At 45.2% G+C, this 143,288-nt stretch overlaps 3 protein-coding genes, 1 long non-coding RNA gene and 1 other non-coding gene across 33 annotated transcripts; 2 read left to right on the top strand and 3 right to left on the bottom strand.

Annotated features, from left to right (window-relative positions):
* Positions 1-2,265: 2,265 nt before the first annotated feature.
* Positions 2,266-2,333, bottom strand: TRNAY-GUA (transfer RNA tyrosine (anticodon GUA)). The gene has a single exon. It is a non-coding gene; the product is annotated as a tRNA-Tyr (tRNA).
* A 23,558-nt stretch (positions 2,334-25,891) lies between these two features.
* Positions 25,892-28,780, top strand: MYOG (myogenin). Its single transcript, XM_070767721.1, has 3 exons — positions 25,892-26,427; positions 27,219-27,300; positions 27,899-28,780. The coding sequence occupies exons 1-3, from the start codon at positions 25,957-25,959 to the stop codon at positions 28,018-28,020; spliced, it is 675 nt and encodes a 224-aa protein (XP_070623822.1). The 5' UTR covers positions 25,892-25,956; the 3' UTR covers positions 28,021-28,780.
* A 6,276-nt stretch (positions 28,781-35,056) lies between these two features.
* PPFIA4 (PTPRF interacting protein alpha 4) lies at positions 35,057-90,577 on the bottom strand. 26 transcript variants are annotated; one of them, XM_070767700.1, is made up of 30 exons: positions 87,434-87,547; positions 72,232-72,635; positions 68,866-68,967; positions 68,318-68,482; positions 67,896-67,970; positions 67,620-67,709; positions 66,878-67,069; positions 66,437-66,583; positions 66,047-66,181; positions 64,127-64,210; positions 63,546-63,704; positions 63,189-63,251; positions 62,220-62,311; positions 60,521-60,626; positions 58,793-59,001; positions 57,109-57,349; positions 56,624-56,659; positions 56,270-56,403; positions 55,800-55,966; positions 53,924-54,020; positions 53,358-53,439; positions 52,610-52,810; positions 51,881-51,943; positions 51,270-51,296; positions 49,330-49,505; positions 44,711-44,808; positions 43,881-44,056; positions 41,676-41,744; positions 37,808-37,985; positions 35,057-36,952 (listed from the first exon to the last, which is right to left on the bottom strand). In XM_070767700.1, exons 2-30 carry the CDS (start codon positions 72,463-72,465, stop codon positions 36,744-36,746), a joined length of 3,807 nt encoding a protein of 1,268 aa, XP_070623801.1. In that variant the 5' UTR covers positions 72,466-72,635; positions 87,434-87,547; the 3' UTR covers positions 35,057-36,743. The 26 variants fall into 26 exon arrangements, 24 of the variants coding, with proteins under 24 accessions (XP_070623801.1, XP_070623799.1, XP_070623800.1 ...); XM_070767698.1 differs by having other exon boundaries at positions 72,232-72,845; positions 87,434-87,536; XM_070767699.1 differs by having other exon boundaries at positions 87,420-87,532.
* A 210-nt stretch (positions 90,578-90,787) lies between these two features.
* On the bottom strand, positions 90,788-106,084 carry TMEM183A (transmembrane protein 183A). Of its 4 annotated transcripts, none has more exons than XM_070767717.1 (8): positions 105,834-106,084; positions 105,553-105,642; positions 104,576-104,743; positions 99,119-99,278; positions 96,467-96,647; positions 93,891-93,971; positions 92,776-92,931; positions 90,788-91,486 (listed from the first exon to the last, which is right to left on the bottom strand). In XM_070767717.1, the coding sequence occupies exons 1-8, from the start codon at positions 105,940-105,942 to the stop codon at positions 91,301-91,303; spliced, it is 1,131 nt and encodes a 376-aa protein (XP_070623818.1). In that variant the 5' UTR covers positions 105,943-106,084; the 3' UTR covers positions 90,788-91,300. The 4 variants fall into 4 exon arrangements, with proteins under 4 accessions (XP_070623818.1, XP_070623820.1, XP_070623819.1 ...); XM_070767719.1 differs by having other exon boundaries at positions 92,776-92,923; XM_070767718.1 differs by having other exon boundaries at positions 99,119-99,275.
* An 18-nt stretch (positions 106,085-106,102) lies between these two features.
* LOC139176290 (uncharacterized) lies at positions 106,103-142,179 on the top strand. Its single transcript, XR_011560688.1, has 3 exons — positions 106,103-106,213; positions 106,285-106,397; positions 140,976-142,179. It is a non-coding gene; the product is annotated as an uncharacterized lncRNA (long non-coding RNA).
* The last annotated feature ends 1,109 nt before the right edge of the window (positions 142,180-143,288 follow it).

The raw sequence follows: 143,288 nt of genomic DNA, 5'->3' as shown, positions 1-143,288 counted from the left end.
TAAGCCTAGCCCTGACCATGTGAATTCCCCTACCCCTACCCTATCCCCTCATTAACATAAACCTAGGAGTCCTATTTACACTAGCCATATCAAGCTTAGCCATATACTCCGTCCTCTGATCAGGCTGAGCCTCCAACTCAAAATACCCACTAATTGGAGCCCTACGAGCAGTAGCACAAACAATTTCGTATGAAGTAACACTAGCAATTATCCTACTATCAGTTCTCCTAATAAGTGGGTCCTTCACCCTCTCTACATTAATTATCACACAAGAACAAGTATAACTAATCCTTCCAGCATGACCCCTAGCAATAATATGATTCATCTCAACATTAGCAGAAACAAACCGAGCTCCATTTGATCTTACCGAAGGAGAATCAGAACTAGTCTCAGGCTTTAACGTAGAATATGCAGCAGGACCATTCGCCCTATTCTTCATAGCAGAATACTCAAATATCATCATAGTAAACATTTTTACAGCAATTTTATTCCTAGGAACATCTCACAATCCATATATACCAGAACTTTACACAATCAATTTTACCATTAAATCCCTACTACTCACAATCTCCTTTCTATGAATCCGAGCATCCTATCCTCGATTCCATTATGACCAATTAATACATTTATTATGAAAAAACTTCTTACCCCTGACACTAGCTTTATGCATATGACACATATCACTACCTATTCTTCTATCAAGCATCCCCCCACAAACATAAGAAATATGTCTGACAAAAGAGTTACTTTGATAGAGTAAATAATAGAGGTTTAAAACCTCGTATTTCTAGAACTATAGGAATTGAACCTACTCCTAAGAACCCAAAATTCTTCGTGCTCCCAATTACACCAAATTCTAACAGTAAGGTCAGCTAATTAAGTTATCGGGCCCATACCCCAAAAATGTGGTTCATATTCTTCCCGTACTAATAAACCCAATCATCTTTATTATTATTCTATCAACTATCATATTAGGAACCATTATCGTTATAATGAGTTCCCACTGACTACTCATCTGAATCGGGTTTGAAATAAACATACTTGCCATTATTCCTGTTATAATAAAAAACCATAACCCACGAGCCACAGAAGCATCAACTAAATACTTCTTAACCCAATCAACAGCCTCAATACTATTAATAATAGCTGTCATCATCAACCTGATATTCTCAGGCCAATGAACTGTAATAAAACTATTCAACCCAGTAGCCTCCATACTCATAACAATAGCCCTCACCATAAAACTGGGAATAGCCCCATTCCACTTTTGAGTCCCAGAAGTAACACAAGGTATTCCCCTATCCTCTGGCCTAATCTTACTGACATGACAAAAATTATCACCCATATCTGTACTCTACCAAATCTCCCCATCAATCAACCTAAATCTAATCCTAATCTTATCAATCCTATCAATTATAATCGGAGGCTGAGGAGGACTAAATCAGACCCAACTTCTAAAAATTATAGCCTACTCATCAATCGCTCACATAGGCTGAACAACAGCAGTACTACCATACAACCCCACTATAACATTACTAAACTTAACCATCTACATTATCATAACTTCCACCATATTTACACTATTCATAGCCAACTCTGCCACCACCACCTTATCACTATCACACACATGAAATAAAACACCAGTTATAACCGTTCTAGTTCTTGTCACCGTCTTATCAATAGGAGGACTCCCTCCCCTATCACAATGAATAATCATCCAAGAGATAACAAAAAACGACAAGGTTATTCTACCTACCCTCATAGCAATTACAGCACTATTAAACTTATACTTCTATATACGACTCACATACTCCACTACACTAACAATATTCCCCTCCACAAACAACATAAAAATAAAATGACAATTTTCCCCCACAAAACAAATAACCCTCCTACCAACAACAGTTGTACTATCCACCATACTACTACCACTCACACCAATACTATCAGAGCTAGAGTAGGAATTTAGGTTAAACAGACCAAGAGCCTTTAAAGCCCTAAGCAAGTATAATTTAATTCCTGATGAGGATTGCAAGAGTATATCTTACATCAATTGAATGCAAATCAACCACTTTAATTAAGCTAAATCCTCACTAGACTGGTGGGCTCTACCCCCACGAAATTTTAGTTAACAGCTAAATACCCTAATCAACTGGCTTCAATCTACTTCTCCCGCCGCGAGAAAAAAAAGGCGGGAGAAGCCCCGGCAGAATTGAAGCTGCTTCTCTGAATTTGCAATTCAACGTGTTAATTCACCACAGGGCCTGGTAAAAAGAGGAATCGAACCTCTGTCTTTAGATTTACAGTCTAATGCTTTACTCAGCCATTTTACCCATGTTCATCAACCGCTGATTATTCTCAACCAATCATGAAGATATCGGTACCCTATACTTCCTATTTGGTGCCTGAGCCGGCATAGTAGGAACAGCCCTAAGCCTGCTCATTCGCGCTGAATTGGGTCAATACCCGGAACCCTACTCGGAGATGACCAAATCTACAACATAGTTGTAACTGCACACGCATTTGTAATAATCTTCTTTATAGTAATGCCAATTATAATTGGAGGGTTCGGTAATTGACTTGTCCCTCTAATAATTGGCGCCCCCGACATAGCATTCCCCCGGATAAATAATATAAGCTTCTGACTCCTTCCCCCCTCCTTCCTACTACTACTTCTAGCATCATCTGTAGTTGAGGCTGGGGCAGGAACAGGTTGAACCGTGTATCCATCCCCCTTTAGCAGGTAATCTGGCCCACGCAGGAGCCTCAGTAGACCTAACCATTCTCTCTTTACACTTGGCAGGTGTCTCCTCAATTTTAGGAGCTATTAATTTTATTACAACAATTATTAATATAAACCCCCCTGCAATGTCACAATATCAAACCCCTCTATTCGTGTGATCCGTAATAATCACTGCCGTACTACTACTCCTCTCACTTCCTGTACTAGCAGCTGGCATTACAATGCTACTAACAGATCGAAATCTAAATACAACCTTCTTTGACCTGGCAGGAGGAGGGGACCCTATCCTATACCAACACTTATTTTGATTCTTTGGACACCCCAAAGTCTATATTCTTATTCTACCTGGGTTTGGAATAATCTCTCATATTGTAACTTACCTCTCAGAGAAAAAAGAACCATTCGGATATATAGGAATAGTTTGAGCTATGATATCAATCGGATTTTTAGGGTTCATCGTATGAGCTCACCACATATTCACAGTCGGAATAGACGTTGATACACGAGCCTACTTCACACCAGCCACTATGATTATTGCTATCCCAACTGGAGAGAAAGTCTTTAGTTGACTAGCAACACTTCACGGAGGTAATATCAAATGATCTCCCGCTATAATGTGAGCCCTGGGCTTCATCTTCCTCTTTACAGTAGGAGGCTTAACCAGAATTGTCCTAGCCAACTCTTCCCTTGACATTGTTCTCCACGACACATATTATGTTGTCACACACTTCCACTATGTTCTGTCAATAGGAGCTGTATTTGCTGTTATAGGAGGGTTTGTGCATTGATTCCCACTATTCTAAGGCTATACTCTTAATGATACATGAGCCAAAATTGACTTTGCAATTATATTCGTGGGTGTTAATATGACTTTCTTTCCACAACACTTCTTAGGACTATCTGGCATGCCACGATGATACTCCGATTACCCAGACACATACACAATATGAAATACTGTCTCATTAATAGGCTCATTTATCTCTCTAACAGCAGTCATGCTAATGGTTTTCATTATCTGAGAGGCATTCGCATCTAAGCGAGAAGTCTTAATTGTGGATTTAACCACAACAAACCTAGAATGATTAAACGGGTGCCCTCCGCCATACCATACATTTGAAGAACCCATATATGTTAACCTAAAATAAGAAAGGAAGGAATTGAACCCCCTGCTATTGGTTTCAAGCCAACATCATAACCACTATGTCTCTCTCAATTAATGAGATGTTAGTAAAATATTATATAACTTTGTCGAAGTTAAGTTACAAGTGAAAACCCTGTACATCTCATATGGCATACCCTATACAACTAGGTTTTCAAGATGCAACATCACCAATCATAGAAGAACTACTTCACTTTCATGACCACATGCTAATAATCGTCTTCTTAATTAGCTCATTAGTGCTTTATATTATCTCACTAATACTAACAACAAAGTTAACCCCTACCAGTACAATAGATGCACAAGAAGTGGAGACAATCTGAACTATTTTACCCGCTATCATTTTAATTTTAATTGCCCTCCCATCCCTACAAATTCTATACATAATAGATGAAATCAACAACCCATTTCTTACAGTAAAAACCATAGGATATCAGTGATACTGAAGCTATGAATATACGGATTATGAAGACCTAAGCTTTGACTCCTATATAATTCTAACATCAGAATTAAAGCCAGGAGAATTACGACTATTAGAAGTTGACAACCGAGTTGTATTGCCCATAGAAATAACAATCCGAATACTAGTTTCCTCCGAAGATGTACTACACTCATGGGCCGTGCCTTCCCTGGGATTGAAAACAGATGCAATTCCAGGCCGTCTGAATCAAACAACCCTTATGTCAACCTGACCGGGTCTGTACTACGGCCAATGCTCGGAGATCTGCGGATCAAATCATAGCTTTATACCTATTGTCCTTGAATTAGTTCCACTAAAGTACTTTGAAAAATGATCTGCATCAATACTATAAAATCACCAAGAAGCTATACCAGCACTAACCTTTTAAGTTAGAGATTGAGAGCATCATACTCTCCTTGGTGATATGCCACAACTAGACATGTCAACATGACTAACAATAATCTTATCAATATTCTTAGTTCTCTTTATTATTTTTCAACTAAAAATTTCAAAACACAACTTCTATCACAACCCAGAATTAACACCAGCAAAAACACCAAAACAAAACGCCCCTTGAGAAACAAAATGAACGAAAATTTATTTGCCTCTTTCATTACCCCTATAATCCTAGGCCTCCTCCTCATAACCCTTATCGTATTATTTCCTAGCTTACTATTCCCAACATCAAATCGACTAGTAAGCAATCGTTTTGTCTCCCTCCAACGATGAATACTTCAACTTGTATCAAAACAAATAATGGGTATCCACAACACCAAAGAACAAACATGAACATTAATACTAATATCCTTAATCCTATTTATTGGGTCAACAAACCTACTAGGCCTGTTACCCCACTCATTCACACCAACCACACAACTATCAATAAACCTAGGCATAGCCATCCCCCTATGAGCAGGGGCAGTAATTACAGGTTTCTGCAATAAAACTAAAGCATCACTTGCCCATTTCTTGCCACAAGGAACACCAACCCCATTAATCCCAATACTAGTTATTATTGAAACTATCAGCCTTTTCATTCAACCAGTAGCCCTTGCCGTGCGACTAACAGCTAATATTACTGCAGGGCACCTGCTAATTCACCTAATCGGAGGAGCTACACTTGCACTAATAAGCATTAGCACTACAACAGCTCTCATTACATTTATCATTTTAATCCTACTAACAATTCTCGAATTCGCAGTGGCTATAATTCAAGCCTATGTATTTACCCTCTTAGTTAGCCTATACCTGCACAACAACACATAATGACACACCAAACCCATGCTTACCACATAGTAAATCCAAGCCCTTGACCCCTTACAGGAGCCCTATCCGCCCTATTAATAACATCCGGTTTAATTATATGAATCCATTTCAACTCAACGACCCTGATAATACTTGGCTTAACAACTAACATACTTACGATATATCAATGATGATGAGATATCATCCGAGAGAGTACTTTCCAAGGACACCACACCCAACTGTCCAAAAAGGCCTCCTCTACGGAATGATTCTTTTCATTATCTATGAAGTCCTATTCTTTACCGGGTTTTTCTGAGCATTCTACCACTAAAGCCTTGCCCCCACACCTGAACTAGGCGGCTGCTGACCTCCAACAGGCATTCATCCACTCAACCCCTTGCAAGTTCCACTACTCAATACCTCCGTCCTACTAGCTTCAGGAGTCTCTATTACCTGAGCCCACCATAGCCTCATAAAAGGAAACCGAAATCACATGTTACAAGCCCTGTTCATTACCATCGCATTAGGAGTATACTTTACACTACTACAAGCCTCAGAGTACTATGAAGCACCCTTCACTATTTCAGACGGAGTGTATGGCTCAACTTTCTTCATAGCCACAGGCTTCCACGGCCTCCACGTCATCATTGGATCTACCTTCCTAATTGTCTGCTTCTTCCGCCAACTAAAATTCCATTTTACTTCTAATCACCACTTCGGCTTTGAGGCCCCTGCCTGATATTGACACTTTGTAGATGTAGTATGACTCTTCCTCTATGTATCTATCTATTGATGAGGCTCATATTCTTTTAGTATCAATCAGTACAACTGACTTCCAATCAGTTAGTTTCGGTCTAACCCGGAAAAGAATAATAAACCTAATATTAGCCCTCCTGACTAATTTTACATTAGCCACCTTACTTGTTATCATTACATTCTGACTCCCCCAACTAAACGCATACTCAGAAAAAACAAGCCCATATGAGTGCGGATTTGATCCTATAGGATCAGCCCACCTTCTGTTCTCCATAAAATTTTTTCTAGTAGCCATCACATTTCTTCTATTTGACCTAGAAATTGCACTCCTCCTACCACTACCATGAGCCTCACAAACAACTAACCTAAACACAATACTTATCATAGCTCTCTTCCTAATTCTTCTACTAGCTGTAAGCCTAGCCTACGAATGAACTCAAAAAGGACTAGAATGAACTGAATATGGTACTTAGTTTAAAATAAAATAAATGATTTCAACTCACTAGATTATGATTAAATTCATAATTACCAAATGTCCCTAGTATATATAAATATCATGATAGCATTTACAGTATCTCTTGCAGGACTACTAATATACCGGTTCCACCTAATGTCCTCTCTCTTATGCCTAGAAGGAATAATACTATCCCTATTCGTTATAGCTGCCCTAACAATTCTCAATTCGCACTTTACACTAGCTAGTATAATACCCATTATCTTACTAGTCTTTGCAGCCTGTGAAGCAGCACTAGGTCTATCTCTACTAGTAATGGTATCAAATACATACGGTACTGATTACGTACAAAATCTTAACCTATTTCAATGCTAAAATATATTATCCCAACAATAATACTTATACCCCTAACCTGATTATCAAAAAACAACATAATCTGGATTAACTCCACAATACATAGCCTACTAATTAGCCTTACAAGCCTGCTCCTTATAAACCAGTTTGGTGACAACAGCCTTAACTTTTCATTAGCAGTTTTCTCTGATTCTCTATCCACCCCACTATTAATTTTAACCATATGACTCCTTCCCCTAATACTAATAGCTAGCCAGCACCACCTATCAAAAAAAAACCTGACCCGAAAAAAACTGTTTATTACCATACTAATTCTACTACAATCATTCCTAATTATGACCTTCACTGCCATAGAACTAATCTTTTATATCCTATTCGAAGCAACACTAGTCCCAACACTTATCATTATCACCCGATGAGGGAACCAAACAGAGCGCCCAAACGCCAGACTTTATTTCCTATTTTACACACTAGTGGGTTCCCTACCCCTATTGGTTGCACTAGTTTACATCCAAAACACAGTAGGATCCCTAAACTTCCTAATACTCCAATTATGAGTACAACCTATGTCTAACTCTTGATCTAACATCTTCATATGACTAGCATGTATGATAGCTTTCATAGTAAAAATACCACTATACGGCCTCCACCTCTGACTACCTAAAGCCCACGTAGAAGCCCCAATCGTGGGTTCCATAGTCCTTGCAGCAATCCTGCTAAAACTAGGAGGGTACAGCATGCTACGAATCACATTACTTCTAAACCCAGTAACCGACTTTATAGCATATCCATTTATCATACTATCCTTATGAGGTATAATTATGACCAGCTCAATCTGCCTCTGTCAAGCGGACCTAAAGTCACTTATTGCATACTCTTCTGGAAGCCATATAGCACTTGTCATCGCAGCTATCCTTATCCAAACACCTTGAAGCTACATAGGGGCCACCGCCCTGATAATCGCTCATGGCCTTACATCCTCTATACTTTTCTGTCTAGCAAACTCCAACTGTGAGCGAATTCATAGCCGAACTATAATCCTAGCCATAGCTCCTCCCACTAATAGCCACCTGATGACTATTAGCAAGCCTAACTAACTTAGCCCTACCCCCAACAATGAACCTGATCAGAGAATTATTCATAGTAATATCAACCTTCTCATGATCTCACATGACCACAGGAAAACCCATAGCCTTGACTAGATGAACCTTTGTTGGCAAAATAATGTCTCTGCTTTTGACTATGCTATCTAGGTTGGTCATAACTTTCCTTCCAAGGAGTAAGCGTCTTTTAATTTCATGGCTGCAGTCACCATCTGTAGTGATTTTGGAGCCCAGAAAAATAAAGTCTGACACTGTTCCCACTGTTTCTCCATCTATTTCCCATGAAGTGATGGGACCACATGCCATGATCTTCATTTTCTGAATGTTGAGTTTTAAGCCAACTTTTTCACCCTCCACTTTCACCTTCATCAAGAGGCTTTTTAGTTCCTCTTCACTTTCTGCCATAAGGGTGGTGTCATCTGCATATCTGAGGTTATTGATATTTCTCCCAGCAATCTTGATTCCAGCTTGTGTTTCTTCCAGTCCAGCGTTTCTCATGATGTACTCTGCATAGAAGTTAAATAAACAGGGTGACCATATACAGCCTTGACGTACTCCTTTTCCTATTTGGAACCAGTCTGTTGTTCCATGTCCAGTTCTAACTGTTGCTTCCTGACCTGCATACAAATTTCTCAAGAGGCAGATCAGGTGGTCTGGTATTCCCATCTCTTTCAGAATTTTCCACAGTTTATTGTGATCCACACAGTCAAAGGCTTTGGCATAGTCAATAAAGTAGAAATAGATGTTTTTCTGGAACTCTCTTGCCTTTTCCATGATCCAGCGGATGTTGGCAATTTGATCCCTGGTTCCTCTGCCTTTTCTAAAACCAGCTTGAACATCTGGAAGTTCATGGTTACATATTGCTGAAGCCTGGCTTGGAGAATTTTAAGAATTACTTTACTAGCGTGTGAGATGAGTGCAATTGTGTGGTAGTTTGAGCATTCTTTGGCATTGCCTTTGTTTGGGATTGGAATGCAAACTGACCTTTTCCAGTCCTGTGGCCACTGCTGAGTTTCCCAAATTTGCTGGCATATTGAGTGCAGCACTTCCACAGCATCAACTTTCAGGTTTGGAATAGCTCAACTAGAATTCTATCACCTCCACTAGCTTTGTTCATAGTGATGCTTTCTAAGGCCCACTTGACTTCACATCCATGATGTCTGGCTCTAGGTCAGTGATCACACCATCAGGATTATCTGGGTCATGAACATCTTTTTTGTACAGTTCTTCTGTGTATTCTTGCCATCTCTTCTTAATATCTTCTGCTTCTGTTAAGTCCATACCATTTCTGTCCTTTATTGAGCTCATCTTTGCATGAAATGTTCCTTTAGTATCTCTAATTTTCTTGAAGAGATCTCTAGTCTTTCCCATTCTGTTGTTTTCCTCTATTTCTTTGCATTGATCACTGAAGAAGGCTTTCTTATCTCTTCTTGCTATTCTTTGGAACTCTGCTTTCAGAAGTTTATATCTTTCCTTTTTTCCTTTGCTTTTCTCTTCTCTTCTTTTCACAGCTATTTGTAAGGCCTCCACAGACAGCCATTTTGCTTTTTTGCATTTCTTTTCCATGGGGATGGTCTTGATCCCTGTCTCCTGTACAATGTCACAAACCTCCTTCCATAGTTCATCAGGCACTCTATCTATCAGATCTAGGCCCTTAAATCTAGTTCTCACTTCCATTGTATAATCATAAGGGATTTGATTTAGGTCATACCTGAATGGTCTAGTGGTTTTCCCTACTTTCTTCAATTTCAGTCTGAATTTGGCAATAAGGAGTTCATGGTCTGAGCCACAGTCAGCTCCTGGTCTTGTTTTTGCTGACTGTATAGAGCTTCTCCATCTTTGGCTGCAAAGAATATAATCAATCTGATTTCGGTGTTGATCATCTGGTGATGTCCATGTATAGAGTCTTCTCTTGTGTTGTTGGAAAAGGGTGTTTGTTATGACCAGTGCATTTTCTTGGCAAAACGCTATTAGTCTTTGCCCTGCTTCATTCTGTATTCCAAGGCCAAATTTGCCTGTTACTCCAGGTGTTTCTTGACTTCCTACTTTTGCATTCCAGTCCCCTATAATGAAAAGGACATCTTTTTTTGGGTGTTAGTTCTAAAAGGTCTTGTAGGTCTGCATAGAACCGTTCAAGTTCAGCTTCATGAGCGTTACTGGTTGGGGCATAGACTTGGATTACTGTGGTATTGAATGGTTTGCCTTGGAAACGAACAGAGATCATTCTGTCGTTTTTGAGATTGCATCCAAGTACTGCATTTCGGATTCTTTTGTTGACCATGATGGCCACTCCATTTCTTCTGAGGGATTCCTGCCCGCAGTAGTAGATATAATGGTCATCTGACTTAAATTCACCCATTCCAGTCCATTTCAGTTCACTGATTCCTAGAATGTCAACATTCACTCTTGCCATCTCCTGTTTGACCACTTCCAATTTGCCTTGATTCATGGACCTGACATTCCAGGTTCCTATGCAATATTGCTCTTTACAGCATCGGACCTTGCTTCTATCACAAGTTACATCCACAACTGGGTATTTTTTTGCTTTGGCTCCATCCCTTCATTCTTTCTGGAGTTATTTCTCCACTGATCTCCAGTAGCATATTGGGCACCTACTGACCTGGGGAGTTTCTCTTTCAGTATCCTATCATTTTGCCTTTTCACACTGTTCATGAGGTTCTCAAGGCAAAAATACTAAAATGGTTTGCCATTCCGTTCTCCAGTGGACCACATTCTGTCAGATCTTGCCACCATGACCCGCCCATCTTGGGTTGCCCCACGGGCATGGCTTAGTTTCATTGAGTTAGACAAGGCTGTGGTCCTAGTGTGATTAGACTGACTAGTTTTCTGTGAGTATGGTTTCAGTGTGTCTGCCCTCTGATGCCCTCTTGCAAGACCTACCGTCTTACTTGGGTTTCTCTTACCTTGGGTGTGGGGTCTCTCTTCATGGCTGCTCCAGCAAAGTGCAGCCAATGCTCCTTACCTTGGACGAGGGGTATCTCCTCACCACCGCCCTTCCTGACCTTCAACATGGGATAGTTCCTCTAGGCCCTCCTGTGCCCGTGGGGTTGGTCCTCCGGGGTTGCTCCTCCTGCCCGCCGCCCCTGGCCTCGGATGCAGGGTAATTCCTCTCGTCACTACCCTGACCTCGGACGCTGGGTATCTCCTCTCGGCCGCCCCCCCCTGACCTCGGACGCGGGGTAGCTCCTCTCGGGTGTTCCTGCGCCCTTGCACTCTGGCACTCTCAGCCACTGCCCCTGACCTCGGACGTGGGGTGACTCCTCTTGGCCGCCGCCCTTCGGGCATGGGGTCCTCCCGGCTTCTGCCCCTGAGCTCTGACGTGGGGTAGCTCCTCTCAGCTGCGCTTAGCGCGCCGTTGCAGCCACCTGTGCTTTGGACCACAGCCTTATCTAACTCGATGAAACTGTGAGCCATGTCCCGTGTACGGTCACCCAAGATGGATGGGTCATGGTGGAGAGTCCTGACACAACGTGGTCCACTGGAGAAGGGAATGGCAAGCCACTTCAGTATTCTTGCCTTGAGAACCCCGTAAACAGTATAAAGGGAGGGACTGGTGGTGGGGAAAAGTGGGTCTTGCTCTGGTGGACAGGGTCTTGCTCAGTAAGGCTTTAATCCAATTATCTGCTGATGGGTGGGGTTGCACTCCCTCCCTGGTAGTTTTTTTTTGGCCTGTAGCCCTGGGGCTACAGGCTCTATGGTCAGGTTAATGGTGACCTCCAAGAGTGTTTATGCCAAAGGGGACCTTCCCAGACAACTGCTGCCCATCTGCCCATCCCTGTGGTGAACCCCTGCTGACCCACACCTCCACAGGACCCCTCCAACACTAACAGGTAGCTTTGCTTCAGTTTCCTATGGAGTCACTGCTCCTTTCCTCTGAGGCTTGGTGCATGCAAGGTTTTGTTTGTGCCTTTGTGGCCTGAAGTCTCTCTTTCCCCCAGTCCTGTGGAAGTCTTATAATCAAATCCCACTGGGCTTCAAGGTCACATTTCCTGGGATTCCTAGTCCTTTTGTTGGGTCCTCAGCTTGGGAAGCCAAAGTGGGGTTCCAAACCTTCACAACAGTGGGAGATCTTTTTTGGTATTATTGTTCTCCAGTTTGTGGGTCACCCACCTGGCAGGTGTGGGATTTGCCTTTATCGTAATTGTGCCCCTGCTACCATCTCACTGAGGCTTCTTCTTTGTCTTGGGGCATGGGGTATCTTTTTTTGGTAGGTTCCATGGGGTCACACAGAGTTGGACACGACTGAGGCCACGCAGCAGCAGCAGCAGCAGCAGCATCCTGTCAATGGTTGTTTAATAGCTAGTTATGATTTTGGTGCTGTTGCAGAAGGAGATTAGCGCAGGTCCTTCTACACTGCCATCTTGAACTGGAAGTCCCTCTCAGCTATTTGTAAGGGCCTTCAGACAACCATTTTACCTTTTTGCATTTCTTTTTGTTGGGAATGCTTTTGATCACTGCCTGCTATACAACGTTACAAACCTCCTTCCATAGTTCTTCAGGCACTCATCTATCAGATCTAACCCCTTAAATCTATTTATCACTTCTACTGTATAATCATAAGGAATTTAATTTAGGTCATACCTGAATGGCCTAGTGGTTTTCCCTACTTTCTTCAATTTAAGTCTGAATTTGGCAATAAGGAGTCCATAATCTGAGCCACAGTCAGCTCCAAGTCTTGTTTCTGCTGACTGTATGAAGTTTCTCCATCTTCAACTGCAAATAATATAATCAATCAGATTTCACTATTGACCATCTGTTGATGTCCATGTGTAGAGTCATCTCTTGTGTTGTTGGTAGAGGGCGTTTGCTATGACCAATGTGTTCTCTAAGAAAAATTCTGTTAGGCTTTGTCCTGCTTCATTTTGTACTCCAAAGCCAAACTTGCCTTTTACTTCAGGTATCTCTTGACTTCCTACTTTCGCATTCCAGACACCTATGATGAAAAGGATGTCTTTTCTTGGTGCTAGTTCTAGAAGGTCTTTAGGTCTTCATAGAACCATTCAACTTCACGTTCTTTGGCATTAGTGGTTGGGGCGTAGACATGGATTACTGTGATATTGAATGATTTGCCTTGAAAACGAACCAAGATCATTCTGTCATTTTTGAGATTACACCCAAGTACTGCATTTTGGACTCTTGTATGAGTAGTATGAGGGCTACTCCATTTCATCTAAGAGATTCCTGCCCACAGTAGTAGATACAATGGTCAACTGAATTAAATTCACCCATTCCCTTCCATTTTAGTTCACTGATTCCTAAAACGTTGATGTTCACTCTTGCCATCTCCTGTTGACCACTTCCAATTTACCTTGATTCATGGACCTAACATTCCATCCTATGCGACATTGTTCTAACAGCGTTGGACTTTACTTTCACCACCAGACACATCCATAACTTGGCACTGTTTCTGCTTTGACTCAGGCTCTTCATTCCTTCTTGAGGTATTTCTCTGCTCTTCTCCAGCAGCATATTGGGCACCTACTGACCTAGGGAGTTCATCTTTCAGTGCCATATATTTTTGCCTTTTCATATTGTTCATGGGGTTCTCAAGGTAAGAATGCTGAAGTGGTTTACCATTCCCTTCTCCAGTGGACCACGTTTTGTCAAAACTCTCCACCATTGACCCATCCGTCTTGGGTGGCCCTATGTGTCATGGCTTGGCTCAGTAATAATCATGTAGATAAAGCTTATTGAGTACATACTACATAAGAAGCATTCATATAAATATGAACTCATTTAATCCAAAAAAATAACTTTATGAGACAGGTCTTATTTTTATCCTTGTTAAACAGATGAAGAAATGGAAGCACAGTGAGGTCAAGCCACTTACACAGCTAGAAAGTGACGATGCTAGCATTAAAATCCAGGCAGTCTGGCTAGTCTGGCTAGTTTGGGGATACTCTAACTCCTCAAGGGTCTAGGTGACCAGAAATGGTGGGTCTGGTCTGAGAAGGCTGTCTCAGGAACATGGGTAGTCTCAAGGCTTGTTTGGAGCTCAGGGCCTAGAGAAAAGGATCCAGAAAGCCCTGGGGCAGAAAGCAGGCCTGCTAAGATTAGGAAGTCATAAGTGAGAGCAGAGAAGGTGGACTCCTAGAGGAGGAAGACCAGGAAGACTTGTGAAGAGTTTATTTATCTATTTGTTTACCATCACAGTATATGGAATGTGGTATCTTAGTTCTGTGACAAGGGATCATACCTCCTGCATTGGAAGTGCAGAGTCTTAACCACTGGACCACCAGGGAAGTTGAGTCTAGATAGACCACATGAGAAAGGCCTGTGAGCCTGCCATGGAGAAAGCTGGCTAGGGACAGAGGAACCCTAAAACAGAGAGGAATTGGGGTGGGGAAAAACACAAGGAAACATCCAATGGAAGACTTTCCATAGGGAAGGGGCTTGAGCACCAAGTATGAGGGTAATACTGAGGGTGGGGAGTTGGTAAGGAGGCAAGTGGGAACTCAACAACCGAGGCACACACTCCCCTACCCATACACCCAACAGGGCTCTCTTTGGGACACCTGTCTCAAATGTGCTAACTAGTTGATTATTAAATAACATACTGATCATGACCTGGGCTTTGGCTTTAGATAGATAAGAGTTTCTGGTCCTAGCTGTACAACTCACCAGCTTTCTGAAAGTGAAAGTGAAGTCGCTCAGTCGTGTCCGACTCTTTGCGACTGCATGGACACCAGGCTCCTCTGTCCATGGGATTTTCTAGGCAAGAGTACTGGAGTGGGTTGCCATTTCCTTTTCCAGGGAATATTCCCAACCCAGGGATCGAACCCAGGTCTCCCGCATTGTAGACAGACGCTTTACCATCTGAGCCACCAGGGAAGTCCTACCCTCTCTGAATTCCGGGTCCTCATCTGTAAAATGGTGATAATAGTAGTTACCTTATGGAATGATTGTAAGGATTAAATGAATTACAGGTTATCCAGCACTTAGCATAGGGCCTAGAAGAAAGGGTTCAATAAATAATGACCCTTGGACAGCAAGGACATCAAACCAGTCAATCATAAAGGAAATCAGTCCTGAATATTCATTGGAAGGACTGATGCTGAAGCTGAGGCTCCAATACTTTGGGCACCTGATGAGAACTGATTCATTAGAAAAGACCCTGATGTTGGGAAAGATTGAAAGCAGGAGGAGAAAGGGATGACAGAGGATGAGATGGTTGGATGTCATCACTGGCTCAATGGACATGAGTTTGAGCAAGCTCCAGGAGTTGGTGATGGACAGGGAAGCCTGGCGTCCATGCGGTTGCAAAGAGGTGGACATGACTGAGTGACTGAACTGAACTGAGTCATTTAAAAGTTTAATTTCAAAGTATTTTGGGATTTTCTAGAAATTTGTTATTGATTTCTAATTTAATCTCATTGCTTTCAGAGCACATGCTCTTTATTATCAGTATTTTTAAATGTATTTAGACTTGTTTTGTGGTACAGAATATCTTAACCATGTGCAGCTACTGTTGCGTGGAATATACTACAAATGTCCATAGGCAAAATTGATTGATAAATTTTTCCGTATGTGATTTTTTTTTTTACTTTACAATATTGTATTGGTTTTGCCATACATCAACATGCATCTGCCACGGGCACCAGGATGATTGATAAATTTAAGTCTTCTATTTCCAAGTTGATTTTACCTACTGTTCTATGAATTACTGAAAGATGATTTTTAAAATCTCTAGCTAAAATTTTGCATTTGTCTATTTCTCCCTTCAGTTTGACTTTTGTGTATGTTGCTTTATGTATTTTTTTTTTTTTTACTTTATGTAATTTAAAGGGGTTGTTATTAGGTACATATATATTTAAGATGATTACTTTTTGATAAATTGAGCCCTTTATCATTGTATAATGTATCTCTTTATCCCAAGTAACAGTTTTTGTTCAAATCTACTTTTCTGATGTGAATATAGCCACTCCAGGTTTCTTATGATTAGTGTTCTCATTGTATATATTTTCCCATCATTTTACTCTCAACTTATCTGCGTATTTGTGCCAAAGTCTACTTATATTTAATGACGTTATAGATATGGTTGGATATAAGTCTCCCATCTTGGTAGTTGTTTTCAATTTATCCTATTACTCTTTATTCTTTTTTGTTTCTTTTCCTATCTTCTAGATTAACTGAGTATTTTTTAATATTCTAATTTATCTCCAGTGATGATGCACTAGCTATAGTTCTATGTTTTATGTTTTAGTAGTTGCTCTAGATTTAACAGTATTCATCTTTAACTTATCACAGTATACTTTCAGATAATACTGTACCGCGCTTATGTATAAGTAAGAACCCTGCAACAGTATACTTCTTTTCTCACCTCCCATTCTCTGTGCTATTGGCATCTTACATTTCATCTTTGTGTTATAAACTCTAAAATACATTCTTATTATTTTTGTTTTAAATAGATAATTATCGTTTAAAGAAATTTTACAGTGAGGGGTCTTTTTATATTTACCCACGTTTACCACTTCTGATGCTCTTCATTCCTTTATGCAAATCCGAGTTTCAATTTTGTATCATTTTCCATCTGCCTGAAGAACTTCCTTTACCATTTATTATAGTAAATATGTCCTGGTGATAAATTCTGCCAGCTTATTTTTGTTTGAAAAATGTCTTTATTTTACTTAATTCTTAAAAGATATGTTTTGTTGAGTACAGAATCTTGTTTGATAGGTTTTTTTTTTTTCTTTCAGCACTTTCAAGAGGTTCTACTGTTTTCTGTCCTTTATGCTGCTGCTGCTGCTGCTAAGTCGCTTCAGTCGTGTCCTACTCTGTGCCATCCCATAGACGGCAGCCCACCAGGCTTTCCCGTCCCTGGGATTCTCCAGGCAAGAACACTGGAGTGGGTTGCCATTTCCTTCTCCAATGCATGAAAGTGAAAAGTGAAAGGGAAGTCGCTCAGTCATGTCCGACTCTAGCGACCCCATGGACTGCAGCCTACCAGGCTCCTCTGTCCATGGGATTTTCTAGGCAAAAGTACTGGAGTGGGGTGCCACTACCTTCTCTGCTGTCCTTCATAGTATCCCTCATAATACTTAGCAGCTTTTAACAATCTTCATTCCTCTATACACAATAGGCCTCTTTTACTCTGACTGCTTTAAAATGTTGTTATCACTGATTTTCAGAACTTTGATTATGATGCTCTTGGTGTGGTTCTCTTTGTGTTTATCCTTCATTAAGTGACTTAGATTTGTGAGTTCATAGTTTCTACCCAACTTGTAGAAATTTAGCCATTATTTCTTCTAATATTTTTCTGCCCCTCTCTGGAACTTTAATTACATGCATATTAATCCACTTGATACTGTCCCACATGTCACTGAAGCTCTTTTAAAAATTTTTTTTTGTTTCATTTTTCCTATTACTTTGTATTCAGATTCAATGAAATTTTTCTCTGCAATGTCTAATCTGTTATGAACTGAATGTATCCCCATCTTCATATGTTGAAACCCTAATCCCTCAATGTAATCAATGTAACTGTATTTGAAGATGGGGCTGTGGAGTTGGTAGGTATTAAGGGTGGGGGCCTGGTCTGATGGGATTATTACCCTTATAAGAAGAAATACAAGAGAGAGTGATCTCTCTTTCAAGGAAAAGCCATGTGAGCACCCAGCATGAGGGCAGCAACCTGTAAGCCAGAAAGAGGGCTCCCACTAGAATCCAACCATGCTGGTACTCTGATTTCAGACTTCTAGCCTCCAGAACGGTGAGAAAATAAAATGCTGTTGTTTAAGCCATCCAGCCTATGGTATCTTGTTATGGCAGCCAAAGCAGACTAATACATAATTCTACAAGTGAAATTTTGATTTATTTTTATAGCTTCTATTTTTTTCTTCATTATGCTCACATTTTCCTTTAAATCCTTAAGCATATTGAGCATATTTAAAAGCCCTTCTAATGGTCTTGTCTGTTAATTATATCACCTCTATCATTTCTGGGTCTATTCCAATTGACTGATTTTTCTCCTGATTATAGGAGAAATTTTTCTCCTGATTTTAGGTCACTTTTTTTTTTTCTGCTTCTTTGCTGCCTACTAACTTTTAATTGAATAACTGATATGAATTTTATATAATTGAGTGTTGAATTTTATCATATTCCTTTGATGAGTGTTAGACTTTGTTCTGGTAGGAAGTTAGTTTGACTCTTTGCTTGAGGCTTGTTTTTAAACTTTTAAAAAGCATATTTAGAGTACTCTTTATTTTACTGCTAAAGTGTGACTCTTTTGTGAGGCTCTTGCTATAACTAGTGGAAATTTAAATAATTTCTGGCTTTGTGTGAAGCTAGGAATTGTTAAGATACAGAGGGGAGCAGAGATTGAGGGGTTTTTGATGAATTGGGTTTGGAAGGATAAGAGGTAGAGAGGAACTACTGAATGGTGGTGTCAGTCACCTAGAGTTAATAGATGGCAAACTATTTACAGCTGGTGGGGAAGATATTACTCATCTTCCCCATTTTAAAGATAGAAAAGTGAATCCCAAAGGAGGAAAAAATTTGCCTCAAACCATAACAGCCTGGGACTTGGCAGAAGAGATCCTGTTCTGTAAGAGATCCCTACACCTGGCCACCTGACTTCCTATCCTACAAAGCTCCCTTCATATCAGCCTACAGCCCTGGCCATGCCTGCAGGAACCTAGGAAAAGCTGGCGGACTGAGTTCCAGGGAGAGGAATGCAGGGAGGGTCTTATAGCAAATTCTGGGAAGTGGTGGCTATTGAAAGAGATATTGGGGAGGAGAAGATAGAGCTGAGAGAAAAGCAAAAGCACTTCCACCCAGGCAGCAGCTGCTCCCAAATATGTCACAACTCGTCAAAGAGGCAGAAATAGAAGCTGTCCAGGGAGTAGGAGGGGGTGGGGTGGCATGCTAGGACTCTTAGCCCACAGGGAGGAGAGAATTGAGTGGCTGGAAGAGAAGGGGGACAGGTGGGGTGTGCTGTTAGAGATGAGTATGACACACACATGCTAGGCAGTTAGGTAGGCTGAAGTGGGTCCACAGAACATCCCAGTTGTCCTTCAGTGAGCTTGAGTATGGGAACAGAGCGGAGACGGGAACAGGACAGACTAGCCAAGGAAACCTGCCTGCTCTGACCCTATGAATCGATCTTTAGAGCTGCATCTGATTTAAACACTCAAAACAGTCCTTCTACCCCGATCCCAGGAGTATTTCCTCCAGCCCCACATGCTGTGTCAGAAAAAGAATGTCACCTCTCAAAGGGCCACTGGAATCATTCAATCCAGCATCTTGATTTACAAACAGGAGAGTTCGGAAATGGGGACAGTAACGTGCCCTGACTCCGTATCTAGGGTTCCCTCTTCCTTTTTCCCTGAACTGTCTCAACTGGGAGCTGAAGGTCAAGCCCTCACAGAAGCATGAACTACTCCTAAGAAATCCTCACCTATATTTTCCCCAAGTTCCTCAGGTTTACACTGCCACATACTCTGCTAAGCCCTGTTCTGCTTATTTTAAAAAGTAGCTCTGCACTTTGTATCTACCAACCACCTCTCCATGACCCTCACTTCCTGAGGACCCTACCACCTCCAGACCTGCACTTCCCCACCCCAACCCCAGAGATTCTTGATGAATGAGCCTGACCCTGAGCTCCAGATTCCAGGCAGGGACGGATTTCCCAGTGGTAATTTGATGCTCTGTTCTCAGTGGAAACAATGTGCTGTCTCCGGAGGCCTGTAGCCCTCCCCTCCCCCTCATTTCTCCACCATGACTCCCATCTGCGTCCAAACCTCTCCTTCTTTCTCAAGACTTCAGGATTCCCTCTGGTTTCTCCAGCCAATTGTCTCACCCTTCTCTTGTGTCTTCTATTCATTTCTCCATCACTACCTCTCCCAATAGCTCTCTAAACACTCGATTTGAAACCTAGAGCACCTCCCATTCCCTGGCTGCCTCCCACCTATAGCCTCAGGCTTACCTGGAAAACATGTATTCACAGCACACTTCTTCACCTGTCAGCCTCAGAGAGGGAGAGGAGGCACCTTCATTCAGCTCCGAGGCCTAACTAAACTCAGGCTAACAGCCAACACCTTTCACACTTCTGACACTAGTGCTCTGTGCACCCGATATATAAAAAGAATAAATAAGGTGCACTAGCTGATTTTTAGACTACCTCACCGTTTGGACATTCTATGATTCTGTGATCTCTTCTCACCCTGCTACAAAGTCCTAAAAATAATGCTGATTTGCATGCCATGTTCTTGCATCTAAGTCCTATTGAAATGCACATGTATTCTGCCGCCCAGCTCCCACCTGGTCCTCATTCATAATACCACAGAACTAGCCTAGGCAAACAAAATGTGGGGCCTGTCTGGAGAAACCAGAGGCTCCCACCCTTCCAGAACCTCCTCCTTGATCCTTTATACCTACGCATGTGAGACTCTGGGATAGGAAACTTGCTTTGATGTAAGTCAAGCAAATTAGCAACCTAGGTCAGCCCCGCTGCGAGGTCAGTAGGGACTGGAAGATCCTGGGTATCAGACAGCTGGGACTGGGTATGCAGCAGATGCAGAAACAAAGAGTCAGGAGCAGGTGAAAGGGATCTCTGAGCATTTTGAAATTCAACCAGTACCATGCAAATGAGATGAGCCCAGCATGCAAATAGACAGAATCAAGTTGAGACAGTCAGGGTAGAGGCACAAACAGCCTGGCTCTGGAGCCTTGGACAGGGACAAGGACTTCCTCTGGACGAAGCAGGACTGCTAGAGGAGGAGGCTACAGTCAGAGCAGGGGGCCCAGAGTGCCCACGCCAGCAGGGGTAGGGATTAAGACCTGACGCCCTGCTGTCAGGTTAGAGCTGATGGATCACCACTGGTGGCAGAGCACAAAGGCTGTTCTGTGCTTGGCACCAATGTGTTCCCATCCATCAGAGGGCGGTCAGCATGGAGCAGAGGAATATGCACGGGGGGGCCTCTAGGGGCAACTTTTCCACAGTTCAGCTCTGAGAGAGGAACAAGGTGAGAAAAGGGCCAGTCTCTCCATTAGGGTTCTGAGGTCAGAGACACTTGGGCCACCCTAATCTCTCAGTCCTGGAAGGGTCTGTGCCTCACAGCTGGGATTTAACATAGTCCACAAGCCACTTACTTGGACAGACATACACAAATACAGCCACAGACAGGGATTCATTGAAACCCAGACACAAGGTCACCCTCATCTCCCAGTCCTGTCCCACATTTGGTCAGAAGCGAGTGATACACAGACATAAGCCTAAACTCACACCCAGACTGAGGGCAGGAACTGACTTTATTTCCCACTCTTGCCAATGTCCAGTCTTGCCCAGGGAATGATAGAGAGTAGGCTCTCAGGAAACTGAGTTGAGCAGAGAAAGGGATAACTGAATAAATTCCTTCTCTGGATTATATTAAGCACTGTTTCTAGCCTACTCTATCATCACCGACTTTGTATAATCATCTTCCCATGGGTGAAGTGAAGATGGCAGAAAGACCACGTCTTATTCACATTAGTGACTCTGACACCCAGCACAAGGTACACATTATGTAATCTTTGAATGAAAAAGTGAATGAATAACTGTATACACACATGGCGTGGGGTCATGTTTTCCCTCTCTCATTCCTGTTGTTCTGGTCCTCTGGGGACAACGAAGACAACCAGAGAAATAGCCTGAGAGAGAGGCCAGGAGTGGAGGAGGGGATACAACAAGGAAGGGAATGAACATCTTAGGGGTGTTTCCACGTGCCAGGTGCCCTTTCATTAATACAGCAACGATTCCTCTAGCATGCACACGTACCATCTCTTTACCAGCTGAAACTTGCATCCTCTCCCAGTCGAACCCACCCTCTTATCTCTGAGTGGCTTCTGCAGGTCTTCAGCACTTGGCACTGCGTCATTGTCATGGTCTTCTATGTGGTCGCCTTGCCTCAAGTCCTTCCCTGCTGCCAGGTGGGCCTCCTCTCATCTTTGCAGCCTTGTCCAGTCATCCACTTACCTGAACCCTGAGCTCCATATACGCTCATCTACCCAATGATCCCCCTGCCTCCTTCTCCTCATCCAAATCCTACCATTTCTCCAAGATCCAATCCAGGGATCTCCTCCCCTTCCACAGAGACTCCAGCCTTTGGTGGTTTTGATTTTCTATAAACTGAAACATTCATTTGATGAACCCACTCATTTGCAATAGGTCATAACCCCATGTTTACTGCTGAATTAAAACATCTCTCTCTCTCTTGCACTGTAATTTAACATTTGCACAGTATCCACACTCACCAGCTAGATAGTTCAGTTCAATTGCTCAGTCGTGTCCAACCCTTTGCAACCCCACGGACTGCAGCATGCCAGACCTCCCTGTCCATCACCAACTCCCAGAGTTTACCCAAGCTCATGTCCATTGAGTCAGTGATACCATCCAACCATCTCATCCTCTGTCGTCCCCTTCTCCTGCCCTCAATCTTTCCCAGGATCATCTTTTCCATTGAGTCAGCTCTTCGAATCAGGTGGCCAAAGTATTGGAGTTTCAGCTTCAACATTAGTCCTTCCAATGAAAACTCAAGACTGATCTCCTTTAGGATGGACTGGCTGGATCTCCTTGCAGTCCACGGGACTCTCAAGAGTCTTCTCCAGCACCACAGTTCAAAGACATCAATTCTTTGGCGCTCAGCTTTCTTTATAGTCCAACTCTCACATCCATACATGACCACTGGAAAAACCACAGCCTTGACTAGATGGACTTTTGTTGGCAATGTAATGTCTCTGCTTTTTAATATGCTGTCTAGGTTGGTCATAGCTTTTCTTCCAAGGAGCAAGCATCTTTTAATTTCATGGCTGCAGTCACCATCTGCAGTGATTTTGCAGCCCCCCAAAATAAAGTCTTCCACTGTTTCCACTGTTTCCCCATTTATTTGCCATGAAGTGATGGGACCAGGTGCCATGATCTTAGTTTTCTGAATGTTGAGCTTTAAGCCAACTTTTTCACTCTCCGCTTTAACTTTTGTTAAGAGGCTCTTTAGTCCTTCTTCACTTTCTGCCATAAGGGTGGTGTCAACAGCAGATCTGAAGTTATTGATATTTCTCCCGGCAATCTTGATTCCAGCTTATGCTTCATCCAGCCCTGCATTTTCATGAGGTACTCTTCATATAAGTTATATAAGCAGGGTGATGATATACAGCCTTGATGTACTCCTTTTCCCAGTTGGAACCAGTCTATTAAGATCCTAGAAATAATCACAGAACAAGCTCAATTCTCCTGCTTCCATTTTTAGAGGATGAGGTCACATTGTTTAAGAGTGTGGCAGACCGGATCCAAAAAGGACAAAACAGTGCAATTTCTGGGTTTCTACAGTAACTTCAACTCTTTTTCTCAGCACTCAGAATTTGAGTGTAAACTGAGGCAAGGGTTTTCTTTTTTCTTTTCTTGGTGGGGTGTTAGAAATATTAATAGATTCTTCTTCAGCCTATCTGAAAGTGAAAGTCGCTCAGTCGTGTCTGACTCTATGTGATCCCGTGGACTATAGAGACTATGGAATTCTTCAGGCCAGAATACTGGAGTGGGTAGCCATTCCCTTTTTCAGGGGATCTTCCCAATACAGGGATTGAACTCAGGTCTCCCACACTGGAGATGGATTCTTTACCAACTGAGCCATGAGGGAAGCCCAAGAATACTGAAGAGGGTAGATTCTCTCTTTTCCAGTGGATCTTCTAGACCTAGCAATCAAACCAGGGCCTCCTGCATTGCAGGCGGATTCTTTACCAACTGAGCTATCAGGAACCCCTCAGCTATCAGCCTATCTGGTCAGGATCAAAGCAAAGTTTACAACCCATAGCTCCTATACTGCCACTTTTTATCACACTAGTAAAACCAAAACCCAAATTAAGGCCTTGTTGCTTCCCCTCAACATGCTTGGGTTAAAAAAAAAATGTCTAGCTATGTACCCTCCTCATCTCTGTTCCTTATCTCAAAGGACACATTTTTGGGATAGCAAAATTTTTCTACTCCTCACCATAGACAAAGAGAGGGTGGAATGCTGCATTTTTCAAGCTCTATTCAGATCTCATCTCCCCTGTGAAGTCTTCCCCAAGACTCCAGCACAGTTCCTCTTCCTCTTATTATCCTTGCCACCAGCTGGAACTTGTAATATCAGTCTCATCTGTCATTTGAGAAGAAATGGGGCTAAGTCCAGAGTGTTTTAGGGGACAAAAAAACTGGGATCAAAGGATAGAAGATTCAGGGTGCAGGCTGCAGTTTAAAACCCAGAAGGGCTTCCTGCTCATCAGTGGAATGGGCTGCCTTAAGAAGTCAGCAGATGTTGGACAATGGCTACCTGGGAAGGGGATTCAGGCATCAGGGGTTGAGCAGAACTAGGTGGCCAGCAGGGTCTACTAGATGGGAAGGTCCTCAAGGGTAGAGACACTGCCTTGGGCATCCCTGTGATTCTTCAGTCCTAAGACTGAGACTTGTTCGCTGCTGATCTCTGAGGCCTGCCTACTGTACTGGGATCATTGTTCCCTCAGACCCCAAAGCCTCAGCTGAGAGGTGATCACAGACTGAGAAGCCCAAAGATTAAGCAGTCCCTCCTCCACCTGACATTTGAGATCTGTGTGGTATATATAAAGCTGATGGCTCAGATGGGAAGACCAGAGCAACCCAGCCAAGTGGTCAAGGAGAGGGTATATTTAAACTGCATTTGAAGGTCTCTGCTTTCTCTCCTTCCCTCCTCACCCACATTAAGGAGCCAGGAAAATCCTGGTGTCTAAATTGGGTAGGAAACAAGTTGAAAAGATGACATGGGAAGACAGATAAATGATTCAGAGTCAGAAAGGGAGGAGACAGAGGACTGATCTTGACCTTGCCACAGTGGGGAAGATGGTGATGTGTAGACTGTAAATTCCAATCTCTGCTCTGACGCTGGTCAGCTGTATTAAAAAGAAAACTTCCACTGACTCCTACCAAAAAGGAGAAAACAAGACCGAAAAATTCCCTTTGCCTCATTTTATCCACAATCACATGAGACCTAAGAAATATATGATGTCAAAATTGCTTTGAAAACCTAAAAGTTGAATCCATCTGCCAATCCTTCTTACCCTGGACACTGAGTATCCATACATTTTCATAAACTGAAGTGCTGTCACCCTCTGGAAAGGGAATCTTTTGAAGATTTTGATCTCACCAATACAGTCTGGGTAAGGCGCTATGAGGAAGCAGGGAGATGAATAGACTGACTTCCCACGGCCCCTTCCAGCCTAAACCTGCTCCTTCCTTGGCCTTCCCCCACCCCACCCCTCTTCTTTGAGGCTAGCAGCAGGCAGGCCGCCCAGCTAGGAGTAATTGAAAGGAGCAGATGAGGGGAGAATGTGTGTCCTCCCCCAGCTTCCCGGCCCCCACGGGGGCTGTCGAGAAATGAAAACTAGTCAGATTACACCCGTGGCCTCCCTCCCAGTGCACGGGAGCCAGCTAGGGGTAGGCCGGCTGGGGCGGGGGCCGGGGTGGTGTGTGCAGGGGGAGAGGGAAGGGGAATCACGTCTAATCCACTGTAAACGTCTTGATGTGCAGCAACAGCTTAGAGGGGGGCTCAGGTTTCTGTGGCGTTGGCTATATTTATCTCTGGTTCCATGCCAGCGGGGAGGGTTTAAATGGCACCCAGCAGTTGGCGTGAGGGGCCGCAGGAGCTTGGGGGCTGGTGGCAGGAACAAGTCTCTTCTGACCCCATGGAGCTGTATGAGACCTCTCCCTACTTCTATCAGGAACCTCACTTCTATGACGGGGAGAACTACCTGCCTGTCCACCTCCAGGGCTTTGAGCCGCCAGGCTACGAGCGGGCTGAGCTCGGCCTGAGCCCTGAGGCTCGAGTGCCCCTTGAAGACAAGGGTCTGGGGCCTGCGGAGCACTGCCCGGGCCAGTGCCTGCCGTGGGCGTGTAAGGTGTGTAAGAGGAAGTCGGTGTCTGTGGACCGGCGGCGCGCCGCCACGCTGAGAGAGAAGCGCAGACTCAAGAAGGTGAATGAAGCCTTCGAGGCCCTCAAGAGGAGCACCCTGCTCAACCCCAACCAGAGGCTGCCCAAAGTGGAGATCCTGCGCAGCGCCATCCAGTACATAGAGCGCCTGCAGGCCCTGCTCAGCTCCCTCAACCAGGAGGAGCGCGACCTGCGCTACCGAGGCGGGGGCGGACCCCAGCCGGCGGTAAGTGGCCACCTCACCCGCCTGCCCGGGCAGGGGGCACAGGGGGCATCTGGACAGCCTCAGGGGACCCCATCGTGGGCTCAGTCAGATGGCTGGAGCAGGAGCCAGGCAGGGTCTTAGGAGGCTGCAGGATGCCTTTCCTTTGTTACAGCTGGACCGCCCAGCTGACCTCCGGTGTCCCCGTGTCCTTTCCAGATAAGACAAAGGCAACCGGGAGGAGAGGCATGTGGAGGGGGTGGCACAGGCCTTTAGGAGGGGTCCAGAAGCAAGTCCAGAGTCAGCTGGATGGGGAGGAAGGTTAACCCCAGCGTCTGGTGTCAGGGCCTCAAAGGCAAGGTCAAGCGTACCTCAGAAGACTGCTTCACCCCTTAGCCAACCCCATCCTGGGTATGGCCAGTAGAGAGGAAACCCACTCAGCCTCCCTCACGGAACCCCAACAGGCCTGCGCAGAAGTCGGTCTAGTTGAGCCAGACACTCTGCCTCCTTCACCCCGATCCCAGAGTCAGGAAACCACAGAGCCCTCCTTAACCTGGGTGCCCTATAGGGGCAGAATCACCCCCCACCCCAGGATGGGTGCTGGGAAAGGCCTTGAATCAGGGGTTCTGTGGCCAAATTAAAAGAGGTAATTTTGAAGATTCTGAAATAGGGGGTGGGCTAGGCTGGAGGGCTGCAGCTTGTGACCCTCCCTCCAACCCCACCACAGGCACTTCTTCTGTCCACTGGGACTGGACAAAAGAGACACTACCAAGAATGGTGGTGCCCTAACCCTGGGCCTCCATTCTGTCTTGCAGGTGCCCAGTGAATGCAGCTCCCATAGTGCCTCCTGCAGTCCACAGTGGGGCAGCGCACTGGAGTTTGGCCCCAACCCAGGGGGTAAGTGAGACCAGGACTCTGCTTACTTTGACTCAAATCACACAGTCTGTCTCTAGGTGCAGTTCTTCCCTCTTCCCTTATTCCCTGCTCCAGTACTTTTCCCTCAGCCTCTCTAGGAGTTTTTTGAAACTAGGGCCCCAAATAGTGGGCTAGAATGCCCTGTGCCTCTCTGAAGCTTTGACCTGCTAAGGAGTTTTCTAGGCCTCCTGCAACAGCCCAGCTGGGGCCTGGTGGCTGACCTTCCCCACAGAGAGGACAGTGTCCCTGCTCTGGGAATTGCTGAGTCAACGCTGCAAAACTGGGCCAGCAAAGGGCAGTTCCAGTCTCCCAGGATACACTATTCTGGCTCCACCTCAGAATAGCTGCTTCCAAATTCTAACTACATCGGGGATTTCAGAGGACACACTGGTGTTCAAACACACATACACACATGTGCGCACCTAGCATTAGGAAAGGCATGGACTGTGGAGTAGAACCCCAAGCTTTTCTCACCCATCTGTCCTGGAAAACCTGTGCTACTCCAAAGAGTTCAGCCCCTGACTCTGGTCATACGATCCTTTCATCAACCAGGTAACATCTTCTTACCTTCTCCTTATAGATCATCTGCTCCCAGCGGACCCTACAGACGCCCACAATCTGCACTCCCTCACCTCCATCGTGGACAGCATCACAGTGGAGGATGTTGCTGCGGCCTTCCCAGATGAAACCATACCAAACTGAGATTGTCTGCCGGGATGGGCATCCATGAGAGCCCCCCAAGCTGGCCACAGATGCCACCACTTCTGCAGCAGGGCTCTTCTAAGCCAGGCTTTCCTGATGCCAGAAAACCAGCTCTGGGGCTGACAAATGCCAGACTATCCCCTCCTCATCCACTTAAGGTTAACCTGCCACCCAGAGAGGGAAAGAATGCTCTCACTTAGCTGACTCCTTAGAGCAAGAGGGCAGTTCTGTTTCCAGGGAGATAAAGCAAGGGACCAGAGTGCCCCCTTGTGTAAGCCCTCTGGTCAGGGGGCAACTCAGGAGCTGCCCTTTGATCATTATGCAGCCTCCAAATCCACTCCCTGAAAAGATAGCTTGAGATATGAAGACAGTGTCTTGACCTGGACAAACCATGCACATCTCCTGTTCATCTCTTCCTATGCCAGTGGCTGGGCTGGGCCTGCCCTGAATTGAGATGAGGGAGAGGAATAATCCAGTTCCCAAGTCACTGGGGGGGCCAAGCTTTTACAGTGAATCCTGGGAACCTTCCAGTAGTTTTATGTTTTGTTTTGTTTTGTGTGTTGTTTGTAAAGCTGCCATCTGACCAAGGTCTCTGTGCTGAAGTTGCCAGGGATAGGTGCGGGGCGGGGGGCAGGGGCTCCTGGGGTGATTAATTTTGTTAACTAAGCATTGTGTGGTTTTGCCATTGTTTTGTATATTTTTTTTGCTAACTTATTTGGATTTCTTTTTTTAAAAAATAAATAAAGACTGGGTGCTAGAAGAGTGTCTGTGATATAGAGGGAGGAGATGACTGATGCTCTAGCCTCTTCCACCTCGGTGGTCCAGACATGTTGCAGGGCCAGGGCTTGTGAAGCAGATGGGGCTCCCAAAGCATCCGACGCACCACACTGCTGGTGGTCACGAGGTGCCTGAACCCCTATTTCACCATTACAAAGGAAGCCATGTCTGGTTCATTGGCTGGGCAAAGACAAGATTTTATGGAAATCCTTGGGGGACACGCAGGAAATTTCATTCAACATTCTGTTGCGCTCTAGTTCATAGGTGCTATTCACAATCTCCTGCACTCCATCCCAATAGGTTCATTCCCTTTCAATTAACTGAGAATGCTCATTTTCCTAGCACTCAGAACACAGCCAGCAGACAGGGGTATAGAGCTGGAATCTGTGGGTTTCCCCTCTCTAATTCCTGCCTCTCCTCTAGTGCAACATTAGGAGTCCTGTGAGGAAGTGGGAGGTGATCAAATCAGGGTGATTGGGGTCAGACACTATCCCTTTATTCCAAGCCAAATAGCATGCCCCCTCACCACACTCTTCTGATACTCCAGGCTGCAGGAGATTCTGGTCCCTGTCTACAGCTCAGAGGATGAAGCCAATTTCGTTGGGGGTGGGGGGCAAGGGGTTTATAAAGAAGAATCAAAGGAAATGAAGCTAGGACTCTCTTCATATGGGATGCCATTTCCCAAAGACTAGCTTCCTGAAGGGAAGAAGGTGAGTGGAGAATTGAGATGAAGGATTTGGATAGAGATCACATAACGTTAACTGATAAAGCATCAGGAGCTAGAATTTAGTCCATTCAGACTAGAAACCTTATTAATTCTGACTGCTTCAGGCTGTGTCTGGTTTATTGCAAATGATAAGTTTCAGAATCATTACAGAAGTCAGGGGATTCAGAGTGCAGTACATTCTGGCCTCAGTTCTTCCGGGCCCTTCACAACAGGCTTGACCCAGTTTTATCAGCCAGGTCCAGGCCCCGATGCCCCTTCTGCACTAGCTCTGGGCCCAGCTGCACCATCTCTACCACACCTATCTTCCTGACTTGTTCCTGGAGAGGGAAGACAACACGCTGCTCCTGGAGGTTTCTCCAGGTTTCTCCTGGGTAAGCAACAGAAGCAAGTCTCAGAGCAGGCTCACAGAACCCAGGTGAGGGCACAGAAGGTTGGGGGGAGGGTAGGCGGGTTCCCCCAGAGCTCGCTCATCCCAAACCACCAGGCAGGGCTGGGTCTACTGGAAAGCATAAACTGGCCTAATCTTTCCCCATTTGTGAGATTTTCTTTTTGGGTTTATGTCACTGCGTTTATGCTGTGGACAGGGGTGTTGTTCCGTTTGCTGTTCCATTCACTGGAATGTTTGCCATTCCAGTAAACAAAAAATGCTGCCTGCCATCAAGTCATCAGACACTGCAGTGGCAAGGTGCACCCATTTCCTGGATGGAGAAAATAACAGAAAGCATTATGTGGTTCAGATACTGGCCCTAGACTGATAAAATGCTTATGTAAAGAGTAATGCCAATAAGCCCGGACTTTTGCATATTCCCATATATAGAAAGGCACTAAAATCATTAATTTGATATGCCTGTTTTTTGTGATTATCAGTAGTCTTTGACATTTGACTACATTTTTATTTTTAGCATATGTCCTGGCAGAACAGTTCCTCAGAGCTATTTGAGAGGTTCTCCCCTGGGCTATAGTCCTCAGTAAGTTCCCCCAAGTAAAACATACTTTTGAATTGTTAGGTTGTGCAATTTTCTTCAGTTGGACAGTCTTACCTCCTTGGAAAGACTGGAGAGGAATACTTAGGTCACTGCCACAACTCTTAGCTCTCCGTGGCTCACTGCCCTTGGAGATGAGGAGGGTAACACGTGTGGGTATTGAGTCAATATTCATTCTCTTATTATCCACTGCAAATATCAAACTACCCATTCAAGGAGTATCTTCTCCCATCAGATACATTTCCTCTGGCCCTGGCACCTTCGAAGCTCCTAGGGGGATACAATCCCACCACCTTCAGTTGCCCAGTAAGTGGTAATGGTCTGACCAAGAGAAAGGCACTCATCGCTACTAAGGAACTGATAGGTTCTCGGGTTGCTGGATAAGTTAATTTCTTCTCAATTATCATTTCAATTGGAATTTGAGGTTGATATTCATAATCTTACAAATGAACAGTTCTCAGCAACAGCTATTAGGGTTGATTGTCAAGTATGGTCATTGTATATTTATTTCTTCTTCAGTCTTTAAGTCCTTAAGCCTCCCACTTGGAAGAAACAATTTGCTGGAATTTCACATGTGTGAGCATAACTTTACTTTGAGCATTCTTTGGCATTTCCTTTCTTTGGGGTTGGAATGAAAACTGACCTTTTCCAGTCCTATGGCCTCTGCGGAGTTTTCCAAATTTGCTGGCATATTGAGTGCAGCACTTTCACAGCATCATCTTTCAGGATTTGAAAGAGCTCAGCTGGAATTCCATCACCTCCACTAGCTTTGTTCATAGTGATGCTTCCTAAGGCCCACTTGACTTCACATTCCAGGATGTCTGGCTCTAGGTGAGTGATCACACCATCGTGATTATCTGGGTCGTGAAGATCTTTTTTGTACAGTTCTTCTGTGTATTCTTGCCATCTCTTCTTAATATCTTCTGCTTCTGTTAGGTCCATACCATTTCTGTCCTTTATCGAGCCCATCTTTGCATGAAATGTTCCCTTGGTATCTCTAATTTTCTCGAAGAGATCTCTACTCTTTCTCATTCTGTTGTTTTCCTCTATTTCTTTGCAGTGATTGCTGAGGAAGGCTTTCTTATCTCTCCTTGCTATTCTTTGGAATTCTGTATTCAGATGTTTATATCTTTCCTTTCTCCTTTGCTTTTCACTTCTCTCCTTTTCACAGGCTTTGTAAAGCCTCCCCAGACAGCCATTTTACTTTTTTGCATTTCTTTTCCATGGGGATGGTCTTGATCCCTGTCTCCTGTACAATGTCACAAACCTCCTTCCATAGTTCATCAGGCACTCTACTTCCACTATAAAATCACTGCAGATGGTGATTGCAGCCATGAAATTAAAATATGCTTACTCCTCAGAAGGAAAGTTATGACCAACCTAGATGGCATATTAAAAAGCAGAGACATTACTTTGCCAACAAAGGTCTGTCTAGTCAAGGCTGTGGTGTTTCCAGTGGTCATGTTTGGATGTGAAAGTTGGACTGTGAAGAAAGCTGAGCACCGAAGAATTGATGCTTTTGAACTGTGGTGTTGGAGAAGACTCTTGAGAGTCCCTTGGACTGCAAGGAGATCCAACCAGTCCATTCTAAAGGAGATCAGTCCTGGGTGTTCTTTGGAAGGACTGATGCTAAAGCTGAAACTCCAGTACTTTGGCCACCTCATGCGAAGAGTTGACTCATTGGAAAAGACTCTGATGCTTGGAGGGATTGGGGGCAGGAGGAGAAGGGGATGACAGAGGATGAGATGGCTGGATGGCATCACTGACTCGATGGACATGAGTTTGGGTGAACTCTGGGAGTTGGTGATGAACAGGGAGGCCTGATGTGCTGCAATTCATGGGGTCGCAAAGAGTTGGACACGACTGAGCGACTGAACTGAACTGGACACGTGTGAATGGCAAAGTTTTGTCAAACTGGAGCCTAGACTCATTTATTATTTTCACAGGAGAAACATTTGTCATCAAAGCATAGAGACTTTCTTAAATTAACAAACACTTAACTTTCACACTGAATTACAGATAAAACTCCAATTAATGAGTAATGAATGATAGTTCTTTAGGGAAATTAGCTTAAATTTGGTCTTCAGTGGAAGCACCTGCAATAAATCAAACAGGCTTAATCAAATGCTGCCTAATAATGAACTTTAGGGAATCTGCTAGAATATAAAGATAAGAATTATTTGAAGTCGATATACCAATTGACAGTGTGTAGAGAGGAACTTCTTGGAGTGTTTAGATAATTGGTGTGAACTGCGAAACACTTAGAGTACTATTTGCTGCACTTTAATAAACATCCTTGGGTATCTAACTTCTTAGAGTAACCTAGTTGGCAGTGAAACCCTTTAAAGTGCTGCAGGTGGTTGGACCAGCTGGAGAGGGAGGTAAAGGAGGTACAATGGAGTGTGAGAGCAGAGAAGCCCCCTCAGTTCAGTTTTACTATTTCATGGGTAAGAGCTAACATGTCATTTCCCCTGGCCTTGTCTGAATTCCTGGCTTCTGGGCTCCAGGCTAAGGCTGAGACACCTGGAGGTGAGCTAAGCTCAGGAAGAACTGAAGGGGTTGGGCTAGGGTCATGGCTAGGGGCGTACCACCTGGACCCAGATGGGAATCCCAAATGCCACAGTGATTATGGCTGTGCCTCACCCCTCAGCCACATGCAACCACCAAATCCAGATTCTCTGCCTCTCACTATGCTGGGTACATTCCTAAGAGGAGCAAAGAAAAGTGTCCAAGGGAAGAAATCTAGAGTCTTCTTTTTCACAAATGCTGAGAGAAACACGATGTCAGGGTCTCATCTCAAACGCAGCCTGTCCAATGTCAAGTTCACACTTCCACATAAGCCTATTTCATCTACATTTCCCACCCCAGTGGCTGGCAATGTTGGGAAACAGCAGTTTTCCTGAAATCCTTCAGATCTCACCCCTTTAGCCAGCTGGTCACCAAAGCTGGTCAAGTCTGCTGCTGCTGCTGCTAAGTTGCTTCAGTCGTGTCCAACTCTGTGCGACCCCACAGACGGCAGCCCACTAGGCTCCCCTGTCCTTGGGATTCTCCAGGAAAGAACACTGGAGTGGGTTGCCATTTCCTTCTCCAATGCATGAAGGTGAAAAGTGAAAGTGAAGTTGCTCAGTCCTGTCCGACTCTGAGCGACCCCATGGATTGCAGCCTACCGGGCTCCTCTGTCCATGGGATTTTCCAGGCAAGAGTACTGGAGTGGGGTGCCATTGCCTTCTCCGTGGTCAAGTCTACCTTTCATCATTAAGAGGGTAGTAGGCTTTGTCTTGCTCTCATCCTGCCATCTGTGCCCACAGACTCTGCCATCCCATATCATTGGTGGAATGGTTCCCCTTGAAGATTCAAGGCTGTATTATGCTGCCATCAGGGACTGCACCATTCCAGTGAACAAAGAAAGAAGTCTCCATGAAGAGCAGAGGAACCGAGTGCCTTAGGAGTGGCAGAGATGAGAGTCTGAGAAAGGCAGCTGAAGGGGGTGGGGGGGGGGTGCTTAGCCTCAAGGTAGGGGCTCAAGCTCACTCAAAAAAAGCATAATACTGGTAGTGGGTCAGAACTTTTAACAAATAGCTATATCATACTGGTTACATGGTCTCAGCTTTACAATTTTCTGTTCTATAAAATGGTGATGATGATACATCATAGGGTTGTGAAGATTTAATGAGCTAATACATTTATCATGCTTAGAACAGTGTCTGGCACAGAAAAGTTCTCAATTTTTAGATTTAATAATAATCCTCATAAAAACCCTCTGAGATAATGTTGGCTCACTTATTCATTCAAGTATATTCATCTAGGGACACATGAGATCAACTGGATTCACTTAAAGGAGCTTCCTCACAGCCCTGTGGGAAAGACTAGAGAGGACAATGACGAGGCAGCATCGTGGTGCGCACAGAGCGCCCGGGTCAAAAAGGGTTGTTGGTTACCTAATTCTGCTGAGAGGCAGGCAGTGCCCCCCAGGTGACGCTTGAAGTGGGTGTGGAGCGTTCACAGTTGCAAAGGCAAGAAACGTATTTGTGCTGCCTTCTGGTGACGGGGCTGGACAGACACATTTCTGAGTTAGGCTGACTCAAGACTGGTGAGAAGGGGAGAGGGTATGGGAAAAAGTCACGATAGCCTCTTGTCCTGCCCCAAGGACTTGGATCTCAGATCTAGAGGTGCGGGGGAGTTGCTACATAAGTGCACAGCAGAGTGATATGACTGAAGGGTGTTTAGGATAGACTTACTTATCCTCTGGCATCAGTGTGAAAGGCTATGAGGATAGTGAAGCAGGTGGGTACAGAGGAAGTGAAAGAAAGAAATCAATCTCAGCAGTTAGGACTCCTCACTCCTTTTCCTATACTCCCTTGGCACAAGTAACCCAAACATTAACCTATCAATTCCATGGTTATATAAGTAAACAGAAGGTTACTAACTACAAGTTTGAAAAACTCTGATATTTACATTCCAGCATACAACAGCCCTTAGGACTGTGGAATAAGCTAGATGCATCAGGTAAGTTTGAAGTTTAAAAAAAAAAAAAGACCAGAGCCATGTGTATGTTGTCTCAAGACCAGTTTATTTATTGGTATATACACACCCACACTCAACACCCACACACACCCATCCACCCATTCTTGATGCACTGAGCCAGTACAGTGCTGAGAAGGGACCTGATAAGACACAGAAAGCTGATGGTGGGGGCGGGAAGGGTATGGGTCACTGGTGACTCTCCAGATAAAAAGTATATTGATGGTGAGGCAGAAGATACACCAAGACAAGAATCTTCCATCAAATACCTCCCAAGAAACCCTGAACAGACCTGGATCCTGCTAGTTGCTGCCTTATAACATAACCAATTAAGATAGGGTTAAGTTGCAGAGGAGAAGCTGGAACTGAATTTCCCATTTAGCTAGCCCATCAGAGTTCCCTGAAGGAATCAGATGGCCTTATGGTCTCTGATTGTGAGTTCATCAATCACAGGAATCTGGGGCTCCTCCATAATCTTAACATCCATTACCCAGAGACAGGGGCTCTTTCTCTCCAATCGACTCATTTTCTGCTCAAGAACTCCTCCAGCTCCATTGCCAGTGGCCTGACAGCTAGGAAGGGCAGCTGAATATCTTGTCCAGATGCATGGAAGCCCACCCAGCCCCACCACTCTGCAGCAGAAGGCTGTAAGTGTGGCACTGCCCCAGGCTCCATCACTCCTTCTAGACAGGATTCTCTGACCCTTCATCTGACCTGCTAGCCTAGCCCCTACTCAGACCCAAATCAGCTTGCAAACTAGCTGCTCAGCCACCTGAAGGTTGGCACTGCACTGGCCCCTCTCCAGATAATATGCCCCAGGTAACATGCCCCAGGTACTTTTCCTCTCCTTTCACTAGGAGAAGCTCTGGGTTCCATCAACTCACCCTAAACTTGGGTTCCAAACACTTCCAAGCACCTTGGCAGGAGAAGTATGTGGATGAAGAAGGAGAATTTATTGGAAATGACATTCCTACCAAAGCAGGATCTATATCCCTCAGGCCTAGATGCAACCACGCTGTTGGGGAAAGCAACGGAAACTGGGAAGGTCTCAGGAATTTCTGGAGGCAGCCCCTAAACACCAAAAGCACCTTGAACAAAGAATGACAGTTTGGGGACAAGCAGGTGAATGACAGTCTTCAACAACACTGGATTTCCTGGACCTAGGACATGATTCACTAAAGGGGAAGCTTTATTTTCTTGCTAGGAGATCAGGGGAAGGAAGCCTCAGATTACCTTTTTCCAAACCAGATTTGAAGGTCAGTGTGTTAATATATACTCAATCCACTCATTAGGTACATTTTTGTAGGGCTGGGGTTATCAAAGAAGTGGGACAAAGGGGGACAGCAAGGCAAGAAATACTGGGAGCACAGCTGGCAGTGCATGGTTAGCTCTGTTCTGCCCCAGAGCCAAGATCCTTCTCCTTCCAGCCCAGCAGCAGCCCTACCCTACAGCTGGGGCAGGAGGTAATTCCCACTGCCACATGGGCTTAGAGCTACCGCAGGACATCGGCTCTCCCTCTAGCTGACCTGCCTGCAACCTCCTGGGCAGGAGGGCTGAATTTCCCCATGCTTATGCTTGACGTTTGGGATTCAACTTAAACCAGGGCCTAGAATCTCCACCTGAGCCTTCCTTCTTCCCAGGTTCATCATCCTGAAAAAGAATGGGGCCGTCTACATCTCCCAGCCCTCAAAGAGGTCCTGAAGGTGTGGCAGCAGCTACAAGGTGCGGATGAGTCGGGGGAGGGAAAATGGCGGGAGGGGGGATGCCAAAAGCAGACGTAGCCCATCTAGTGCAACCAAGACACGGACAGAAACCAGAAGGCCAAATAACCCAAGCAAGAAAGTCTGAAGCGCCCTTTCCTTGGAAGGGCCACCCCAGCCCTTGGTTCTGCATCCTGGTCTCCGGTGGAGTGAGCGGTCCAGACCTGTTAGATGCAGAAGACGGAAGGCGGAGTCCATGTATCTCCGTCTGCTTTCCTCTCCCTGCCGCAGACCCACAAGCATGGACGACCTGGCTGCCTCACACAAGGAGACCCAGACACATCCCAGAGAGCCTTACAAGGGACACACAGTGGGCTTGGGGTAGCGGGATCCTGAGGGGTAGACGAGTATATTCTGAGAGAGGAGACTAGGAGCCCTGGGAGTAAGGGGAACCAGCAGGACGGTAAGGGCTATCCGAGCCTGTGAAACCAAGCAGGAGGAAGCTGGCCTTGCGGGGCTGTGGCTAGTCCCGGAAGGCGGAGAGCATGTGTCCGTAGAGATAGTGGGAGCGAGCTGAGAGAGAGAAAGAGAGAGAAAGGCATTTGCGCAGTGAGTTGGGAGCGACCCCCTGGGAGACGGGTTGCAAGGTATCTGCGGCGTGCCTGTAAGCTCGAAGCGCCCAAAGCCTGAGAAAGCAGTAAGGGCAAGCGGAACAGTGGGTGCGAGCAGCGCTGGAGCAGCAGGGCCGGCCCGCCAGCCAAGGGCGCGGGGAGGCCTTGAGCCGGCGGACGGCGGGCGCGGAGTGCCTGCGCCCCGGGCCCGGCCCCCTCACCCCGAGCCGCGGGCACAGCCGCGAAGGACGCGGGGCGGGAGGCGGGCTCAGCAGGAGTAGGTCCGCACTGCTGGGGTCTCCAGTCTCCGCGCCCCTGCCGTCTGGACTAGGAGTCGACAGCCGCCGGGGAACACAGAGCAACGGGTTAGTGAGCGTGAAGCTCGCAGGTGGGGCCCTCCCGCCCGCGGCCGCGTTAGCAGAGCCAGCCCGGAGCGGCGCGCCCCGCCCCGCCTTGCCTGCCGCTCACCTTCAGGCGTGATCTTCTTCCGCGGGGACGGTGGAGGCGGCACGGGCCCCACGGTAGACGCGCGGAAGGTTGCCGGGAGCGTGTCGGCCGCGGTGCTGAGCGAGGCGCGGCCGTGGGGGTCCCGCGGACGGAAGCGTTTCCTCCAGGAGGGCGCGCGGCGGAGCGCCTTGTCTTCCCCCTGCACGGGAGGCGCGCAGAGGCCCGGGGCTAGGGCGCTACGGCCGCCCTTCGTCCCTGCCTGGGAGGGCAGGTAGTGCCTGTTCTAGGGGAACTTTTCCCTTCAGAAACAACGGAGCAAGGTCACGTCCCATTTCTGGCCTTCAGCCTTTCCCTGTGGAAAATGACTGGACGAAGCGGATGGCTCCGGAGAGCCCTTGCGACTCTTAAGTCCCTTGTGTCTAGGCGAGGTGCGGTCCCCTCTGTTCGAATCTGACATCCTGCCGTTTAACTCAGTTTCCCTGTCGCCTCAATCATCTCAAAGTGGGCTTGGGATGCCCACTGACCTTTAAAATATCCCTTCTCTCAGCCTCATGCATGGGAAGTGGTCACCAGCCAGCCTCCATGCGCTCCTTCCTGCCCTTCTGGAGACTCAATATGGCTGTAGGCCCAGTGTCCTGTAGGAGTGCTGGGTCCGGAGCCAGGAGACCTGGCTTCCATTTTACTAGCTGTGTGACCCTCAAAGGTGATCTCTCTGAGCTTCAGTTTCATTATCTATAAATGTACAGGCTGCCTATCTGCTGGATCTGGGGAGAGCAGTGACAAGGGCAGGCAGATGGCCAATCTGAATAGGCTCCGCCAAAGAAGGCAGTGGACAGCCCCCTGCTATCTGCCTGCTGTATTGCCAGCCAGGCCTCCAAAATAACTATCTCTGCCAAAGGGCACCCAGAGCCATAACCCTACAGGATGTCCCTCTGCACAAGCCTCCCAACCCACCCTTCAGAGCCCACATCCACCCTCCTTGGCGGCCATGCCTAAAACCCCTCAACCCTTGTGTTGGCAGAACTGTCGCAGGTAGAGGGCTACCAGCGGCACTGAGAGACACCAACCCACCAATTCTCACCTCAACAACCTCTACCAGCCCCGTTAGGGTTTGCTGCTCCTGCTCCGAGTAGGCTAATGTTCCCATCAGTTCTTAGCACCATGTATCTCTGTCATAGCATTTTTTAATGTACTGATGAGATTATCTCATCAATCTATTTCTCTTCTCGTCTTCCTTCTCTCCCCCACCTCCACTTTCAAATTCTAATCTTCATGGGGCAGAGATTTTGTTCTTTTTGTTTCAACCAATATATTCCCCAGCCTCTGAGTAGTGCCTGGGAACACTGTAGGTACTCAATAAATAATTGTTAAATGGCAGCTGGCCTCCTATGCACACATCCCATCCCTGAGTTTATGAGGAACTTTCCTCATCAGTTCTGTCTTCCCCATGACCCTATCCTTATCCTAGTTCTGAGACCCTTCTTTTCTGCATGCTTTCTCTCCATTTCCACCTTCAGCCAACACTAAGGTCTTCTTTCTGTTTTTCTCCCCTGTCCTCTAAGTCAGGTGTTCTTTCTGTTCAGCATCTCCTCATTTCCCTTGAGTCCTGCTATCCCTGTACAGGAGAACTGGATCTAGCCCTCCAGGGCCTTAAAGCTTGAGAAGGGAGACCGAGAACCAGAACTGTCAGAGAACATAGTTCCAAGAGACAACCCAAGATTGCTTATGATGTGCTTGATGGCTGGACAGGAGGCAGGCTCTTGGATCTCCAACCTCCCCCCTGCTACTGCCCCATAGCCCCAAATCTCATATTATTCATGGGACCTGGCCTTATATTTTAAGCTTCCTTTTAAAAAATCAGTTCTCTCCAGCCCTGCACCCAACTGCATCCCAGAAAGACCACTACATTGCCAAGATAATATCACCTACTCAATAACTCCGCCTCAATGTCTGACGCCTGGTATCTCCACTTTTAGGAGGCAATGGAATGTAGGAAAAAGAATACAGGAATCAGATACACTTTTGCTCCAGTCTTGCTCTGCCACATACCAGCCTATGACTGTAGATAAGTTACCTGTGACAGCAAGTTACCTCTTTGATCTTCAGTTTCATCTGTAAGATGGGATAATAGCCTGTCTCGTGTGATTATTACTAGCATAAAATAAGATGTCTGCCATCACTTCACTACCATGCCTTGCCCCATGCCTGGCCCAGAATAGGCATTCAAAGACTATTTTTGTCAGGACTGAAGGAGTAAAGACCTTTTTAAATTAGAAAGCACCATTCAAAGATTTATGAGAAAGCTCTATCAAAGAAAGCTTAGATCCTAGTGTGTGGGAAATAAAGGAATGTCCTCCTTGTAGGGGCATTGGGAAGATTCAGATCTCAGAACGGGGACACCTAGTGGGGTTTGGCAGTTTATCTCCTTGACTGAAATACACACACACACACACACACACACACACACGTGTGTGTGTATGGTAAATAACATACTCCAAATTTCAAGGTACCTCTGTGAAGAAAACACCCCTTTACAAATTCTGTGTGTTTCTGAGTGTGTCCTATCTACCAAGGCAGAGTAGTCATTCCACAAACAGGTTTTATTCCTGTTAAACCCAACCAAGAAAAGATTAACTGATAAGTAGGTAACACTAATGGTGTCCCATAAGGAGGCCCAGAAGTCTAAAGAGAGGCACTGATGGGGTGGGGGTGCAAACAAAGGGAAGCTGCACAGAAAATGGGGATCAGCAGATCTGATTGAAGATGGAGAAACTAAAAATAAATAGTCTGGGCTCTTTTTTAACTCGTTTGGAACCAAGGCAGCTAAGGTGGACCTGACAGGGAGGGCAGGCAAGGCTGATGATAGGAAAGTGAGTAGGGAGGTGGAAGGGGAGAGAAGGCAGGCACTGAGGGGACTGTGTCCTCAGGAAACCCATGTGTTAGTAGGCATCTCTTACAGAAGTATTATGGCCAGAACTTAGGAGTCTTCCCAGAAACAGTCCAGCCTAAACTTGAGAGGAAGGCCAGACAAAATCTAGTTGGAAGGGACTGTTTCTTCAGTGACCAGGGCACATGAGTAAAACTAGAGGGGAAGCTGGGATGATAGCAGCCTGAGCCATGTGTGTAACTATGTCACACTGAACTGAGGAACATGTGAGCAAACCTGTCATTGAATGACCTCAGCGTAACTTCCACCTCCAAACAATCACACTGCTGGGCGGGATGGAAACTTTTGAACAGGTTGGAGATGTGCTTTGCTGACAACACTGAAAAGAGGTCTAAGAGATACAGTCGGAGAAGGCAATGGCACCCCACTCCAGTACTCTTGCCTGGAAAATCCCATGGATGGAGGAGCCTGGTGGGCTGCAGTCCATGGGGTTGCTAAGAGTCGGACACGATTGAGTGATTTCACTTTCACTTTTCACTTTCTTGCATTGGAGAAGGAAATTGCAACCCACTCCAGTGTTCTTGCCTGGAGACTCCCAGGGACGGAGGAGCCTGGTGGGCTGCCATCTATGAGGTCACACAGAGTCAGACATGACTGAAGCGACTTAGCAGCAGCAGCAGCAAGAGATACAGTAAAAGGTATGATCCCAAAGAGATTGCCTTTGGGGGAAACCTCTGAGCTTCTGTAGTTAGGGGGTTTGGGGCACAGAGTTCGAAAATGCTAGAGGTTCAAGGAAGAAGCTTCATAGAGATTTCTCTAGGCCTATTGCTAGGCCTGTTTCTGCCTCCTCAACCCCCTGACATCATCCCCATCCTCTATGGCTCTCCTCTTTTAGGTTACTCCACCAATCATCAACCCAAGGAAAGAAGAACTCATGAACTTCAATGAACCAGCAGTGACCACCAAATCTTCAAGGTCCCCAGTTAACAGCTAGGTACTCACATCATCCAGCTTCCGGTCTGTGCCCAAAGCCAACAGGTTGTTGAACTCTCTCTCCAACACTTGGCGTGCCTAGAGTGCACAAGGTGAGACAGGGAGAGTAGGGAGGGGCTATGGTTACTGACTTCTAATACCATCTTTCACCTGTTTTGTAGGGAGTACAAGGGTGGAGATGGGGTTTTCAGTTCATTTAACCCATTGGCCTTTGATACTGTTCCTTTAGGCCTGACCTTGGTGTCCGCCTACAGGTCAAACTGTAAACCTTAGGATTTTTCCATATGGAGCTAATTAGAAAACTATAATTTAAAAAAAAACAACTATAGAACACATGGATGGACAGGCTTCACTAACTGGGGGCAAAAACCAACAGTTTGTCTATAAGGGAATATCATGGCATACTACCTCTCTGAAGGGATAAATATGCATGGAGAACATGTATAATAAAGATTTATTTAGATTATATAAATGTATTTTATGAGGTTCCAAATAAAAATTTTAACTTAGGAGACTGCTCAGTCATGGATATTGGTAGCCCTTAGGCTGTGTGGGGCATAAAGGCCTTCTGTAGGCCTCCTAGTACTTTAACTCACTAGATTTGAGAAATGCCAGAAACAAGGAAATTTTCAAAATTGCCACCAGATATTTTTAACCATTTTTAGTGAAGGATTCCATATTGGATCAGATCCTACTTCCCTTAATAGCTAAGCTAAATGAATGGGTCAGAAAAACAAGAATGGTTAGAGAGCAACAGAGGGGTAGCCCTGCTACTGTTTACAGATGTATTGCTATCCACAAAAACTGGATGTATGTAGACAGGAAACAAGACAAAACAAGCCCATTTCTGAGTAGAAAATACTAACCATAGAATTCTGTGAGGACGGTCTTTGTTGGTAATGGGTAATATTTTTATAAATGATCAAAAGAGAGACGCACAGTTAATTTTCAAGTATCCAGATGACACTGTTCCCCTGGGTAGTGAAAAATGATTATGAAGCTGTGTAAGTGGGCAAGAAGGCGACCAATGAGGCTGGAGGTGGACAATCATAGAGATATTGCATTTTGTGGGGAAATCTCAGCTCTTCCTAGAGAACAAGGGGAATCTGTGCGATCCATTCTGACTGGTGGGGATGGGTCACTGTAAAGACACTACAGGACACCCTGGGCTTGTGTGCTGCTATCACCCCTAAAAGGCCAATACACCACCAAAATTACGAGACAATTCAACACTACCTTGCACAAGCAAAAACTTGTCTGTTCCCAGAATAGCTTGTGCAGCTCTGGTGGTTGAATTTCAGAAGATATATGACAGCTGCAAACAGTCCAGACAAGGGTAGCTAAAATGATCAGGGCATGGAAACAACTCTATATGAGAAAGGCTAAAAGAATTAAGACCACTCTGTCTGGAAAGACAAAGCCTCAGACCCAGAGGTAGCACAATCAGGGTTTATGAAATGACAGAAAGTAGAACTAGTCAAAAACAAACATCTGTACCAAATCACAGACAATTAGGATGAGGCAGTTGTCCTCCCCAGGGGGAGCCCAATGTGAATTACATTTAGGAGAAATAAAATCAGGAAGTATTTTATACAACAGGTAGTAATTCTCGAGTCCATTATCCACAGGAAGTTAAAAAGGTCAAACATAAATAAGTTCAAGAGAATTTAGTTATATTCTTAGATGATAGCTCCATAATAAATATGAAATGTAATGGAAGGAGATGTCTAATCTTTTGAGCTGTTGACAGGGAGACAAAGCTTTGGCATGGAGCATCTCTGGGCTGTGTTATTTGGTATATTTAGCTTTCTTAAACCTAGGGACCCAGGAGCAGATCCCTAAGATGGGAAACAAAGGAGATACAGGTTCTCTGGTCCTTTTGGGCCCTAGGGCTAGGGCTATTCATTTTTCTCAATGAATAGTCAGGTCAGAAAAGCAAGTTGAGGCAAAGTCTCAACTGCAGTGATGTGGCTGGGAGGAGATGGAGGTGCCCACTGCAGGGGCACCAGGCCTGTGCTGAGCATGTTCTGTTTGTGAGGAACACTTGTTTCCTAGGGAACTTGGTTATGCACAAGGACCACTTGGAGGTTTGAGGACATTTGTGATCCCCTCTAGGACAGGCCTCCCACCAATCCATAAACCTATGCATATCAGAGGGAAAGAAAGCAAGAGGAAAGGGAGACCGAGATTGAGACTGATGACAAGTATGCCCACCTGGGTATTTTGTGTGGGTATCTGGAGAACCAGGGCCAGTGTGTTGTGGTCAAAGTTCTCATCCAGGGCCAGCAAAGCGCCATGCACACCACTCTCATGGAGGTTTCCTGCGTAGTCTCGGAGCCCAATAGATTGGACCCAATGAACTACCTGGTCATTGGTCCAGACCAGCACATCTGGAGGGTGGGGGCAGAAAAGCAGCAGAGACAGGTGTGGCCAAAGCCTCTCCAGGGACAGAAATGGAGGTCCCTGGACCCAGAGCTCCAGTCTACCCTGTTTGTCTTGGCTCCTACCCACTCCCACCCCCCTTAACTTTCCACATCTTCTTTCTGTCCTCCCTGGGACCTGAGCTCTTGGAGAACCAGCCCATACTACTCCATTCTTGCCAGCCTGCAGGTTCAGGCCAATAGGCTTTCTCCCCAGACCCCCTGTATCAGGGATCCCCTGTCCCTAGGCAGGAATGGCCCTTTTCTTAGTCTTTCTACGTTCAAGGTCTCTCCTAAGACTTGCCTTTCTTTCTGGTCAAACCCCACCCACAGCACCAAGTTCTCTGAGCACTGTCTCACACCCTTGCATTTGTCTGGTTGGTGGCCCTGTCTTGTGTGTGGGGCGGGGGCTGCTTCTTCTCCAACAGGTGGCAGCATCCTCTGGGCGGAGCCTGTGTCTCCCTGCAGGCTCTGCCTTCCCTCTCAGATTTAGATCTCTGCTGTGGCACGGGACACCTCTCCTGTCTTCCCTCAGCCGGAGGCAGGTCTGTGTGGCAGGCCCTCGTCCCCCCAGGCTGCTTCCACAACCCTCAGAGGAGGCTCCATCGAGCCTGATAGGCTTACCCTTGATCTCATGCTGGCTCTCCTCCCGCCGCTTCTCCAGCTCCTTCCGGTCATAATTCAGCCTCTTCAGGCACATGATGCCATACTGAAGACTGGTTCTGCAGGCACACAGCCCCCCTGAGCCAGAGCCTCAGTGGGGTTGCATTTCAACCTCATCTGCCCCATATCCAGCACCAGTCACAGCACATCAAGACCTACATCCTCCAGTACAAAGAGCGTCCCAGCCTGCTCCTTCTCCACCTTCCCCAGGGCTTAGATATGATCCATTCAAGGGTTACTACCCTACCCATCTTCCCTCTAAGCCAGGGTGTGGGCTTGACTGATGAAGGAAACTTCTTTGAATGATAGCAACATGTCCTTCCCTCTCCAGGGTCTGAAATGACAAAGACCCGTACAGATACTCTTTTGTGCGCCCATTTCATTGAGTCCCTAAAATGGCCTATGGTATGACCTGCCCCTATACTGACAGCTCCGCTGTTCCTCAGACACGGCAGGCATGCTTGGGCTCTGTGCCTTGGGGCCTCTGCAGTGGCTGCTCCTTCCGACTGTGACATCCCTCCCCCTTAGACTGCTACGTGGCTCATCCTCCTGTCTCCTTTAAGTTTTTGCTCAAATGTATTTCAAGTTGAGTAGTTACCTTGTCCACCTGATTTAAAACTGCAACATCACCAGCATCACCCCCAGCCCATACTCCCAATCCACCTTACTCTGGTCTAATTTTTTTCCTACCACCTTTTACCTATTAACATTCTGTATATTTATAATTCCTTGCTATGTCTCCCAGTTACAATGTAACTGGAAGCTTTGTTTTGTTCACTGATGTATCTTAAATCCCTAGAATGGTGCTTGACACAGTCCATAAATGTAAACATCATAAATCCTAAATGGATTACATGAAATAATTCACATAAACTATTAAAGTACTTTAAACTGTACCAGGTACATAGTATGTACTCAGTAAAAAATGACTAAGCCAGGCCAAAACCCAAGGACTGCAGAAGGGACCCCACAGGCTATCAGTCCAAGTTCTGACCTAATGCAAGAGTCACCTCTTTGACAACCTTCTGAGTAGTATGAACACCTGTGCCTGAACACTTCTGGTGACAGGGAACTCACTACCTCTCAATGCAGCTCATTCCACCTTGAGCAGCTTTCCTTGTAGTGTTCTTTAAACTTGAACACTACTGTGCCATTCAGCCTCTCTGGATTTTATCATCTATAAAGTGGAGGAATAGAATAGAAGGTCTCTCCCAACTCCAGCTGCTTTTGACTACCATTGAGCTCATTGCTTTGTGAGATTAAATCATGCTGGATTGCTCCCTACTTTTCTTACCTCAGTTCTACCCAGGTAGCCCATCTGCCTAGAAAAGAATCCCATATAGCTCAGAGACACCATTTCTAGGAACTGTTTTCTGGCTCACGACCTTTAAGCCTTTTGGTCCCTGGAAGGAGGGCAGATGCACACATACCTCCTAACTGGAAATGCCTCTAACTGCGATCCTACTATAATTTCAGTTCAGTTCCTATGACTTTCAAAAAGCTGTTGTATGGTATAGCAGAAATATAAAGCCCTTAACGTCAGATCAGTCTGGGTCTGAATGCCAGCTGTGCCACTCTCCAGCTGAGTGGCACTCGGCATATGTGAAACGGGGGTAGTGCCTCTCCTGCAGAATCACCATGAGCATTAAAGGTGATCCTGTATGACAGGGTTTAGTCCAGCCCCTGAAATATAAGAGGCACTCAGTAATGGTGCCACTCTTAGGAGGACATTGCTGATTATTGTGTGTGTGTGTTCTCATATCAAAATCGGAGATGCTCATGGAAACCTGCTCAATAGAATACTATGGTCTAAGGAAAAGAGCTCTCAGTGAGGTGTCAAGAACGAATGTTGGCCCCATTCTGCAGCCACTTGACTTGAGACCTGGTGACACTCAGTCTCTATTGGACTTGTTTTCTCCATCTGTGAAAGATGTTTTTAAATATCTCCTCCTCATCGTTAAAAAATTATAACTTAAAAAACATTTTTTAAAGATGAGAATATGCTTATGAAATACTGAGTGGAATGAAAGCAGTTATAGACATAACTGAGGTAATAAGGAATGCAGAAATGCTTCATTAACACTGAAGTGCTGACGATTTGGGGCTGCAGATGTGTATAGTCTGAGTCTCTCTCCTGGGACCTGGGCAAAGGGTCAGAGGAAGACTTCTATAACGCTGGGCAGGGCTGGGCTGCCAGATCCTGAAGCAGCCGAGGCACATCTCAGCTTGGTGGGCAGTGGCCCTTCTCTCTCCAGCCCCATCAATCACTCAGCAAGGACAGGTGCAGCTAGGTCTGGCAGCCTCCCAGACTGACAGAGACAAAAGAGTGCCTTTCAGCCCTAGCGGTGAGGGGGGAGGGCAGACACAGCTAACGGTTCCGGCACAGGAGGTTCTCCGGCATGGTGGTAAGAGAACTGGGTTTGTGTCAGGAAACTTGCATTCTGATAGTATCCTTGAGTGACCTTGGGCTGCTGCTCCTTCCTATCCCTCAGTTTCCTCAGCCATAAAAATATAGAGGCTAACTAATCTATTCCAAATACAATTTGCTCTTTATGAGTTGGAGAGACCAAGGGACACCTGCAGATTCCAAATAGAACCTTGAAAAGCCACACACTCTCAGTTGTAACCTTTGACACATTAACCACTCAAGGCAAAAGAGCTGGCTCAGATAGTTGGTATGATGTGAAGCTGAATGTTAAAAAGGACTTCCTAAAACCTATAAACTCCTGGAACTATTACCACCCACTTTACTCTCCCACCCAAACGCCAGCTGGGGTCAAGCACATATTTCAAATGAGTGAAGCAGGCTGGAGCGGGTAGGAGGACCTGGGGAATACCTATGTTTTAGGAGGGCTGCCTCCCTAGCTCCAGCTGGTTGTTTCCATGATCCTGTTTTTCAAGAGAAGCCAGACATCCAGAATTCTGTGTAATATTTCCTAGTGTTTAAATGTTGGCAACTAAAGTCATAATTTTAAAAATACAACGTAGGCCAAACAAAATACATTAGTGAGCCAAATTCTACCCTCAGGCTACCAGTTGGTGACCTCCACTGCAGACACTTTTGCACAGAAGATCTGTCAACAAAGAGAAGAACACTGGATGACTTTCTGTACAAAAAGGATGTATGTTTAAAGCTGAGAGGCTCAGATCTAGGATGTTAGCAGAGCAAGAATCCAGATAGAACTTTCCTCTGATCTTGTAAGGAATCAGGTACCTAAAATAGATGCTGGGTTCAGTATGAGTCTTCTCCGGATACATGTAGGGAATTCAGCAAGCCCCGTGACAAGAAATAAAATTCATATCTATGAGGACATTTTTCCAAGTGAAGCTAAAAAGAAATGACTGTGTCTTAAGAGTTGGAGGTGAGAGGATTGAGAGGGTAACAGGCAGGAAGGCCAGGGGTCTCCAAATGGAGGAAATAGGTTGCCAGTGTCAGACATTTTTCTGTCTCTTAAGCGGCAGGAGGAAACAAACTAGCGATTTTTTTCCTTCTCTGCTGCTGCTGCTGCTAAGTTGCTTCAGTCCTGTCCGACTCTGTGCAACCCCATAGATGGCAGCCCACCAGGCTCCCCCGTTCCTGGGATTCTCCAGGCAAGAACCCTGGAGTGGGTTGCCATTTCCTTCTCCAGTGCATGAAAGTGGGAAGTGAAAGTGAAGTCTCTCAGTCATGTCCGACTCTTCACGACCCCATAGACTGCAGCCCACCAGGCTCCTCCATCCATGGGATTTTCCAGGCAAAAGTACTGGAGTGGGGTGCCATCGCCTTCTCCATACAAATTTAAAAGGAGGTTTCTCTTAAAATACTGTGTTGCCATCATGACACCTGGTTTCACCTGAAGTTAACTATTCTCAAACCTTGAGTTAACCAATGCATTTTTCTTATGGAAATATTTGTCTTAAACTATGTTAATGTACTATGCATTTACCCCAGATTCTGTCTTCAAGTCGGTTCCACCTAATGGCTCAGAACGGACTTGACAAACCAGTATGTTATACTCAGACATTGTTCCCCTAATCTATGTAAATGAAACTATTTGTATGGCAATCTGCCCTTCTATAAGATTCAAGTCAATCGTTTTATGGCCCGGGATGAATCATCTGGTGCCAAGATTATCCCAAAATGCATCTTATGGATGAGGGGCCTGGTGCCATTCTGAGTTTTAAGACATTCCTTTCTTTCATTAACAGACTGCTAGTGACTATATAACATCCAGCTGAAGACTAACAGGGGGGTACTCTTTTTGCCCCCTTCTGATGCCTATGTCAGAAGCTTTCTCTATCTCCGTTATACTTTAATAAAACTTTATTACACAAAAGCTCTGAGCGATCAAGCCTCGTCTCTGGCCCTGGATTGAATTCTCCTCTGGAGGCCAAGAATCCCAGCGTCTTTTCATTCAGCAACAACCTTTCAGGACTAAACCCTCAAATTGCAGTGGAGACAAAGATTTGACTTTCCCTAAATGGAGATCTGTCACTATCCCAAACTGGTAAAGAAAAAGCACCTCTATTCCTGGAGACAGACCCCCAGAACGGGGGCAGACCTGTGCTGGGAGGTGGCCGTGGGCTCCAGCCTGGCTCACCGGTGGGAGCTGTCCACCATCTTCAGGTGGACCCGCAGGTCCTTCTTGGTGAGGTGATCCAGCATGCGAGCGTCCACGAGGCACTCCATGAAGTAGCTGCGGTACTGGGGGAGCCCCAGGCTGGGGAGCCACTGGTTCCCAATCCACTCGTGGTTCATATCCCCATAGACCAGGGTCTGAGGAACAAGATGGAGGAGGATGGGGGCAAAGGCAGTGTCAGCAGGTTGCAGCTAGCATATTGTTGAAGAGAGAAATCTTACTCCAACATCCATGGCAATTCAATAAAATCGCAGCTTACTTTCACTGAGAGGCTGGGGAACAATGTCTGAGTATAACATAGTGGTTTGTCAAGTGGGAGGTGGGGATTTTTAATGGAATGTTTTAAATCCTGTAATGATGTATTTCTACTCACTTATCAATTATCTACAGTAATGAAAAGAAGCATCTATCTAGGCAGCAGATAATAGGAACTCCTTCCCATCAACTTGAAAGGCATTTGTGGTGCTGTAAGGCAGACTTGCCTTCCTGATTTCCAGTCAGCCACAAGCCTGCTGAGTCCAAGGGTCAGGCTGCTTTATAGAGGACCTGCAGAGTGGCTAAGAAAGCCAGTCTTTCTTGGGAAACTGTCTTCATATGGTCCACAAGGGATTGTGTTTGACTAAAGATGTAAAAAAAAAATGAAGTAAGGTGACCTGTGCCTGAATAGCCAGTGCTCTTCTCTAAGGCTTGGTGGTCTCTCCAGAAATCCTCTAGGTCCTTTGTATGCTGTCTCCCCACCCCCAACACAGCATGTGCACAACCCCCTACCCAGTCTGGTTCTGAGAGGCCTGCTCCAGTTAATCACTGCCTCCTATCTTGCAGGCAGGGACATCTCTGACCATCTATCCTTAAAAAGAATTTTAATGGCAACCCTCCATCACTCTCTTTCTTTACCTAATCTGATTTTTTTAGAACTGAATATTTTATCTTATCTTTTAAAAAATAGTTCATACATATAAAATATATGCAGCGTATGTTCATTGTGAAGCATAAAGATGAAGTTAACATCTCTGGATGTCATCCACTGTGGCCTCCATCCCTGTGTCTTCCCCAGCTTGTGCCCTGCTCCCTCGAGAGGAAAAACCTCTCCTGAGTTTTCTATCATTCCCCTTCTTGAGAAAATGTTTTATTGGTTCTTATGGTCACTGATGCGTACTTCTTTAAATAATATAATTACATTTGCTTGGTTGAGAGTTTTAATAGAAAATCTTTTGGGACTTATAGCTTTCACGTTACATTATATGTGCGAGTCATTTATTTCCTCTGCTGAATAGTATTTTACTATGACAATATACTGTACCTGATCAGTCCAGTCTACTATTGCTGCTGTTGCCCAGTAAGTATAAACAGTGCTGCTCTGTGCTTCATTTTAATTCATGGCACTCATATCTATCTGCCATACTGTCCATTTATTTGTTTACTGTCTATCTCTCCACTAGAATATAAACCTCAGGAGGGCTAAGACTGCTTACTTCTGTAGAGCAAGGTCTAATACCTAGTAGCTGCTCAATAAATCCTTGTTAAGTGAATGAATGAAAGCCCTTTGCTAAGCTCGCCAGGGGTACCCCCGAGAGGGTCAGGAAGAGGAAGAGGAAGAGGATTCATACAAATGATCTCAATACTCCTGGGAAGAGTGTCAAACTGAGGGGAAGAGGCAGGCATGCTGGGAGCACAGCCATCCAAGGGTCCTCACCTGCCATGGTAAAAACCAGAGGTAATGAAAGGGGACTGAGGAAGGAATGAGGCAGGGCTTCAGCAGAGGAGAAACCTGTGCCCAGGGCTCTTCGTGTGAAGAGGGACCTAAAAGACCAGGGCTCAGAGTCCTCCAGGAGCAAACCTGCTGGGAGAACACCACCCCAAACTGCTGCGAGTTGGTTCTGAACAAGGGGACAGGGTCTTACCTGAGCCCAGCTGCCCTCCTCACTGTCCTGGGAACAAGTGCAGCATGTCAGGGGGAAAGAGGCAAAATCAAGAAACCTGGCAGCCTCCACCCAAGGCCCCATCAGGAGGAAAGAGCAGACACCCCAGCAGCGGGATGGGTGACTAGGGAAAGCTTGCTGGGATGGTTTCAGCACAGAAGGTGGTGCACATGCCTGGGTTTGCAGTAAACGGGGATCAAATGTGTGTGTGGCAGAATCACAGGCAGCCAAGTTCCCAGGTCCTCATCACCCTCCCTGTTCCTTCCCCAAGGATCCAGCACAAGGGCAAAGACTGGCTTCATGTCTGTAGCTGGGCAAGATGTTCCCAAGCCCTCCTCTTCTCTGCAGTACATTAGGAGCCTAGCGTGAGCCTGTGAGCCCCCTGGGATGCACCCCCACCCCCACGAACTGTTTCCATTCTCACTTCTCTCCCACCAACCCACCACTCTGAGAGCAGAACTCCATCAAACAGCAGGGATCCCAAGCTTATACTGTATCAGCTGCAACCCCCTTTGCCTTCCTATAACCTTCCCCTCATCCTCATGCAAGTCATCAGTCCTAACCCCAGACCCAGGACCCAGGGCCTGACTCACTGTTTTAGTGGACGTTGCCAGAGTTTCCATCTCTTCGTGGGTGACCCAGACATTCCCAGAAGACTGCAGGCAGAGAAGAAACCTAGCTGGTCCTGTGTTGGGGTGCCTAGGCTCCCTATCAGGCTGAGAGCCTCCAGGACAAGGACAGAGCTGCCTTCCCCAAGTCCCATCACAGGCCCAGCCCAGAATTCTGCAGTCTAGCTCTGAGCAGCTCTCTTTTATTACCGTGTCTGCACTGCTTAGCACGGTGTCTGGCACACAGAAGTACTCAGCAAATTTTTCTGAATGAATATGAATAAATGGCATGAATCTGGTATACGGACTAACCCAATCACAGAGATGGACTACAGTGAAAGATTTCCTCTGGGCCTCTATGGACAGGTTTACATTCTTCTGGAGAGGTTCGAGGGCCAGAATTTACAAATGCCCTATTTCCTCTGCTTCCCACAAAGGCCCTGTTTGCAAACTCTGCCCAAAGATCTAGAATTCCTGGAAGAGGGAGAACTGGGGAGATGGAGCTCATGGGCAGTATGTGGGAGGCAGGGAATTACACCTGCTGAGATCCTGCTGAATCAGTGCTACCACCTCTTGGAGGCCAGGTGGAACCCTCTGTGGGGACAGGAAGGGACAGGACTCAATGCTACCCTCTTCCCAATGACCCATGGGAAACTTTGCAGACACTATTCTGGGGCTTCTGAAAATATTCTAGGTGAGGGAGAGGCCACTCACAGTCCTGGAGGTGGGCGGGGCAGAGGGGCTGGTCAGCGACACCATCTCCTGGATGGCCAGCCGGAGCTTGAGCCGGTGCAGGGCATTGCTGATGCCAATTTCTCGCTGGATCTCTGTGTCCGATAGGGCTGACATGATGGCGCCACTCTTGACGTTAGCCCGGCAGGCTGCCACGTACCAAGCAGGCATCCCCACCCAGAGCTGCAGATACGAGGCACAGAGGGTAAATTCAGCCCCTTCCCCAAGATCTGGGCTTCACTCAATACTGAGAGGCAATGGTCAGGCCTCATCCATGGTCCCAGAATAGCAAATGCAGAGCAGAGGAATTTAGACATGTGGAAATGACCATCACCAAATGCTTTTTCTCATTTAACAGGAAACTCTGAGGCCTGGGAAGGTGAAGGGATTTTACCAACACAGCATGGGTGATCAGCTCCTGGGGATAGCTATAGGAAAAGTGAAACCACCTGTGAAAGTCTTATGGCTCAATGATGATTAATTCCCAGACTTAGCCACCTGAGAGACATCAGAATATAACATCCATTATGTCCCAAAGTAACAGGTGTGTATGTTTGGGAAAAGGGGGTGTTGGCTAAGTGCTAGATATGGCACTGTGCACTTCGCAGGGGAGAAACATGCGGGGAAAATTTTAGAAATGCCACCCCTGTGCCTAAGGAGTCCTTATCCTTTCTCACTCATCCTTCCCACCAGACCCGAGTAGACTTGGACTCCCTTTGCCCAGGTTTACCTCTAGCCAGGAGACCACAGTAGGGCCGTCCCACTGGGCAAAGGGCATTCCTTTTCTCCGGGCATCTTCAAGCAGCTGGTGTCTTTCAGGAAGAACAACAACAGATTTACCAGTCCTTTTTTCTTTGTCAACCATGCTTACTCTCAGGGACCATGGGCTCTGCCAAGATGTGGGCTCCCACTACCCCAGCTCCTCACCACAGGACTGCGACCTTTGCTCTATGCCTGAAACAGTGTAACACGAAGCCATGGGGAGCAACACCTCTCCATTCCCAGAGGTGAGGGCTTTCAGTTTGTTTGCACAGACATTTTCGTCTGCTCTGTCAGAGATCCCAGGTGCTGGGTCATAGCACACTTGTCTCCTTCTCCCAAAGCGCCCTTGTCTCCTTCTTGCTCAGGTCATCCTAAGAACAATCTCCCAGCCCCCACTTAGACCAGGCCAACTCAGTTCAGAAAGGGCCTTGCTGGGCTCTGACTGCCTGAGCTCAGCCCCATGGCAGTCCTGGGGCACGACAGTGAGTGAAGGGCTGGACCCCACCTTGGCAGAGCCTAGCCTGTGGTTCTTACTTCTTCTTCAGCCTTCGGTCCTTTTCTGCCTGGGTTCCCAGCTTGCCAGGCACCATGGGCTCCTGCAGACCGAGCTCAGAGTCTGTTAGTAGTACAACTAGAATGGAAGAGACAGCGTATCAGCTAGGTCCTCTGCTTCTCCTCCCAAGGCCTGGGTCAGGACTGGAGAGCAGACCAGCAGGACGCGCCTCAGCACAGGAGAGCCTGCAGGCCTGAGGGGACCACCCATTCTTCCTGGAGCCTCCACACAACATCCCTACAACCCGGCGGTCCCACAGTGGCATCAAGTGGGTCACCCCCAAGCCCAAAGAGCCTTCCCCTGGGGGCCCCAGCTCTGTAAATGTCTTCCAGCCAGATGGCTAGAAGTTGTTCCACCCTAACAGCAACAGAATCCTAGCAGAACTTGTCCCTCTTCCAGACCAAGCTGTGAAGGAAACTTGGAAAGCCAGACTGGGCTTTGGGCTCAGCCAAGATTAGCGTGGCCTGGGCTGGGGTGGGGAAACAGGCATGCTCAGAGATGTGTGTCTGGGCCCCTTTCTCAGGGCCACTCATTTGCACAAATCACAAAATGGAACATGCATGGCTCTGTCATCTTAAGGATCTCCTGAACTGATGCCAGAGTTCATGGCAGGGGCAGCATTGTAGAATTCATTTAAGTCCCAGTCACTCCTCACAAGTATACAGGGGGCAGAGGGTAATCCAGAAATCAATCTGCAATGATGTTTTAGGTTTAGGTGCCAACATGGTGTGGGGAACATAGGAAATCATAAGGCTCCAACACAAGATGCCTCTTGCACTGCCAGACCTCCTCAGCCCTGGCCCCTCCCGTCTGTGGCTGGCTCCACAATGTATTTTGCAAGGCCTCTGTGAGCTCACCCCAGCCTAGGATCTAAACCCACCTCTTCCATTTCTCCCACACCCTTCCCTATGCACCAAACTCTCATACCCACCCCGTCCCCCTTTCACACACAAATGCTTCTTCTTGGCTAATTCCCACTTAGCCTTCAAGCTTCTGCCCTGGTGTTGCCCAGCAGAGAAAGTCACTCCTGTCATTCCCAATGCTCCATAACTGACCTCTGAGTTCCAGAAGCACCCAGAGCATATTGCTATTTTAATATTGTTTTGGAATCATCTCTTTTTCTTTTTCATTAGAAACTGAACTCCTTGAAGGAATGACTACTGCTCTGATACCTATTACGAAGCCTTGCTTTACTACAGTACTTAATAAATGTCTGTTGAGCCAATAACTGGATAGATGAGGGCAACGAAAGGAGGAAGGGAGGGAAAGGAAGAAAGGAAAGAAGGAACAGGGGAAGGACAGGAAGACAGCTCACATTTACGGTGTGCCTACCACATGCCAAGCACACACTGGAACTTTATATTATCATAGAGCTGTTAATAATGCTACCCTTGCCCAAGTACTTACTTGACTACAGTGTCTACCAAGTTATGATTAGGCATTAGGATATTTTGAGTCTTGGAGGCAAGGTATACTAGGAATTAACAAGTGACTCTCCTAGGAGAAAAAAACATCCAAAAAATTTCTCCTGAAGTCCTGAGCACAGTACACTAGAAAACCTCCAAACGGGAAGAAACCTCAGAGGTCCAACCTCACACTTGATACAGGAAGCCCTTCTACAGCATACCAAATAAACAGCCATTCATCTGATGCCTGACACTTCTCATGGCAGGAACTACCACCTCATGAAGCAGCCCTTCCAGCTGTGAAACAGCTCTGACAGAAAAGTGCTTCTCTGGAGCGGAATCTCGGTGTCTGTGGCTTCTGCCCCCTGGTCCCTGGCAGACAAGGCTGGATCCAAGGACACCCTCCTGCTCCTCCCCTACTCACACCCATTTACTAGGGTTAGACAGAGACCATGGCCTGTGGGTCCATCCCGGCTCGGCTGGATCAGCCTGCCTTTCTCCTTCTTCCCAAACAGGCGGCCGATGGATGATTTGATGCCCTTGCGCTTGGCACCCTTGTGCAAGGAGTCCTGGCTGCTGTTGCTGCTGCTGGGGTTGCTCCCTGGATCCTCCAAAGCACTACAGGATGACAGCCAGGACGGGGTGGGATGAAAAGAAATATACTTAAATTACAGCATGAGAGATGGGAGCTAGACTTCAGGAAGAACTTACAGTAAATGTCAGGATTGAAAGGGTAAGGGGGGTATGATCAGAGCACGGGACCAAGAGACACATGGAAATGTCCTTCTCTCATGGTGTTTCAAAGAGAAGTGAGATGTTCAGACACCTGGGCCAGGTAAGGTTCAGCCTGTTCAGAGGCAGAGAGAGGGACGAGGTAAACTTGGGGACGGAGAGGCTTGAGATGGGGTCTGCTCCATTTACCTCTTGCCTTCTTCCTGGCTCAGGGCAGGGAGGCCAAGCTTTTCTAGCTGCAGTGTCCTGGGTGAGGAAGGAGGAGAAGTCTCACATTTTATGGTGGCTTTATCCTCTCGGTTCTCTTCCCAAGACACTGGTGACTGAACAGACAGTGGAGCCGTCAGGGGGTAGAGGGAGAGAGCGGGGGCTTGCTGACCCAGCCCAGATAGGCGGAGGGGCGTAGAGAGCGGCAGAGGGGAGGCCCTGCCGGGGCTTCTCAGAGTTTAGACTCAGACTCAAGGGCCCACGGGGGGAGAAATTGAAAGGGAAAGGCGGGGGAAAATTAACCTGTTAGTACCTGGGTCATCAGGCAGCACTCACCAGCAGCTTCCTCCTATGCTTTCTTAAGTCACTGGGCTGGAAGAGAGAGTGGAGGGTGAGCTTGGACTCACCTTTTGGATGCTTGAACGTCTACCCTAAGGGGAACCCAGTGGTCTTAGGATGAGAAGATAGGACTCAGCACCTTATACAGACCTGAAGAGAATATCACAGCAAAACAAACCAACAAAAAACTGGCTTGAAAAAAAATAAATCAGGGCTTCCTCTGAAAGAGAGAAAGACGTGTGGGGGCTGGGTGAGTTTCTTAAGCATTATCCAAGGGGACAGGGCAAGAAAGTAACCACGTAGCTCTTTCCAAACCCAGAACGATGTGCTGGTAACCTGGCGTGCCAAGGTTTATACACATCATAAGAAGAAAATGCTGTGACCCAACTGAGAGTGAGCCCTGCAGTCAATTCCCCTCGGTCAACCCTGAAGCAGAGCCTAGTGATGACAAGGTTGTTCATCAACTGCCCCAAGTCTCTCACCAAGGTCATGACCCCCATCCGATCCAGGTCCTGGGCAGCACTGCGGGAGGTAAGCTTAGGTGTGGCACGGCCGCTGAGTGGAGGGGACGCGCTGGCCAGGGACAGGGCGGTCAGAGAGGTGGGGATGGAACCGCGTTTGTGCAGCTGGGTCAGGTCTAGGGCCTCCATGCTGCCACTAGTCACTCGCGTTTCCAGCTCCTCAGCACGGAGCTCTGTGGACTCCTTCTCTTCCTGGATCATCCTGGGAGGTAGGCAAAATCGGGCCTCACTGTTAGCCCAGAGAGGACTGGCAGGAGGCACGTGTGGGCACTGCCTGAGTCACCACCCAGTGACCCAGGGTACAAGGTGATGCTCAGGTGTATCCCAGTGTTCGGGGGCATTGCAGGGACATACAAGGCCTTGTGGGCACAGCTGGTTCTATCCCACTACAACTTAGCAATTTTCTGTCTAGGTAACTGGCCTAATGTAACAAAACTCCCTAGTTTAAAAAAGCAGTTGCTAGGAAAGGAGGCAAGTCAGTCAGTGGAATATAAACCTTCCCGGAAGTTAGAATGCTTGACCTACCACTATCTACAGGGCCTCAGTTTCCCAATATACCCAATGTCAGGAGTGGTCTAAGTCAGTAGTTCTCAAACACAGAACCTTTAATTGATGCTGATCCCTGATGGAATGTTCCCTGTTCCACAGAAAAATTAGAGTAGTAGTGATAATGTTATGTGTATGGGGGAGGCACTCAGAGAGAAATGTGTGTATGCACACTCACACACACACACACACACAAATGTAACGACGTCAACTATCCTTTAGAAGTAGGACCTATCTTTATTCTCAGAGCATATCTTTCCAACTTCAGGGATATTAAAATATTCTTTCTTTGATAGAATGGTTATGATAGGAGACGGTAATTTCTTTACTGTTTCATTTTGCAGAATGAAAGTTGGCAGTACTATGTTAGTACCCTTCTCTGTGTGTGTGTGTGTGTCTGTGTAGTATTTTCTTTTTAGCTTGTCTGTGAAATCCAAAAGTGTGGGAACCACTGAACCAGATGACCCCTACAGCCCTGTAAAGCACTAACGTTCTTTGCTTTGGATTTTCCTTTTCCATTTGTCACAAACGTTAATAAACTCTCTATAAAAATGGAGTAAAGTGTGGATTTTGATAACATTCCCTGCCAGTGGTTTCTGTCTGATGCTTCATGAAGGATGGAAGGCATGACACAGTGCACGGAGTTTAGAAAATTTTGAATCCTGGCTCTGCCACTTACTGCACTGCTTTGGGCAAATCATTTAATCTATCTTATTTGTTTCCTTGTCTGTAAAATGGAAATAATGCTGTCTCCTCCAGTGACTGTGATAAGACTGACAAAAGCTCTCACCCTGAGTTGGCCTCAGTATGTGGGAACTACACAAAAGTGATTGTGTTTAGCTGTAGGAGGTCAGGAACACAGCCTCCGAAGACCTGGGAGGAAAAATGAAGCCTGAGAAGTCAATCTGAAGTCCTGCCCCTCTCCATCAGCGTTGTGCCAGAACCTTGCCTGATCCCCACACAGGGTCCCTAGACGATGGCACTCAAGGTGCAGCTGTAAGAGACAAGCAAACACATATAGAATCTCTCCTGCAGTGTTCAAACACAAAGAGCCTCTGTCCTTCAAGGAACCTCCCAGGCCCTCCACCCCTGCCCTAACCTGATCTCCTCGTTGATAGCATCCAGCTGCTCCTGCAGCATCATGGCCAGGGTCTGGGCATCTGAGTGGCTGCTGGGGGAGACAACGTCCATGGAGCCCACCAGACCCCCTGGTTCATCCTCATCCACATCAGAGATCTCATGGTCACTGTCAAAGGCAGGGGTGGCTGTCGGGACCAGCAGCGCAGGCAGTGGAGATGGCTCCCAGTCCTTAGCAGGGAAGGATAGAGAGGTGGGTGAGACGCACGCAATGGCTGAGGAGCAGGACCCTCCCCACCTACAGCAGCAGCACTGACATTTCCCGGGAGGTTGTTAGAAACGCTAAATCTCAGGTACCACCCCAGACCAGTAATTCAGAATCTGCCTTCTAACAAAATTCCTGGATAACTTACTTGTATGTTAAAGTCTAAGAAACACTACCCAAACTCAAGGAGGCAGAGAGCAGAATAGTTAGGAAAAGATTCCAGAAACTGCCTTGCTTTGAATGCTGGCTCCACCAAGTCCCAGCTATGAAAGAGCTGTTTAACCTCTCTGTGCCTTAGTTTCTTCATCTGTAAAGTGGGAACAGTAACAGTATCTACCTCATAGTTAGCTCTGAGGATTAAATTAGGAAATGCATGTAAGGCACTTAGCACAGTGTCTGGCACCAAGTAAGTATTATGTAAAGTCTATCCATTTCTATGCACACAAAAGGTAAAGTGAACAAGAGAAAACCAAGCAGGCCTAACTGTCTTGTGTCTCACAGACTTTTAGCACATTACAGAACCCTCTGGTCAACCGTCAGAGGAGGCAGCTTCTCAGAAATCGTCCTACAAACCTCTTTGGTAGACAAAGGCCTAGAAGTGCAAAGAGCACAGAACTGGGCTGGGAGAGTGAGATCGGGGAAGAAAAGGGAAGAGCCCATTTCTAACCCTATCTTCTGTGTCCCAAACCCCCCAGGGCTCTTTTCTCACTCCTGCAGCCTTTAGATTGAGCTCCTGGGCAGCTGCTGTGTTGTTATAAACAGAAGGAGGACAAGGAGAGAGGGGAGAGAGAAAAAGAGATGATTTCAGACGTCAACTCCCCGCCTTAGGGGTTCCCCTAAGGGCGGAGATGAATCCTTCCCCATCAGATAGGAGTTCCCTCCTTCTCTACCTCTATCTTCTAGCGCCCTAGAGCATGTAGGGAACCTGCGTTCAAGACAGAGCATGGTTAACAATTATGAGCCTAGGAAGGAATCAGACTTCCCCAAAAGACTGAAGTCAGTCCTTTTCTGCCCCTAATCTTTCCTGTTTCCTCTCAGCTTCCTAGGCAGACCCCACAGAAACTACATGCTTCTCAGGAAACTGCAGGAGCCATCCCAAGGGTCAGTTAACCTGTTATCCCGCCCTCACCTCCCCCATAAACCACAGCTTTTGTTTCAGAGAGCTTGCCAATTCCATCTTGGCCCTACTTCCCCCACCCCCACCACTAAAACACCCAGGCACACGTGCACAGGCTTCAGCGGGGCCTCAGGGACTGGCTGGCCACCCACCAGCCCCTACCTCTTGCCCATCAGGAGGTCAAGGCGAAACACAGCTGTTGTAGCTGATGACGGCCTTAACCCCAAGGCTGCAGCTGTCACTGACATGGGGGAGGGTAGGGGGAGGATGTGCCCCGCACACCAGCTGTCTGTGAAACCAGAGCCAGACACGTGGCTGAACTGACCCCAAATTCCCCTGGATCCACACTCACCCCTCCACCCCCTTACCTCGGCAGGCGGTTCCCGCCGCGCTGAGTGACAGCGGCGCAGACCTTGAGATGCGTGGGCAGTGCTCAGGGAGAACCGCACATCCGCGGCACTGCTCGTGTACGTCCTGGAGTGGTGGATGGAGGAGAAAAGGTGAGCCCTGAGGTCTGACAGCCCCAGCTCACACCCACTGGCCCCAAAGAGTTAAGGGCTCTTCAGCTTGGAGAAGAGAAGGACATGACTTTTGTAAATGATTTAAAGGTTTCCATGTAAGCAAGAGATTAGGTTTATTCTCTGGTGCTTCAGGAATGAGAATGATCCAGGTGAGTAAGTTCTAGGCAGGTAGCTTTTCATTTAATACAAGAAGAACCTTCAAACAGTACACAAGGTATCTGGAGGGAGAGGGGAGTTCCTGCTTATCCTCACTGCCACTTTTCTCCGCAACTCAGTTCCAGCTCTATGATGGGGTTGGTACTTCTATAGTCAAAGCCAAGAATCCTCAGTCACTAAGGAAAGCAATGCCACATAGCTCGGTGTGCTCAGGGCTATGTCTTTTTGATTGGGGTAGGGGGTTGGTCTCTTCTTAGCATTCTACAGGAACGGAGGAGTAGGAGGAATTCCAACTACAATTTCCTGTCTCTATTCTCTGCTTCTCTCCATATGTGCTCTGTAGCTCAGTCGTGTCCAACTCTTTGTGACTCCATGGACTGTAGCCTACCAGGCTCCACTGTCCATAGAATTTTCCAGGCAAGAACATTGGATTGGGTTGCCATTTCTTTCTCCAGGGGATCTTCTAGACCCAGGAATTGAACTTGCATCTCCTGCATTGGCAGGCTGATTCTTTACCCACTGTGCCACCTGGGAAGATGCTTCCCTCCACACTCCTATACAATAATTCCTAATAAACTTGAAATTGGTACCCAAGTGTCTACCACTCTAGAAACCTACAGACTTCTCTTCAACATCTCTTTTCCTAATTTATGTCCTATGCTACCTCTCTGCACATATACATACACACATTTACTTTTATCTCTCTTCAAAAAAACTGATCCCTATTCCCCTGATACAACAAGAGCATGACTATAGGGAACCTAATGAGTTCTGATCTAAGACATTTTGGTTTGTACAGAATATATCCAGAAGCCATGAACCTTGAGTAGCATCATCCACTTCAGTCTCCTCAATCATCACCCTGCCTCTCTGGGCAGAGAATTGAGTGCAGGCTTGATGTCTGAGTTCAATACCAAATGCTTCAGAAAATATGAAGAAAAACCCAGAAGTTCTCTAAAACATGGGCCTAATTCTAGCATTATGTTCAGAGCCCTAAGTAAGTTATCTCAAAAGAACTAGAGTGAACCAGATACTCCCCATGAGCAGGCCCTGTGGGACACAGGTGGGCATGTAATTCAGTAGACCCCTCTCAACAACATGCCCTCTGTCAAGGAAGCAGGAATCATGCCCTGTGTTTCATGACAGTGGGGAAGGATCATGCTGTGGTCTATTGGCTCTCAGCATCCTTCAGAGGACAGGTGCTCCCTTTTAAACTGCCCGAGTAAGCTGGATGACTTTACCAAGTTTTCTAAACCTCAGTGTTCCACCCTGAATAGGAGGAGGGCCCTGAGGTCCTGAGCAGTCTTTTGTTGGGAGGAAGTCTCCTCCCCCAGGGTCCATCCAGGGCCATCCAGGACCCCGTCCCAGCGTGCCTGCCTCCTGAGCATACCTGGAGTGGATGCCATCCACAAATGGTCCTCCTCGACCCTTCAGTTGGTCCACCTCTTGGCGCAATTTCTCAATCTCTTCAGACAGGCGGCCCTGTGCCAGGCAGACCCATAGTAGGGACAGCAGCAAGGGTAGGGAAGAAAGGGGATAAAAGGACAAGAGAACAGCAGAGTTGGGGAGAAGCAGAAGAATGCACTGCAAAGTCCAAACCCAGGGGCCCAAGGCCAAGACCACAGATGACACCAGAAGAGAAGAGGTCCAGCTGGAAAGTGAGTAGAAGAGTTGGCAGGGCAGGGCCAGAAGAGGGCTCTGTCTGGAAGGACTCGAGCAGAACAGGTCTGCTGAGCCCTCCCTGCCGACAAAGGCATGGCACATAAGGCCGGGTAGCAGAGGGGCCCGCACGAACTCCCAGGCCTCACAGACATTGCCGGGGCACACACAGTGGCAATCCTCCCCAGATCTCCAGAAAGCAAGAGCTTCACCAGGTTCGTGTGCTTGCATGCCCAGTTGCTTCAGTCATGTCCAACTCTTTGCAGCCTAGCAGGCTCCTCTGTCCATAGGGTTCTCCAGAGAAGAATCCTGGAGTGGGATGCCCTCCTCCAGGGGATCTTCCCCCAGGGACTGAACCCGTCTCTTATGTCCCCTGCATTGGCAGGTGGGTTCTTTACCACGAGCGCCACCTGGGAAGCCCCACCAAATCATTTTGTCAAGTCCTTCACTGGGCCCTGTCTCTCTGCTACCCACTCTCTGCCCTAAGCTTATGGCTCAGTTTCTTCTTTATAGGTGGGTGGTGATACATCCACTGTGACAGGCTTTAGTGAGGATTAGTGGGGTAACATGTGAACATGGACTAACAAACTGGCTAGCACAGTGCTGGGTTTGAGAGCAGCTACGTGAAACACAGGTGTGTTCTTTCCACACAGCAAGCTCAGCCCTCCCAGGCTGGCAGGGCTGGCCAGCAACTGGGTACCTTGTGATGGTGCTGCTCTTCAATCTGCCGCTGGGAGGTCTCCAGCTCTTGGATCAACGTGTTCTGGGGGAGATCAGCTGTGAGCCAAGAAGCCTCCCTCTCCCTGCCCTGACTCCAACTCCAGCTCTGGCCACGCCGTCCCCTCCCAGGACCATCTGCGCTCGGCCTGCTCTCCAGTTCAGCCGCTCCTTGCCCACCTGACCCCGAACCACCACCCCCCATCCCCTAGCTGCTCTTTCCCTTCTCTCCGGTCCACAGCCCACTGCTGCAGCCCCATCCCACCTGCTCGCGGGGCTCTCCCCACACCTTTGCCCTCCCCACCCCCCCATTTCCACCAGCTCTGTTCCTCCCAGTAACCTGACCACCAACAGCGGTCCGCAGCACCTTCTCCTCCAGGGCCACCATGCGCTCCCTGAGGTGGAGCTGCAGGCGCTCCTTCGCCTCGATCAGCAGCCGGTCCACTGTGTCTGACAGGCGCTTGTTGTGGGCTTCATTCATCCTCTCCCGCTGGCGCACCTGCAAATGCAGCCTGCCTCACAGCAGGTCCCCACGGCCCTCCCTCCACAGCCCCGGCCTCACAGGCCCCCACGGCCCTTCCTCCACATCCCCGGCATCACAGGCCCCCGTGGCCCTCCCTCCACAGCCCCACGGCCCTCCCTCTACAGCCCCAGCCTCACTGGTCCCCTGGGCCCTCCCTCTACAACCGCAGGGAAGCACAGTTCCTACTGTGGTTCTGCGCCCACCTGGCCACTTGCATCCTCTGGGGCCCCTCTCTGCAGTGCTCCTGCCCACGCCCCCAGCTCCTCCATGTGTCCCTCTCTGTCCTAGTTAGGTCCTTGTCCAGCTCCCAGTGTCCTCCTTTCCCTGTTCACAGACCATCCTGCGGTACCACCCTGGGGCAGAGAGGGGCACCAAAGAGTCCTGTCTGGTGTTCTCACCCGCGCCAGCTCTTGGTTCTTCTCCTCCAGCTGTCCCTCCAGCTGCCGGAGGTGCTCCTCAGTGTTGCCATGTCGCTCTTCAGCCTGGAGGTAGGAATGGGTCGGTGTAGCTTGTACATCATCCTTCTTCCTGCTCAGACCTTGCATCCCATGCTTCCCGGTGCCACCGGAGTCTTTGGGAATTAGGGCCTCAGGGAAAAGTGAAGCCAAGCTCTCCACCTACCACAGCGGAGCATTGTGTCCCCACCACTGCCATTCTTCCCACGTACCCCAACCCCTGCCGGATTCGCCCACCCACACCTCCTCCTTCCTGCTCAGGGCTAACCTTGCACTATCTCAGAGCTGGCAGCTCAAGAGACTGTAAATTCTCATGCCTCCAGAAAGAATGCCACTTGAAAGTATGAGCTACCATAAATCTCTGTGCCTCTAGATAGGAGCACGCACTCCAGCCAGAGTTCAAATCCTGGCTCCCTCCCGTCCCAGCTGTGTGATGTTGGGCAAGTTACTGAACCTCTATGAGCCTTTGTCTCCTCCACTGTGATAACAGTATCTATGCCTTTTGCAAGGACCAAAGGTCATAATCCATGGTAAACACTTAGGACTCAATGAGCACTCAACAAATACTAGCCACGGTGATTACTTTTGCTGTTAAACCAGCCCTGGTAGAGTGGTCTCCCCTTCTGTTCATGCATCGTCAAAGATGGGGACCTCACTGTCTCTTTTGACAAGGTATTCAATATTATTACACATCTTCTAGTCAGGAAATCCCTTCTAAAAGTCCTTCTACAATGACTTCCTGAACACATTAATCACTTCGGTCTAGCCCTTGTGGTCAGTTTTTGGAGTGATGAAACCTGACTGCTCAGCATCGCACACACAATATCTTCTGCTGGACTTTAAACTCTGTTCTTCATTCCTAGGGGATATTTCCTGAAAAGCTTAGAGATCACCAAGTTCAACCCCATCATTATAGAGATGATGACTTCATCACAGAGATAATGACAGAGACACTCAATTATGGAGGGAGTGACTTTTCCCAGGTCACAGAGCCAGTCAGTGGCAGAAGTAAATCTGGTCCTGCGTGTATGAGGCACAGCCAGGCTGGAGGCTCCATCTGCAGAGCTCCCAAGCTGCCACACTGGCACAATGGCCAGCCTCTCACCTCCAGAGGTCTAGGGTCTGATGCTTACTAAATATTGGTTTCCTTCTCTTCACTGCTTGAGGGGGTAGCTATGGTGATCCCACATGGGGCACCCCTGAAAAGTCTTTCCCACTGTAAACACTCCTAAATTCTCCTGATTAAGCCACCACATGTCCATGCATTTACACAGCTCTTCCAGACCTAGGATGTTTTTAGCCATACACCTCCATAAAGTTAATTATCCTTTGGGTAAAATTATATTCCCTTTCATTTGTGCAAAAGTTGCAGCCCTCAAACAGCCAGAGGTGGTCCCAAGATCTAGAATGCTTCAATCTGACAAAAAATGAAATGCTTAGCCTAAACTCCCAGCCCCTTCAGAGATGTATAAACTCTGATCATATCTCCTCTCAAATTTCACTTTTCCAGAAATCAAAGTCCTATTTTTTTCCACTTCAGATTCCCCCAAAGGGAAGTATTACTATTAATCACAATGGTATAAATAATAATAAAAATACTTTGCATTGACACAGTTTCTTCTACTTCTTAAAGTACTCTTACATTCACCCTCATGAGGCTCACATCCCTGTGGAGTGATAAGGGCAGGGGTTACTCTTCCATCTGACAGAGACAAGAAAGTGTGCTTCTTGGAGCCATGCAATGAGCAGCAGCTTCCTGGCCCCAGCTGATCATACCTCCCACTGTCTCCACCCACTGCCTGGCTCCAGGAGAGCTCAAGCAGCAGCAGTCAGAGGCAGATTCCCAGGCCGGTGTCCACTTGCCTTAGTGAGGGCCGCAACTCTTTGGGCCAGCTCAGCCTCCACCTCTGGCAGCGTCTCGGCTTTGCGCATCGTCTGCTGAAGTTTCTGCTCGGCTACCTCCAGTAGCTCCTGCAGATATCGGGCTTTCTCCTCACACTAGCAGAGTGAGGGGTGGGAAGGAGAGTCAAGAAGGAGCACTGAAGCGTCCCCTACCCCTAGCTTCAAGAGAGAGCAGGTGACAGGCCAGGGATCATCTTCATTCCAGGATACCCAAAGACACCTGACTTCCCTCTCCCAAGGTGGCCTGCTGTACTTCAGTGGCTCTTGGGCCACCAAGGGGAGGGTCAAGCATGATCATCAGGACCTCCAGGTTCGAGTACAATGCCCCCAAACCCCAAATGCAGGAGTTACCTGGCGATGCAAGGATTCCCTATTGGCCAGCTCGTTCTCCAGTTTGTCATTGAGGTCATGGATTGATGTAGCCTCACGCTGAGCAGCCAGGTAGCGCTTCTCCAGGGTGGTGATCCGCTCCTCCATGTCCTCCTTCTGGGCTAGAGCCTGAGCAGGAGAGGACAGGGTGCCAGAGAAGGGCATCAGCTTCTTCCTGCCCCCACTCTGTCTGTGCCTACGCACTAGAATGGCTGTGTCTCCGCCACACTCCCCTACCAGTTTCTGACCCTGACCCATCCCTTCCACCACTCCTCCCCACACCGGACCCCCTGAGCATTCAGTCTTACACTCCTCAGCCCTCACTTGGCCCTCCCTCAATACCCAGGACATCCAACAGCTGCCTTCCTAAGTGCCAAAGGCCCGGACCCAGAAAGACAGTGTCAGGCCCAGGCCCCTGCTCACTTCCCGGAGGTCCCTCTGGTGTTTGCTGCTCAGTTCCTCAGACTTGATGAGGTCCCGGCGGGCTGTGCCCAGGTCCTCCTCCAGTTCAGCCACAGTTGCTGTCAGGGTGACCAGTCGCTCCCGGGCCTGGCTCAACTCAAAGTTCTGCTTCTCCAGAAGCTCCTGTAGCTCCTCAACCTGGCCTGCGTCCTCCTCCAGAGACATGGAGCTCTCAGTTAGCTGTCAGGCACCCCCTCCCTGCCCTGCCCCGGGGAGAGGGGCAGAAGGACAGCACATCCAGAGCAGGCCACAGCTCTGCCCCAGCTCCAGAGCACATGTCCCAGGAACACCCTTCGTCCTCTGAGCTCTAGGACTTCACGCCAAACAACAATCAAACACCCTCACTCTCCTGTGTCTCTCTTGAAAAGCAATCATTTCTAGTTTTACCTGCTATTTCAGTCTCTTGTAACCTAGAGAGGGCCATGACTAGGGGAACAGAGGCTCAGAAAGAGAAGTGATCTCTTAGATAGATGGCTCCTAACAATTCAGTTACATGCTTACCAGTGTACATACTGGGCACTAAAAGAAAAACCTGCAGATTTCTTTGCAGATGGGGTAAGGGGAAGAAGGAAAGAGAGATGATAACCTTGGAGAAAGCTCCAAATTTAATTCAAGCAGTCGCTCTACTGCATGAAAGCTGGGCAGGGCCCACACCCCATCTGGGGTAAGACATGCCCCCTCTGTGCAGCTCCCCGTGACCCACCTTCCACAGGCCTTTTGGTCCCAGCTCCACAGTCCCCTCCTCTTCGGCCACTCCATCCCGAACCCCTGACCCCTGCTGTAGGGAAGACACCTTCAGGGAGTCAAAGAGAAGAGAACCTTTTAGACCTTCCAAATCCCCCACCTCCCAGAGAGAGATGCCTCATGTTAGCTAACAATCTCCAGCTAAGACAGGAGGGAAAAGTCTGATGAGGACCAGAGTTGGGAACAGGTGTAACCCAGCCATGGCTTCCAGATGAAAAGAGGGAAAGTAGCTTACCTGCTGGTGGGCACACGCCAGCTGTTCCTCCAAAGTGGTCACTCTCTCGAGGGCCGCCCGGAGCCGCTCTCGCACCTGCCCAAGGAAAGGGGAGATGGAGAAAGAAACAGGGATCCTCTGGACTTGAGCTGGAGAAGCCTGGGCTTGGTCTATCATCACTGAGCATGAGGCAAATAGAAAGACCTACCAAAAGGCAAATTTCTGAGACGGCACCTAATAGAAGGACCTGGAAATTGGACTAACGGTAGGAGTAAGCCAGTTAGGAAGCTAGAAGGCAGTTTTCCCTAAACAGAGGATACACAAATCTCAGAGAAGGGATGCATGGAGGCTCCAGGGAAGAGACTGGGGGTGGACTGGACTGTATTGTATTGTATCCATGGTTGCACTGGGGGTGGATGCAGGCTGTCGGCTAGCCTAGGTACCTTCTCATCCAGGGCCTTGTGGTGCTCAAACAGTGACTTGAGAGCCTTCAGCACCTCCACCTCACTGGAAACTCCTGATGGTGACTGAGCTTGACGCTTCACCACAGTCATCCTCAGTGACCGCTCATGGCGGGACACCAGGCACTCCAGATGTTCCAGAAGCAACTGGCAGAGAGAAGGCGAGGGTGCAAGGAAGGACTGTGAGCCTACGCCTCAGGGGCTATAAGCACGGTCCACACAAACACCCAGCAAGCCCGAGTCCTGCCGTGTGTACCACTGTTGGAATGCGGAGACACTCCCATGTGGGTGAATGGGCACTGCCCCAACTTCAGACCTGTCCCAGCCTCTCTCTCAAGACCCTGACTTTCCCATGATCCCCCAGCTAGAGGTGAAACACCTAGGACTGATGGTTGAACACACTGACTATCATCCCAGAAGACAAGGCAAGAGGAGGTGAGGATGGGGCTGGATGTGCTGGCCATGCCTGCTCCCTCGGTCATACTCCCCACCCCCCAAAGCACAAACACACACCAGGTCACCCCACTTACCCTCGTGTTATTCCGCTCTGCTTTCAGCTCTGATATCTCTTCCTCCCTCTCTAGAAGCTGCTCTCGACACATACTCAGCTCCCGGGTTAAGGTGGTAAATTCCTGTAAATCCCCAAGGCCCCTCAGTGCTTAAGGATCCACCACTTACACAGTATCCTGCATGCCCAAGTCCGTGAGTGGTGGGATCCTGTCACTTGTCCCTTACTTCCACCAACTGTCCCCAGAAAAATCCCTACCCATCTACATGTGCTTAGTCTCTCAGTTGTGTTTGACTCTGCGACCCCATGGACTGTAGCCCGCCAGGCTCCTCTGTCTATGGGGATTTTCCAGGCAGGAAAACTGGAGAGGGTTGCCACGCCCTCCTCCAGGGGATCTTCCCAAACCAGGGATCAAAACCAGGTCTCCCACATTGCAGGTGGATTCTTTCCTGCCTGAGCCACCAGGGAAGCCCAAGAATACTAGAGTGGGTAGCCTAGCCCTTCTCCAGGGCATCTTCCTGACCCAGGAATCGAACTGGGGTCTCCTGCATTGCCAGTGAATTCTTCACCAGCTGACCACAGGGAAGCCCTACCCATCCATACTATTAGCATATGTTTCTCCAGAGGGGAGAAGCATTCCACGTACATGCAAGGGAACACAGTTGGATATGACAGTGAGAAAGTCACCAAGTGTGCTCTGTGATTCCTTCCTCCTGCAGCCACCAATATAATCTGATTATGCTCCCCCCTCCCATTTTGCATTTGTTTCTCCAACAATCCAGTGACATTTCCCTGTAGAAGCGGGTGGAGGTGAGTTTCACTTCTGGTTTGCTGTTAGTAAGGTCCAAACAGAGATTGATGGATATTAAAGAAGGAAGAGAAGGGGGCTTTGAAGTGAGTGTTCTGGAGAGCTCTTTTCTACTCCCTTCCCAGAGTTTTGCAAGTTTCAGGTAGCAAAAAAAAAATGAGATGACTGAAGGGCCACCCTGCATAGAAACAAGAGTGTACAGATCTGCTGAATCAGCCATGTGGCTTCAGCTCTGGCTTCTAGGATCCCAGCTCACGCCATCCTGGGGCCTGATGCCAGGGCATTTGTCCTGGCTTTGCCGAATGCCCATGTATAAAGTATCCCTTTGAGGGGTCTTTTCCCACAATGATAGGCCCAGACACTCTGAGAGACATTTCCAGCCCACTCTCCTCCATGAGGCCAAGAACAGAGGGTGAGAGGCTGGCCCCAAAGACCCAGGCCTATCATATCTGTTTATACTTAGACATCAACTAATTCCAGAAAGGTGTTTAGTTAAGGGGTCCAAACTCTGTGGATGCTCAGGGTCTGGGAGTGACTGAATAGTGGCTACAGTCCCATCCCAACCTGCAGTCTCTCTCACACAGCACAGAATCACTACTGAAGGAAGAAATTCAAAGCAATCACCTTTCATCATTCCATATCAGGCCAAGGGGACAAGAGACACAGGGAAGAGACAAGGGACACAGAGAGATGCCAGAGCCTAAGAAGCCTCGGACGCGGACCCTGCTCATGATTCCTGCCTTTCTCTCAAAGCCACGGCAACAGCAGTCAAGCAGCTCCCATCCCGGAGGCCAGGCCTGGCCTCATGCAGCTTCGCTATCCAGCTCACACACGTGTGCATGCACACATTCTCCCACACACACACACACCTGAACACTTAACGGCATGCCCCCAGCCCCTAACTTGGCACTATCAGCTCTCCTACTTTATCCAGGCTCAGTCACTGCCTAGTCTTCCCACCGCAGTGTGCCTCCTACTTCCCTCCCCAGCTCTTACCATCTGACACACTGTTGCCAGGGTAATCTCCCAAAGCAATGTTGTCTTCACCATTAAATACCAACTTCTTATGCTGGTTCCAGCTTCTCTCTCACAGTTCCTTTCCAAACACCCTAAGACCCAGTTAACCTGAGTAACCTGCTGTTCTCAATCACTAGTAAAGTCCACACCTTTGCTCAGTGGGCTCCCTCTCCCTCCCTCCCAATCCTCTGCCAACACCTGATTTTTCAAAGTCCGTCGCAAAGGACACACTTCCTTGGGGTCTTCCTAGTGGAAGGCTTTTTCCTTCCACTGAAAACTGGAACAAAATTCTGGGAGTGCTGACCATGTACCAGCTCCTGGTTGGTCACTGGAGACACAGTAACAAGATAGACATAATCCCTGCCTTTGTGAAGCTCCCAGAGCAGAATTAAGATCAATTCTCAGCTCTGCCCATTTGTGATCTTGGGCAAAATGCCGAACCTCTTTAAACGTCTAATCCGAAAGATACAGTCGTCCCTCAAGGGCTGCCATGAGGATCAATGATCTGGCCCCTATTTTACTCATTGATATGATTTTAACAGTCCTCTGGAGCCCCTCTTCTATTCCTCCACACTCTTCCTGTCGTTTGGGTTCTTGTCTATTTCCTTTTTAGTGTATGAGCTCCCTAGAGGCAGGTGGTTCCTTCATCCCAGGGCTTGCTCAGGGCTCCAAACACAGTGGGCGTAGGATGGGCCCATCTCTCACCCCAGTTCCTCACCAGGGCTCCATATTCTCATCTAGAAAGCATCATAATACTCTGCCCTGCGGACACTTCTGAAGCCTGGGCAGGAACCTTGCCCGCTCTGGCCCTTCTCCCCACATGCAAGGGGCAGAGGAGCACTCCAGCTCCTCAGGGCTGCCTCCTCCTCCACCCCGGCAGCTCCTCTACCGGCAGGGCGGTCAGAAGCAATTCACCAGTCTCCTCAAGGTTGAATTTCATCCTTTGTATAATAGAGGTGATGGTGATAATAGCACCAAATTCACAGTTGTGAGAATTCTGTTAGGGAAACCCCATGCAAAGTGCTCAGCATACAGAAGATGCCATAAAGGGTGACTATAATCGCTACTAGTTGTGTTGACGGAGGAGAATAAGAGAGGTGTCACAATTCTGTCTATAATTGTCCATGGGATGCCTCTTGTTTCTCTCATCCATGCAAAGAGAGATGAACTAGATTGTCTCTAAAGCTGCTCCCATCTTCGCTCTCTGTGGTTCCCACCCACCACTTCCAAGAACAGACCCTGGTGAAGAGCAGCCAAGGGGAAGCGTCCTGCCCAGTACCGGCTGCCACCTGCTGGCTGCCTGGGCTCACTGCAGCTGGCCACTAAGGCGGGGCTTTCCTGCATCAAAGGCCATCCTTTTCTCCAGGTGAAGCCAGTTTCAGCCTGAGGCGCTTGGGAGAAACAGGGAAAGGTTTTATGAAACAAGGCAAAGGAGAGGAAATGCTCTGTGAGTTCCATCTGTTGAGATGCTCACAGATGCAGAGCTGAGGGCTCAGAAGGTGTGGCTCTGCTGGGCTGGGTGAGGGGAAGGGGAGGAGAGAGATGCTGACGGGCAGGCCTTACCTGGGGGAGGGCAGAGTTAAGGTGGCGCTGGAGCTGGTCTCGCTCATGCAGGGCATCCTGGAGCCGGCTCTGTGTCGCCAGCAAAGTCTCCTGACTCTCCCGAAGGGACTCTAGCAACTTCTCCCGCTCATCCAGCATGTTCACCATCAGCTGCTCAAAGTTGGCGTCAGCATCGGCTCCATGGGGAGGCCCCAGGGGGTCTCCCTCGTTGATTGTGGGCATCACTTCACACATGGTGGGGGTGGGCAGGGGACAGGGGAGTGGCTCACAGGGTTGGCACCTCCGGGGGTCTCAGTGAAAAGGTCTCACAGTGGGCAGTACCAGGTGAGTGAAGAGGTGGGCAGGGGCTTCTCCATGGCATCAGTTGGTCTCAGTCTGAAAGGGGCCTGGTGCCCAGAGTGCCCCTGTGAAACGGAGTGAGAGGGCCTGGTTTAAGCTCTCTGGGCTGGGGCTGGGTACCCTGTGTCCCCAGACAAGGAGGAAGCAGCCGAGTGTGGCCATGACAGGCGGAGCAAGTAGGGCTCAGAGAGGACCCTTCTCTTAGACTGAGCACTGCAGCCTGGCAGAGTCCCAGCTGGGTCCACTGACAACCATCGTTTCTGGAGGGCCGTGGTCTGTTGGAGAAGAGACTACTGTGAGAAGCAGCTGAGCAGAGAAGGGCAGAGGAGGAGGCATGGGTGAGGGCAGAGAACGCAGGAACCTGGAGCAGAATGTGGGGGCGTGGGGGAGGAGCTGGGCAGGCCCCTCCTCCGGGTTTTCTCACTCAGATGGTGCCTTCCTTAGTTCTCCCTAGAAATGCACATGCCTGCTGCTGCAGCTTCTGCTGCCAGCTTTCTCCACCCCCAGCTGTCAGAAGGGCAGCCGCAGTGGAGTGGCTCCCCGACCCACATGGCTTGCTGGCCAAATATAGAAATGATTCAGTAAGTGGCAAGGGAGCAGCCAGAAAGCCGCCAGAGTCCTCCCAAGTGGGGCGGTGCAAGTGGGAGGGGGAGAAACAGGGTCCCTACCCCACCATAGGTTTCTTCTCCACATTCAGGCCAGGGTGAGTACAGAAGGGGTTAAAGAGTTCTTAGTGGATATGAGTCCCATACAGAATAGACTGCTGGGGTCACAGGAAACAGGGACAGAGTAGCTTTTACCCTGACCCCTGGTACAACATGGCTACCTGGCAAGGCCCAGGCTGGACACTGGGGCAGGCAGAGAACCCTGATCTGCTCCATGCCCATCATTCAGGGAAGTCTCTGGATCAAGTCATCCCCTACTCCTGAACCCTGGCAGACAGCAGGCTTCCACTCTGAACTCATGAACTGCCTCCTATGGGCTGGAGCAGGGACTGAATGAAGTGAAGGATCGGTGACGGGGAGTGGGGAGGGTTACCCTCCTAGGGCAGGGCTTCCAAGGGGGGCTTCTGCTCATGTCTGGGAATCTTTTCCCTCCAAGTCATTGACCAATGCTAGCACTGTCAGAAGCCACCAGCTAGGGTGGTTAACACGTGCACAGCCTGGCAGGAACACCTTGAGTTTTGCACAGGGATGGCCAGCGGTCAGAGCAAAGGAAAGGGAACTGAGGAAGGCGGCCAACAGCTGGGGATCTCCACCTGCCATCAGCTTTTGGTATCCCTGCTCACTGCTGGAAGGCTACCACCTAATCAGTTTTCAGAGGAAGCTGTCTTCAAAGCTCCTGTTCTAGGACAGATGGGATGTGAAACAGCCAGCGCGGTGATAAGGACTCAGAGAAACCTCATAAATGGTGCTTTCCTTCCTTCCTTACCCCTTCTACATCTGGGAAACTCAGAGACAGCTTCTTGTCTACCCCTCTGGTGGCAGACTGGGAGAGTCAGGGAGAGGACAGGCAGCATCTGGACCCAGTGTGAAGTGAAAAGGCAGACACAGGAAGTCAGACACCCTGTGGCAGGGCTGAACCTAGCAGGAGAACCAAAAAAGGGCCAAGCCTCTACCTGAATTCACCCTCACCCTCCCCAGCCCCCAGGAATGGGGGACAGAAAAAGTGATGCAGGGGAGAAACATGGGCCCGGATGAGACAAAAGTCAGGGCACTAACTAGAGAACTCCCAAGTCCACAGCCACGGCCATTCCCAGAGGACCCAATAGTTCAGGCAGCATGTGGGTGTGCCCATATATGCACACAGATGCCCACATATGTATGTACACTGGCAGACAAAGGATTTGGAGCCTTAGGACATACACGTTCCCAGACACAGAAAATGGAAACAAAATCTGACCCAGGGAGCCCTTCTCCAAACTGGATAGCCACTGTAAAAGGTGGGATCCCACGAGGTGAAAAGTAGCACCCTGGTCTGCACCCTACGTTACCCCAATATCCCTGCTCCACAGAGTAGCTGGGAGCAGAGCAGACAGGAGGAGCTACTGCCCCAGTCCTGCCAGAGCAGTGGTCTCACTAATGCTAATGACAGCAATTGCTCGGACTCACTCACCCTCCTCACCTGAAACACTCCACTCTGAGATTTAAAGGCCACTGGCTTCCCTGGTGGCTCAGAGGGTAAAGCGTCTGTGTATAATGCAGGAGACCTGGGTTCGATCCCTGGGTTGGGAAGATCCCCTGGAGAAGGAAATGGCAACGCACTCCAGTACTCTTGCCTGGAAAATCCCATGGACTGAGAAGCCTGGTAGGCTATAGTCCATGGGGTCACAAAGAGTCGGACACGGCTGAGCGTCTAGTGGTTAGTGGCCCCACCATATCTCTCTAAGCTCATCAACAGCCAAGCCCCATCTCTTCCCACTCTCCTGCCCCCACCCGAAGAAGAAGTGTGAAGCCAAAGAGAAGGTCAGTCTGGGGAAGGGGCCCCTGTGGCAAAGGCTGTGCTTTGGAAAAGAGCACTGTGCTCAGGAGCACAGGGACTGAGTCCAGCAGAGCTCAGGCAGCCCACAGCATAACGCACAGGAAGGAGCCCAGAGCTAGGACTCTGGAGCCCTGAGCCGCAGTTCTGTCACAGACTAGCTGAGTGATCCTGGGTTTGTCTTGACTTACTGAGACCTCTGCTGTAAGACAGAACCACGACCCTTATTCAGTCCATCTCAGGGGGATGACACAATAGATAAAGAGCCTGGGAAAGCAGAAAGCATCCCATGATTGTAGGGGAATTTGAATTATGTTAGTAGTGGGCAAAGGTGGGCCTGTGGGTGGAGTTTTTAATGGTTCCTTCTAGGAAAGGGGTTGAGAAGTTCTCAGGAAGGGAACATAGGATCTCAGGCTGCCCACAGTGACGTGCTGGACATTTGGTCTGATTTGGCCTACCGAAATCCTCCCAGTCATCCTGGCAACTGAGAAGCTGACTTTGGTACCATCATCGCTTCCCCAGGCTCCTTCCAATCCAAGAGCCAGGTAGCCACTCCACTCCCCCTAGTGAAATGGCATCCCACAGAGCAGGCTGAAGATGCGCCCAGAGGTGCATGGCAGGTGGATGCCTCTGAGATGACTGTCCAGGACTTCCTACGGCTGCCCCCACAAACTTCACTAGTGTGGTGAGCAGACGGGGGCTCGAGAACAGCCCTATCAGGACAACTGGCTCTTTCTGGTTCCATCGCCACCTTTAAATAGTGCAGTTATCATCTCAACCTAGCAGAAGCCTCAACTCCTGCACAATTTCTAAGTAACACTCACAGATCAAAAGCTACCAGCCCCTAAAGCAGACATATATGAGGAGCTGTGGCGGTGAGGAGTGTTGGCAGGCTGTGACACAACAGAGGAGTGCCCCCAACCAAGCTGATGTGTGTGTGTGAAGAGGGAGGGTCAGATGAAAACCAGGCCTCTGAGCTTATGAATACAGGAGAGGCAGACTCTGAAACCTCTCTGGCTCCCTAATAATCACCCCCATCTTTTCCTAACAAACAGGAGGGATGGGCGCTTGGATGTGATGCTCTGGGTGACCACACACACATACACAGACTGGCTTCCCACCGCCCTACCAGATGGCAGGCCCCACCATGGTGAGACAGCTCAGCAAGGACAAAGCTATTGGCTTCCATAGAGACCCAAGGGCCAGGGCAAAGCTTCCAGGAGCTGTGCCCAAGTGTAAGTGGGCCAAGAGCCAGGCAAAAGGGGAGCTTCAAGGTGAGAGCCCCTTTACCTCAGAGTAAAGAGCTAAAAAAGGAAGGTCAGATACCACCCAATTGGAGGAAGAGTGAAGACCTGAGGAAATGGGGGAGAGTCATCTAGGAAAACAGTAACAATTATGAAAGCAGCTATGATTTATTCAGAATTTACCATGTGCTAGACATTGTGGCATCAGTTGACACATAGTAACTTTAATTCTCCAGTTCCTTGCAAAGAAGACACAATTCTTCTCATTTCACAGATTTGAGAATTGAGACAAGTCATGCAATCAAGTCTATGTGGCTAGTAATAAAAAGAGCTAGGATTCAATTCCAGTCTGTCTGACTCCAAAGAGGAGTAGAGGATGGAGGAGAGGGGAGTGGACACGACTCCTTCAGGCATCCTGTTTCTTCCAAGAAGCCAAGGCACTTGGGCCCCAGCCCCTTTCACCCTTATCCAGGAGACGGCAGCCTAAGGGTTCGCTTGCCTCAGCCCTCCTCCACCAACCCTCCTCTAGCCCGAGCGAAGGCCTCTGCACAGCGGGTACCATGGTCACGAGGCAGCCACGTCCCCACTGGAAGTGACCTGTCTACAGAGCCTCACCCACCACCTAAGCAAACCTCTCCCCCTACCTCTGGCTGGCTCTATACTGAGCTGTAAGGAGACTGCCTGAGTTTCCCGCACCACTCCATATTCCCTATTCCTACAGGAACTACAAAAGCAGACATTCTTCTGAGCCCTCAGCTTCCTCCCTCTGGGGCTTTCAGACACCATCCTCTCAGTGGAACGTAGTCCAGCTCCCCACCTCTCTTTCCCTCTCATGCAGAAGTCAATCCTCTCCCCTTGTTCCTCTTCTGATCCAGCTCAAAACCCCAAGAAGACTTGCCCCCACTCAGCCCCCTCTCCAAAGCCCCACCAAGCCCCCTTTCCCTGCTACTCCTTGTCTCTGCTCACCATCAAGCTCCCAGAATCCACCTATTGTTCACGAGCTTCTAGCACCTTATCCAGCCTGCCTTAGTCTCCTTTCCATATTAGTCTAAGGAACTTCTGATCACCCTTAAGCTCTTCTTAAGCACCACTTCCCCCACGGAACCTTTCTGATTCCCTCCACACATAAGATTGCCCCTTCTACTGACCCAGAACAGCTTTTTCTTCTATTTGTGGCACACCAACTCAACTGAAGACTCTTGAGTGAGAACCATGACCTAATTATCTTTGGACTCTCCAACACTTACCATGGGCCTGACATACACAGAGTTGAGTGGATACATGTGACAGAGTCATTCTAGGAAGTCCATCCCTGACCCACTTTAAAGAAGGGGAGTTCAAAATAGAAAAAACTTATCTTGCCCTCTAAAAAATTAAAACTTCTTTACAGCAAGATGGGGGCCATTCCTGCCTTAAAAGGCAGACTCTGGAGCAAGTTGATGGACTGGCTCCTCCACTAACCACTCATGTGACTCTGGAAAGATACCTAATCTCTCTGAGCCTTGGTTCTCCATCTGTGAAATGGGGATGATAATAATATTCACTTCAGATAGCAGATGTGAGAATTACTAGAGTTCAATAACATACACAAAGTGCTGACATCAGTGTCCATCAAACACGCAGTAAGTATTAATTCCTAGCATTTCAGGCTCCTGAAGCATCTTGAGGCTGAGCCCGCTCCAAATACAGTAAGAAAACTAAAAATCTGTATTAGCTAGAGGAAGCGTTCCCAGAGGAAAAAACTTTTGGAAAAGCTTTATTGATACTTTCTCACTGCTGGCCACAAATCCCTTCAAAAGCATCCAGTTCTCTGGGTCTCTAAAGGGCCAGCAATGAGACTTCCTCTCTCTGAGCTTCAGGTTCCCAAATCTGGGAAATAAAAGTCATAACATGTAACATGATCTAGTGATCTCACAGGTTGTCATGAGGGTCTAAGGAGTTAAGAGACATGAAACTGTTCTGAGAAGTATAAAATGCTACTCAAGCACAGGTTAGCACTGACTGCCAGCTTAAGACACTCAACTTCTGAATGCTGGCATAGTCAGCTGACACAGGAAGAGGCTGCTCTATCTGACAGGTTCCCCTGGGCCCATACCTGTGAAGCCCATCTCTCCAGCTGCTCCACAGGAATGAATTATAAGCCACCTCTTACTAAGACATGGCCTATCATTTGGGTAAGCAAAGAACTTGCTGTCCAAATCAGGACAGTGAATTCAGGCACCAGGAGTCAGATATAAAATGCCACTGCCCCAGGCATGTCGAACCACTTGGTCACTCTCACTGTCACCACCCAGGGGGGACTAACGGCAGAGGCTGGGGCGGAAAGGAGGCCTGCAGGTCTCTGTACATCTCCAAACTTCTAAAGTAACCACAGTTACAGCCACCACAGCTATCCATTTAAATTAAGCCAGGTGTTTGCAAACTGGGCTTTTTCATAGAGTATCTTCAGGGCAGCCTGGCATGAAAAAAAAAAAAAAAAAAAAAAGAGGAAAGAGGTAAGACAAATGCAAAGGGCTCTGAACTCTCTTTTCTTTTTTTAATCTCATCAACTCCAAATCTGTGAATTTTACTGGATTTCGGATTAAGGTTTCATTTGTATCAAAGGGTTCCGAGTCTAACGAGAGGTTAGAAGATCTCTGGTAAGTATTGTCTACAGAGACCTCTGCTAAAACACACATTCTCTCAAAGAGGCAGCACATCAGTGCAATAGAACAGGACCTGGGAAGGCTACACAGGACACACTGGGGGCCGCACCCTAAACGTCTAACGGTGGTGCTTTAGTTGCTCAATCATGTCTGACTCTTTGCGACCCCAAGGACAATAGCCCACCACACTTCTCTGTCCATGGGATTTCCCATGCAAGAATACTAGAGTGGGTTGCCATTTTCTTCTCCAGCGGATCTTCCTGACCCAGGGATTGAACTGGCATTCAATTCTTTGCACTGCAGTTGGATTCTTTACCGACTGGGTCACCAGGGAAACCCCAAATGTCTAATAGAGATAATTTATTTACAAAAGTTAAGATAGGCTGCACCACTGAACATAGCACCTGGCTTCGGCTGAATTTACATCATAAGTACAGCAACCCCAACCATCTTCTGCTAATCAGAGCCACTGATTAACGCATATATGTCCTCAGTCCACCCTGGTGGCTCAGTCAGTAAAGAAGTAGGGAGCTACCACATAGCAGAAAACAACTGTCCAGGGGTAACAAGGAACATCAGAAGGGAGTACTGTCAGATGCTGGGGTGTGAAAGATCCAGAGCACACAGAACTGCCCAGAGAAATGTAGGCACAATAAAAAGTATGCATTGCAGGTGGTCACGAAAGTGTGTGTGGGGTTGGGGGTATGTGCAGATACAAAATAGAATATGGTGGGGGGAGGCATGTGTATTCACACAACAGAGTGTGTAAGTGTAGTCATGAGAATTTGTGGTGTCCATGTATAATACTGAAAGAGATATGTGCTTGTGTGTATGTGTGTGTATATGAGTATGGTCGTGAGAATGGGGTCCTGAGTTCATGTGTATGAGAGAAGATGAGTGGGCATGTAAAATGGTGAGACTGTGTGGATGTGTGTGATCATGAGTATATGTCAGGGCTCATGACTGGTCATGAAAATACATGTGTGTGCAATCATGAGAATGCATCTGGGAGTCATGAAAGTATGTATGTTCATAAGAGCATACAGCTGCCGTGAGAGTTTTGCATGCGTGCATGATCGTGAAAGCATATCGCTGATCATGAGAGAGTATAAGTATATATGTGGTGTTGAACTTCAGTGAGAATGTATGAGAGGGAAAGGAGGGAAGGATGAGAATAATAATGAAGGAATAAAAATTGTACTTGTTCGTGTGCTCTGCCCCAAACAAGGACCAAAATTTTAGGGTACTCCACAACTGGCCTAGTGTGAGTTCAAGGCAAGGAACTAGGCTCAGCCCATCTTTCTACTTACCACGAACCATCAGAGCTTCACTGCCTAGCCTCCCAAGCCCAGGGCATCAGATATGGCAGCAGTCACCCACTAAGTCTTCCAGAATGCTCACTCCTGAAGGAAGAGCCCAGGCCAGACTCCTTGTCTGACCTTCCTCTTAGCAGCTATCCTCGAAGCCAAACATAGGAAAATCCTCTTCCACAGAGTGGTGAGCGAGGCTGCGTGGTGGTGGAGTGGGAAACGGCTGAGAGGTGATACCCCACGTCTGAGGTATGAGAAACCCCAGTAAGATGGTAGACACTGAGAGAGGGCATCAGAGGGCAGACAGACTGAAACCACAACCACAGACAACTAGCCAATCTAATCACATGGACCACATCCTTGTCTAACTCACTGAAACTAAACCATGCCATATAGGGCCACCCAAGACAGGCAGGTCATGGTGGAGAGTTCTGACAAAATGCGGTCCGCTGGAGAAGGGAATTGCAAACCACTTCAGGATTCTTGCCTTAAGAACCCCATGAACAGTATGAAAAGGCAAAATGATAGAATACTGAAAGAAGAACTCCCCAGGTCGGTAGGTGCCCAATATGCTACTGGAGATCAGTGGTGAAATAACTCCAGAAAGAATGAAGGGATAGAGCCAAAGCAAAAACAATACCCAGTTGTGGATGTGACTGGTGATAGAAGCAAGGTCCAATGCTATAAAGAGCAACATTGCATAGGAACCTGGAATGCTAGGTCCACGAATCAAAGCAAATTGGAAGTGGTCAAACAGGAGATGGCAAGAGTGGATGTTGACATTTTAGGAATCAAAGAACTAAAATGGACTGGAATGGCTGAATTTAACTCAGATGATCATTATATCTACTACTGTGGGCAAGACTCCCTTAGAAGAAATGGAGTAGCCATCATAGTCAACAGAAGAGTCCAAAAAGCAGTACTTGGATGCAATCTCAAAAACGACAGAATGATCTCTGTTCATTTCCAAGGCAAACCATTCAATATCATGGTAATCCAAGTCTATGCCCCAACCAGTAAGGCTGAAAGAGCTGAAGTCGAATGGTTCTATGAAGACCTACAAGACCTTTTAAAACTAACACCCCGAAAAGATGTCCTTTTCATTACAGGGGACTGGAATGCAAAAGTAGGAAGTCAAGAAACACCTGGAGTAACAGGCATATTTGGCCTTGGAGTATAGAATGAAGCAGGGCAAAGGCTAATAGAGTTTTGCCAAGAGAACGCGCTGGTCATAGCAAACACCCTCTTCTAACAACACAAGAGAAGACTCTACACATGGACATCACCAGATGGCCAACACTGAAATCAGACTGATTATATTCTTTGAAGCCAAAGATGAAGTCAGCAAAAACAAGACCGGGAGCTGACTGTGGCTCAGATCATGAACTCCTTATTGCCAAATTCAGACTTAAATTGAAGAAAGTAGGGAAAACCACTAGACCATTCAGGATGATCCAAACCAAATATGACCTAAATCAAATCCCTTACAATTATACAGTGGAAGTGAGAAATAGATTTAAGGGACTAGATCTAATAGAGTGCCTGATGAACTATGGACAGAGGTTCGTGACATTGTACAGGAGACAGGGATCAAGACCATCCCCATAGAAAAGAAATGCAAAAAAGCAAAATGGCTGTCTGAGGAGGCCTTACAAATAGCTGTGAAAAGAAGAGAAGTGAAAAGCAAAGGAGAAAAGGAAAGATACCCATTTGAATGCAGAGTTCCAAAGAATTGCAAGAAGAGACAAGAAAGCCTTCCTCAGTGATCAGTGCAAAGAAATAGATAAAAACAATAGAATGAGAAAGACTAGAGATCTTTTCATGAAAATTAGAGATACCAAGGGAATATTTCATGCAAAGACGGGCTCATTAAAGGATAGAAATGGTATGGACCTAAAGGAAGCAGAAGATATTAAGAAGAGGTGGCAAGAATACACAGAAGAACTGTACAAAAAAGATCTTCATGACCCAGATAATCATGATGGTGTGATCACTCACCTAGAGACAGACATCCTGGAATACGATATCAAGTGGGCCTTAGGAAGCATCACTATGAACAAAGCTAGTGGAGGTGATGGAATTCCAGTTGAGTTATTTCAAATCTTTAAAGATGATTCTGTGAAAATGCTGCTCTCAATATGTCAGCAAATTTGGAAAACTCAGCAGTGGCCACAGGACTGGAAAAGGTCAGTTTTCATTCCAATCCCAAACAAAGGCAATGCCAAAGAATGCTCAAACTACAGCACAATTGCACTCATCTCACACGCTAGTAAAGTAACGCTCAAAATTCTCCAAGCCAGGCTTCAGCAATACATGAACCATGAACTTCCAGATGTTCAAGCTGGTTTTAGAAAAGGCAGAGGAACCAGAGATCAAATTGCCAACATTCACTGGATCATCAAAAAAGCAAGAGAGTTCCAGAAAAACATCTATTTCTGCTTTACTGACTATGTCAAAACCTTTGACTGTGTGGATCACAACAAACTGTGGAAAATTCTTAAAGAGATGGGAATACCAGGCACCTGACTTGCCTCTTGAGAAATCTGTATGCAGATCAGGAAGCAACAGTTAGAACTGGACATGGAACAACAGATTGGTTCCAAATAGGAAATGGAGTATGTCAAGGCTGTATATTGTCACCCTGCTTATTTAACTTATATGCAGAGTACATCATGAGAAACGTTGCGCTGGATGAAGCACAAGCTGGAATCAAGATTGCCGGGAGAAATATCAATAACCTCAGATATGCAGATGACAACACCCTATGGCAGAAAGTGAGGAAGAACTAAAGGGCCTCTTGATGAAGGTGAAAGAAGAGTGAAGAAGTTGGCTTAAAGCTCAACATTCAGAACTAAGATTATGGCATCTGGTCCCATCACTTCATATCAAATAGATGTGGAAATAATGAGAGACTTTATTTTCTTGGGCTCCAAAATCACTGCAGATAGTGACTTCAGCCATGAAACTAAGACACTTGCTCCTTGGAAGGAAAGTTATGACCAACTTAGACAGCATATTAAAAAGCAGAGACACTACTTTGCCAACAAAGGTCCGTCTAGTCAAGGCTATGGTTTTTCCAGCGGATGTATGGATGTGAGAGTTGGACTGTGAAGAAAGCTGAGCACCGAAGAATTGATGCTTTTGAACTGTGGTGTTGGAGAAGACTCTTGAGAGTCTCTTGGACTGCAAGGAGATCCAACCAGTCCATCCTAAAGGAGATCAGTCCTGAGTGTTCATTGGAAGGACTGATGTTGAAGCTGAAACTCCGATACTTTGGCCACCTAATGCAAAGAGCTGACACATTGGAAAAGACCCTGATGCTGACTGAAGGCAGGAGGAGGAGGGGATGACAGAAGTTGAGATGGTTGGATGGCATCACTGACTCAGTGGATATGAGTTTGGGTAACTCCGGGATTTGGTGATGGACAGGGAGGCCTGGTGTGCTTCGGTCCATGGGGTCGCAAAGAGTCGGACACAACTGAGCGACTGAACTGAACCGAACTGAAGACTCTCTATCATCCAGTGCCCATGCCTACCTCCACTCCTGCCCCCACTTGGAATTGTAGGTTCTTATTTGAAAGGTTCTCTCAGGCCATGCAGGTCAATCTCCCATGCTGGAAGTGAGTTCCTCCCAAAATATCCCTGACAGGTCAGTCTTTCTTTGATTATCCTTCAGGAATACAGAGCTCACTACTAAATGAGGAAGCCCTCATTGTCTTAAGGAAGTTTTTTCTTAAACTGAATGGAAACCTATCTCTCCTTTAAAATGAAAGTTATCTATCAAAGGACAGTGGCTATGAAGTCACATCAGACATGCATTTATGAGAATAAATTTATCAGAATAAATAAAACTACACTGGCTGGGCAAAGTGAGCAATTGTTGTTTAGCTGCTAAGTCATGTCATACTTTTGCAACCCCATGGACTGTAGCCTTCTAGGCTCCTTTGTCCATGGGATTTCACAGAAAAGACTACTGAGCCACCAGGGAAGCCCAAGTGAGTGACAGAGGTCTCTTTGCAAACCAGCTATTTTCATCAGAGACTTAGCAACAAAATTATACTTGTAACTAAGTATTCTTTTAAATCACTGTATACATTATACATTTTTATAATTACTATATAATGTATACTGTATCTGTATATTAGTATTATTATTCAGAGATATAAACCTAAACCACCTACCATGCTTTATGGGAGATTTAGGAATTTTCCCTTTACTGACTATAGAATCTAATTCCTCCACTAATGTAACACCACTGTATTGGGTGCCCAGAGAATCTTCTGCTCCTGGTTAAAAATATCTAGTTGCAAGGCTTCACTGAACCCAGGGGATCTGCAGATAGACCTCTTTAATTCAATCCAATGATTACTATGAGTAGATTTCTTATTCTGCAGTAGATTACTTTTTGTTATGGATACAAAAGGCAAATAAGATACAATCTAAACCCTTAAGAAATTCACAGCCTACTTGGAAGAAAGGAAAACATATGGAGTAGCATGTAATCAAGTATTCAGTCTCCAGCACATCCTGGGCTTCAGCACTGAGCACCACCTGCAGTGACCGAGTTCACCAGTGATGGTTTCTCCCTCAGCTCTTTGGGCAGGAGACAACCCCAGCCAAGGCCTCTAGACCCCTGACTGACATGCAAGATGCTTCTCTGGACTAGAACTGACTTCACCTGGGGGAACAGAAGGTGCTTGAGGGAGGTGGGGCCACAGCTCCCAACGCTCTCTGAAAGCAGAGCCACAAGCTGGGCAGCCATCATGCTTCTTGTGTGAGTGGTGAACCAGCAGCCCAGATCCTCAGGCTCTGCCAGCCCTGGAGTTTCATACGAAGCTGGCTTAGAGCTCCTTCCCTCAATGCTATTTCCCCATGACATTCTCAGTTTCCACAGGCCCCTCCCAGTTCAGCAAATTCCTCTAGAAGGACCCCTTCTCAGAGTCCACCCAGCATCAGCACCCCTCTGAGTACTCTTTACTCTGGTGGCCATCTCAAGTGCAACGCTTCTGGGAGCCAGCACCGCATGTCCCCCAGAGCTAATTATACTTAGTGAGCTAGCAGCCAGAGGGGGACACATGGTGACTTCATACGGCTGCAATATATATTTGTCCCTCCCTCTGACCCCACTCCCTTTCCTCTATTTCTCCCAATTCCCTACCCAGAACCTAAACTCTGAGGCAGCTCCCTGCTCCCTACCAACTCCTCCTCTCCAGCACACACACACACACACACACACACGCACACCACACATAACTTCATACCACTTAGAAACCACACCTTGTTTCTATATCAACTCATCCAAGGGCATATAGCCACAGAGTACAGTATCCCTGGCACAGAAAGACTTCAGTTGTCTCCCCCATATCCTAAAGCCCCATTGACCTCCACCTCCCTGGCCCTGCTGAGTTTTCACCATGCTTCACTGCCCCCAAAGCTGACTACTCTCCCTCTTCCCTAGCTCTCACCCTGCTGTCCTCAGTGGCTCTGAAAGGACCCATAAGCAATCCCTGACAACTATTTCCAGCTCTAAGATTTCAGCAATCAACCTAGAGAGGAGATCCAGTGTCCTGGCTGCCTGCCCTTCCCTGCCTATCCAATCCCTCCTTATCATCCAGCTGCAAGACCTTCCTTATACATGCCACAGTTCTAGCATCATGACAAGCTCAGCAGCACATGCCCTGATACCACTGGATGAGATTTCCTTTTCACATCCCCACCCTCATCCCACACCCATTCTTCTATCTTTCAGAGATGGTGTCTCTCATTGTGGAGGGTGTCTAGTGCATTCTTGGCCTTCAATAACCATTGTGCCATTCATTGTCTCATCTCCCGGTACCTCTTAATCCAGGCAGCCTCCTCACATCTCAGGGCAAAGTCCTAGAAAACAGCCAAAGGAAATCATTCAAACACTTTTTTAAGGTAGCTTTCCTTGGGACTGCCTGGCTAATTATTAGTGGCAGAGAGTGGACAGGTTGGAATCCAGGTAGGACAGTTATTTAAAAGGATGTGGACCCAGATATTTTCATAATCCAATAGCAGTGTAACAAAATTGGTGCTGGTGGTGGGGGAGGAGGAATGGATCTGTTAACAGGGTGTCTGCTGTGTGTACCTTTCAGGTGCTCCATGGCCCTAAATTGCCTTCAGAAGACTTAGCACCTAGCATGGTGTCTGGCATTACAGTAGATGCCCAATTAATATTTGTTGGATGTTGAACAAAGTACTAGATGCCAGTTCCAACTGGGAAGATTGAGGGAAGAACCCAAAAGGGGCTACTGGAGGCGTCCCTTAAGATCCCACCAGGAGAGGATCTCCATGCTAAGGACAGCCTCATTAACCACTTGCTCACCAGAGGACAGCAGTCTCAATACCCCTACCCCTCTACCAGCATACCTCTCCTTAAAGGTGACATTGGCACCCCCTTCTCAAAACAAAACAAAAACCCAGCCACATCACGTTTCCAAGTCCTTCAATCAGACCTCTCTTTTCCCACTCACAACCAAACTGTACTGGAAAACAGCTCAACTGCGTAGTGGAAAGTCAATTCCCCACTCCTACTCTCCCCGCTCAGGAATCTCTACCCAGGCCTATTTTATGGTTGCTCCCATCCTGAACCCCACCTTCAATAGACCTCCAATTGGCTGCTCCTTCCACTCCACCGCCCCTGGCACTGCAGAAATGTGGGCATCTCTGGCACAACCTGAGACTGGCAGTTCGAGGAATGGAGAGTGAGCAATATTAAGAACGGCTGTTATGAGCAATGTGTGAGGGGATAAGAACCCCTGGAAGAACGAAGACCGTGCCAAAGCAGCGGAGCTGGCCCCGGCGCTTCTTCTCTGACTCTTCTGCATGGGAAACGGGGGCGCGGTCCACCCAGCTCCCCCTGGGAGACTTGCCAACTCAGACTCCCCGCCCCGAGCTGATGGAGCTGAGGGCGAACTCCAAGCACTCCCCACAAATCGGGCATCGTCCTCTCATTCTCATCCTCAAGGGCACAGGGCGCTGCAAAGGCTGGTGAGGGGCGGCAGGAAAAGTATCTACCGGAGAGACACGTTTGAGTAAAAGGTGCTGTTTCCCAAGAACCGCTAGACTGAGACCTCCTTCCCAAACTGTGAGGGGAGCTGGAGGTGGGAAAAACAGAAATCCCTCCCGCACCCCGGGCTCTGGAGGCTCACCTGCCTGCACTCACCGAAGGCCGGGCAGCTTGGTTCTGCGCAGGAAGCCGCCCCGGCCTGGAGGCGCCGGACTTGTCCTCGCGAGCCGAGCAGGCGCCTAGGCAGCCGCAGCCTTCCCGAGCCGAAGCGCCCCGCCCTCGCCTTCTCCGGACGGCCCCCAGCCCCACCTCAAGGGCGGGGCTAGCCGGCCCCCTCGAGGCCACGCCCCTGCCCCGGCGCTCCCTCCCTCGTGACGTGGAGCCGCTTGGGGCTGCGCGCCATCTTGGCTCGGCCGGGAGAGTATCTCGTGAGGTGGCGGGGAGCCAGATTTTTACCCAACGCCAGTCATGTTTTAGGGCCCAAGGGAGCCCTGCCTCCATCCCAGTGAGGTGCAGCACGTACCCTTTGAACCTACGTTTGTCTCTAACCACCTCCTCCCTAAATTGGTCTCAGTACTGGCCTTGTAATTGTTTGCCAATGATTTGTTGCCTTTCACACTCTGTTGCCCATTTATTATTCGTCCTTTGGTTGCGCCCATTTTTTAAGTGGAGAAACTTGAAAGCAAGATAAATTTCCATACTGCAAGCTTAAGTGAATTGTGTCGCTTGGCTGTGCTAACACTGTTACTATAAAATGAAATGTTTGTCTATAGTATGTACAGAATAGTAAGACAGTTTTAAATGCCAAAATTCATGCCAAATTTTGGTTAAATCTGACCATTTTCTTTTAATTGCACCGTACCCTGTACCCTGTGACAATTAATGCATCTTTCCCATCTGGTTTGTGAAGTTTCATCACAGTATCTATTCAGTCTTTTACATTGCCCAGTAAGCACTGCTAGAAATGTAAGGATTTTACATATTCAAAAGCAGAGACATTACTTTGCCAACAAAGGTCCTTCTAGTCAAGGCTATGGTTTTTCCTGTGGTCATGTATGGATGTGAGAGTTGGACTGTGAAGAAGGCTGAGCGCCGAAGAATTGATGCTTTTGAACTGTGGTGTTGGAGAAGACTCTTGAGAGTCCCTTGGACTGCAAGGAGATCCAACCAGTCCATTCTGAAGGAGATCAGCCCTGGGATTTCTTTGGAGAGAATGATGCTGAAGCTGAAACTCCAGTACTTTGGCCACCTCATTGGAAAAGCTGACTCATTGGAAAAGACTCTGATGCTGGGAGGATTGGGGGCAGGAGGAGAAGGGGATGACGACAGAGGATGAGATGGCTGGATGGCATCACTGACTCGATGGACCTGAGTCTGAGTGAACTCCGGGAGTTGGTGATGGACAGGGAGGCCTGGCATGCTGCGATTCATGGGGTCGCAAAGAGCTGGACACGACTGAGCGACTGAACTGAACTGAACGTGTACAGACTTATAAACACATAAGTTCTATATCAGCAACAAATGCTGTAGTTGACATCAATGGCATGTATAACCATTTTTTTTCTTTCCTCCAATATATTCACCATTTGGCTTAATTAATTCTATGTCATTGGTAGAAGGAAGGAAAATCTGAGTAATTCTGACTTACTTGAGAGGTAAGAAATGAACCTGAATATTTTGTTTGTCTGACCCTCCAAGCAAATTCAAGGTACATATTTAAAGAAGTGGAAAGTACATAGCAGTTTTTATAAAAGCAGTCCAGAAAGTTCCAACTCTTCTCCAGATGGTTTCGGTTCCCATCAAAAGGAAATCCCTGAGACACTTTATATCCTTTCACTAAAACGCAACTCAGTCAATGCAGAGGTAAAGTATAACATACTTTACCAAGTGTTAATGTTTTACTAAGAGAAAAGCTGAGGCAATGTTTAATGTTGTATCTATCATACCATGGAGTTTGATACAAAAACCAGGAAGTTCAGTCAGGACACAATTATTAAGCCAATTTTACTTCACTCCCCTTTTAAAAGTAACTCCTAAATAGGGGACACAAAATTCACTAGACATCTCCCTTCTGCTCCATGGCATTTTATAAGGACACTAGGAACTGTGTGTTTCTCTCCTTCTGCCTCAGAGGCAATTTTTGATTGTAGAAATCTCTAAGGTGCTTATTGTCCTTGGGGTTTTTATCATTTAAATGCCCAAATTCTGTTTCTCACTGACCTAGCTCACTTTCTGCATGAACAGCTTTAGTACCCACTTCACTGTGGGGTAAGGTTAGCTATTAGCACCAGTATTAAGCAGATCCTTCCTAAGAACACTCTGTAAATAGCAGGGGGTAGGGAGAATGGTAAGGAAAAAACAACACTCATTTAGCAGTCAAGCACAGGACTGTACTGCCCCCGTGGGATTTTCATGTTTAAGGAATATGGTCTTAATGCCCACCTTGTGGCAATATCTATCTAGCTAACATCCATTCCCTCCCCCAGCTGATTTGGGTAGGGGGCGGGGCAGGAGACAAACAGCAAAGTTATCTTGTTAGCAAAAAACAAAACAAAAACATGGTCTTCTTCTCAGAGTACACAGGCTATAGCAAGTCCTCTCACCAAGAGGACATTAGTTTTTCTGCAGGGATGAAAAGACCAGGCTCTGATAGGTAGCACAGGGCAGAGCACAACAAAGGAGGCACTAAATTCTTAGAGTGCTGAAGTCTGGTTCCCATATGGGAATGCATTTTTTAAAGGACCTTCAGCATAATAAATGCCTTTTTAACAATTTAATCGCTATTCTTCCTGCAGTAACTTAAATGGTTTTACATTTTACTTAGAAACATATATTTATAAGATTCTTTCATGGATCTTATATACTATTTAGGCTGATTAGGAATAAGGTTTACCACAATCAGCTTTTTATTCATCCTTTTATTTTTTCCATCTGTATTCACTTGCCTGCTTCCCTTTGCTGACATCTACCATAAAAATAATGAGACTGACCATTTTAAGTGTGGCATAGCAAAGGGTCCGAGTCCTGGCTCTGCCATTTATTGGGTATTATGGCTTTGGTGGGCTTCCCTGGTAGCTCAGGTGGTAAAGAATCTCCTTGCAATGCAGGAGACCTGGGTTTGATCCCTGGGTTGGGAAGATCCCCTGGAGGAGGGTACGGCAACCCTCTCCAGTATTCTTGCCTGGAGAATCCCCATGGACAGAGGAGCCTCGCGGGCTACAGTCCATGGGGGTCGCAAAGAGTCAGACACAACTGAGCAACTTAAGCCACAGCACAGGATAGCTTTGGGTAAGTCACTGATTGCGTTTTTCAGCCACAGAATAGGAACAGTATCACCCACCTTGTGGGGTCGTGAGAACTAGAGACATTATGAAAAGTTCCTAATATAGCACAAAATCATTATCATCACCACTATCAGCTTCATGCAAAAAAAAAAACCTAAAATTCAAAACTGGCCAAAAAAATTTATGCAACAAATATTTTTAAAGAAAGATACACAAGTCAATCTCATTAAGATTCTGAAAACCCTGTCACCTGCTTTATTTCTAGATAAGGGTAAAGGGAAACAAGGAAATATTCACTTGAATTTGAGGGGCAGCTAAACTGAAAGCAAGAGTAGCAACAATTTTATGCCTCTAAGGTTACTCTGATCCATAAAGGAATGCTAAAATTTCCTTGTTTGGAGACTTAAGAGTTTAATTTTCCCCTAAAGCAAGATCATCCACTTTGGCTGGGGTAAAAGAATAAAGAACAAACTCAGTAGCACCAAATGGGGTTTAACACAGAAAATAGGGCCAGGTTTCTCCTTTCAAATGCAAAATTTTACATTAAAATATGTTTAAAAATCATAGTTGTTTTTCCTCCTGATTCAATCCTTCTCTTTCTTCTACCAGGAACCCCAGAAACCTAAAGAGCATGTGATTATTGACTAGATATACAATCCAGCTGCCCCTTCCAAACTGGAATCTGATTACAAATGGACTGGCCTAGCTCAAGGCTGCCCTCAGTGACAGGAAGCAGTATCTATGCTCTCAGGGAAAACGGATACTGAGGATGCCACCAGTCAAAAAGTCGAACGCTGTGTACTGGGTCCAGGATGACTTGCACACCCTGTTCACTGCGCAGTTTCTGACCACCATGGACAGGATAATCTTGGAACACCAGTCTCACTCGATGATGCCGCATGTCCGTGCTCACACTGATAGTAAACTGGGAGGGAAAAGTAAATTCAATACCCAAATTTAACAACCTTGTTTTCCTATGACACACTCTGAAATGAAACAGTCTAGACAATTGATATGGACTAGGCCACAAAATAATCTCTAAGTTACACTACCAGCACCTTTGCAAAAATATTAAAAATTAACAGTGGTTTTTATAAGTTTTTCTTAGCTTCATATATTTAAACTGTGCTAAAGAAAGCCTCTCAAATGGCTGCACATATTAGGATATGTGCACATAGAGTACCATCAGTGACAATTTTTAAAAACTGGATTGGAGCTATAAGAGATGATTTGAAGGGATTTTGATGAGATACATCTGATGACTTTTTTTTGGAAAATAAACCACAAAATCTCTAAATGTGTTTATATATCAACATATATAGATGGATAGAGAATTGTATGAATAGGAAGAATATGGAATATGAGTATATAAATAAGTCATTAATGTGGCTTAATGAGATGCGTACCATAAAAACAGATATATGACATACTTTGAATTACACAAAATTATTTAAGACAGTGGGTATATACATGTATATATTAACAGAAACATTAAAGAACAATTCCCCAGAAGTTAAGTGCAGTTATAGGATACAAGTCTAAGTTACCTTTACTGTCTCAACATGTTTATGTATTATTTAATTCTTCACATGAAGTATGCATTACTTATTTTACCATTAAAAAAAGAATAAAGCTATTTTCAATGTGGAGGGGAACATATCTCTGAAAATAAGCCAAAAATACAGAAAAGATAAATTACATGAACTCTCCAGTTGCCAATCCAGTTAAAAATGTTAAAAATATGGAAAATATACCAGAGGCATATTTGTTGTTTACCAATCTAATTCTTAGCTAAACCTTGAATAGTCAAGGGAATCACACAAAGGACAGAGCTGTAACCCTACATTTTAATATTCCATTTATGATACCACATGCATACTTCAGATCCTGACATATAGTGCCCATGCTTTACCATTAACCTTAATGGGATAATGTTTCTCAAACATTAACGAGCACAACACAGGAGATATAAAACCATTCTATTCACTATGGAGAAGGAAACAGAGGTAAAATATTCTCAGACATAACTAACTTCTCCACAAATAAGTCTAGTCCTAATATAAAAGTCAGTTTTCAGATTTTATTTAAAATTATTTTAAACAATAATTTTTTTCAAATATTTCTTCCTCAGTGGTTAAATATACAAATCTTTCAAACTCTAGGTACAGTGACAGTCTACGAAAGAACTGAGGATGACATCCTGTCTCCACTTACCAGGGTAAATATCATTCCCATGACAATTGGAATAAAGATGAAATTGAGGGTGGTGACCTGCAGTAGGCAGCAGTCCTGGTCTGGGTTGGTATGAACATCTTCGTACTGAATGGGAGGCTGCAATCCTCCCATACACTTGCTCTTTAATCTTGGGGACTGAGAAGAATTAAGAATTACTCTCATGGATTAGAGGAAATGTTATGGCTCTAAGACTCCACCAATGAAAATGCTTAACTAAAGCTGCTGAGATCCATTTTTCTGTTATCTCTTCTCTCTTTAGTACATATATCAGCTTCTACACAGATCAAGGAAAGCCCTTTGAAAGAGGAGGAAACACATGCAAGCACATGCAGAACAGGTCCTCTCAGTAGCCAAGATCTCAGGTACAGTCCAAGCAAAAAGCAGAAAGAAAGGTACAATAGTATCTGCTCTTCCTGCAAATACTCTTGGCAGTCCCTCTCCCCATGGCTTCCTCAAATTGCCTCAGATATATACAACCATGTGAATTATTATTGTTTACAAATACATTTTCTTTGAAAAAAAATTCTAGGCAAATAACCTCAATACATTGTTTTAACAAGTTCTCTCCTTTTCCCTACTTTTAAGTCTTCAAGTATACAGAAAAATTAATAAAACCATGCAATAAACTCCTGTATACCCTTTACCATTGGATATTCTGCCATATTTGTTTTCTTTCCTCTCACATCTCTCATTTTATAAATATATATATATTCACATGTTTAAAAAAAAAATCACAGCTCTGAGGTGGGGGAGGCAAAGTCATTTGAAAGTAACATTGGCACCTAAAAAAATTAACAATAATTTCATATCATCTAATATCCACAGAATCTTCAAATTTAATTGTACCAAAAATGTCTTTTATACATAAAGAGGTATCTCATTGTTCATTAATCCAGGATCTGCTCAAGGTTTACTCTATGCATTGAGCTATTAAATCTTTGTGCCTCTTTAATATAAAATAATTCCCTCTTTCTTTTCATGACATTATTATAAGTTTTAATGTGTAGTATCTGATTTTAAAAAGGCAGTTTTATGTTTAGTAAAATCAGAGCAAGGTATTATCTGAAAAGCAAAGAGATGATAAAAACGCATACCTGTTTTTTGAACTTGAAGTTGAATTCCCACATTGGTTCCTGTCTGTTCCCAACAATCTTTCTGCACCAGAAAAGTAAGCACTGTAAGAAAATAAAAATAACCTTTCTGTTGCTAGCTCTAAAGACAGCCATGGCTCCAATGCTGAGATTTTACTTTGGCACAGATAGAAACCCCCATATCCTGCCCCCTCACCCCCCAATTTGACATTGGTGCAACATGAGAAGAGATAACCCCAAGGCTGTTCAGTAAAGAGAAGAGGTACCGATAAAAGTCAACCTCAGATGCTATTAAGGTCAACCCCTATTGTTCTCATCTTTAAAGACAGAAACACGGTCTCTAGAGACTGGGGCATTCAGCAGGCCACTACTCTATATTAAAATATAAGGGCAGTCAGTAGCCATCAGATAAGATGATAACAAAGCCATAAAACAGGCAGAGATAGCCAACCCTGAATGTAATAGGAGCAAACCACTCAGGACCTTCTGGGAGCAGACAGCCAGTATGGAAACTACAGAGCTGAGCTGAATTCAATCTAGAGTAAGCCCCTCAAGGAAAGTCAGGCTACAGCTAGGGTTAACACAAGAAGTTAAGTACCTCCCAGGGGATAAGGGGTGGGTCGTCCGCCGTGCCAGCTGTCCTGCCCTTCAGACATGCCCTGTACGTCCTGCTGTTCCATCAAAAATAATGGGCTTGGCTTTAAGGGGCAAACACTTCTGCTGCCAACACAACGGCTCCAGTGTCCCACACAAGCTATGCTACTGAAAAGAGAGAGAGGGAGAATCAAATACGAAAAGGTGGAGTCCAGCAACATGTGACAACTTCCTTCAGGCATGCTGGCAACTTCCTGAATGCCATGCGATTATGGTTATACTAGCAAGGCAATGCATGGGACATAGGCCACTGCAGGTCCCACATCCTCCAGATCTCTAAACAATGGACACAAAAACAGCAGACAGGTGGCCTAGGCTTCCTGTCTCGGTTAAGATTTTTGTTATCACCACTGTTAGTAGTCCACTTAAAAAATTAATATACAATTATAAAAATATGAAGACATGGGCATTTTAGATTTAGGAGTAGCACTTGCATTGTGCACTGGAGCCGCAAGGATGTCCAGCATGAAGTCTGCCCAGTGCTGCTCTGCTCCCAGCAACTGATTAGCACCCAGCCACGGTCAGCTTTGGGGTGATCCCACCTCACCACAGTTAACCTGCGATGATCAAAGGTCTTTGGGAGAAGGAAAACTATAAATGTGAAAAGATACTCTGTCTACTCATATTATGAGAAGGAATAAATTTCTACCCCCTCAGCATTCTAATCCTGCCCTAAGTCCATCAACTAGTGTGACATTAAATTGAGCTCAGCCAATGACCCTGATCACCTCAGTTTACAATCCTGGCAAGAACCATGATGATCTTGAAATCAACAGTACTCTTTTAATCAATATGTATCAGGTAGAATGTTCTTACACTAGAGCTGAACTAGGGAAAAAGAATCATTAACATCCAAAGCATAAAAAACAAAATAGAATTACGAAGTACTAAAGAACATCAGACTTTGGGTAGGAACAGAATAAAAAAAAAATAATTCACAAACTCAAAAGATACAAAGTTTGGACAATAGTATTAGCTGAATGAGAAAAAAGTTGGAGACATTGACTTGCCTAAATAATCATATATGCTATAATAGTCTAGCTTGGCAAAGGTGTGTTCACAGATACCTCATGGTGGAACAAAGGACAAAATGGACCACAGGCTTACAGACCTACTTACAGATCAGAAAAATACAATGAAACTTGAATACAATGTATAAATGAATATAAACTACTGTGGAAATCCAGAGATATAAATAATGGCCTAGAACACAGGAAGAATTTTAGAGCGCTAAAGTCTATGAGTGGGAATACTTTATAGTCTCTGAAACAATCCATCCCAGAGCCTGGCAACAATAGGCACTTTGCAAATGCTGAAGAAGTCTACACCAGAATCTTTTAAGAAGGTCAATGAGAAAGTGACATTCCAGATGTCAAGGTCACATTAGAAAAAGAAAATTAGTAAGTTGTTTTATATTTTTGTATGATTTAATGGAGAAGGAAATGGCTACCCACTCCGGTATTCTAGGCTGGAGAAACCCCGTGGACAGAGGAGCCTGGGAGGCTACAGTCTATGGGGTTGCAGAGTCGGACATGACTGAAGTTACTCAGCATATCATGATTTAAAGCACCTTTTGAGAATTATGGTTTACATCTACCAAGGAAGAACTGTGTTCTTCCTTGCTCAAACCATCAAACCATTTAAAGTGGTTCAATGTATAAGGCATGAAAATAAATTAAAGAGAATAAGGAATATGCTAAAAGCACAAGAAAGCTTTAAGGTAAAGATAACATAAGCCAGCCCAGCACAGCAGGAATGTCCTGGAGAAACGATACCCCCAAGCCCAGAAAGTTTATATTAGTCCCCGAGCAGCCTGGTATCTACAGCCCCAGACCACCCCATTAAGAAAGCTAGAAACAAGCCATCATAACAGGCCCGTTATACAAGAGTCCATTTCTTAAACCCTACCACTAATACCCACTTACTTTGGAATTCTTTAATGTGCTAGGAGTGCTTTCTGGAATGGCTGGATTCTTGGAGATTCGAGCAGCAAATGGCTCATACATATGGTACAGAGATCGGATCACACATGCCCGAAGACAGTGCAGCTTCTCCATTGACTCTGGTCGCAGGCGCAAAGGCAGAGAGGCATCCAGTGTGTAGTGTCTGAAACATGACACATTACTCCTACCAGTAAGCGACCTGTCTCTTCTGTTCTAGGCGTCTCCTAGGACTCCTGGGCTCTGTACAAATTTTACATTACTAGTCCACTGGCAGTAGTTAGTTTGTCCCTAGTGCTCTCATGTGGTCTCTCTCTCTTTTACACACACACACACACACACACACACACATACAAATCACCATCTCCTTCACTTCTCAGCTACTTTTCTTTGTTATGCAAAACCCAATTCATATATACCTTATAATCCTGTACTTCTCTATTCATTTAACATTTTTAAATCCTAGTTCACTTTAAAAAGGGCAAGTCTCTGACTTGATACTAGTACAATATACTTCAGTTACTCCAAAAGAACTTGCACTGGAGAAGATCCACCAGGTTCTCTTGTCACATGTCTCAGAAAGTTCTCTACTCCCTGATAACATCCCCTTCCACCATACTCTTATCGACAGTTTATAATCTTCATTTCACTTCTAACCCAGCATCAAAAGTTAGCCCTCTTATTAATCACATCATTCACTCTCCTCACCACTGCAACTATACAGAGCCACATAAATGCAAAGACTATGCAATCAAGATGACTAGCAAATCTAAGAAACAACCAACCCAGTTGGAAAGATAAACAGATGGGCATCTATAGTTTCTGAGAATTCTAGCTAAGATAAACCTCTGAAGCAAAGTCAAAAACAGTTATTTTTGAGACCTTACTTTTGCTGAAAGTATTAGGTTGGTGCAAAAGTAACTGGGATTTTACAATGTTGAACTTTGCCACTTCATATTGGAATACATTCTTAAATAAATGTGGATATATTATACATCATTTTAGTGTACATTTCTCACTTTTTTTTTTCGCTAATGACATTACTTGCTGTTTATTTTGTATTTACTTTAGACTATGGAAATGATGTTAGACAAGAAGCAAATTGGAGCGGTTTTTATTTGAGTTCAAAATGGGTCATAAAGCAGCAGAGACAACTCACAACATCAACAATGCATTTGGCCCAGAACTGCTACCAATCACAGTGCAGTGGTGGTTCAAGATGTTTTGAAAAGGAGATGAGAGCCTTGAAGATGAGGAGTGTAGGGGCCAACCAGTGGAAGTTGACAACAACCAATTGAGAACCATCATCAAAGGTGAGCCTCTTACAACTATAGGAGAAGTTGCTGAAGAACTCAACATTGACCATTCTATGGTCATTTGGCATCTGAAGCAAATTGGAAAGGTGAAAAAGCTCAATAAGTAGGTGCCTCATGAGCTGACCAAAAATAAAAAAAATTGTCATTCTGAATCGTCATCTTCTAGAGCTTCCCTGGTGGCTCAGAGGGTAAAGTGTCTGCCTACAATGCGGGAAACCCAGGTTCGATCCCTGGGTCGGGAAGATCCCCTGGAGAAGGAAATGGCAACCCACTCCAGTACTCTTGCCTGGAAAATCCCATGGACGGAGAAGCCTGGTAGGTTACAGTCCATGGGGTCACAAAGAGTCGGACATGACTGAGCAGAGCGATTTCACTTTACATTACTATTCTACTCGACAACAGTGAACCATTTCTCAATCGGATTGTGATATGCGATAAAAAGTGGATTTTATACAACAACCAGCAATGACCAGCTCAGTGGCTGGACTGAGAAGCTCCAGAGCACTTCCCAAAGCCAAACTTGTATCAAAAAAGGTCATGGTCACTGTTTGGTAGTCTGCTGCCCATCTGATCCACTACAGCTTTCTGAATCCCAGCAAAACCATTACACCTGAGAAGTATGCTCAGTAAATTGATGAAATTCACCAAAAACTGCAATGCCTGCAGCCAGCATTGGTGAATAGATTGGGCCCAAGAATTATTCTCTACAACAATGCCTGAATGCACATTGCACAACTGACACTTTAAAAGTTGAACAAGAAAAAAAAAAAAAAGTTGAATGAATTGGGCAATGAAGTTTTGCCTTATCTGCCATATTAACCTGACCTCTTGCCAACTGACTACCACTTCTTCAAGCATCTCAACAACTTTTTGCAGGTAAAACGCTTCCACAAGCAGCAGGAGGCAGAAATGCGTTCCAAGAGTTCACTGAATCCGGAGGCGTAGATTTTCATGCTACAGGAATAAACAAACTTATTTCTTGTTGGCAAAAATGTTTTGAATGTAATGGTTTCTATTTTGATTAACAAAGATATGTTTGAGCCTAGTTACAATGATTTAAAATTCACTGCCTGAAACGGCAACTACTTTTGTACCAACCTAATAAATATTCTGCTTGGGGGTAAGGAGGTAATCATAGGGAAGACAATTACCTGAATGAATTAATATCAATTTTAAAGAGGAGCTCAAGGAAGTCAAAGCTACATTCATGCCCAGGCATGAATTAGAGAAAGTGAAGAGGTCACCATCCAGGGAGTAGCATCAAATCAAAAACAATGAAATCAGCCACACAGATAACATAGTGAGCTTTCTGTGGTCGCACCTTCGGTACAACCTTGTCCAAAAGGCAGCAGTGCAAGTGACAGTCCAGGCGTTCTTACAAATCAGGGAAAAATTCACAATGTCCTCAGGACGGATATAGGAGGCCAGCAATAGCCAAATATCCATGGGATACTCTTCTCCTCCAGTCCCGTTCAGGTCTTCTGAAATAGAAAAAAGAACTATAACCTCTGACCTTCTATTATATGCACATATAAAGATCCCTAATCATTTCAATTCTCCCAGGGCTTGCATAGTTAAGAAAATAGTTTAAATAGGTCCAAGGAAGTCTCTCAAACTCACATTTCCTGCTTATTGCAGCTGCTAAAATTTTTGGTTTCCTGTTGCCCAAGTGAATAGGTTGTGTTCTTAAGGCCTTTATTTAACCAGTATTTACACACTATTTTGAAGTTTTCAAAGTACCTTAGCATACATTATACCACTCAACTCCAATAATATGAAAACAAGGAAAATATTACCGTGCCCATTTTACTATATTATTGTGGCCCATATTACTTTGTGCGTGTAGTCAAGGGAAACAAAACCCAGTTTTCTCCAAATTCCAACTTTACACTATAAATTCTACCCTTGATTTCCCTTGCAATCCCCATCCATCATTTTCTTCAGTTCAGTCATTTAAAAAACAAAACTGATTTTTATATAGTATAAGGAATCCTCAAAGTACAAAATAAAAAACTAAGTAAATTACAATGTATTTTCATTACTCAATAATTGCTTGCACATATGTTTTTTTTTCTTCTAGTTTCTGGTTTCACTATCAGCTTGGTCTACATTTCTGGCCACGGGCATCCAGTAATCAAAGACACCCTGTGAGGACATATCCTCACTTCTTCCTCCTTCAGACCTTATTAGTGTTAATTCTCTTGACCCTGAGGTCCATAATACATGTCAGATTCAAGTAAAAATCCACACTCCATAGAGACACCAGAATCTGGTCTAACTCTAAACTTTAATTGAGACTTAGTCATATAGCTATCCAAAACCAAGGTTTCTTTGTTTCCAGGGCAAAGCCCTGAAGCTGCATCTGCTTTTCTAGTCGCTTCCTGCAGCTCTATAAGTCAATTAGGTTCTTGCATTAGGTTCTTCATAATGGAGACCAATGCTTCTAAAACATTGTTTCTTGTGGTTCCTATGCTTCTTGAAATCTCCAGCAACCATTTAAGGCTCGGCCTACAGCCCTTGGGGCCCTCTTCTCCCACATTAAATCTCTCTCTCAGAAGGCAAACAACTTTCAGTAATTCCTCCACTGAGAATCGTGATGACTTTTACAAAGCAGAGTACTGTTAAAATTTTTCTATCTTTAGGGACAAAATTCAGTGATTATAAAAATGGCCAATATTCTTTTTTTGCAAGTATTTTATACCTAATTATTAAGAAATTTCAAAACATAAATGGAATCAGTAAAGGAAAGCTTCATGTAGGGAAGTTATGTAGGACATAGAAAATTTGATAGGCATAGGTTAAGAGGAAGTATTCCAAGTGAAATAAACAGCTAACATGAAGCCTGAATATTCAGAAAAACAAAACATATGTGAAGGCAATAAACAGATAAGTTGAGCAAGATTTTGATGATATTAATAAACTGCTGTTAACTTTTTTACATGTGATAATTTTTTAAAGAGCATTTATCTTTTGGAGATAATTATCAAAATATTTACAGATATAATAATGGGATGTCTGGAAACCTTCAAACTAATTGTGCACGTGTGTGTGTTGAGATTAGGGGTGAGGGGGTAGTGGCTAAAACAAAAACAGCCATGAGTTGATAACTGTTGAAGGTATGTGATAGCCACATGGGATTCATTATACTATTCATTCTTCTTTTGTATATGCTCCTTTCTTAAAAGAAAAAAGAGGCAGGGGGGTGGGAGACTGGTTTGATGAGAATAAAGGACCTTAATGAGGGTAAAGTGGAGCAAGGAAGTAAAAGATGAATTATAGCTAAGAGTTTGTAAACCACAAGTCATATGTCTGATAAGTAACTGGGCTCCTGAATACATAAGAATTATTACAACTCAGTAACAAAAATATAACCTAATTTAAAAATGAGTGAAAGATTTAGATATTTCTCTACAGATGATATACAAAAGGCCAATAAGCACATAAAATATTCAACATTAGTATGCAAATGAAAACCATGAGATACCACTTCACATTCACTAGAATGGCTATAGTTTAAAAAGTTAAACAAATAACAAGTGTTGGCTAGGATGTGGAATTGCTAGTGGGACATAAAATGGAAACTTCATAAAGAAAGCTTGGTAATTCCTCAAAAAGTTAAACACAGTTACCATGTCATCTAGCAATTTCACTCCTACCCAACAGAAATGAAAATACTTCAGACAAAAACTTGTCCATGAGTTAGTAACATTATTCATAATAGTCAAATAAAAAGGAATGAAACACTGATGTACGCTACAATACGGATGAACCTTGAAAACACTATGCTAAGTCAAAGCAGTCAGATGCAAAAGGCCACATATTATATGATATATGATTTCATTTATATGAAATGTCCAGAGTAGGCGAATCTATAAAGACCGAAAGTAGTTTGGTGGTTGCCTGGGAGGAAGGGATGGGTGGGAAAGAGTGTTAGGAGGGAATTAGGTTTGGGTTGACAGAAATGTTCTAACTTAGATCATGTTGATGGCTACAGAACTCTGTGTGAACATATTAAAACCATACATTGCACACTTTAAAGGGATGTATTTTGTCTCAATAAAGATGTTTTAAAAATCTGTAAGGTCTTCTGTGGAACGTGCTCAAAACCAAAGAAGAAAATCAAGAGCAATATCTAACATTGATACAATGGTGACAATAGGCAGGGATTTCAAGCAAGAAAGAGAGAAGAATGTCTATTAGCATCCTTGGTTCTGGAAAAGAGTCGTATAACTGACAATAACTGGCATAATTGCAAAGCAATGTCAGTTCATTTATTACTGATTATTTCAATTGTCATTGTTCAGTTGCTCAGTCGTGTCCAACTATTTGCAACCCCATGGACTGCAGCATGCCAGGCTTCCCTGTCCTTCACCATTTCCTGGAGCTTGCTCAAACTCACATCCATTGAGTTGGTGATGCCATCCAACCATCTCATCCTCTGTCATCCCCTTCTCTTCCTGCCTTCAATCTTTCTCAGCATCAGGGTCTTTTCCAAGGAGTCAGCTCTTCGCATCAGGTGGCCAAAATACTGGAGTTTCCGCTTCAACATCAGTCCTTCCAATGAATATTCAGGACTGATTTCCTTTAGGATGGACTGGTTGGATCTCCTTGCAGTCACCAGGGGACTCTCAAGAATCTTCTCCAACACCACAATTCAAAAGCAGCAGTTCTTCGGTACTCAGCTTTCGTGATGGTCCAACTCTCACAACCATCCATGATACGTGGAAAAACCATAGCTTTGACTGGATGGACCTTTGTCGACAAAATAATGTCTCTGCTTTTTAATAGGCTATCTAGGTTGGTCATAGCTTTTCTTCCCAGGAACAAGTGTCTTTTAATTTCATGGCTGCAGTCACCATCTACAGTGATTCTGGAGCCCAAGAAAATAGTCTGTCACTGTTTCTATTGTTTCCCCATCTATTTACAATGAAGTGATGGGACTGGATGCCATGATCTTCATTTTTGGAATTTTGAGTTTTAAGCCAGCTTTTTCACTCTTCTCTTTCACCTTCATCAAGAGTCTCTTTAGTTCCCCTTCACTTTCTGCCATAAGGGTAATGTCATCTGCATATCTGAGGTTATTGCTATTTCTCCCAGTAATCTTGATTCCAGCTTATCATTCTTCCAGCCCAGTATTTCACATAATGTACTCTGCATATAAGTTAAATAAGCAGGGTGACAATATACAGCCTTGACGTACTCCTTCTCCAAGTTTGAACCAGTCCATTGTTCCATGTCTGGTTCTAACTGGTGCTTCTTGACCTGCATACAGGTTTCACAGGAGGCAGATCAGGTGGTCTGGTATTCCCATCTCTTTAAGAATTTTCCACAGTTTGTTGTGATCCACACAGTCGAAGGCTTTAGCATAGTCAACAAAGCAGAAGTAGATGTTTTTCTGGAATTCTCTTGCTTTTTCTATGAAGCAACAGATGCTGGCAATTTGATCTCTGGTTCCTCTGCCTTTTCTAAATCCAGCTTGAACACCTGGAAGTTCTTGGTTCATGTACTCTGAAGTCAAACTTGGAGAATTTTGAGCATTACTTTGCTAGCATGTGAAATGAGTGCAATTGTGCTGTAGTTTGAACATTCTTTGGCACTACTTTCTTTGGGATTAGAATGAAAACTGACCTTTTTCCAGCCCTGTGGCCACTGCTGAGTTTTCCAAATTTGCTGATTATTTCAAAATATTTTAACAAATGCAAAAGTCTGTTATCTGATTCTCAAGTATAGGTGAAAGTTCTCATAGATCTGAGACCAAAACTATACATTATTATTTTAACTTCCCCCTGACTCTAGCCGATCATCAGAACCACTTTAGCTTTATCAAAAGGTACCCTGAGACCTCACTGGTAGTGCAGTGGATAAGAATCTGCCTGCCAATGCAGGGGACACAGGTTCAATCCCTAATTCAGGAAGATTCCACACGCCATAGAGCAACTAAGCCTGTGCACAACTATTGAGCCTGTGTGCTACCACTACTGAAGTTCACGTGTCTAGAGTATGTGTTCTACAACAAGAGAAGCCACCACAATGAGAAGCCCACACACCAAAACAAAGAGTAGCCCTCACCCACCGCAACTAGAGAAAGCCCCCACAAAAAGCAATAGAGACCCAGTGCAGCCAATACGTAAATAATTTTCAAAAATTACAAATAAAAAAGAATAGGTATTCTGGGCTCCATTCCAAGAGTATGAGTTTTTAATTCTGGAGCAAACCAATGAATGATGGATTGGCACATTATATACCATTAATCTAACTTTCTTTGTTTCACTTGTGTAAGTTTTATCACCACTAATACATAAATATCACATGTTTCTATTTACTACAGTACCTAGTAGACATAAAGCAGACATTAACAACTGCAGAGTACATACATATCTAACTGAAATGAAACTGGTTATATAAAAATCCAAATATTTACAAGAACATTTTTGTCAAAAGTTTTCTTCCTTACACATTCAGAAATCCAGAAATGCAAAGGCTTTTTGTTCTCCTGTTGTTAAATGGATTTTACCTGATAATGTTCTCAATCATAATACGTTCTCAATGAACAGCTACTACAGTTTACAGCTCCAGAAATATACTGACTGTTACGACTCTCCTTTCCTCTCAAATTTAGATATAAGTGGAAAGCCCTGGTATATTAAAGTCCTGTCCTACTCCTAACATTCAAACTCGGGTTCCCTACTGGTATCACCTCTTGTGTTACTGAGAAGTGACAGCTTCAAGTTATCACCACAGATAGGACTAATAATCCAAAAGAAAGCAAGCCTTGTACCTCTGTGCCTCTTGCTTTTCTTTTTTCTGGAGATAGTTCTCTCATGGATGCTTTCCTCCTGGGCATCAGTCTCACCACTGCTGTCGATGATGTCACAGGGCTCACCAGCCCCAGAAAGAGCTTCCACTGCAGGAACCTGGGAGGCTTCCAAGCCACAGAGAGATTTTACTAGAAAAAAATAAGAGAATGAGACAGCAGAGCCTAAGCCTATGGCTTAGGCACGGTGTCAGCATACATGAGGAAAAGAAAACAGAAAAACAAAAAAGCAAAAGCAGTGTGGGAGTCTGCTAAAGAAAGCTGAGAATGTTAAAAAAAAAAAAAAAAAAAAAAGGCATTTTAAATACAAAAAATTGGAAAGCAATGGGCAAACTGATTCCAAAATTGCAAAAACACATCAGACCTGTAATAAGGGAGTGAAACACATCAGACCTGAAATAAGGGAGTGAATTATTCTCCACTATAAACCCCTCAGGATAAAAGCAAAAAGTGAATGCTATTTTCATTTGCATAATTTCTGAGGAGAATGTTGAGAGGAATTAAATCCAATTTAACCTTAATCTTGGGAGAGAGACAGTACTTATTATAAAAACACAAGTTTCAAGGTTGAAAGTAAGAGAAGCATGAAAAAAGGAAAAAAAAATGCTTCAAGGTTATTACACAAATAGCAGTTAAGTGAAGAATAATATATGTGAACAATAGGAAGAAGATTAATAAGCAGGAAGAAAGCAGTGGAAACCACAGAAGAGTAATCAAGGACTTATTTTTTAATAGAAAGACAAAATATTACCGCTACAGAAACTTCTACTGCTCTTGGCTAATTTTTCCCCTCCTCTGAATATTAAGTAACAACGGAGGACAGCAAACACGTTTACAGGAAGATCCCCAAAGGACTGTAAGAAAAACACTGAGGCAGAACCCCAGGAAAATAAAAAACCTAGTTTACTGTCTGAGTCTGAAAAGACTCGTTGGAAGCCTACCTTCCTGCTGAACAGCATTGGCGACAGCTTTCTTGACCCTTCCAGACCTCACGACTGCCGGATCCGAGTTGGCATAATCCGCCACGGTCACTGAAACACAGTACCAACCCTCAAAGGAAAAGGCGTCCCTCCTCAGCTTCCTCCCCACCAAAATTCCCTGCGCACTCCAAGTTCCCAGAGGGCCCCAGCCGCCCTCCCATCGCAGACAGGCGAGCACTCGCCACGGTGCCTTCCAGCCCTGCTTCCAGCCCCGTCTTTCAACGCCCCTGCCCCTCGCCCACCTCTTCCTGAGCAGGCGTCTTGGGCCCGGAACTTGAGTCGCTTCCCTCTCTTGGGCATGGCGACCGTGTCGGGGCGAGGCCGGGTTAGAGGGCCAGGTCCCCGGGCCATGTTTCAGGCCAGAGAGCGGGATCTGTGAGCCTAGGGCCAACTCCGGCCGGCTCCGCTGCCATCCCGCTCCAGAGACCGCAGCTCCCGCGAGGACTTAGGCCCCGGCTCCGCGTCGCATCAGCCGCCAACTCTCCTCTTCAGAAACCAATCACCCTCTGGTTTAGGGAGTACGTCATCATCCGGCGCCTGCCGATAACCCTGCGTCTGGGTTCCTAAGTGGTTGGGAGTGTGTCTTTATGGGCCTTGTTGGTTTTGTCAGACGTCTTATAAGGTAATTTTGTGTCTCAGACCGAAACCCACAACCCCGTCGATTAGAACTGAGTTTACCTTCTTGTCTCCCAGTTTTTCTGCTATTGTCTCTGTCCATCCGCCAGGTTCCCTTCAGTACACCCAAAGTGCGTTTATTGTCATTCTCGTGCTCATCTCTCAAGCCACAAAGGCATAGTCTAACATGGGTAAGTCTTCACTCTAATTGCTTATACTAAAGCTATACATTTCTGAATTCTGAAATTTGGGGGAAGGTTTCTTAAAAGTTTATTGATTTACACCATCCTCCAAGATAAATTGGAGCAGGAAATGGCAACGCACTCCAGTACCCCTGCCTGGAAAATGCCATGGACAGAGAAGCCTGGTAGGCTACTGTCCATGCGGTCTCAAGAGTCGGACACGACTTAGCGACTAAACCACCACCACCACCAAGATAAATACTAGTAGGGTTGATGAGGAAAGAATGGTGTCTCCTTTGTTTTGAGTGAGAAAAACTTCACGGAACTAAGGTTATAGAACTGTGACGGAGCAGGATCGTGGTCTAGTATCCAGTAGGAATAAGTTATTGTGGGTCCTAAATGAGGTTCTTTGTCCTTCTAACTTCTTTGCAGCTACCAAAAGGTGCTAATCCCTGCCTTGAGAAGCATGGTATTTAGGGACCAGGAACCCAACCAGGACCCACCAGACAGTGCCATCCTAACATGTTTAGGATCCGACTTATGTTTTTAATCTAATTAAACATAAACATAGACATTTGTTAGGCACAAACCACGGGCCTTTTACTAACATTGTGTAACACTAGAGATTGTGCTAATAAGGTTGAATCAGGAATTGTGTTAGAAATTAAATATAATTGTAGTCATGAAATAGTCAAACTTAATTTATCTAAAGTAATAACATGAACAAGGGTCTAACAGACTGAACTAAAAGAAATTTGTTTTATTTTTAAAATAATTTTCCATGTAATTGATATTTGTAGTCAAAATGCCGCTGGTAAATCTCCAAACCTTCTCATTTCACAACAGTAATAAATTTGCAGGGGATGTTGATTTGGATCCCTGGTCAGGGACCTAGGATGCCACATACCAAAATAAATAAATAAATAAATGGAAGCAATATTGTAACAAATTCAATAAAGACTAAAAAAAGAATATGAATATCTTAAGCAAAGCTCTTCTTGAGTTCCTTTGGTCACATCAGTGGAACAGAACACATGTAGATCTTTTATTTCACCTTTTACTCAGTTCAGTTCAGTCGCTCAGTTGTGTTCGACTCTTTGCGACCCCATGAATCACAGCACGCCAGGCCTCCCTGTCCATCACCAACTCCTGGAGTTAACCCAAACTCGTGTCCATCGAGTCGGTGATGCCATCCAGCCATCTCATCCTCTGTCATCCCCTTCTCCTCCTGCCCCCAATCCTTCCCAACATCAGGGTTTTTTCCAATGAGTCAACTCTTCACATGAGGTGGCCAAAGTATTGGAGTTTCATGAGAAATATCATGAGAAACGCTGGGCTGGAAGAAGCACAAGCTGGAATCCAGATTGCCGAGAGAAATATCACTAACTTCACATATGCAGATGACACCACCCTTATGGCAGAAAGTGAAGAGGAACTAAAAAGCCTCTTGATGAAAGTGAAAGAGGAGAGTGAAAAAGTTGGCTTAAAGCTCAGCATTTAGAAAACGAAGATCATGGCATCTGGTCCCATCACTTCATGGGAAATAGATGGGGAAACAGTGGAAACAGTGTCAGACTGTATTTTTTTGGGCTCCAAAATCACTGCAGATGGTGACTGCAGCCATGAAATTAAAAGACACTTACTCCTCGGAAGGAAAGTTATGACCAACCTAGATAGCATATTGAAAAGCAGAGACATTACTTTGCCAACAAAGTTTCGTCTAGTCAAGGCTATGGTTTTTCCAGTGGATGTATGGACGTGACATTTGGACTGTGAAGAAAGCTGAGCACCGAAAAATTGATGCTTTTGAACTGTGGTGTTGGAGAAGACTCTTGAGAGTCCCTTGGACTGCAAGGAGACCCAACCAGTCCATTCTAAAGGAGATCAGTCCTGGGTGTTCATTGGAAGGACTGATGCTGAAGCTGAAACTCCAATACTTTGGCCACCTCATGTGAAGAGTTGACTCATTGGAAAAGACCCTGATGCTGGGAGGAATTGGGGGCAGGAGGAGAAGGGAATGACAGAGGATGAGATGGCTTTTACTAAAATGCAGCAATTTTAAATTAATGGCACTGTCAGAGTCCATATTTGAAGATACACATTTTTTTCTAGTAAGATAAGTTGTAAAAGTTACTAAAAGAGATGTTATTTTTTCAAGTTCCAAAAATTTTTATTGAATTTTTTAAATTAAAATTTCCTTCAACTTATAGACTTAATTTGGGGATAAATTGATATCTATATACTATTGAGTCTTTCCACTCAGCCGTTGGAAATGCATCTCCATTTAATAAAATCTTCCAAGTCCCTTAATTATTTTAACTCAGACTTATTGTTCTTGTCAGTTTTTCTTTATGTTTTGTTGAAGTTTAGTTAATTCACAATATTAGTTACAGGTGTACAACATAGTAAGTCAATATTTTTATATGTTATAATCCATTTAAAAAGTAATGGCTACGTTTCCCTGTGCCATACAATATATCCTTGTTGCTTCTTTATTTTATGTGTAAGTACCTTGTATCTCTTAATCTCATACCCCTATCTCGCTGCTCCTCCTTCCCTCTCCCCACTGGTTTTTTCTCTATATCTATGAGTCTGTTTTGTTACTACATTTATTTGTTTTAGTTTTTAGATTCCATATATGAGTGATAATATACAGTATTAGTCTTTCTCAGTGTAACTTATTTCACTGGGTGTAAAACTCCCTAGGTCCATCCACATTACTGAAAGTTGCAGAATTTCTTTTCTTTATGGTCAAATACTATTCTATTGTGTGTGTATGCACATATATACATATTAATTTATATTTGGACTTTTTGATGGTGTGAGGTGATATCTCATGGTTTTCATTTGTATTTCTCTGATAATTACTAGTGCTGAGCATTTTTTCATGTGCTTGTTGGTCATCTGTATTTTTTCTTTGGGAAAATGTCTAGTCAGGTCTTCTGCTCACTTTTAAATTGGGCTGTTTGTTTTTTTGATATTAAGTTGTATGAGATGTTTATATTTTTTGATGTTAATCCTTTATTAGTCATAAATAAAGGCTGTCTTTTTGTTTGGTCAATGATTTCCTGTGCTGTGCAAAAGCTTTTAAGTTTAATTAGGTCCCATTTGTTTATTTTTGCTTTTATTTCTTTTTGACTTAGAAGACAGATCCAAAAAATATTGCTGCAATTTATGTCAGAGTGTTCTACCTATGTTCTCTTGTAGGAGCTTTATGGTTTCTAGTCTTACATTTAAGTCTTTAAGCCATTTTGAGTTTATTTTTGTATATGATGTGATGAAATATTCTAATTCCATTGTTTTACCTGTAGCTGTCCAGTTCTCTGGCACTATTTACTGAACAGTGTACATATTCTAGCTTTTTTTCATTGTATATTCCTGCCTCCTTTGTTGTAGATTAATTGACCATAAAAGTCTGCAAGTTTATTTCTGGAATTACATTTATTTATTCTGTTCCTTGACATATGGGTTTGTTTTTACGCCAGTACTGTGCTGTTTTTATTACTGTAGCTTTATAGTATGATCTGAATTGGGCGTGTGATACCTCCACATTTGTTCTTGTTTTCTCAATATTGCTTTTGCTCTTTGGGATCTTTTGCAGTTTCAATAAATTTTAGGATTATTTGTTCTAGTTCTGTGAAACATGTTATGGATATTTTGATAGGGGTTGCATTAAATCTCTAGATTGCTTTGGGTTGTATGGACATTTTAACAATATTATTTCTTCCAATCCAAGAACACAGGATATCTTTCCATTTCTTTCTATAACTTTCAAATTCCTTCATTAGTAATTTATAGTTTGAGGTATTTCATTCCTTGGTTAAATTTATTTCAAGGTATCTTATTCTTTTAGGAAGCAGTGACAGATTTTATTTTCTTGGGCTTCAAAATCACTGTGGATGGTGACTGTAGCCATGAAATTAAAAGACGCTTGCTCCTTGGAAGGAAAGCTATGACAACCCTGAGCAGTGTGTTAAAAAGCAGAAACATCACTTTGCCCACAAAGGTCTGTATAGTCAAAGCTATGGTTTTTCCAGAAGTCATGTACAGATGTGAGAGTTGGACCATGAAGAAGGCTGAGCACCAAAGAATTGATGCTTTTGAATTGTGTTACTGGACAAGACTCTTGAGAGTCCCTTGGACTGCAAGGATATCAAACTAGTCAATCCTAAAGGAAATCAACCCTGAGCATTCATTGGAAAAACTGTTGCTGAAGCTGACGCTCCAATACTTTGGTGACCTAATTGAAGAGCATACTCATTGGAAAAGACTCTGATACTGGGAAAGATTGAGTGCAGGAGGAGAAGGGTGGTAGCAGAGGAGGAGATGGATGGATAGCATCACCAACTCAATGTACATGAGTTTGAGGAAATTCTGGGAGATAGTGAAGGACAGGGAAGCCTGGTGTGCTGCAGTCCAAAGGGTCACAAAGAGTCAGACACAACATTATGACTGAAGGACAAAAATATCTTATACTTTTTAAAATTTATTTATTTTGTAATTGAAGGATAATTGCTTTACAGAATTTTGTTGTTTTCTGTCAAACCTCAACATAAATCAGCCATAGGTATACATATGTCCTCTCCCTCTTGAGCCTGCCTCCTATCTCCCCCCCCATCCCACTCCACCAGGTTGATTCAGAGCCCCTGTTTGAGCCCCTGTCAGAGTCATCAGTTCACTGAGTCATTAAATCCCATTGGCTATCTATTTTACATATGGTAATGTAAGTTCCCATGTTGCTCTTGTCATACGTCTCAGCCTCTCCTCCCCCTCCCCATGTCCATAAGTCTGTTCTCTAGTCTGTTTCTCCATTGCTGCCCTGCAAATAAATTCATCGGTAGCATCTTTCTAGATTCCATATATTTACATTAGAAGGAAATGGCAACCCACTCCAGTGTTCTTGCCTGGAGAATCCCAGGGATGGCACAGCCTGGTGGGCTGCCGTCTCTGGGGTCGCACAGAGTCGGACACGACTGAAGTGATTTAGCAGCAGCAGCAGCATACTATATTTATCTTTCTCTTTCTGACTTCACTCTGTGTAATAGGCTCTAGGTTCATCCATCTCATTAGAACTGACTCAGATGCATTTCTTTTTATAGCTGAATAATATTGTGTTGTGTATACATATCACAGCTTCTTTATCCATTCACCTGCCAATGGACATCTAGATTGCTTCCATGTTCTAGCTGTTGTAAATAGTGCCTCAATAAACATTGGAGTACATATGTCTTTTTCAATTTTGGTTTCCTCAGGGTTTTATTCCCAGTTTTTTAAGGACTCTCCATGCCATCTTCCATAGTGGCTGTATCAATTTACATTCCCACCAGCAATGTAAGAGGGTTCCTTTTTCTCCATAGCCTCTCCTGCACTTATTGTTTGTAAATTTTTTTTATGATGGCCATTCTGATTGCTGTGAGATGGTATCTCATTGTAGTTTTGATTTTTGCATTTCTCTAATAATGAGTGACGTTGAGCATCTTTTCGTGTGTTTGTTAGCCATCTGTATGTCTTCTTTGGAGAAATGTCTGTTTAGGTCTTCACCCCCTTTTTTTATTGGGTTGTTCGTTTTTCTGGTATTGACTTGTATGAACTGCTTGTTTATTTTGGAAATTAATCTTTTGTTAGTTGTTTCATTTGATACTAATTTCTCCCATTCTGAGGGTTGTCTTTTCACCTTGTTTGTAGTTTCCTTTGCTGTGCAAAAGCTTTCACGTTTAATTAGGTCCCACATGTTTATTTATTTATTTTTTATTTCCATTATTCTAGGAGGTGGGTCATAGAGGATATTGCTTTTATTTATGTAATTGAGTGTTCTGCCTATGTTTTCCTTGAAGAGTTTTATAGTTTCTGATCTTACATTTAGATATTTAATCCATTTTGAGCTTATCTTTGTGTATGGTGTTAGGGAATGTTCTAATTTCATTCTTTTACATGTAGCTGTCCAGTTTTCCCAGCACCACTTATTGAAGAGGCTATATTTGCCCCATTGTATATTCTTCCTCCTTTGTCAAAAATATGGTACCCATAGGCGCATGGGTTTATTTCTGGGTTTTCTATCTTGTTCCATTGGCCTATATTTCTGTTTTTGTGCCAGTACCATACTTCCTTGATGACTGTAGCTTTGTAGTATAATCTGGTCAGGAAGGTTGATTCCTTCAGCTCTGTTCTTTTTTCTCAAGACTGCTTTAGCTATTCGGGGTCTTTCATGTTTCCATATGAATTGTGAAACTCCTTGTTAGGAGGTTTCTCAGAGTACAGTTCCAAATAACCACGTTGGCTATAGGTATAGTACTAACTAGTCACAGAATTCTCTGCTCAAACCAGTGTTCTCACAGAAGTGTCCAGCATGTACTGTGTATGTCTCTAAGCTAATGAGGAACATGTGGTGTGTGAACTTGAAACTCTGAGCCTCTTGACAAAAGCTGTATTTTCTGCCTCTGAAAACGTGGTAGTTTTAGACTGAAAGTTACATGAAAAACACTTCAGTTGCTTTTATTTTATTAGGTTCAACAACTTCCATAGTCTAACCCTTGAGTTTTTTTTAAAGAAACAGGCTGCATGCAAACTCCTTGTTAGGAGATCATCTCAGAGTACATTTTTACCTAACCAGGTTAGTTACTGTTGGAGTACAAACTAGTCCAGAACTCTGGTCAAACCTGTGTTCTCAGAGAAGGATCCAGTATGCCCTGTTGGTGCATTTACACTGGTCAGAAACATGCTGTGTGTTAACCTTGAAAACTGACATTTTCCTTAAAGCTGAACTATCTGCATCTGAAACCTAGTATATTTTAGACTGAAAGTTACTTAGAAAACTTTGCTTGCTTGTGTGTTATTCAGTTCCACAACTTCCTTAGTCAAATCCTGTTGGTTTTGGAAACCAAAGAAAGCTGCTTGCAATTCCTTGTTAGAGGGTTATCTCAGAGTACATTTTCACCTAAGCAGGCTAGGTAGACTTAGAGTAGTCTCTGGTCCAGAACTCTCTGTTCAAAACGAGTGTTCTCACAGGAGGATCCGAGTGCTCAGGTTGTGTCTTTACATTCTTCCAAATCACACTGTGAACCGGGAAATCAGAGCTTGCTGGCTAAAGCCTCTTCTCTGCCTCAGAAAACTACTTAGATTTTACAGTGTAAGTTATCAACAAACCCTTTGGTGGCTTTGCTTTGTTTCTGATTGATCACTTCCAGATCTGATTCTTGAGTTTTCTGAAAGAGAGAAGCTGCTTGCACCTCCCATGAGGAATTCATCTCAGAGCACATGTGTACCTCAGCAGCTTAGCAGTAGTGACAGAAGTAACTACGCACAGAACTCTCTGCTCAAAGCAGCGCTCTCCCAGGAAGATCCAGTGTGCCCTGTTTGTGTCTTTACATTCTGATTTGGAAACATGATGTGCCTGCTGAACCTTGAAAACCAAGTTTTTGGTTCAAGCTGTATTTCCTGCCTCAGGCAACTAGCCTCTTGCAACACGATTTGCTGCTCACTTTGGCTTTGTGGAAATTGACAACTTCCTACTCTAATCCTCAACTTTTCAGAACTGAAAAAGATGCTTGCAACTCCTCATTAGGTCATGTCAGAGTACATTTTCATCTGTCCAGGTTTCCTATAGTTAGAGTGCTAACTAGTCACAGAACTCCCAACCCAAAGCATGTTTCCAGAGAAGGATCTAATGGGCCTGTTTGTGTCTTTACCTTAGGAAGGCACGTGCTGTGTGTGAATGTTGAAACTGAGCATTTGGTGAAAGCTCTATTTCCTGCCTCGGAAAACTAGTCCATTTTAGACTGAAATTGACCTCCAAAACACAATGGTGCTTTTCTTTTATTGCAGTCAACAAATTCCTTAAGTATTGTTTTATTCAGTTCAGTGGCATCCATAAGTTGTGACATTTTACGAGGTTCAGACACAGCAAGCACATCATGCTGTGTGTGAATCTTGAAACCCGAGCTTTGGGTTCAAGCTGTATTATCTGCCTTGGAAAAGGAGGTCGTTTTCCACTGAAAGTAACCCGAATAACACTTTGGTTGCTTTGGGTGAATCCATTCAACAGCTTCCTTAGTCTGATCCCTGAGTTGTCTGAAACAGGCAAGCTGCTTGCAACTCTTTGCTCCAGGGTCATCTCTGAGTCTATTTTCACCCAGCCTGGTGAGTTATCGTTCAGAGCACTAAAGAGACCCAGAACTCCCTGCTTGAAACACGGTTTCCACAGAATTGTGTGCCCTGTCTGTGTCTTTGCAGTCTCCAGAATCATGCTGTGTGTCAACCTGGAAAACCAAGCTCTTGCTTAGGGCTTTTCTTTGGGTCTTTTCTTAGGCCTTGGGTCAGTTACTTGAAAAATGCTTCGGTCAACTTTTGTTTTAATCATATCAACAACTTCCTAGTCTAAACCTTGACTTTTCTGAAACAAACAAGCTGCATGAACATCCTGGTTTGGAGGTCATCTCAGAACATTTGCACCTAACCACATTATTATAGCTAAGGAACTAACTAGTCACAGACCTCCCCGCCCACATCAGTGTTCTCACAGAAGGATCCTGTGGGCCCTGGGTGTGTTTGAAATCTTTGGAACCATGCTCCATGTGAACCTTGAGGCTGAGCTCTGGTCAAAGACATACATTCTGGCTCAGAGAACGAGTTAATTTGAGATGGAAAGCAACCTCGAGATGCCTTGCTTGCTTTTGTTTTATTCTCTTCAACAACTGCCTTAGTCTAATCGTGGAGTTTTTCAAAACAACCAAGCTGCTTGCAAATCCTTGTTAGGAGGTCCATCTCCGATGACATTTTCACGTATGCAGGTTATAGTTAGAGAACTAGCAAGTCACAGAACTCTGCTCAAACCAGTACACCTAGAGAAGAATCCGAGACTCATGCTGTGTGGGGACATAGCAAACTGAGCTTTTGGCTCAAGCTGTAACATTGCAAATCAGCAAACAAGTTGGGTTTTGACCCATTTCCTGGAAAAACACTGCCATCTCCTTCATTTTATTCAGATTGACAGGTTCCTAGTCTAATTCTTGAGCTTTCTGAAAGAAAGAAGCTGCTTGTCATGCCTTGGCAGGGGTTCTTCTAAGAGGTCAAGTACACCTAAAAATGTTATAGTTTACTGTCTGCTCAAACAATGGTTCTCCCAGAAGGATCCACTCAGCCCTTTTGTGTCTTTATGTTCTTCAGAAACATGCTGTGTGTGATCCTTGAACCCCAGCTTTGGATTAAAGCTCTATTTTCTGCATCTGAAGCCCGGTTGATTTTAGACTGAAAGTTACTTGGAAAAACGTTCCTTCCTTGTGTGTTATTCAGTTCCACATCTTTGTTAGCCAAATCCTGTTCGTTTTGGAAATGAAAGCAAGCTGTCTGTAACTCCTTATTAGAGGGTCATCTCAGGGTACATTTTCACTTAAGCAGGCTAGGTAGACTTAGAGTATTCTCTGTTCACAGAACTCTCTGTTTAAAACCAGTAATCTCACAGGAGGATCCGAGTGCCCAGGTTGTGTTTTCACATTCTTCCGAATCATGCTGTGAACCAGGAAGTCAGAACTTGCTTTCTAAAGCCTCTTTTCTGCCTCAGAATACTACTTAGATTTTACATTGTAAGTTACTGACAAACCTTGTGGTGGCTTTGCTTTGCTTCTGATTGATCACTTCCAGGTCTCATTCTTGAGTTTTCTGAAAGAGAGAAGCTGCTCGCACCTCCTGTGAGAAATTCATCTCAGGTGCGATGTCGGGTTCTCCTCTCCAGCTGTGATGGTGGGACACTCTCCAGGTTGGACTGGTGGGGCTCCTCTCTCATTGTGGCCATGGGCTTCTCTTGAGTTGTGGCATAGGCCTCCTCTCAAGTTCAGAAGGGGACTCGGGGCTCCTAGCTAGTAGTGGCGGTGCCTCCTCTGGGGGTTCTCTGTGGGGAGGCTGTTCTCTCTACTTGTGGCATTGGGGGCTCGTCACTAGTTTTCACAGGGTTGCTCCGCTCTAGTTGTGACAGGCTCATCTCGAGTTACTTCATGGGCCTCCTCTCTATTTGCGGTAGAGTGGCTCCTCTCTAGGCGCAATGTGCTGGTGGCTCCTCCATACTTTTGGCAGGGAAATCCTCTCCAGTTTTGGCAAGGAGCTCCTCTGTTTGTCGCCGGGGTCTCCTTCCCTGTGACAGCATAGGGCTCCTGTCGAGTTGTGGTGGGGGACTTGGGGTTCCTCTCAAGGTGCGACAGGTTACTTGGAACTCCTTTAGAGTTGTGATGGGGCCTCCTCTCGAGCTGCGTGGGGCAGCTCCTTTCTAGTAGCGATTAGCACACTGGCTCCTGTTGAGTTGTGTTGTGTGGTAGTGAGAGGGTAACAGGCAGGAAGGCCAGGGGTCTCCAAATGGAGGAAATAGGCTGCAAGTGTCAGACATTAAAAAAAAATTAATTTATTTTAATTGGGGGCTAATTACTTCACAATATTGTAGTGCTTTTTGCCATACATTGACGTGAGTCAGCCATGGGTGTACGTGTGTCCCCCACTCTGAACCCCCCTCCCACCTCACTACCCTCAGGGTCATCCCATTGCATCATCCCTGAGCACCCTGTTTCATGCATCGAACTTGGACTGGCAATCTGTTTCACATATGGTAATATACATGTTTCAATGCTATTTTCTCAAATCATCCCACCCTCGCCTTCTCCCACAGTGTCCAAAAGTCTGTTGTTTACATCTGTGTCTCTTTTGCTGTCTCACATACAGGGTCATCGTTACCATCTTTCTAAATTCCATGTATATGTGCTAGTATACTGTGTTGGTGTTTTTCTTTCTGACTTATTTCACTCTGTATAATAGGCTCCAGTTTCATCCACCTCCTTAGAAATGATTCAAATGAATTCTTTTTAATAGCTGAGTAATATTGATGCTTTTGAACTGTGGTGTTGGAGAAGACTCTTGAGAGTCCCTTGGACTGCAAGGAGATCCAACCAGTCCATTCTAAAGGAGATCAGTCCTGGATGTTCTTTGGAAGGGATGATGTTAAAGCTGAAACTCCAGTACTTTGGCCACCTCATGTGAAGAGTTGACTCATTGGAAAAGACTCTGATGCTGGGAGGGATTGGGGGCAGGAGGAGAAGGGGACGACAGAGGATGAGATGGCTGGATGGCATCACTGACTTGATGGACGTGAATTTGAGTGAACTCTGGGAGATGGTGATGGACAGGGAGGCCTGGCATGCTGCGATTCATGGGGTCACAAAGAGTCGGACACGACTGAGTGACTGAACTAAACTGAAGCCAAAAGTCTTAAGAGCTTGAGCCGCTCTTAAGTCTTAGACTGAGTGGCTCTTAAGTCTTAAGACTGAGTGGCCAAACTGAACTGAACTGAATATTCCATTGTGTGTATGTACACAGCTTTCTTATCCATTCATCTGCTGATGGACATTTAGGTTGCTTCCATGTCCTAGCTATTGTAAACAGTGCTGCGATGAACATTGGTGTACACGTGTCTCTTTCAGTTTTGGTTTCTTCAGTGTGTATGCCCAGCAGTGGGATTAATGGGTTGTATGGCAGTTCTATTTCCTGTTTTTAGGAATCTCCACACTGTTCTCCATAGTGGCTGTACTAATTTGCATTCCTACCAACAGTGTAAGAGGGTTCCCTTTTCTCTGCACCCTCTCCAGCATTTATTGTTTGTAGACTTTTGGATAGCAACCATTCTGACCGTTGTGAGATGGTACCCCATTGTGGTTTTTGATTTGCATTTCTCTGATAATGAGTGATGTTGAAAATCTTTTCGTGTGATTAATACCTATCTGTATGTCTTCTTTGGAGGAATGTCTGTTTAGTTCTTTGGCCCATTTTTTGATTGGGTAATTTTTTTCTCTGGTACTGAGCTGCATGAGCTGCTTGTATATTTTTGAAATTAATTTTTTGTCAGTTGCTTTATTTGCTATTATTTTCTCCCATTCTCAAGGCTGTCTTTTCACCTTGCTTATAGTTTCCTTCGTTGTGCAAAAGCTTTTAAGTTTAATTAGGTCCCATTTGTTTATTTTTGTTTTTATTTCCATTACTCTGGGAGGTGGGTCATAGAGGATCCTGCTGTGATTTATGTCAGAGAGTGTTTTGCCTATGTTTTCCTCTAGGAGTTTTGTAGTTTCTGGTCTTACGTTTAGATCCTTAATCCATTTTGAGTTTATTTTTGTGTATGGTGATAGAAAGTGTTCTAGTTTCATTGTTTTACAAGTGATTGACCAGTTTTCCCAGCACCACTTGTTAAAGAGATTGTCTTTTCTCCATTGTATATTCTTGCCTCTTTTGTCAAAGATAAGGTATCCATAGGTGTATGCATTTATCTCTGGGCTTTCTATTTTGTTCCATTGATCTATATTTCTGTCTTTGTGCGAGTAGCATATTGTCTTGATGACTGTAGCTTTGTAGTATAGTCTGAAGCCAGGTGAGTTGATTTCTCCAGTTCCATTCTTCTTTCTCAAGATTGCTTTGGCTATTTGAGGTTTTTTGTATTTCCATACAAATTGTGAGATTATTTGTTCTAGTTCTCTGAAAAATACCGTTGGTAGCTTGATAGGGATTGCATTGAGTCTCTAGATTGCTTTGGTAGTATATTCATTTTCACTGTATTGACTGTTCTATTTGTGTCATCTTTGATTTCTTTCATCATTGTTTTATAGTTTTCTATATATATGTGTTTTCTTTCATTAGGTAGATTTATTCTCTTTTCATTGCAATGGTGAATGGAATTGTTTCCTTACTTTCTCTTTCTGTTTTCTCATTGTTTGTGTATAGGAATGCAAGGGATTTCTGAGCGTTAATTTTATATCCTGCAACTTTACTATATTCATTGATTAACTCTAGTGATTTTCTGGTGATGTATTGGTGTTTTCTCTAGAGGATCATGTCATCTGCAAACAGTGAGAGTTTTACTTCTCCTTTTCCAATCTGGATTCCTTTTATTTCTTTTTCTTCTCTGATTGCTGTGGTGTAAAATTTCCAAAACTATGTTGAATAGTAGTGGTGAGAGTGGGCACCCTTGTCTTGTTCCGGACTTTATGGGAAATGCTTTCAGTTTTTCACCATTGAGGATAATGTTTGCTTTGGGTTTGTCATATTTGGCTTTTTTTTCTGTTGATTTATGTTCCTTTTATGCTTGCTTTCTGGAGGTTTTTTTTTTAATCATAAATTGATGTTGAATTTCGTCAAAGGCTTTCTCTGTATCTATTGAGATAATATTATCCTTTTTATCTTTCAATTTGTTAATGTGATATATCACATTGATTGATTTGTGAATATTGAAGAATCCTTGCAACCCTGGGATAAAGTCCACTTGGTCATGATGTATGATCTTTTTAATATGTTGCTGGATTCTGTTTGCTAGAATTTTGTTGAGAATTTTTGCATCTATGTTCATCAGTGATACTGGCCTGTAGTTTTCTTTTTTTGTAGCATCTTTGTCTGATTTTGGTGTTAGGGTGATGGTGGCCTTATAGAATGAGTTTGGCAGTTTACCTTCCTCTGCCGTTTTCTGGAAAAGTTTGAGTAGGATAGGTGTTAACTCTTCTGTAAGTTTTTGGTAGAATTCACCTGTGAAGCCATCTGGTCCTGGGCTTTTTTTTTGTTGTTGGAAGATTTTTTTTATTACAGTTTCAATTTCTGTGTTTGTGATAGGTCTGTTAAGATTTTCTGTTTCTTCCTGGTTCAGTTTTAGAAGGTTATAATTTTCTAAGAAATTGTCCATTTCTTCCAAGTTGTCCATTATTTTGTCCTATAGTTGCCAAGAGTAGTCTATGATCCTTTGTATTTCTATGTTCTCTGTTGTGATTTCTCCATTTTAATTCTAATTTTGTTGATTTGATTCTTCTCCCTTTTTTTTTCTTGATGAGTCTAATGGTTTGTCCCTTTTATTTATCTTGTCAAAGAACCAGCTTTTAGTTCTGTTGATTTTTCTATAGTCTCCTTTATTTCTCTTTCATTTATTTCTGCCCTAATTTGTATGATTTATTTTCTTCTACTAACCCTGTGGTTCTTTATTTCTTCTTTTTCTAGTTGCTTTAGGTGTAAAGTTAGATTATTTATTTGATTTTTCTCTTGTGTCTTGAAGTAAGCTTGTATTGCTATTAACCTTCCCCTGAACACTGCTTTTACTGAATCCCATTGGTTTTGGGTTGTCGTGTTTTCATTTTCATTTGTTTCTATGCATATTTTGATATCTTTTTGATTTCCTCTGTGATTTGTTGGTTATTAAGTAGCATGTTGTTTAGCCTTCATATGTTTGTATTTTTAATACTATTTTTCCTGTAGTTGACAACTAATCTTACTGCATTGTGATCAGAAAAGATTCTTGAAATGATTTCATGTTTTCTAAATTTACCAAGGCAGATTTATGGCCGAGGATGTGCTCTATCCTGGAGAATGTTCCGTGTGCAATTGAGAAAAAGTGAAATTCATTGTTTTGGGGTGAAATACCTATAGATATCAATTAGGTCCAACTGGTCCATTGTATCATTTAAAGTTTGTGTTTCCTTGCTAATTATCTGGTTGGGTATTAAAGTCTCCCACTATTTTTGTGTTGCTGTTAATCTCTTCTTTCATACTTGTTAGCATTTGCCTTACATATTGCGGTGCTCCTATGTTGGGTACGTATATATTTATAATTGTTATATCTTCTTCTTGGATTGATCCTTTGATCATTATGTAGTGTCCTTTATGTCTCTTTTCACAGCCTTTATTTCAAAGTCTATTTTACCTGATATGAGCATTTCTTCTCCTGTTTTCTTTTGTTCTCCATTTGCATGAAATATCTTTTTCCAGCCCTTCACTTTGAGTCTGTCTGTGTCCCTTGTTTTGAGGTGGGTCTCTTGTAGACAGCATATATAGGGGTTTTGTTTTTGTATCCATTCAGCCTGTCTTTGTCTTTTAGTTTTGGCATTCAGCCCATTTACATTTAAGGTAATTATTGATAAGTATGACCCCCGTTGCCATTTACTTTGTTGTCTTTGTTTCGAGTTTATAAACCTTTTCTCTGTTTTCTGTCTAGAGAAGATCCTTTAGCATTTGTTGAAGGGCTGGTTTGGTGGTGCTGAATTCTCTCAGCTCTTGCTTGTCTGTAAGACTTTTAATTTCTCCTTCATATTTGAATGAGATCCTTGCTGGGTATAGTATCTGGTTGTAGGTTTTTCTGTTTCATCACTTAAAGTATGTTCTGCCATTCCCTACTGGCCTGAAGAGTTTCTATTGAAAGATCAGCTGTTATCCTTATGAGAATCCTCTTGTGTGTTATTTATTGCCTTTGCCTTGCTGCTTTTAATATTTGCTCTTTGTGTTTGATCTTCATTAATATGTGTCTTGGGGTGTTTTGCCTTGGGTTTATCTTGTTTGGGACTCTCTGGGTTTCTTGGATTTGGGTAGCTATTTACTTCCCCATTTTAGGAAAGTTTTCAACTATTATCTCCTGAAGTATTTTCTCATGCCTTTCTTTTTGTCTTCTTCTTCTGGGACTCCTATGATTCAAATGTTGGGGCGTTTAACATTGTCCCAGGTTATCCTCATTTATTTTAATTCTTTTTTCTTTTTTCCTCTCTGCTTCATTTTTTCCACCATTCTATCTTCTACCGCACTTATCCTATCTTCTGCCTCAGTTATTCTACTGTTGGTTCCCTCCAGAGTGCTTTTGATCTCATTGCATTATTCATTATTGATTGACTCTTTTTTATTTCTTCTAGGTCCTTGTTAAACATTTTTTGCATCTTCTCAATTTTTGTCTCTAATCTATTTATCTGTAATTGCATTTTGTTTTCAAGATTATGGATCATCTTTACTATCATTATTCTGAATTCTTTTTCAGGTAAACTCCCTATCTCCTCCTCTTTTGTTTGGCTTGATGGGCATTTATCATGCTCCTTTACCTGCTGAATATTTCTCTGCCTTTTCATTTTGTTTATATGGCAGTGTTTGGGGTCACCTTTCTATAGGCTGGGAGTTTGTGGTTCCTCTTTATTGTGGAGGTTGCTCCCTATGGGTGGGGTTGGAGTAGTGGTTTTTCAAGTGTTCCTGGTTAGGGATGCTTGCCTCTGTGTTCTTGTGGGTAGAGCTGGATCTGTTCTCTCTGGAGTGCAATGAAGTGTTCATTAGTGAATTTTGGGGTATCTATGGGCTTGATGTGACTTTGGGCAGCCTGTATTTTAATGCTCAGGGCTGTGTTCCTGCATTGCTGAAGAAACAGCATGGTATGTCTTACTCTGGTATTGTATGGCTTACTCTGAAATCGTTGTAGCTTGGTTTCAGTGTAGGTATGGAGGTTTTTGGATAAGCACTTGTCAATTAATGTTCCCTGGAGTCAGGGGTTTTCTGGTGTTCTCAAGTTTTGGATTTAATCCTCCTGCCTCTGGCTTTCAGTCTTATTCTTACAGTAGCCTCAATACTTCTCCATCCGTACAGCACAGATGATAAATCATCTAGGTTAATGGTGAAAAGATTCTCCATAGTGAGGGACACCCAGAGAGGTTCACAGAGTTACATTAGAAGAGAAAAGGGAGGCGAGAGATAGAGGTGACCAGGAGAAGAGGGGGAATCAAAAGAGGAGAGAGAAATCTAGCCAGTAATCAATTCCCTATGTGCTCTCCACAGTCTGGAACACCCAGAGAGGTTCACAGAGTTACATAGAGAAGAGAAGAGAGAGGAGGGAGATAAAGGTGTCCAGGAGGAGAATAGGGGAAGTCAAAAGGGGAGAGACCAATCTAGCCAGTAACCAGTTCCTTAAGTGTCCTCCACATCCCAGAACACCCAGAGAGATTCATAGACTTAAGCAGAGAACAGAACGGGGAGGGAGGAGATAGCAGTGACCTGGGGGAGAAAAGGGAGGGTTCAAAGTGGGAGAGAGCAATGAAGCCAGTAATCAAACCCCTAAATAAAAATGGGTACTGAAAATTATGTTCTTAAAAGTACAAAACTGATGACAAATATCAAAAAGCAAAGATTAAAAATCTAGACTAGAAGTTAGAGTCTCAAAAATACAATATTAGAAATACCAAAAAAAAGTCAATCATGAAAATTATAAAAAATTTATGTGTATGAAATTTGCTTCAAAAATAGCTAATAGTAGGTTATAAAAATGAAAATTAAAGGAGTAATAAAGAAGGTAAAAATAAAAGAATAATAAAGCTAAAATTAAGAAATGATATTAGTAAAAATATATCTAGGAATTTCTCTGGAGCTGTTGAGGGCAGTGTGCGGTTATTTCTGTTTCAGATAGTTCCTTGTTCCAGCTTATACTTCTTCTCAAGGTCTATAGGCCTCTTCCAGTGCTTAGTCAATGTTAACTACAGGGTTTTAATCTGTTGCACCTGTCATTTCCATAGTGGTTCCCTCTTCTTTGTTTATTTTGGCTTTGTCTGTTTGCAGGTCTCTTCAGTGTCTAATTTCCTCTCTGACACATGGGTGTGAAAAGTGAGGTTGCTCAGTCGTGTCCGACTCTTTGCGACCCCATGGACTATAGCCTACCAAGCTTTTCCATCCATGGGATTCTCCAGGCAAGAATACTGGAGTGGGTTGCAATTTCCTTCTCCAGGGTATCTTCCCGACCCAGGGATCAAACCCGGGTCTCCCGCATTGTAGGCAGACTCTTTAACCTCTGAGCCACTGAAGGTGGTCACTTATTTAGGCTCACTTGTTCAGTTGTGTTATGGGGAGGGAGGAACACTGCAAACAAATATCACTGGCATGTGTGGGGAGTGCTCGCAGTGTTTGGACCACACTGGGTTTACCCCAGCTCATGGCAGCGTGTTCTTTCCTGGTCTACACTGCTCAGGCTCCAGGTTGCTCTGCAGGGGTGCTGTCCAAAGCAGACCCTGCATTTCGTGCACTTCCCAGGTCTAAGCTGCTCAGGTTCAGGTTCTTGGGTACTCCGCAAGGGTACAGAATAAGTTGGCTGTGCGTTTTGTGCCCTTCCTAGGTCTGAGCAGCTCAGGTGACCAGGTGCTTGGGGAGCGCACTGTCCCAAGTGGGCTGTGTATCTTAATCACCTCCCCAATCCCGGCCCCTTGGTTTCCTGGGTGCGCCACGAAAGCGCCATCTCAGGTGTGCTGTGTGTCTCCTCTTGGATGCTGATCTCTGGCTCCAAGCCTCCTGGCAAATGTCAGTTGTCCAGGATCCCAGGAAGACATGGTTAGCAACTGGGAGCTTGCTCACAGTTTGAAGGAGGATGCTGTCTCTGGGGCCAAGATTGCACCTTGCCTTCTGGCTCTGGCTGTTGCCTGCCTGTCTCTCTGCCTCTTGTCGGGGGGAAGGGGCCTGTTCACAGCTGGCTAGTTCTCCATTGGTATTGGCTCAATCCTTTGTTCTGTGATCTGGCCAGGCTGTGTCTTAGGTTAGAGCTATTTGCAAGAAACTTCTCTCTCTTTTTTTTCTCTCTCTGGCTAACCCACAGTTTGGGTTGCTATCTCACGTTAGCTCTCTCAGACTGTCCTCAGGGCATTCAGCCCCAGTCCTTACCCTAAACATCTGCCTGCGCCTCCCTGTCCAGCCCCAGCTCGCTGGTGGCAGACGTTAGCTTCTGGGCTACTTCTCTGCTGGGAGTTGCGGTTAGGCATGCATTCTTTGTTCCCTGCCACCCCTGGTTATATTGCCCTCTAAGATTACAGAATTTGCCACAGACCCATCAGTGAGAGGGGTTCCTGCTGTTTGGAAACTTCTCCTCCTTCATGACTCCCTCCCCTGAACTGGTCTTCATCCCTAATGGTTGTCTCTCTTTTTGTCTTTTAGATTTTGTCCTACTGAGAGAGTCAATTCCTAGGCAGGTTGATAAGAAGTCCGGGTGTCCCCAAGGAGAGAAGGGTCTGGGATTCTCAAGGAGGAAGAGATAGGGGTCTGTAATTCTCAAGGAGGAGGAAAGGACAAATGGTTTTTTTCCTCTCTACATTCCTTAGTCTTAGTCACATAAAACATTTTTGTCTTTAAGAACTGATGATTATACAACAAACAACTCAGTTTAAACTCTGTACTAAGGAACCAGAGATCAAATTGCCGACATCCACTGGATCATTGAAAAAGAGAGTTCCAGAAAAAACATCTATTTCTGCTTTATTGACTATGCCAAAGCCTTTACTGCATGGATCACAATAAACTGTGAAAAATTCTGAAAGAGATGGGAATACAAGACCACCTGACCTGCCTCTTGAGAAACCTTCATGCAGGTCAGGAAGCAACAGTTAGAGCTGGACATGGAACAATAGACTCGTTCCAAATAGGAAAAGGAGTACATCAAGGCTGTATATTGTCACCCTGCTTATTTAACTTCTATGCAGAGTACATCATGAAAAATGCTGGGCTGGAAGAAGCACAAGCTGGAATCAAGATTGCCGGGAGAAATATCAATAACCTCAGGTATGCAGGTGACACCACCCTTATGGCAGAAAGTGAAGAGGAACTCAAAAGCCTCCTGATGAAAATGAAAGAGGAGAGTGAAAAAGTTGGCTTAAAGCTCAACATTCAGAAAACGAAGATCATGGCATCTGGTCCTATCACTTCATGGGAAATAGATGGGGAAACAGTGGAAACAGTGTTAGACTTTATTTTTTTGGGCTCCAAAATCACTGCAGATGATGATTGCAGCCATGAAATTAAAAGACGCTTACTCCTCGGAAGGAAAGTTATGACCAACCTAGATAGCATATTCAAAAGCAGAGACATTACTTTGCCAACAAAGGTCCATCTAGTCAAGGCTATGGTTTTTCCAGTGGTCATGTATGGATGTGAGAAGTGGACTGTGAAGAAAGCTGAGCGCTGAACAACTGATGCTTTTGAACTGTGGTGTTGGAGAAGACTCTTGAGAGTCCCTTGGACTACAAGGAGATCCAACCAGTCCATCCTAAAGGAGACCAGTCCTGGGTATTCATTGGAAAGACTGATGCTGAAGCTGAAACTCCAATACTTTGGCCACCTCATGCGGAGAGTTGACTCATTGGAAAAGACCCTGATGTTGGGAGGGATTGAGGGAAAGAGGAGAAGAGGATGACAGAGGATGAGATGGCTGGAAAGCATCACCAACTCGATGCACATGAGTTTGGGTGAACTCTTGGAGTTGGTGATGGACAGGGAGGCTTCTCATGCTGTCATTCATGGGGTCGCAAAGAGTTGGACACGACTGAGCGACTGAACTGAACTGAAGGATTATATAACAACAATGTATCCTGCTTGAGGACGGTTTCTCCTTCCTGAAAACCTTCTGGCTAATCCTGTTATCTTAAAATGTAAATTATTGGAGTGGGTCTAGTACGATCTTTACAACCTCCAGACATTCTTTTGACTCATTGTAATAACTAACTAAAAGTGTGTTGTTCCCTTGCTAACACTAGCAAAAGGGGCACTCTTTCAGCCCCCTTCTGATGTCTGTGTCAGAAGCTTTCTCTATCTCTTTTATATTTTAATAAAACTTTACTACACAAAAGCTCTGAGTGATCAAGCCTCGTCTCTGGCCCCGGATTGATTTCTTCTCGTCCGGAGGCCAAGAATCCTGGCATCTTTCATGGTTCAGCAACAACATTTCACTACTTACTTTCCAAGAGAAAGGGCTGCCTTTCTGGGTGACTGGTGTCCTCTGCCAGCGTCCAGAAGTTGTTCTGTGGAAGTTGCTCAGCATTCAAATGATCTTTTGATGGATTTGTGGGGGAGGAAGTTGTCTCCCCATGCTGTTTCTCTGCCATATTAGGACCGTGTTCTCCTCTTTAGTTGTGGTACTTGGGCTCTTCTCTAGTTGTAGTAGAGTGCTCTTCTCACATTATAAGGGGGTGACTCCTCTCGGGTTGTGATGAGAAGGGACGGTTCCCCTAGTTGCGATGTGCAGGAGGCTACTCTCTGGTTGTGGCAGTGGAGGCCTCCTCTTTAGTTGTGGTATAGCATTTCCTCTCTTGTTGTGGTAGAGTGCTCTTCTCGAATTGTGGTGGGGTAGGCTCCTCTTGGGAATCCTCTGGAGTTGTATCGGGGGGCTTGGAGCTCCTCTTGAGTTGCGATGGAGAATTCAGTATTCCTCTCAAGACGCTGCAGGGGAATCAGGTCTCATCTCAAGTTGAGGCAGGGAACTCAGGGTTCTCGAGTTGCTGCATGAAACTCGGGGTTCCTCTCGAGTTACAACAGGGGATTCAGGCCTCTTCTCGAGTTGAGGCAGGGAATTCAGATTTCCTCTCAAGTTGCAACAGGGTTCCATTAGAGTTATGGTGGAGCCTCCTCTTGAGCTGTAGTGGGGCAGATCCTTTCAAGTAGTGATGTGCAGGCTGGCCTGTGTCTAGTTGCAATGTGCAGGGGGCTACTCTTTATGTGTGGCATGGGGCTCCATTCTAATTGCAGGGAGAGTTCACTATTTTTGGTGGGTTGGCTCCTCTCTAGTTGTCATTTGCAGACTCCTCTCTAGTTGTGGCAGGGGGCTCCTCTACAGTTGTGGTAGTTTGGCTCCTCTCTAGTTGTGGTAGAGTGCTGTTCTCAAATTGTGAGGTGGGTTACTCCTCTTTGGTTGTGATGAGAAGGGATGCTTTTTTAGTTGTGATATGCAGGAGGCTACTCTCTAGTTGTAGCAGGGGGGCCTCCTTTTTAGTTATGGCACGGGGCTTCCACTCTTTGCAGAAGAGGGCCCTGCTCGAATTTTCTGGGGTAAGTTCCTCTTGGGAATCCCCTGGAGTTGCATCAAGGTGCTTGTGGCTCATCTCGAGCTGTGACGGGTAACTCGATGTTCCTTTCGAGTTGCCTCAGGGGAATTAGCCCTCATCTTGAGTTGCGGCGTGGAATTTGGGGGTTCTTCTCGATTTGTGGTGGAAAACTTGGGATTCCTCTCGAGTTTTGATGGGGGTCTTGGGTTTCCTCTCGGTTTGCAACAGGTGAGTGGGGCCTCCTCCCGAGTTGCAGTGGGGAACTCGGAGTTCCCCTAGAGTTACAACAGGGTAGTCAGGCCTACTCTCGAGTTGAGGGGGAAAACTCGGATTTCCTCTCACGTTGCAATAGGGGACTCCAGCCTCCTCTTGAGTTACGTGGGGGAACTTGGGCTTCCTCTCGAGATGCTGCAGGGCAGTCAGGCCTCCTCTCGAGTTTAGTGGGTAACGCGGGGTTCCTCTCCAGTTGTGGCGGGAAACGGGTTCCTCTTGAGTTGCAGCAGGATACTTAGAGCTCCTCTCAAGTTGTGGGAACTCAGTGTTCCTCTCGGGTTGCAGCGTGGGACTCGCAGTTCCACTTGAGCCCTGGTGGGGAACTCAGGATTCCTCTCGAGTTGGAGGTTACTCAGGGTTCCTCTCAACTTGTGGTGGGGCCTCCTCTTGAGTTGTCTTGGGGTGACTCATCTCTAGCAGGGATGTGCAGGGTGCCTCCTGTCTTTTTCCAGTGTTGGGTGGCTACTCACTAGTTTTGGCATGGGACTTCTCTATCATTGTGGTTGGGGTCAACTCTGCAGTTGTGGTGGGCTTGGTTCTCTCTACTGGTGTTGTGCAAACTCCTCTCTATTTGTGGTGTGATGTTCATCTCTTTATTTGTCCACTCTATTTGTGGTGGGTGGGCTCCTCTCTAGTTGTCATTTGCAGACTCCTCTCTAGTTGTGGCAGGGGGGCTCCTCTTTAGTTGTGGTAGAGTGCTCTTCCAAATTGTGATGGGGGTGACTCCTCTCTGGTTATGAGAAGGGGTGCTTTTTCTACTTGCGATGTGCAGGAGGATACTCTCTAGTTGTGAAAGGGGGCGCCTCCTCCTAAGTTGTGTTATGGGGCTTCCTCTCTTATTGTGGTAAAGTTCTCCTCTCGAATTTTGGTGGGTTACTCTCCTCTTAGGTATCCTCTGGAGTTGAATCAGGGGGCTTGGGGCTCGTCTCGAGTTTCAACGGGGAACTCAGGGTTCTTGTGTCACTGTATGTGAATCTGGCCTCATCTCGAGTTGAGGCAGGCAACCTGGGTTTCTTCTAGACTTGCATTGAGTAACTAGGAGTTCCTCGCGTGTTGCGAGGGGGAAATTAGGGTTCTTCCTGAGTGGCAGCAGGTGAGTCAGGCTCCTCTTGAGTTGAGGTGTAAAACTCGGATTTCCTCTCTAGTTGCAACAGGGGAATAGGGTGTCCTCTGATGTTGCGAGGGGAAACTTGGGGTTCTTCTCAAGTTGCAGCAAGGAAGGGGGCCTCCTCTTAAGTTGCAGCAGCCAACTCAGGGCTCCTCTCGAGTTGTGGTGGGAAACTCGGGGTTCCTCTAGAGTTACAACGGGGATCTCAGTGTTCCTCTCAAGTTGCAACAGATGAGTCAGCTGTCCTCTGGAGTTGCAGCAGGAAACTTGGGGTTCCTTTTGAATTGCGATGGGGATCAGGGCTCCTCTTGAGTTGCAACAGAGAAGTCATGCTTCCTCTTGAGTTGCAGCAGGGTCGTTGGGCCTCCTCTTGAGTTGCATGGGGGAACTCAGGGGTCCTCTTGAGATGTTGCAGGGTAATCGAGCCTGATCTCGAGTTGCAGCAGGGAACTCGAAGTTCCTCTTGAGATGCGGCAGGAAACTCAGGGTTCCTTTCAAGTTGCAGTGGGAAACGGGGTTCCTCTCTAGTTCCGATGAGGAACTCGGGAATCCTCTCGAGTTGTGATGAGGAAATTGGGGTTCATCTCACGTCACTGCACAGGAATCTGGCCTCATCTATAATGGAGGCAGGAATCTTGGGGATCTTCTCAAGTTGGGAGAGGAACCTCGGTGTTCCTCTCGAGTTGCAACAGGGATCTAGGGGCTCCTCTTGAGTTGCAACAGGGTAGTCGGGCCTCCTATCGAGTTTAGGTGGGTAACTCAGGTTTCCTCTCAAGTTGCCGCAGGGCAGTCAGCCTTCCTCTTTAGTTGCAGCACGGTAACTCGAGGTTCCTCTTGATGCGGATGGAAACTTGGGGTTCCTCTCAAGTTGAAACAGGGGAATTGGGCCTCCTCTTGAGTTGCAGTGGGGAACTCAGGGTTCCTCTTGAGATGCTGCAGTGGAATCAAGCCTCTTCTCGAGTTGCAGTGGGGAACTCAGGGTTCCTCTTGAGATACAATGGGAAATTCGGGGTTCCTCTCGAGTTATGATGGGGAACTTGGGATTCTTCTAGAGTTGCAATGGGGAACTCCGGATTCATCTCAAGTCACTGCAGGGGAATCAGGCCTCATCTAGCGTGGAGGTGGGGAACTCAGGATTCTTCTCAAGTTGCAGCAGGAAACACAGTCCTCCTCTCAAGTTGTGATGGGGAACTCGGGATTCCTCTAAAGAGGCAACGAGAATCTCAGGTTTCCTCTTGAATTCCAACAGGGGATTCAGGCCTCCTCTTGAATTTCGAGGGGGACCTGGGGTTCCACTCGAGTTGTTGCAGGGGAATTGGGCCTCATCTCGAGTTGAGGCAGAGCACTCGGTGTTCTTCTCGAGTTGTGGTAGGAAACTCGGGTTTCCTCTCGAGTGGCAATGGGGAACTTGGGTTTCCTCTCGAGTTGTGATGGGAAACTTGGGTTTTCACTCGAGTTGCAACCGGAGTGTCAGACCTCCTCTCGAGTTGTCTTGGGGCAACTCATCTCTAGCAGGGATGTGCAGGGTTGTTCCTGTCTTTTTGCAATGTTGGGAGGCTACTCACGAATTTTGGCATGGGACTTCTCTATCCTTGTGCTTAGGGTAAACTCTGTAGTTGTTGTGGGTTTGATCCTCTCTATTTGTGGTGTGAGATTCATCTCTTAGCAGCAGAAGGGCTTCTCTCTATGTGTGATGTCTAGCAGGCTCCTCTGGAGTTGTGCTGGAAGTGCGGGGCTCTCTGGGTGTGGAGTTGCATCCTCTCTGGGGTGTGGGTGGCTCCACAGGGAAATCCTACTTTGGCTGATACGGGTAATTCACTAAAATTAGTGGGATTGCTTTTCTCTATATGTGAGGTACTCTGCTCGACTTCAGAGAGCTTGTCTCTATTTATGGCAGAAAGGCTTCTCTTTAGGTGTGATATTCTGGGAGCCTCCACTCTAGTTGTGCCTGAGGAATCTGCTTCAGTTTTGGCCGGGGAGCCCCTCTGTCATTTTGGCCAGTGGCATCTTTTCTTGTTACAGCCTAGGGTTTCTATCAGATAGCAGCAGTGAACTCGGGGTGCCTCTTGAGTTGCAGCTGGTGACTCGGGTTTTCTTTAGAGTTGTTGTGGAGCCTCTTGAGCTATAGTGGGGCAGATCCTCTATGGTAGTAATCTGCAGGCTGCCCCTGTCTAGTTGCAAAGTGCAGGAGGCTACTCTCTAGTTGCAGCATGGGTCACAACTCTAATTGCAGTGGTCAACTCTTTATTTGTCATGGGTCGGCTCCTCTCAAGTTGTTGTTTGCAGACTCCTCTCTAGCTTTGGCAGTGGGGCTCCTCTTGACTTGTGGTAGATGGGCTCCTCTTTAGTTGCGGTAGAGTGCTCTTCTGAAATTTGATGGTGGTGACTCCTCTCTGGTTGTGGTAGAAGGGTAGCTTTTACTAGTTGTGACATGCAGGAAGATACTCACTAGTTTTGGAAGGGAGAGGGGGCTCCTGTTTAGTTGTTGTATGGGATTTCCTCTCTTGTTGTGGTAGATTTCTCCCCTCGAATTGTGGTGAGGTAGGCTCCTCTTGTGTAGCCTCTGGAGTTGCCTCAGGGGGCTTGGGCCTCATCTCGAGGGGTACTCGAGATGAGTACCCCTCATCTTTCAGTGGGGTACTCGGGGTACTTCTCAAGTCACTTCATGCGAATTGGGACTCATTTCGATTTGAGACAGGGAACCTGGGGTTCTTCTAGAGTTGTGGCAGGAAACTCGGGTTCCTCTCGAGTTGCAAATGGATCTTGTGGTTCCTGTCAAGTGGCAACATGTGAGTCAGGCTCCTTTCGAGATTAGGCGGTAGCTCAGGTTTCCTCTCGAGTTGCAACAGGGGAGTAAGGCATCCTCTGGTGTTGCGAGGGGGATCTTGGTGTTTGTCTCGTGTTGCAGCAGACATCTCAGGATGTGGCTGGGATCTCGGGGGTGGTGAGTTGTGGTGGGGATCTCGGGGTTCCTCTTGAGCTGCAACAGGGCAATCAGGCCTCCTTTAGAGTTGCAGTGGGGAACTCGGGGTTCCTCTTGAGTTGTGATGGGGTACTCAGGATTCATCTCATGTCACTGCAGGGGAATTCGTCCTCATCTAGAATGGATTGGGGAACTCAGGTTTCTTCCCAAGTTGTGATGGTAAACACGGTTTTCCTCTTGAGTTGTGATGGGGATCTAGGGGTTCTTCTGGAGTTGCAACAGGGTTGTCAGGCCTCCTCTCGAGTTGAGTTTGGGAACTTGGCTTTCCTCTTGAGTTGTCACAGAAGAGTTGCCTCCTCTTGAGTTGCAGGGTGAAACTCGGGTTTCCTCTTGAGAGGCTGCAGGGGAATCAAGCTTCACCTCGAGTTCAGGTGGGGAACTGAGGTTCTTCTCGAGTTGCAGTGGGAAATATGGGGTTCCTCTCGACTTCTGACAGGCATCTCGGGGTTCCTCTCGAGTTGCAACAGGGGATTTTGGGGGGGGGTCTCGAATTGCAAGATTGAACTAGAGGATCTTCTCGAGTTGCAGGTGGAGAGTTGGACCTCCACTTGAGTTGCAGCAGGGAACTCGGGGTTCTTCTCGACTTGGGCCGGGAAACTCGGGGTTCCTCTTGAGTTGCCAGAGGTGTCTCAGAGCTCCTCTTGCGTTTCATTTGGAACTCAGTGTTCCCTTTGATTTGCAGTGTGCCACTCAGTGTTCAACTCAAGCCGTTGCAGGGAACTTGGTGTTCCTCTCGAGTTGGGGTGGTACTCAGTGTTCCTTTTCACTTGCAGTGGGGCCTCCTCTAGAGTTGTTTTGGGATGACTCATCTCCAGTAGGGATGTGAAGGGGGGCTCCTGTATTGTTGCAATGTCTGGAGGCTACTCACTAGGATTTTCATGGGACTACTCTAACTTTGTGGTCGGATTCAACTCTGTAGTTGTGGTGGGTTCCATTCTCTAGTGGTGATGTGAAACTTTATCTCTACTTGTGGTGTGGGATTAGTCTTTTTTAGCAGCAGAGTGGCTCTTCTCTATGCGTGATATACAGGGTACCCCTGTCAAGTTGTGGAGGGCTCCTCTCGAGGTGCAGGGCTGTGTCCTGTCTGGTTCGGGTGTGGGTGGCTCTAGCGGAGAGGTCCTTTCTACTTTTGGTGCTCAGTGTTCCTTACTAATATTAGTGGGATTGCTTTTCTCCGGTTGTGAGGGACTCCACTCAACTTACTTCAGGGATCTCCTCTCTATTTGTGGCATTAAGAGCTTCTCTCTTGGGGGCCTCCACTCTAGTTATGCCAGGGGAATCCACCTCAGCTTTGGCTGGCGAGCCCATCCGTCATTTTTTCCAGTGGCCCCTTTTCTTGTTACAGTCTAGGGCTCCTGTCAAATTGCAGTGGGGAACTCCCGGTGCCTCTTGAGTTGCTGCAGGTGATTCAGTGTTCCTTTAGAGTTGTAATGGTGCCTCCTCTTGAGCTGCAGTGGGGGTAGATCCTCTCTCGTAGCGATGTGCAGGCTGGCCCCAGTCTAGTTTCAATGTACAGGAGGCTACTCTCTAGTTGTGTCATGGGTCTCCACTGGTATTGTAGGGATGGGCCACTCTTTATTTGTGGTGGGTCAGATCCTCTCTAGTTGTCATTTGCAGTCTCCTCTCTAATTTTGGCTGGGGGCTCCTCTTCATTTGTGGTAGTTGGGTTCCTCTTTAGTTGTGATAAAGTGCTCTTCTCAAACTGTGATGGGGTGACTCCTCTTTATGATGAGAAGAGGCATTTTTTCCATTTATGGTGTGCAGGAGGCTACTCTCTACTTGTGGCTTGAGGGCCTCCTTTTAAGTTATAGCATGGGACTTCTCTTGTTTCGTAGAGTGCTCCTCTCAAATTGTGCTGGGGTAGGCCCCTCTTGGGAATCCTCTGGAGTTACAATAGTGGTTTGGGTCGAGTCTCAAATTGCGATGGAGAACTCGGGGTTCCTCTCGAGTTGATGCAGGTCAATCAGGTTTCATCTTGAATTCAGACCAGGAACTCGTGGCTCCTTCTGACTTGTGGCAGGAAACCTGGGGTTCCTCTCAAGTTGCAACAGGGGAGTCAGTCCTTCTCTCGAGTTGTGAGGTGGAAATCAGGGTTCCTCTCTTGTTGCAGCAGGGGAGTCAGGCCTCCTCTTGAGTTCTAGCAGGGAACTTGGGATTCCTCTCGAGATGCATTGGGAAACACATGGTTCATCTTGAGTTGCGACAGGGAACTCGGTTTTCCTCTGGAGTTGGAATGGGGGAACTCGGGATTCATCTCAAGTTGTAATGGGGAACTTGGGATTCACCTCATTTTGCTGCAGGGGAATTGGGCCTATCTAGATTGGAAGCGGGGAACTAGGGGTTCTTCTCAAGTTGCAACAGGAAACTTGGTGTTCCTCTCAAGTTGCCATGGGGATCTTGGGGTTCCTCTCAAGTTGCAACAGAGTAGTCAGGCCTCCTGTCGGATTGAGCTGGGGAACTCGGCCTTCCTCTCGAGTTGCTACAGGGTAGTTGGGCTTCTCGAGTTGCAGAGGGTAACTCAGTGTTCCTCTCGAGTTGCCACAGGGATGCCAGGCCTTCTCTGGATTTGTGGTGGGAAACTTGGGTTTCCTCTCAAGGCAACTGGGATCTCTGATTTCCTCTTGAGTTGCAGCAGGGGAGTCGGGCCTCCTCTCAAATTGTGGCAGGCATCTCGGGGTTCCTCTCGAGTTGTGTGACAGATCTTGGGGTTCCTCTTGAATTGCAACAGGAGAGTCGGGATTCCTCTCGAATTGTGAGGGGGAACTCGGTGTTTCTCTTGAGACTGTGCAGGGAATCCGACCTCTTCTCTATTTGCAGTGGGAAACTGGGGTTTCTCTCGAGATATGGCAGAAACCTCGGGGTTCCTCTCAAGTTTCTGTGGGGGAACTTGGGATTCCTCTAGAGTTGCAACAGGGACCTCATAATTCATCTCATGTCACTGCATGGGAATCAGGGCTCATCTAGAGTGGAAGTGGGAAACATGGTGTTCCTCTCGAATTGTGAAGCAGTTCTGGGCATACCTCTCGAGTTGAGACAGCATAGTCAGGCCTCCTCTAAAGTTGAGGTGTGGACCTCGGGTTTCCTTTTGAGTTGCAGCAGGGGAGCTGGGTCTTTTCTCAAGTTACGGCGGGAATTCGGGGTTCCTCTCTAGTTCCAGTGGGAAACTCCGGGTTTCTTTCAAGTTGCAACAGGGAAGTCAAGCCTCCTCTTGAGTTGCGGTGGGAAACTCGTTCTTCATCTCAAGAGGTGACTGGGACTTCGGGTTTCCTCTCGCATTGGTGAATTTAACTCAGATGACCATTATTTATACTACTGTGGGCAAGAATCCCTTTGAAGAAATGGAGTAGCCATCATAGTAAAAAAAAAAAAAAAAAAGTCCAAAATGCAGTGCTTGGATGCAATTTCAAAAACAACACAATGATCTCTGTTCATTTCCAAGGCAAACCATTCAATATCATGGTAATCCAAGTCTATGCCCCGACCGGTAATGCTGAAAAAGCTGAAGTTGAATGGTTCGATGATGACCTACAAGACCTTTTAGAACTAACACTAAAAAAGATGTCCTTTTCATTATAGGGGACTGGAATGCAAAAGTGGGAAGTCAAGAAACACCTGGAGTAACAGGCAAATTTGGCCTTGGAGTACAGAATGAAGCAGGACAAAGGCTAATAGAGTTTTGCCAAGAGAACACACTGGTCATAGCAAACACCCTCTTCCAACAACACAAGAGAAGACTCTACACATGGACATCACCAGATGGTCAACACCAAAATCAGACTGATTATATTCTTTGCAGCCAAAGATGGAGAAGCTCTATACAGTCAGCAAAAAAAAAAAAAAAAAGACCAAGAGCTGACTGTGGCTCAGATCATGAACTCCTTATTGCCAAATTCAGACTTAAATTGAAGAAAGTAGGGAAAACCACTAGACCATTCAGATATGACCCAATATGACCTACATCAAATCCCTTACAGTTATACAATGGAAGTGAGAAACAGATTTAAGGGACTAGATCAGATAGACAGAGTGCCTGATGAACTGTGGACAAAGGTTCATGATATTGTATAGGAGACAGGGATCAAGACTATCCCCAAGAAAAAGAAATGCAAAAAAGGAAAATGGCTGTCTGAAGAGCTCTTAAAAATAGCTGTGAAAAAAAAGAGAAGCCAGTAGCAAAGGAGAAAAGGAAAGCCATACCTATTTGAATGCAGAGTTCCAAATAATAGCAAGGAGACTTATGAAAGCCTTCCTCAGTGATCAGTGCAAAGAAATAGAGGAAAAGAGTAGAAAGGGAAAGACTAGAAATCTCTTCAAGAAAATTAGAGATACCAAGGCAACATTTCATGCAAAGATGGGTACAATAAAGGACAGAAATGGTATGGACCTAACAGAAGCAGAAGATATTAAGAAAAGGTGGCAAGAATACACAGAACAATATAAAAAAATATCTTCATCACCCAGATAATCACGATGGTGTGATCACTCACCTAGAGCCAGACATCCTGGAATGCGAAGTCAAGTGGCCTTAGGAAGCATCAGTACGAACAAAGCTAGGGGAGGTGATGGAATTCCACTTGAGCTATTTCAAATCCTAAAAGATGACGCTGTGAAAGTGCTTCACTCAATATGCCAACATATATGGAAAACTCAGTGGCCACAGGACTGGAAAGGTCAGTTTTCATTCCAATCCCAAACAAAGGCAATGCCAAAGAATGCTCAAACTACCGCACAATTGCACTCATCTCACATGTCTCACATGCTAGTAAAGTAATGCTCAAAATTCTCCAAGCCAGGCTTCAATAATACGTGAACCATGAACTTCCAGATGTTCAAGCTGCTTTTAGAAAAGCCAGAGGAGCCAGAAATCAAAATGCCAACATCCGTTGGATCATCGAGAAAGCAAGAGAGTTCCAGAAAAACATCTATTTTTGATTTATCGATTATGCCAAAGGCTGTGACTGTGTGGATCACAACAAATTAGAATATTCTGAAAGAGATGAGTATACCAGACCACCTGACCTGCCTCTTGAGATATCTATATGCAGGTCGGGAAGCAACAGTTAGAACTGGACGTGGAAAAACACACTGGTTCCAAATAGGAAAAGGAGTACGTCAAGGCTGTATATTGTCACCCTGCTTATTTAAGTTATATGCAGAGTACATCATGAGAAACGCTGGGCTGGAAGAAGCACAAGCTGGAATCAAGATTGCTGGGAGAAATATCAGTAACCTCAGATATGCAGTTGACACCACCCTTATGGCAGAAAGTGAAGAGGAACTAAAAAGCCTCTTGATGAAAGTGAAAGTAGATAGTGAAAAAGTTGGCTTAAAGCTCAACATTCAGAAAGCTAAGATCATGGCTTCTGGTTCCATCACTTCATGGAAAATAGATGGGAAAACAGTCGAAACAGTGGCAGACTTTTTTTTTTTTTTTTTGGTTCCAAGATCACTGCAGATGGTGACTGCAGCCATGAAATTAAAAGAGACTTACTCTTGGAAGAAAAGTATGACCAACCTAGACAGCATATTGAAAAGCAGAGACATTACTTTGCCAACAAAGGTCCATCTAGTCAAGTCTGTGGTTTTTCCAGTGGTCATGTATGGATGTGCCAGTTGGACTATAAAGAAAGCTGAGCACTGAAGAATTGATGCTTTTGATGCTTCTCCAACACTGTGGTGTTGGAGAAGACTCTTGAGAGTCCCTTGGACTACAAGGAGATCCAACCAGTCCATCCTAAAGGTGATCAGTCCTGGGTATTCATTGGAAGGAGTGATGCTGAAGCTGAAACCCCAATACTTTGGCCACCTGATGTGAAAAGCTGACTCATTTGAAAATGGCCACCTGATGTGAAGAGCTGACTCATTTGAAAAGACCCTGATGCTGGGACAGATTGAGGGCAGGAGGAGAAGGGGACGACAGACGATGAGATGGTTGGATGACGCCATGGATTCAATGGACACGGGTTTGGGTGTACTCTGGGAATTGGTGATGGACAGGGAGGCCTGGTGTGCTGAGGTTCATGGGGTTGCAAAGAGTCGGACATGACTGAGCGACTGAACTGGAACTGGAACAAAGCAAAAATAGAATCACCCACGTTGCAAACAAACTTAAAGTTACCAAGAGGGAAAGGTGGAAGGGGAGGGGTACACTGAGAGACTGGAGTTGAAATATACAAACTAACCTGTCTAAATAGATAGGTAGTAAGACCTACTGTGTGGAGAATGAAATGGCAACCCACTCCAGTATTCTTGCCTGGAAAATCCCATGGACAGAGGAGCCTGGTAGGCTACAGTCCATGGGGTCACCAAGAGTTGGACACAACTGAGTGACTTCACTAACTAAGAACCTACTGTATAGCACAGGAACCCTACTCAATACTCTGCAATAATCTATATGGGAATAGAATCTTAAAAAGAGTCAAAGTATGCTTATGTATCACTGATTCACTCTGCTGCATAACAGAAGCTATATAACATTGGAAATCAACTGTTTTCTCATAAAAATTAATTTAAATAGAGTAAGTGTAAAGCAATAATACAAAACAAAAGATAAGATTGTCCAAAGAGGAGTATTTTCAGGATCTCAACATTTTGCATATTAAAGTATATAATTTATTTAATGTTAGATTGCATTAAGCAGATATTTATTTTGCAAACTCTACAGTTACAGCTAAAAATTAATAAGGAACATTGGATAAAAAATGGTTCAGTTCAGTCGCTCAGTCATTTCCAACTCTTTGTGACCTCATGGACTGAAGCACACCAGGCCTGCCTGTCCATCACCGACTCCCAAAGTTTACCGAAACTAATGTCCATTGAGTTGGTGATGCCATCTGACCAGCTCATGCTCTGTTGTCCCCTTCTTCTCCTGCCTTCAATGTTTCCCAGCATCAGGGTCTTTTCAAATGAGTCAGTTCTTTGCATCAAGTGGCCAAAATATTAGAGTTTCAACTTCAGCATCAGTCCTTCCAATGAATATTCAGGACTGATCTTCTTTAGGATGGATTAGTTGGATCTCCTTGCAGTCCAAGGGACACTCAAGAGTCTTCTCCAACACCACAGTTCAAAAGCATCAGTTCTTCGGTGCTCAGCTTTCCTTTTAGTCCAGCTCTCACACCCATACATGGCTACAGGAAAAACCATAGCTTTGACTAGACGGGCCTTTGTTGGCAAAGTAATGTCTCTCCTTTTTAATATGGTGTCTAAGGATACATATATACTAAAAGTATATTAAAATCACAAAAATAATAAAAAAAACAATGAAAATATATATGTATAAGAGAAAATATATGTATAAGAGAAACAAAACACAAACAGCAAGACAGTAAATTTAAATTTAGTCGTATTTATAAAACCACTATTAAAATGTATAGCAATCCAATCAATATACAGCATGGTGCTGATGTTGTTCAGTAGCTGTCTCGTCTGACCCTGCAACCCCATGAACTGCAGCATGTCAGGCTTCCCTGGCCTTCACTATCTCCTGGAGTTTGTTCAAACTCATGTCCATTGAGTCAGTGACGCCATCTCATCCTCCATCGTCCCCTTCTCCTTTAGTCAGTGAGCTGCTCTTTGCATGACGTGACCAAAGTATTGAAGCTTCAGCTTCAGCACCAATCCCCCCAGTGAATATTCAGAGTTGATTTCCTTTAGGATTAACCAGTTTGATTTCCTTCCTGTTCAAAGGACCCTCAAAAGTCTTCTCCAACACCACAGTTTGAAAGCAGCAATTCTTTGGCAGTCAGCCTTCTTTATATTTTAACTCTCATATCCATACATGACTACTGGAAAAACCATAGCTTTAACTATACGGAGCTTTGTTAGCAAAGTGATGTCTTTGCTTTTTAATACCCACTCTAGTTTTGGCATAGCTTTTTTTCCAAGAAACAAATGCCTTTTGATTTCATGACTGCTCACCGTCCACACTGATTTTGGTGCCCAAGAAAATAATATAGAGCATGGTGACTATAGTTAAATAATTTTGCATATTTGAAAGTTGTTAAGAGAAATTTTTAAAAATTCACATCACAAGAAAATAATGCATAACTTTGGGTGGTGATGGATATTAACATTGATGGATAATAACATTAGACATTGTGATGATCATTTAAAATATATTTATGTTGTTCAGAAGTTAATATAATGCTATAAAGTCAAGTATATCTCAACTAATCACTGAATTTTAAAGGTCGTGCTTTATGTTATGTAAATTATGCCTCACCACTATTACTAATTTAAGCATCAAAGCCTAATGAAAATAATAATGGCACTGTGTTGTTAGGCTCAAATATATCTATAAAACATTAATATGCATAAATGTGTACCATGAACACTTATTCCATTATGTGTCATGCTAAATCATCAGTCCAAAGGTATACATGTTGCAGCATGCTATAACACCTTATTTTTAGTGACCAAAAGTGAGGACTCTGACAGAGTCTGGCTTTATGCTCTTCAAATACATCTGTTTTATCGACATACAATGAACATCATTCCCTAACCTTCTCAGAACTACATTGGACCAGGTGATTGGTTTCTACAATGACATATGGGTAGAAGTGATGTGTTTATTACGTATAGAGGCTCTGAATAGTGTATTTGTTTCCTTATGTTCTGTCTGTCTGCTGTCTCAGGTTCCTGCATGCTGAAGATCCAGTAGGAACTACTAAGAAGAAGTAGGAACAGTGGGACTCCTAGATGGAAACAACCAGAGTTTCTTCTTCACTGACTGCAAACTTGTACTGTAGTATGATTGCAAGATGTTTCTTTATTTTGTTACACTGGTATATTTGAGGTATTGTCTCAGAGTGTAGATTTGTTTTCAGGTGATTGCCGGGAGCCGGCATATTGCATATTGAGTGCATATTGCATATTGCGTGCAGCACTTTCCATAGCATCATCTTTCAGGATCTGGAATAGCTCAACTAGAATTCTATCACTGCCGGGAGCCAGCGTGAGGAACTTCGCCCATGGCAAAGGTCATGAGGAAGGAGGCTCGGCATACGCAAAGGCGGGATCGAGCCTCAGGAGTCCCCCTGGAAATTCTCGAGCATCTACCCCCAAAACCAGAGTCTGCCTACTTTCTGCTTTGTGCTCTCACCTACACCTCTGACTTTACGGGGGGTGGGGGGGGGGGGCCGCTGTCCCCCACTACCTCGCTCTGAAAAAAGAGTTAACTTATAGCTCCAGTTAATAAAGTTCCTGGGTGTGATAGTGTTTCAACCTACAAAGTCCTTTGGAAGTCCTCTAGCCTGCCTGAATAGGTTTTTCCGGCCACATGTGATCGCTCAGAGCCTCCCAACTGTGAGAGGCATGAGATGTTCTAAACTGTCTGAATACAGAGTCCTTTGAGCAGTTAAAAGATTGATTAGAAATTGTATTGGTGAAGGGTTTTTCACTTGTTGGGCCAATGTTTGCTGCTAAGTCTCCATATCCCTTACCTGCTGTGTCCCTGGCAGTGTATTGATTAATATAATTGGTGTAAGTAGTAGCTTTAATGTTTGTAACCTTGGACCCTTGAGTTAATTCTTTTCTTGATTGAGCCCACCATACCTTTGCTCTGTAGGAATGCAACTTTTATCTAATGCTTTTGGAGGGTGGCTCCTGACCAATCACCTTTAGAGAAAAATAAGTTTTCTGAAGAAAGGGTCTTAAAATGTTAACAGGCCTCTGGGCCAGAAGATGATGCAAATCACCTAAGCTTTTGCATATGATAAGTTTGCAGGAAGAAAGCCTGGCTTGCTGCGTGACTCTACCCCTTCCCCCATTATCTTCTATGCATAACTTAAGGTATAAAAACTACTTTGGAAAATAAAGTGTGGGCTTTGTTCACCGAAACTTGGTCTCCCCATGTCATTCTTTCTCTCACCCTCTGGCTGAATTATTCAGCCTCTTTTCTCCACTGAATTTCCTTACTGAGCTATCCTTATTTCAGCCTCTTTTCTTCACTGAATTTTCCTACTGAGCTATCCTTATTCTATTACTCTTTATATCCTTAATTATTAAGCAGTTGTTTCCTGATCCTCGCTGACGCCGTCCCCGCTTCGAATTCCCTGGATCCACCGGGGCTGGACCCCGGCAGGTGATGATATTGAATTGAACACAGAAACATTCAATTCACTATCCTAACTATAGATTTAAGGATTAGATCAGTTTACTCACATGGGTGATGGGTGACAGACATGCAGTTTTTTCCATCCTGTAAGTAAAACTTAGTTGAAACAAGTCATCAGTGCAATTCTCATTTGTAAATAAATATGACAAATGTTTATTTACATTTGTCATGATGGGTACAACATCAATCCTAAAAAAGAGTTCATAAGTCAAGACAAAAAAGTCAAAGACAAAAAAGAAATACTATTTTAGAAACATGAATAGTGTTTCAAATTGTCAAAGAATCTCTAAACAGAAAAAATGTGCTTATGAGCAGAAGTGGATATTGGCCTTGTAACCTCATTCCTGATAATTTTAGCTACATACCTGCCTGGAAGTAGCTGAAATAGAAGAAGCATTTTGTAGGAGGGTTTTGTTTTTTTGTTTTTTGTTTTTTTTTCTGTCTTAAATAATTGGGTTTAAATGTTTTTTTTTTTTTTTTAATTATTAATTGGAGGATAATTGCTTTACAGTGTTATGTTGGTTCTGCCATACAACAAAGTAAATCAGTCATGGGTGTACATACATCCCCTCTGTTTTTAACCTCCCTCCCACACCCCACCCCGTCCCCCCACAGGTTGTCACAGAGCTTCAGGTTGAGCTCCCTGTTTTATATATTTAGAAACTTCCCACTAGCTATCTGCTTTACTTATGGTGGTGTGTATGTCTCAATGTTAATCTTTCAGTTTGTCCTACCCTCTCCTTCCCTCAGAAGTCTGTTCTCTATGTCTGCGTCTATATTCCTGCCTTGCAAATAGGTTTTTCAGTATCATTTTTCTCGAACACACACACAC

This window comes from Bos indicus, chromosome 16 (genome assembly GCF_029378745.1).
Source record: "Bos indicus isolate NIAB-ARS_2022 breed Sahiwal x Tharparkar chromosome 16, NIAB-ARS_B.indTharparkar_mat_pri_1.0, whole genome shotgun sequence".
NCBI classification, from domain to species: domain Eukaryota; kingdom Metazoa; phylum Chordata; class Mammalia; order Artiodactyla; family Bovidae; genus Bos; species Bos indicus.
Note: the sequence above shows the minus strand (reverse complement) of the source record. Positions and strands in the feature narration are given on the sequence as shown.

Bases quoted from the DNA above. Each gene is read 5' to 3' on its own strand.
- PPFIA4 (XM_070767692.1), bottom strand. From the start codon at position 87,778: ATGGAGGCAGGGCTCCCTTGGGCCCTAAAACATGACTGGCGTTGGGTA. The intron at 59,002-60,520 runs GTAAGGGGGTGG...TTCCCTGCTAAG, and splicing joins GGCGGGAACCGCCTGCCGAG to GACTGGGAGCCATCTCCACT. The intron at 51,944-52,609 runs GTGAGTGGCCTC...CTCTGCCTGCAG, and splicing joins CCCCGCCCACCTCCAGGACT to TCTTCTGGGAATGTCTGGGT.
- MYOG (XM_070767721.1), top strand. From the start codon at position 25,957: ATGGAGCTGTATGAGACCTCTCCCTACTTCTATCAGGAACCTCACTTC. The intron at 26,428-27,218 runs GTAAGTGGCCAC...TCTGTCTTGCAG, and splicing joins GGGGCGGACCCCAGCCGGCG to GTGCCCAGTGAATGCAGCTC. The intron at 27,301-27,898 runs GTAAGTGAGACC...TTCTCCTTATAG, and splicing joins GTTTGGCCCCAACCCAGGGG to ATCATCTGCTCCCAGCGGAC.
- TMEM183A (XM_070767717.1), bottom strand. From the start codon at position 105,942: ATGGCCCGGGGACCTGGCCCTCTAACCCGGCCTCGCCCCGACACGGTC. The intron at 104,744-105,552 runs GTAGGCTTCCAA...ATTTTTTTCTAG, and splicing joins CAATGCTGTTCAGCAGGAAG to TAAAATCTCTCTGTGGCTTG. The intron at 96,648-99,118 runs GTGCGACCACAG...GTCATGTTTCAG, and splicing joins TGGACAAGGTTGTACCGAAG to ACACTACACACTGGATGCCT.